The sequence below is a fragment of the Rhinichthys klamathensis genome, unplaced genomic scaffold (genome assembly GCF_029890125.1).
Source record: "Rhinichthys klamathensis goyatoka isolate OS25496 unplaced genomic scaffold, OSU_Roscu_1.1 h1tg000172l_1, whole genome shotgun sequence".
In the NCBI taxonomy this organism is placed as follows: Eukaryota; Metazoa; Chordata; class Actinopteri; order Cypriniformes; family Leuciscidae; genus Rhinichthys; species Rhinichthys klamathensis.
In genome coordinates, this window is record NW_026606702.1 from 815,562 (window position 1) to 959,740 (window position 144,179).

The window sequence follows — 144,179 nt, forward strand, 5'->3', positions numbered from 1 at the left end:
ATGAGTCAACACAACAACAACAGGGAATTTGGCTTAAACAATGCATAGCAGCGCAACGGTTGCATAGTGGTACTGTTCAAAAAGTAGCCAGAGAACAAGGCCTGACTACAGAATTGTTAAAGCAACTGGTGCTCATGCTTAAAAAGAAACTTGGGTGAGTTGACAACATTTTATATATATATATTTTGCATACTATGTTTTTTTGTTTTGTTTTTTTTTCTTCAACATTTGTCACAGTTTTTCATTCTATCTTTTTTTACTGTATGGACACAGGGTTTATTATCCATAGTTTTTAAGGTGTTGCTACATGTGATTTAAATAAATAAAATAAAAAAGATCTGATTTAAAAATGCCTAAACGTTGTCGGGAGCCAGATGGTTTTGATCAGGGTCCGGTAGCTAGGTTTAGACGAAACGATGGTAGCGTGGTGCCCCTCGAACAGTGCAGTAACACAGAAACATTGCTCTATTTAATACAGACTGTGGAGGATATGAATAGGTCTGAGTCTTCAACTGATACGTTGGTAGAATTATTAAACATCGTGAGATCAATGTCCGATGAGGATCCTGACCCAAATAATGATTTTGAACATGTTGTAAATACCCAACAAGCAGGAGAGGTGTTAGAACCTCCTCCAGAACCAAATTCTGCATTTGATCATCTTGTGTCTTTTCACCAGTCAGACGAGGGCCCAGGTACACAGACACATCGCACACTCAACCCTGAAGCGCCCAATATGGGTCTCACAGATAGAGATATAGAATCACTTGTAACAGTAGGTGGTGATGTTAGTGGGTACACGGTACTGCCATGAGCACGGTTCAATGGTCTGGAAGTCCACAGGCTTATAAATTTGCGAGAGATATCTTCGACAGATTTAGCAGCCTACACAGTGTTTTTACATGACACACTTTCTGAAATTGTGGAGTTTTCCAAACTGTTAGGCGGAGACGGATGTTTAATCAGCATCACGTTGAGGGGATCGAGTTTGACATCAGATGTTAGTACACTTTTGACGGGTAGCAATGGTTATAGTGTAGATCTATTTATAAACGACCTTGAAAAAATAATGCAGAGCAACTCTGACGTACAGTTTGATGAGAGATTGAATTTAAGACTGTCGATAGCGAGAAGTAAACACGGCGGTGTTTATCGAAAGATCCGTGATCTTGCCCACAATGAAGTGATTACCAAAAACAGACTTAATCTGTTCTGTCCCACGAACATTTCAAACAATCTTTGTTTTGCAATCTGTCTGGCACATTTCCTAAATCCACAGAAACCCCACGTAGAGCTTGAGTCTGTAGCATCTTCAATACAGAAGTCAGCTGGCTATGGTGATCAATACAAGATAGCGTTTAATGACATCAGACGGTTTGAACAGATGCTGAGCGTTAAAATAGTTGTCTTCTATCGGTCTGATACGGGTGTTTTGGAGAAGTATACAAACACAGATGATCCGCATCCTAAAACAGTATTTTTGTACCTGCATGACAATCATTATTTTATGATTAAAAATCTACGTGCATTTATTGGCACCCCATATGTGTGTGAGTTCTGCCACCGAGGATTCACCTGTAGGAGAGATCACAGATGTCGGTACATCTGCGATGTCTGTAATGACCCGGAATGTCATAAACAACCCAAAAAGCCAAAACATTGCGGCGACTGCCTGCGCTACTGTAAGTCTGACTATTGTTTCGAGATGCATAAAAAACCACCTCGGGGTATGCAATACGCGCAGTGCGACGTGACTAAATATTGTGGTAAATGTAATAGACGTTACCATGTCAGCGGTACTAAACCCAAACCCCATAAATGCCCTGCAGATCGTTGTGTGCACTGTGGTGAGAGTTTGGTCACCGATGGTATGCATCAGTGTTTTATCCAACCAGTTAAGCCGGAGATGCCGAACGATCGTTACATTTTCTACGATTTTGAGACCCGTTATGAAAATGGTAAACACGTTGCCAATTTTGTATGTGCTATCACGTTTAATGGCGAGGAATTCGTGGCTGAAGGGCCCGATTGTGTGGATCGTCTCGTTAAAAAATTCAGACAACCACGTTACCTTAATTACACATGGCTTGCGCACAATGCATCCGCATTTGACAATTTCATAATTTTGGAATTCTTTACTAAGATGGGGATTGCTCCTAAAATCACAATGCAAGGTTGCAGGCTAATCTTAATGTATGACACAGCTTTCAAGCAACGTTTTATTGATTCATACTCATTCATACCCATGCGTCTGGCCAAGACACCCGTTGCATTTAATCTGACTAATGCAGAGAAGGGGTATTTTCCGCACCACTTTAACCGCGTTGAAAATGACAACTACATAGGCCCATACCCTGACAAGAAATTTTACGGGTATGCAACAATGTCGAACCAAGACAGGGCTGCGTTTGATGATTGGTACAATACCATATCTGACAAAGTGTTCGATTTTAAAAAAGAACTTGCGCTTTATGGTAAAAACGATGTCGTTTTGCTGAGGGAGGCATGCATGAAGTACCGCGACGAATTCATTTTGTGTACAGGCCTTGATCCATTTAATTACACCACTTTGGCAGCAACATGTATGGCCACATATAAAACACACTACATCCCAAAAGACACAATAGCTCTGACACGTAACAATGCGTACACCAACCAGAACAAAACATATTCGAACATTTCAATTGAATGGCTCGAATTCATGCGAAAATCACGGGGCATAGAAATTCAACATGCTTTAAACACTGGTGAGGCGTCATTTGGGAAATACTATGTGGATGGCTTCTACGACGATGGCTACGTGAAAAAAGCTTTCGAATTTCTCGGATGTTTCTTTCATGGTTGTGAACGATGTTATAACCCCAACGACCTAAACCCTTTATCAAAAGTGCCTTATGGCGTTTTGAGAAGACAATGCGACGACAAGATTGAAATTTTGGAGCGTGCGTACGGTCTTCAGGTCGAGGTGATTTGGGAATGTGCATGGATGCGCGCTAAACAGAGTGATGTTGCAGTTATGGATTTCATGTCCACATACAAACACACTGAAAGATTGAAACCCCGTGAAGCTCTATTCGGCGGCCGAACTAACGCATTAAAACTGTATCACAAAGTTGCGGAGGGCGAGCGGATTAGGTATGTTGACTTTACATCACTATATCCCTACTGTCAGGCTCGAAAATGTTACCCAATTGGGCATCCGGAAATAATACACAAGGATTTTCAAAACCTTGAAGATTATTACGGACTCGTCAAGGCAACAGTCCTTCCGCCACGGAAGTTGCTTCACCCCGTACTGCCTTATAGGACCGGGGGTAAGTTAATGTTCCCGCTTTGCAGCACGTGTGCTGAACAGCAGAACCAGACACACCCGTGTGTGCATACTAATGAGGAAAGATCAATTCATGGGTGCTGGGTTAGCATTGAACTGTTAAAAGCCGTTGAGAAGGGTTATGTAGTGACAAAAATCGATGAGGTCTGGCATTTTCCCCAACGCTCTGAAACATTGTTTTGTGATTATGTTAAAACATTTTTACAGTTCAAACAGGAAAGTTCAGGTTTTCCAAAAGACGTTGTGACCGACGCTGACAAAGAATCTTATGTTAGAGATTACTTTGAGAAAGAAGGGATTAAGCTGAATCTGGACAAGATTGAGTTTAATGCTGCACGTAGATCCATCATGAAGCTACTGCTTAACTCTCTGTGGGGGAGGTTCAGTATGCGCGAGGAGTTACCGACAACCGAAATACTAACAGACCCTGAACAGTTTGCCCGATACATTTTTGGCACTGAGTATGACCTCAAGCATTTCTCATTTGTGTCAGACACTGTTGCAATCGTTCAGTGGGCTTACGCAAATGGGAAAGGGACCCAGACTCGTGACATTAACGTCTTTCTCGGGGCTTTTACAACAGCCCATGCACGGTTAGAGCTTTATGATCTCATGGACAGGTTGGGTGATAGACTGCTTTACTGCGATACAGATAGTGTTGTGTTCACGTCTAAAGAGGGTGAATATGAGCCCCCACTGGGGCCATATCTTGGTGACCTTACTGATGAAGTTGGGGATGGAGACCATATTGTGGAATTTTCGGCAAGTGGTCCGAAAAGTTACGGGTACAGAACTGCTAAGGGTAAGGTCTGTATGAAGGCCAAAGGCATCACACTGAATGCTGTAAACTCCGAGACCATTAGGTTAGACACATTAATTGGGCTTGTCGATCAATATGTGAGGGGGCGGGGTGACAGTAATCACATTCTCGCGTACACCAACAGTATAGTGAGGAACAAAAAGCAGTTCACATTGCACAACAAGTCAGTTGTGAAAAAATTTAAAGTCGTATACAACAAGCGTGTACTGCTACCCGACCTAACTACGCTACCATATGGCTACTGACAACGTTTTTGGGCACCGGGGTGTGGTAGACCCGGATGGTTTTGATTTCAGATTACAACATCCTTTTTCATGTGTGTTAAGCGGTCCTTCTAGCTCAGGAAAAACATTTTTTGTAAAAAAGTTGTTGGAAAATGCTAAAAGTGTAATTTATAAAAAAATTGAAAACATTGTGTACATTTATGACTGCTGGCAACCTATGTATGATGAATTGTTGAAACTGTATGACATTAAATTTATTGAAGGTATACCGCAGACTCTGAATGATGATCGCTTGTTTCCCACCAACAAGACCAATTTTGTGATATTGGATGATGTTATGAAAGATGCTAGCAGCAATTCAGAAGTTGAACGTTTGTTTACCAACTATGTGCACCATAGAAGCTTGAGTGCAATATATATCGTACAAAACTTATTTTTTCAAGGTAAATCCAGTAGGACTATCAGTTTGAACACTAATTATTTGGTATTGTTTAAAAACCCTAGAGACAATACCCAAATTAATGTCTTAGCGCGGCAGATGTACCCCAGGAACACAAAATACTTTATGGAGTGTTATGAAAATGCTACCAGCACCCCTTTCGGGTATCTATTGATTGACTTTAAAGCGAAAACACCAGAACAGTACCGTCTCAGAACAGATATTCTGTCACAACATCCAGTTGTGTACATTCAGAAAAGAAAACATTGACAGAGAGATTTGAAAATGTCTGCAAGACTTTTAAGAAACCTACCTCTTTTAAAATTGTTATTAAAAGCCACGCCTAAACAAAGACGCGTTATTTTAGAGGCGGCTGCAGACGAACTCATTGTGACATTGTGTGAAGTAGCTCTTAACGTAGTCCACGGTAATATTCCGCTAACACCACAGCAATATCAGAAACTGAAGAGAAGAAGAAGTGAGATCAAAATTGTTGCAGATAAAAAGGTTGGAGTTAGACGTAAAAGACGGTTAATCAACCAACAAGGAGGATTTCTACTACCTTTGTTAAGTGCGGCAATCCCGTTTATAACCAGTTTGGTTACATCTAAATAAGTTTGGTGATGGAGTATGCCGAGAAGATGTTTTTAGTACCGCAACACCAGTTGGATAAGCTGAAATCCTCTAACACCCGTGAGTCTATACAACAGGTTGTGGAGAATGACCTGGACATGACTATAAAAAATATTTTGCACAGGTCTGATCTGGATCACCATGAAAAAGCTAAGATGTACACAGGTGTTTTGCAGCGGTTTTTAACACTCACTAGACAAGGGGATAGAGAATCCGGTACATTAACATTAAGGCTACCACAGCCTAGTAATGTTGAAAAAGAAGACCCACCCACACCAGGCCATGTGCGTGCCCATGACGATTTAGGTGATTTTGCAGATGAGATTTTAAAGAATATTCCACAGAGGAGTGTGAAAAATGTTCGTTACATTTTAGATAAAATGTCTAAAACTAAAGATGTTACTTCATGGACTGAGTCGGGAGAGTTTGTGTTTAAAGGCAGAACAATCCCTGGTTCACACATGCTTGACTTAGTTAAAAGCGTCACGGCTCCACAAAAGATTGTTGACGAGCGGAGACCTGGCGGGTGGCGTGAATTTCTGGAGGCTTTTGCTAGTTTAAATTTGGCATACTCTGTGGTACCAAACCACAATGTCAGACATGCAATTAACTCTTTCAAAACCAAATCGACCACGTCTATAACAGGATCATCTAAGAGGAGTAAGAAACAGAAAGACCCGAGTCGGTGGTTAACTCTCTGGGGTCGGCGGTCTCGCCGGCGATACCAGCTCACTTTTTTCCTTATCAGTGCAAAAGAGACTCAAATTACTCTGTTAATTTTGATCTTACATATAAGTGTTGTACATCATTCGATCCTGTTAAGTTTGTATTTTTTTTGTGGAACCTCATAATAAAAACAAAGTGTTGTGCTTTTCGCCTAATAAAGAAAAATAAACATGATGCGCGTTCTGCGTTCTCTCTGTCAGTGAAGTCCATTCTGAAACGCGTCCGAAAAATCAACTGTAACTCTGCAAATACTCAGTCAAACAGGTACACAGGCACACAGGCATGAAGCCTGAATTGTCTTCTTTTAAATGAAGTAATTTATATAAAAAAATGTTTTTCTCATTTTATGTAATCTGTACGAAAAGAGAGAGATGATAGTCGTTCTCGTCTCAGCTCATTAAAGTTAATTTGACCACGCCCACGGAGCGCGCGCTCTATTCAAACACAAATGCTCTGAGGCGATCCACGCCCACACCAGCTGGATAACCACCGAAAGAGACTCAGATTTACGACGCTGTGAGGAATAATAGTACTATCTTAATAATAATCCTGGAAAAAATTACCTCAGAAGTAGGCTACAGGTAGTTTCATTTGGAGGAGCAACGGATCCAGCCGAGGAAATAGGTACATTCTTTATTTTCAAGTGCTTTGTGCTAATCGCGATATGGAATAGTGTCTGTAAACAAAAAGACTGTTTGAATCGCGTTTTTGTGTGTGAATGAATGAACAGCTTTTACCTAACTATATTCCAATACTGAGATGAGTAAAAATCGACTGAAATATGTTGAAATAAAATATTTTTGTATAAGCAACGTATTAAACTGCAAATTAACATTTATATGTCCTAATCATAAAAACGATATGTTACATATGAAAGACAAGATGTCGTTTTTACTGTAAAATACTGCCACATCAAATAAGCTTGTTTGCTAAGATGTTATTATAGTATTTGTTCGATTGTAAGCTATATTCAAACTAATTAATCCGCAACTGTGAAATATGTATGATAAAATGTATACTTTAGTATATAATACAAAGAAAGATTACATTTGAAATATAGTTACATTTTAATTGTTGTTGTAATTGTAACCTTTTTATTAAAATAGCAAAAATATATGTAGGCTACATATAAATAAATCTTAGGTAAATCTTAAAAGCTCAATATAAGCCTCCTCTTTAAATTATTTGTATTGTGTTTTATAAGTGACACATTTGGGATACATTCCCAAACTTTCTGTAAAAACAGTATGATAATTAACTGCACAATTACTATAAATTTTTACATTTGATATTATACAATTTGCAAGCACAATTTGAAAAATAAATAAATAATTGGAACTGTGAACCAATTTTGTATTATATAGGCATATATATATATATATATATATATTGTCATTGCATTGCATTCTTGTGGCTCAGTGACACACCTGAATGAAAGGGTCATTAGTATGCAGCCCCATTATGCACTCATTATGCGGGCCCATTGTCTTCTCAGGTGTGAATCACAGCAGGTCACACCCCTGCGCATATTGCCTTTCCAAACAAAAAGTGTCATTTTTAAATTTAAACCAATCTATTGTTTAATGTGAATGATAAGGCAGGATGATTTTCAGATCATTTTGAAGAAAAAACTCTAGGCCACAACACCCATTAGTCAAAAGTCTTGTGGACAGATATTTAGTATGTGTTTTGTGGCCTTATTTCAGAAACTTTAAGTTTTAGTTTTTTCAATAACCACGCATAAACAATATTCTCTCAAAAATAAAAAAATGTACATACATGTTGATAACACATTATGGTAGCCCTGTGTGTGCTAAATAGAGTGTAATTACACCTTTGCCAGTAATATGTTTATAAGCAACTGAAAAAAGCACAAATGTCAGAGTATGTCAAAACATCTCAAGGACCCCAAAACACCTTGGACCCCAGAGGGTTAAGTTTTTAAACTAACAGTTTGTATGTATTGTGTTCTCAATTTCTCTCTTTTTTTTGAGAACTTATGATGTGATGTATGTGTAATAAAAGTGGGGATAAAGAAACAAAATTCCGTTCTTTAGTTGTTTTTATTAAAATATTAAGCATGAGACATGAACATTTCACCCATTTGTACACACTGAACACATTTGAAAACATTTTCACTACATGGTGCTTGTTTTAGTTTTCTCACAAATGCTGACACCTTTTTGTCATTTTTAATAAAATCGTTGGTATACAATTTCATCACATAATCATAATCAAATCCCTTTGCCATGTGGTAGAGAAAGAACACACAATGTTGTCCACATGTATCTGATGAAAAATCTTGGACTTGCACAGTTGAATGTAGTACTTGACCAGAGTTGAGCTTTAAAAAGTTTTTGATAATCGGCGGAAAACCATGATAATCTGGTTTATTACCGAAGCTGTCGAAAAAACATCCTACACCATCCTCATTTATGTAGATAGCCAACCAGTGTTCCCCTGGGAGTCCTGAAGGATGTGTATTGATCAAAACCATTGCTGGTAGTTTTCTTAAAGGGGTTTTTGGTAGGTAGTCACATGGTAGAACTCTGAGAAAATAAGTATCGCATGAAACCTTATCCATGACAGCCGTAAGCTGTACAGTGTTCATTTGAATGTATTAGTAGTAATCAACCAGGACCTGTCGGCGATTTGACACTTCAATCAAACTATCAAACAATGCATAAACAATTAAGTTAATCGTACGTGGTAGCGGCTGTCTAAAACGGGCTTCTAGTCTAATATTGCCACTTTTGATAAGCGATACGTGCTGGCTACACTCCTGATCTGGTGTGAAATTGAACGCATAGAGTGTATAGCCGTGCAGAAAATCCTCTCTATCGATACATAGAGGCTGGTTTTTAAGATGCCTTCCAGAAGCCAGCGCTAGCTGGTAAAACTCCCGCACTGCAGAACCATTTTCATATTCAGGTTGCAGGGGCTTCGCTGGGTACTGTTGCCCATCCAGATAAATGGCCAGAAATTCTAAATCATAGTTTTTAAACGCAAATGGGTTTTTATTATAGGCACCCACAAATGCATCATTATCAACCATAGCTAGAACCAGAGATTTTGGCAGAGTTCCTAAGAACAAGTTTTCTTGATTGCAGACACGTGAGCCTGCAGGTATTGAGAAGTTTTTCAGACACACTCTGTCGATGGGGTATTTGGCTGTGGTTGAGAGTTGGGCTTGTGCATGCCCCAGTCTCACAGCTGGCGACACAGACACTTTTTTCACAAATAGCGACGCAGACATGATGTTTAGTTTATAGGCTGTAGCGTTGCTCCTCATCAGGCAGAATTCATCTTTACCTCTAGTCATTCGAATTTTAAGATCTAATCCATTAAGTAATAGTTTTTCCTGAAAGAAGATATCACTGTGAACAGGTGCGAGTAGTTCGACCACATTACTAGCGTTGGTGAAGGCTGCTCTCTTTGTCAGCCCGCGATTTCCCCCAGCCGGGTCAGCCACATCCATATGGCCCGCAGTGTCCAGGTAAAAGAGCCCTGCTGAGAAAAGCGTTTCAAGGGCGTCTTTACCATAATTGGTAAGACATTCTATCATACAGCGGTATGGGTATGTGCTAGGGCTGTCAAAATTGCTCAAAAATGACGTTCGAATATTCCCTCTAAAAAAAACACATATATTCGAACTATTCGAATATCTGGTTGCGCATTTTGTCAATGACGCGCATTACGTTAATAACAGGACAAATTAATACAAAGAGACACAACTACTTGTATAGGTAGTTTGTTTACGTTTAAACATATTTGACAACGTATTAACTTACACAAAACCAAGTAAATCAACTAATGGCCAAGACCGCAGACCTCACTCTCGCTCGCACTCGCAGGCACTCTCTCTCTCTCGCCCTCACGCTCTCTGCGCATAACGGTTTAAATGAACAACAATAAACAAATGTTGGGTGCTGATCAAGAGTTTTGTGCAAGCAATTTAAGGTCGCGACTCTTGTCCTAAATATAGCAGGCTTCATTCGGTGATTGAAACAAATATTATTAACATTAATTGAAGTTTTACAGTATATAGAACCGACATTGAACGCTCCGAGCGAGCTGTGCTGTGGTAAACTGCTGCTAGCCTGCTACTATGCATAGCTACTATGGCTATTTCGAGGGCGTCTGGCCACCCCCCCCCCCATTGGCGGGCTCTGACGTGTCTGATGTAATGCTAGCTCATTGGCGCACACGTTGGAGGCGCCCGTGCTATTGGATGTGCAGTTGACGCAGCACAGCCAATGAGTGAGCCAGACACTCACTGTGTCTGTGCAGCTGGAAAATGCTCGCAAAGCAGACAGCCGCGCCTCTGCTACCGCGGGCGTGTTTTTCCACATGATTCGAATATTAATTTTCACCTTCGAATTTCTGTTTTTTAAAACTATTCGAATACATATTCGAATTTAGAATATTCGTTGACAGCCCTAGTATGTGCTAGAACTCTGTGATATAAGCCGATCTCCAAGCGACACATCCACTTGTGAAAAAATCGTAGATCCAGGATAGTTCACAAGACCTACGGGATCTCCGTCTGCAATATCCGTCCCATCAGCATTAGTGATTTTGAGGCGCAAAAAAAGTAATGTGTTGTTTAGATCTATGTAATCCTCCCCATTCCCCGCAATTAAAAATTCCAGCGGAGATGTGTCGGATATCGCTGATAGTGGTGGAACTTCTATATAAGTGTTTTTTTCAATTGCTGTTTGAGTTAGTGGTACAGTAAACAGATCCAGTTCAGTCTTTAAACACTCTTCTGACATGTTGTGTAGTAACGCCATGATTTAAAATATTGTTTTAACAGAGCTCCTTGATCTTTTTGAAGCAGTACGCTTAGCTGTCTCCTTGCGCTTGCGTTTTACAACTGATGTTTTCTTGGGAGGTTGTTTTGTTTTCTTCTGCTTCTGGCCACTCCTCCGCACCCCTGGCGGCCTAGATGCTCTTTTGCGAGCCATTACCATTAGTCCGGATCCGTCTTGAGCATCATAGTTGTTGTTAAAAGATCTTGATAACGTATTACTAACAACGTCACTTAGTATGTTTTTTGCAGCTGATTTAAGATGCGGCTTGGCTATGCTAAATCCTCGTTTTAGTAGGGGTATAGCCATTCTAAAGAGCCCCCGAAAAATCCCCCCCAAACCGGCCCCATACATGACTCCACCTCCTGCATACCCGGGGAGCCCGCTGCCTGCCTGATTCTGGTAATAGGCAACGTAACGCATAGGGTCAACATTGTGATTGTTGAAATATGCCATTTTAAACAAAGTGTTTTACAGGCCTGAAGTGAAGTTTGATGCACACTTTCCCGTAAGAAAATGGGACGTGCTGGTTCTGATCGTCCTTCACTTCTATAACAATATCTGCGATGACTGATTTGTTGATAGACGCGTAGTGAGGTTTGTCGTATCGAACACTGACTGTGCTATTGTTGTCCCCTGTTATTTGTACACACTCCAGGAGCGGTACAAAAGCATCACCCACGGACTGGTAACGGATAATGTCCGTGTAGATATAAAGAGTATAGAAACCACCGTGTATGTCCGACTGATGCATTGCATATGTTACAATATCCTTTTCATAATTAGTTTTTTCAGGGTTTGTTTTTTGCAGAATAGAATCTCCTATAGGGACGCCTGGTTTCAATCCTAAAATAATGGCTAGTTTTCCATGGAAGGTCATTGAAATGTTAGGTTTTGCTTTCAGAAATACTTTGTTTTTTACGCGGTCATAACCGAATTCCCCCTGAGGCGCTACTAAATAATTTATTACACTAACTAGGGATGGGACATTGTCGTAATACCCTGTTTTTATTGGTATGCGTAGTTTCGATAAGCTGGTCTTCTTCACATCTACACCATGGCGTAAGCTGTTAGTGTACTTTTCACCATCGGTCGTGGTGGGTCCAATGTTTATCTCGAAAACGGCGTCGTTGCTGTTAAAGGTGTACCAGCTTCTAGGATATTCAATTTGAACAAGCCCCACCTCCCATTCTCCTTTTATATTTATAGTGGTAGCCAGTCTTGTTCTATAATTAGAGATTTTATTATTAGGGTATACAGACTGCGAAGCGTTGCAGGGTAGTGTGACATAAAATCCACCCTCAGCCATGTCTGGTTTTTATACAACTGTATGCATCCTGTATGTGTGGTTTGTATTTATGGCTTCTGTACATCAACTAATTCTTTCTGGTCGATCCATGACGCAAACTTCGCTGGCCATCCGAGCCACTGTACCAGCACTAATGTTTTGCGACCCTTCGTCTTCTTATCTAAAATTTTTTCAACTTTAAATGTCTTGTTTTTACTGACAAATATTTTTTGCAATTCTTCCGCATAAAAAACGCCGTCGATAACATCCCCGTCGTAATCACTCAATCTGTAAACAGGGGGTTCTCGTGGGATACACGCTGATATAGTAAAATACTCTTGTGTGTAGTTTTCCTCATACCCTTTTGCAAACGGTCCTCTGACTTTAGAAATTCGAACCACGTCACCAATCTTGTATTTAAATACGGGGTTAACACTATGAGGTCTGGTATCACCATATAGGTTATGCAGCACCACAGACTCGTTTTCTTTCCCCACATCAATCGGCCTCATCTTGATGCTTCTGTGATGGCTCGCATTATATCCTTGTGTAATGTCTTGAAGTATGTCGATGTAACGTTTGGAGTTTGTAGCAGTTAAATATCTCCACATTCTACCTTTTAAGGTTCTATTAAACCGCTCGACAACACATGCCTTTAATTCTGTGGCTGTTGCGAAATGGGCTATATTGTACTTTTTTGTTACATTTTGAAAATGTTTGTTAAAAAACTCCTTTCCTTTATCTGTCTGTAATTTCTGTGGTACGCGTCCCTCTTTCAGTATGGATTCAAAAGCTTTAGAGACCTCTACACCACTCTTGTTTTTTAAAGCCCTTGTCCATGCATATTTACTAAAGAGATCGATGCATGTCAGCAAAAAATGGTTGTTGTCATTTACCGGGGCATATGCAGACATATCGACTAGATCGGCCTGGAACTCCATGTCGACACCGTAGACAAAAACCCGATTCCTTTTGTATTTTAGTGGGGCCGTTCTGTGTAGTGTATATCCATCCTCGCCAGCGAGCCAGTCTGAAACTTCTTTATCGGTTAAACGAACACCCGTTTCTTTTAAAACAGCTTCTTTTAAGCGTTTTTTCCCCCCTAAAGAACCAGGGTTAGAAGGTGTGTAATAAGTATTTTTCATTTCTTCTGACATGTTTCCACTTCACGCTCCACAAAAAGAATAACACAGATGGTTTAAGTAATTTGGGTTTTTATTTCTTAAACAGTAAAAGGAAACAAAGGTATCATACAGCATCAATGTAGTGTAAAAAATTTATACACATCACAATGTTTTTTTCAAGAATGTAATCAACCAGGGTTTCAATAATTTCACAAACATCAGCCTGATTGTTTCTTGTCAATATGTCTACACATAGATCAGTCACATATGTACACAAGCACAATATATCAGCTATTCTAATACAGCTGCCGCATTCAGTCATCAGGTCTAAAATCTTTCTGATAGTCACACAAATTGGTTCACCAGCATTAACGCATAAACGCATCAAATCTGTCCATTCATTTGACACAGTTCTTACAACAGACATTTGTTTCATGAGGTTTGTAAAACGATTGGTATCTACAGCACATCTGTTTACAGTAACAGATACATTGGCACATTCATTAATAATCTTATACAACAAGCCGGTCATCTCACATCTAATACGTTGTTTAAGTAGACACTTTGCCAGACCTGTTGCAAAACACGTATTCCCCATGTCGGTGTTACAGTCACTCAACTTGGACAATACCTTTCCAGCTGTCCACAGCGTCATAGACAATTTGTTCGCTGCTGACGTCCACAACTTTCTCTCTGACTTCACGAAGCTTTTCCACAATGAAAACTTCGTCATGCAGTTCATGTAAAATAGCCTCCACTGAACCTTGAATCCTCTGGGCGTGAACCCTTAAACCACAACGGCTCAATGCTTGAGCAACGATGTGCTTAAGGTCCGGTTTCACCAGATTACGTGTCAGTTCCTCAAAGTAGGCGTCAAAGAAATAGGGACCCGGTTCAAACAGGCAGGAATGTCTAATCTGACTGGGGTGATCCACTTCACAACCCAAACAGATTTCTTTCAGCTTTTTGTTGATGACGTGTTCCAGAAGGACCACAACAGTCGCTTTTATGATTTTGAATCCGTCCGAGCGGATACAACTGTCTGTGTTGTCGATTCCAGCAAGGGCCGCAGCTCCAGCTATTGCACCAGTGTTGCCGTATGGTGTTGTAAGGAAGGTCATGTTGTGATATCCAAGATCCATGCAAAATTTATCCAACCAACTGTTGTCGCAAGTTTGTGGGTGGGGCTCCAGCGGCGTAGCATTGTCATCAGGCATCGCTGGGGGAGCCTCAGGGTTGTTGGTGTAGCAGTAGACTGTTGTAGATTCTTGAGACATGGTGAATGAATGTAGCAATTGTACCGATCTGCAGGCGTTTTTAATGGCTGTAATACGTGGGTGGGGTTAAGAGGCGGTCTTCAGCGTTGGTAACGCCCTGCTCAGGGTGAAACAATTTAATCTTTACAGAACTGTAACGGTCATACATGTCGCACCATCTAAACATCTTGTCAATGCATGTAAATACGTTGTCAAGCGCACGAACATCTTTCCACTGAAACAAAAATTTCATGTCGTAGCACAAGTGATGCTCAGATTCACGAACAGGCCACGCACGTTCGCAGAGCTTTGTCTTGTCGTTGCAGCAGAAAATATAAACACAATCGTCTGGTAACTTTTTACTATGGTCCCCGACCACACGAAATCTTGTGTCAGGAATTGAGCCATCCCACTCGGCTACGTACAACGGATCATCACCACAGTCGTTCAAATCTCTCCAAACGTAGTTGAAAAACAGAAACCAGTCCTTCTTGTGGAAAATCACACATGGGGTCTGTGATGTATAATCGTCTTCAACATCTGCTGTGTAGAGTTTCACAGTACGCATCACCTTGTCAAACACATACCTCACCACACGACCACCAGACATTGAGAAATCCTGTTTCACAAGAGCACTGTCTTCATGAAGAAATCTTGTCAAGCTAACATTTAGCTTTTTCCTTGGAGCAAAAGTTAGATCTTCTCTCATTTCAACAGGTCCTCTTGTCGGCGAAATACACATAACCTTTCTAGGGGTTTTAGGAGTTCTCGGAGTAGCCATTGTATCAGGAAAGTCGTAGAATGTCTTCTGTGTTCAACAGTGTAACCCCTAACCTTATTTAAAACTGCAACAAAAGACGTAGGTAGTGACGTAGTTGTGAAAAAGGCACACCTCATACCATAAAAACTACAATGGCAAGTTGCGAGGTGTGAGTTCATTAACCCAGTCGTAAAAACCAGTCAAAAATATAACATCTGTTTGATCTGTTTGATTGTCTTTTAAAAGTCCCCGGACATCGGCACGGATGATGTCACATGGCGTCGCGCAGCCCAGACATACCGGAGCCTGTCAGCGACCCATCATAAATCAGAGACAGGAGAACCACGACTCAGAACCATAAATCATGTCATAAATCACCTTTTTGACACATGGTTTATGTTAATACTACTTAGGTTGTTAGGCTCTCTGTGAGCCTCCTTGGCTATTGCTTTTACAATACTTTTACATTCTTCTGAGGCTTGCACTCTCTAGAGCTCCGCCCAGATAGCGAGTTTGAGAAGGCTTTGTTAGGCTTTGAGAAGCCTCTTTGGTAAGCTGTTCTGAGCGTAGGACGTTGTTAGGCGGCCTCTCGGTTGAGAGAGTCGTCATGCTGAGGTATCTGTCCTCAGAGCTCAGCTATTCTAGGTTGTTAGGCTCTCTGTGAGCCTTCTTGTATACCTTTACAGTAGTGGAGCGTTGATAGGCCTCCTGTCGTTATAGAGTCACTCTTTTCAGGCCTCCGTTCCCTAGAGCTCTGCCTGAATAGCATGTCCGAGTAAGGGCTTTTTTTAACTTTACCTGCATATGTTACGAGTTGATTAGACTCCATCGCGCCGCCTCGGGAAGCTGTTTTGGGCTCTCTGAGCCTCCTTAGCTATTGCTTAGGTCTGGAGTGTTGCTAGGCTTCTCCTCGTTATGAGAATCTTCCTGTGAGGTCCCTGCTTTGTAGTAGGTAGTGTTGTCAAGTTGTTAGGCTCCCTTTGAGCCTCCTTGGTAACAGCTTTTTTAGACACTGCTCCTCAGTGCTCCCCCTGGGGCAGTATCAAGTTGTTAGGTGTAATAAGTGCACTATTATGCCGAGTTGTTAGGCTCCCTTAAGCCTCCTCAGCTGCTCTTTTGATAACATGTTGCTAGGCCTTCTCTTTTCTAAGAGAATTGTACATTTAGACCTCTGCTCCCCCGGAGCTCCGCCCTTTATGCAATTCCAAGTTGTAGGCACTCTTTGAGCCTCCTTGGAGCTGCCTTGAGTATAGAACGTAGTTAGGCCTTCTCTCGTTTTAGAGAGTCAGCATATTGAGGCCTCCGTTTTAGGAGCCAGAATTGGGCTGCAGCACTGAGTTGTAGGCTATTTTCCTGTCTCTAGGTTGGGAGTACTTTTTTAATCATTGTTTGTTCGCTCCCCTCAGCTCCATCTGTTATATTAGTGTCAAGTTACTAGGCCTTCTTTAGGCCTCCCTGACAGACGTTGAATGTAGCTAGGCCTCCTCTTTCTCGAAAGAGTTGTTCTCATAAGGCCTCAATCCTCAGAGCTCAGCCTGGGTTGTTAGGCCTCCTCTTGCAATAGAGAGTTGTTCTATTAGAGGCTTCAGCTCCTCTGAGCTCCACCCATTGTGTCAGGCTGCTAGCCCTGTTATGTAGCTTCCTTGACAGGCGTAAGACGTAGTGTATTCGTCATATGAGCTCAGACATAGGCTAAGTGGTTAGCCTCCTTGGCTACTGCAAGCATTTCTAGGCCTCCTCTCGCTAGAGAGAGTTATCTTACTGAGGCCTCCGCTCCTAGAGCTTGGCTAGGTTGTCAGGCTCTCTGGGAGCTTCCTTGGCTACTGACCTTAGTGTGGAGTGTTGCTACGACTCCACTCATTATGAGAGTTGTTGTATTGAGGCCACCACTCTGCGGAGCTTCACAAGTTCTTAGCTCTTTCTGAGCTTTCTCGGTACTGCACTTGGGTTAGAGCGTTGCTAGGTCTCTTGTTTGAGGCCTCCACACTTCAGGGCTGTCTGAACAGAAGTTCTGAGTGTTAGGCTCTCTGTGAGGCTCTTTGGACGCTGGCCTGAATATGAATTAAGTTAGGCTTTGTTGTGGCAAAAATTCGGTTAAACATCATCACTGCGTAAGAGACAACTCAGAATCAAATTTATAAAAGAGAAGTATTTATTCTTGCAAGAATAGCCCAATCGCCAACACAGCAGTTACCCTGTGGAGTGAGTGAGACACTGAGATACAGAACTGGGTAATCTTTATACTGCTCTTTCAAGGTCCTTTTCCCTGCAGAGCTTCCCAGTAGTTTTCCACAGACAAAAGGCCCTTTACTGCTAGCTTTGATCCATCACTAACTAACCCTTTAAGCCCCCCTCAACTAGATGACCTTCTGACCTCAGAGGTCAGAGGTCCTTGCCCATCTGGTTCTAGAGTGTCTCGCTCCTGCACTTCAGGTGTATAAACATACATACATTTCAGAGAAGTTCCTCCTTCTCACATCAGACTGCAAATGATAAAACCATATGACATTCCTTTGTAATGTCCACTGAAAATCAAAAATTTCCACAACAGCTTCCTCTCTTTAGAGACATCCTGTTAAGGCCTTTGCTCTTGAGAAGCTCCGGTCTATGATCGAGTTGCTGTTGTGCACCATAGGGATGAGGACTCCTTTGAGTCCTTCGACTTAGCTCAGCCAATAGGGCACTCATCCCTACAGCATGGCGGCGTTGGTTTTCTGTTCCTCACACTGAACCCGCTGAATTGACAACACGCTGACGTCAAACTCCCGTCCGTTTACAAACCAATCAATGTCAAGATGCAGCCCATATAGATGATGGCGACAGGATGCAAGTATGTCATGTAAAGTTCTTTAGTGTGCTCGCATAATTGCAATGTGAAACCAAACCAAAACTTACCGAATGTATAAAATGTATCAAAACATGAACTTTGGTTCGGACCTTGGTGCGGACTTTCAGGTGAGAAAACGCCCTAAGTTAACTTGCAATGTTACTTATGGTAAGTAGAATGTCTAAAGTGGACCATTGAAATAAAGTGTTACCTCTGACTTTACTCAAATTAGAATTTATAAATGGAGTGAATGACCCTTGGAATCATGAGTAATCCCATGGCTACTCTTCACATTTGTTCACAGACAAATTGTGCTCTCATAGGAATTGAGATTGTCATTTTACTGAGTCATACATTATGTTTAAAAATGGTTTAAATAATAAATAATTAATGGGAAAATCACATGAAACCATATATTTTGTCATATGTGCAATGTAGAGAATAAATATTCTGCCATCATATGCTTTTAGAACAACCCTGCTTCCCACTTCTGCAGTCGTAATTATGTCACCCTTGAGTGCTGTTTTTTTTTGTTAATAGAGAAAAAAGGAAATAAAAATTATTTATGCATCAAATGGTTGTTAAGATATAAAATCATATAACCCACAAATGCTAACAAGATATCCAGACTGATCTCATGAAATGGCGTATGTATGACACGCCAATTCGTATTTCCATTTTTGGCGTGCTATCAACACGCATAATCGCTTTTCAGCGTGTTTATCAACGCCTTTGACTTAACGTTATATTACTGTATTATGTATATATAAATACATGACCTACCCCAACCCCGTCCCTAAACCTACCCGTCACTGGGGTTAATACCATTTATGAGTCTTCTCCTACCATCCTAGGAAAAGAAATATCGCTCCACAGATGTAGATATAGATTTTGCTTCGTTTCGCTCGGACATTTAACGGCGTACACATAAACGCGGAATCACTCGGACATTTAATGGCGTAGACATACACGCAAAAGATTTCGGCGTGGACATACACGCGGATAGCTCAAAATGCGTATAGATAACACGCCACTTGACTTGAAAGTGGCGTGTATGTTTACGCAAAGTCATGATGTCATGTTGAGATATCTGTCCATGAAAAAAAATATTAAAACTTTGCATTGGTACAGAAACCATACAAACACAATGTTTTAAAGATAAGGATTCTATCAACTTGGTTATCAAAATAATCTCAGAGCTTCTCAGCCATAATTACGAATTAAGGGGGAGCACATATGCAACGTCTGAGTCGTAAACTCATGCTTATGATAAAGCCAGTATGTACTATCTTCTTTAATGTTACATTTATTTTAACTTTACATGCACTTGGTTGATGCTTTTATCTAAAGTGACTTACATCACATTCAAGGTATACAGTTTTGTTTTTTTAAACAGTTCATGCATTCGCTGGGTAACGCACCCATAAACTTTGTGTTGCTAGTGCCATGCACTATACAGGTCCTTCTCAAAAAATTAGCATATTGTGATAAAGTTCATTATTTTCCATAATGTAATGATAAAAATTAAACTTTCATATATTTTAGATTCATTGCACACCAACTGAAATATTTCAGGTCTTTTATTGTTTTAATACTGATGATTTTGGCATACAGCTCATGAAAACCCAAAATTCCTATCTCAAAAGATTAGCATATTATGAAAAGGGTCTCTAAACGAGCTATTAACCTAATCATCTGAATCAACTAATTAACTCTAAACAACTGCAAAAGATTCCTGAGGCTTTTAAAAACTCCCAGCCTGTTTCATTACTCAAAACAGCAATCATGGGTAAGACTGCCGACCTGACTGCTGTCCAGAAGGCCATCATTGACACCCTCAAGCAAGAGGGTAAGACACAGAAAGAAATTTCTGAACAAATAGGCTGTTCCCAGAGTGCTGTATCAAGGCACCTCAGTGGGAAGTCTGTGGGGAGGAAAAAGTGTGGCAAAAAACGCTGCACAACGAGAAGAGGTGACCGGACCCTGAGGAAGATTGTGGAGAAGGACCGATTCCAGACCTTGGGGGACCTGCGGAAGCAGTGGACTGAGTCTGGAGTAGAAACATCCAGAGCCACCGTGCACAGGCGTGTGCAGGAAATGGGCTACAGGTGCCGCATTCCCCAGGTCAAGCCACTTTTGAACCAGAAACAGCGGCAGAAGCGCCTGACCTGGGCTACAGAGAAGCAGCACTGGACTGTTGCTCAGTTTTGCATGTCATTCGGAAATCAAGGTGCCAGAGTCTGGAGGAAGACTGGGGATAAGGAAATGCCAAAATGCCTAAAGTCCAGTGTCAAGTACCCACAGTCAGTGATGGTCTGGGGTGCCATGTCAGCTGCTGGTGTTGGTGCACTGTGTTTTATCAAGGGCAGGGTCAATGCAGCTAGCTATCAGGAGATTTTGGAGCACTTCATGCTTCCATCTGCTGAAAAGCTTTATGGAGATGAAGATTTCATTTTTCAGCACGACCTGGCACCTGCTCACAGTGCCAAAACCACTGATAAATGGTTTACTGACCATGGTATTACTGTGCTCAATTGGCCTGCCAACTCTCCTGACCTGAACCCCATAGAGAATCTGTGGGATATTGTGAAGAGAAAGTTGAGAGACGCAAGACCCAACACTCTGGATGAGCTTAAAGGGATAGTTCGGCCAAAAATGATATTTAACACATGCATTACTCACCCTCAAGCCGTTCGAGATGCATATGTCAATCTTGTTTCAGACGAACACATTTTCAGTTATTTTAGAAAATGTCTTAGACCCTTCAGTGGATATAATGTGAAGCAATGGGGTCCACCTCCTTCAAGTCCCAAAATGTGCATACATCCTTCACAAAAGTAATCCATCCGGCTCCAGGGGGATAAACGAAGGCCTTCTGAGGGTAATCCGTGCGGTTTTGTCGTAAAAATATACATATTTAAAACTTTATAAATGAAAATATCTGACTTCCGGCAACGATCGACGCGCGTTCACGGGTGAACTGAGTGTAGTTTTGTTTTGCTCTGCACTCTGGCTGCGCAGGCGCATTCGTTCTACGTCACGCCGGTTCCTACGCTACGTCATACCTCGTACGCCGTCTTCCATCACCCGTGAACGCGCGTCGATCGTTGCCGGAAGTCAGATATTTTCATTTATAAAGTTTTAAATATGTATATTTTTACGACAAAACCGCACGGATTACCCTCAGAAGGCCTTCGTTTATCCCCCTGGAGCCGGATGGATTACTTCTGTGAAGGATGTATGCACATTTTGGGACTTGAAGGAGGTGGACCCCATTGCTTCACATTATATCCACTGAAGGGTCTAAGACATTTTCTAAAATAACTGAAAATGTGTTCGTCTGAAACAAGATTGACATATGCATCTCGAACGGCTTGAGGGTGAGTAATGCATGTGTTAAATATCATTTTTGGCCGAACTATCCCTTTAAGGCCGCTATCGAAGCATCCTGGGCCTCCATAACACCTCAGCAGTGCCACAGGCTGATTGCCTCCATGCCACGCCACATTGAAGCAGTCATTTCTGCAAAAGGATTCCCGACCAAGTATTGACTATTGAGTGCATAACTGAACATAATTATTTGAAGGTTGACTTTTTTTTTTGTATTAAAAACACTTCTTTTATTGGTCGGATGAAATATGCTAATTTTTTGAGACACGAATTTTGGGTTTTCATGAGCTGTATGCCAAAATCATCAGTATTAAAACAATAAAAGACCTGAAATATTTCAGTTGGTGTGCAATGAATCTAAAATATATGAAAGTTTAATTTTTATCATTACATTATGGAAAATAATGAACTTATCACAATATGCTAATTTTTTGAGAAGGACCTGTATACTTTTGTGCGTATACTGTATACTTTTTTTTTTTATACGTTTGCGCTATAGGAATGTTTTTAAAACAAATTTATTGAATTCATTGTCATTCTGCCATTTATGGGCATTTACATAAATGCTAACAAAAGATGTTTTTAAGCACATCCTGCAATCTATTTACGGAGGTCTCTTAAACACATCACATTCTCCAGAACGTTTTGTCTTTCAGATGATGTTTTATATTTTCTTTAAAAAAAAAATCATATATTAAAACCCATTTGGTTCTTGTTTGAATAAAGAAAAAACAAAACAAAATAAGCTCTAGATCTTAAAACCAGCTATAACGTGGATTTTAGAATTTATTTAAACACATGTACATCTTTGATCAAGTAGTTATTGTGTATATATATATCCTACCTGAGAAAGCAGTTACAACAGCAGCAGAGCACATGCACACATTGTGTTTTTAAATATACAATCTGTGATAATGGTGTTTACATTTACAAAACAAATGAAAGCATGATAACTTGTTTAAATACATGAAAACCACCCAGATAAAGAACAAGTGATATACATTTTAACAGTCTTGAATTAGCTGAAAATAAACCCATGTATAAAGACTGTTAAAAGAATTGGTATGTAGATTGATTTGCTCCTCACCTGCTGTTACCTTTGCAACTCCCCACTGCTTTCTGTTGCTTTGGATTATACAGTAGACTAATGAGGAATATCAGGAGAAAACCACATAATTTGTATCACATAAAACCACATAAACCACACATTTATTACGTGAATAACTTACACGTAATAAAAACGTTAACATACACACAGCTTTTGAGCAATAGTAGGGAGCAGTGTTAAATGTGAGAAGTGTTCAAAATATCAGCTATCTACTTATCATTTGTCTCAGCTAATGATTCATTAACAGAACTTTGACATATATACATGTGTCACACATCTCAGACTGCACGCACTCTGTCTAAGCAGATCAACAACAGCCCATCTTTAAGAAGGGATGTTGGGTGCTTCTCAAACAAAAGGCTGCACCCTAGTGAGGCTGTGTCCTTAGTCCAGTCCTTCAGAGGCAAATGAAGGCTGCCTTCAAAGGATCCTTTAAATTGGGACGTCCTTTGAGTTTGACCTGGCAGCCAAGATATGCAGCCTTATTGGACTCAGCCATCCGATTGAGAACAACTCATTGTGTGGTTGTGTGACAAGAGAAACAGCTGTGGACAATTAGAGCTCATCAGAAACACCTAGAGAAGCTATTCACATGGCTCAGAGAGGGGGTGGATAGGAGAATGGCAGCCAAATACAGTTGGCTCCTTTGCTTCATCTGTGAGGAAGTTAAAGCTGCTTCCTGCTCAAATGTAAATCCCACAGTTCCATAGAACCCTTAATTTCACCAGCTTTCTCAACTGCCAGAAGATTAGCAACCTACTCTCACCATTTACTGCGGTCACACAAGGTTTTGAAAATCTGAAATTATTTGAACTGAATGGGCAATAGGATATGACATCATGCTCTATTTCTTTTGTCTTTAACAAATAAATCACACATAAAAATTCAAATTCAAAATGTTAAAATACAGTATCTTATTATTATTATTAAATGTATTGAGTTTAGAGGTCAATCTGTGACCTTTAGATCATTTTTTTGGGGGGTAAAATACCATTTCACTAGGCAAATTCATAGGTCAGTGCTCACCAAAGTTAGGCAAGGAGCATGCAATTCTATTCTCCTGTGTTCACATGTGTATGAATGGAAGTAAATGGAGCACAAAGTCTAGTTTGATGGCACCTTAAAAAAACATCCCTATACCTCTTCCTCATCTTTACAGCTGGATCTCATCCAGCCATAAATCACCGTCAGCCATAACACTCCTCATCACTGCTTGTCTATCATTACACTGACAGAAAACTTCAGTTTTATGCTGACTTTTAACATCCTGAATACAGAACCAGGAGAATCAGACGTAATGTGTCAAATTCTTTTGCCACATGCATGTACAATTCTAGTTGTTCTGTAAATCTAAATAGACTTGCTGAAATTACTCAAACTCCATGCAGACACAAATTCCGAACTGTCAGCATAGTGTTCCTTTGCGCTCAGGGAAAGACACTTGGAATTCTAAAATGCTCTAACAAAAGACAACGTGTTACCTGCCATTTAAAAAGTTGTATCTGTTGTTTAAATCAGTTGTATCTGAAGGCACTCTCACTTCAAAATTGCACTTGAAATTTCAAGTAATAACAGGAAAAGAATGTCAAGAGAACCTCCACACACTCGAATGATGTTTCAGCTGCTTTTGTCCATGCAATGAAAGTCATTGGGTTCCAAAACAAAACCAGCCGAAACATTTTTCAGGATATCTTCTTTTGTATTGCGCAGAAGAAAGAAAGTCATACCGTACGGGTTTGGAATGACATGAGGGTGAGTAAATGATCGCATTTTGTGTGTGTGTGTGTGTGTGTGTGTGTGTGTGTGTGTGTGTGTGTGTGTGTGTGTGTGTGTGTGTGTGTGTGTGAACTATCCCTTTAAATATTATAGCATGAAAAGATGCCAATTTATCAAGAAACATTGTTTCTTTTCTGCAATCAAAATGTTGAAAACAAACACAGGTTGGGAATATTAATTTTAACTTTTAGTATTACTTTTCCTCCAGCAAAACTTCCTCCAGTGATGTTTTTGGTGGGAAACAACAACACAAATATCCTAATTATTAGAAATGGATTTGAAACTTTAAACCATATCATCCACTTGGATAAAAATACAAAATCTGTACATTTTCAAAAGAAAGTTGAAAGTATCAAAAAGTTGATACCCTCATGTTGTCAATATCCTAGTTAGATCTTTATTTCCATCATATTAGGCATGAAGAAAACATTTTCTTGCCATTGCGTGAATAATTCACACTCACAGCTACGGACGATTGCAGTCTCTCTAATTAACCTCTGCTGCATGTCTTCGGATTGTGGAAGAGCAGTGCTACCCACTGAGCAACTGTGCACAAAAACAAACATGACTCTGAACCATATGATTATTTAAAACATCACTACTAATGTCTTTCACTGGATCTACACGTTTCACACTAACATCTAAACACATCCCACTCCCTTGTTCCTCCTTATTGTTCATCTAATATTCATATCACAGCATCTTACGCTGATCAGCTTCCATTGGTTATACCTTTTTTTGCTGTCTTCACATACAGTTGGTCTCTTCTCCTGCCACATACTTTGTTCCTATAGTGACGCACTTTGTGACATCTACTGTTTAACCTTTGTCAATTAACCAAAGAGAATGATCATCATCACATGATTTTCTGTTTCTACAAGAATGTTATGGTTCATGCATTCAAAACCAAATTCTTTCTCTGTTTTTATAATCGTTTCTTTTTTTATAATCGTTACTGTGCTGTATGTATTTATTTGTACCTGGGGACTGCAGATGTAAATTAGCCTAAGGCTAACTCTGGTGTAATGCATCAAATGTTTACATTTATGTTATTAATTGCACATGGTCCCTTTTAAATAAAAATCAAATCAAATCAAATCTTATGTCTTAATTATCTGTCTCAATCTTATACTTTCTTTGTATGTGCCACATGGACACTGCACTCCTTATACCAGACCACTCCAGCCAAAATGTTGTTTTGACTAAACTTGTCCATTAGTGTTACTCTGGCCATTTAAAAATAATAATACAAAATTGTGAATTAATAAAAAACGCTTTGAGAATTGCCAGATCCTGGCTCAGACAAACAGTGTATGCAGCCAGTTTGCAGCATTCTCTAGTGGCACATGTCCATGGAAACAGATTTCATTTTCAGAGCAGCCCCGCCACAGACCTACCGGTCATCTTACATTTCATACAGTTGATTGATAAAGAACATGAAGCAGGGCAACAACTCACTGCGTGCTATAGAATGCAATTATTTTTTTAGTTTTAGTTTTAGTTATAGTTTTTGTTTCGTTTTCATTAACTTTCTATTTGTTTCTATTAGGCTATGTTTACACGGAAACGATCTGAAGAGAAAACGCAAAAGTGGCGTTGCGTTATCACTTTTTATTCTGTGTTTAGACGAGCGTTATGGGTGGGAAATCCACGTGCATATGGTGACGCAAAAGTGTGTGAAATTCGATGTAGTATGCACTCCAGGCAGCTAGGTGGCAATGTGAAGCACTGCCACACAACAACACCAAGTCCGCGCACCTGCGTACAACCTTCACTGTCTAGCAGACTTTTGCGTTTTTACCCTTTAGATGGGAACGCGATGGTGGAGCGTTTTTAAGATTTCCACCCTGGAGGGTGGTTTCACTTTTGCGTTTTTAAGCCCCAAAAACGCCGTCGCCGTGTAAACGAAAGGCACATCCGCTAAAATATTTTTACGTTTTCACCCGCGAGCGTTCTGTTTTCCTTTGTTACTATGCTCCTCGATTCTTACTATGGTTTCTGATTAATGAGTCATCACCTGTTTGTCGTTTGAGTTCATCACCATGTGTATTTAAGTTTTTTCTTTTCATTCAGTTGTTGTCTGTTTGTGTATGTGTGGAACATGCTTTTATGCTGCCTTCCTGCATTGGATTAACTAAGTTAGTTTTATTAAAGAACGTTTTTGTTTATTGAAACCTGTTTGAAAATTTTTCATTATCTTCATCTGGATAGATCGTGACAGAATACCAGACCACAAAGGAATGGAGATTGCCTCCATAAATGTAGCGCCTATGGGGAATTTTTTCTGGCCCTCAGGGGCCACAATTTGTATTTTTGAATTATCTGGGCATCTGCCATTGGGCTGCCTGCAGTGACATCACGCTCATGGAGGGGTTCTGGGTCGGACTTGATGACAAGAGCCAGGTGGTGATGCCGAGAGGAAACTCCTGCTGGACCCTGGCTGAGTATATCAACTTTGCCTTATGGGTGGAAGGATCTTCTTTTACAGTGAGCGAGGTAGTTGAGGATCCCACTCCCAGCATCCAACCCCACTTCCCATCCATCATGACCCCAGAGCCAGACCCAGCACCCACTGCGGAGATGGAGCCAGAGCCCACCACAGACCGAGAGACCCAGCCAATGCCCACTATAGAGCCTGAGCCAGTAGCCTCGTCCGTTCAGGAAGAGAAGCCCGAGGTCCCGACTGACCAGGTGTGTGAGCCGGCCATTACATCCGAGCCAGTGGGAGGGTTAGTGGAGCTGGAGGAGAATGATTGGCTTACAGACTGGAGTTCAGAGGTAATGCTTCCCACCCTGATTCCCACCCATGTAACCTCTACTGCCGTTTGAAATTCCACCCATCAATGAATCATCATTTTCATTGCTGGAATCCCCATCTAGCACAATATTGTATTCGCCGCTACCATCCCTGTGTGTTTCAACGAAGCCAGCCACTTCTTCGGGCCCACTTCCGCTGGCTCCCCTTTAGCTCATCCAGTGGCTCCACCATGCAACCTGGATCCACCTTGGGACTTTGAGGCACTATCTCCGGCGTGGCATAGGGATTCCCTGGCTCCACCTCATTCGTCTGAGCCCACAGCTCCACCTTGGACCGTCTACCAATCGGCTCCGCATGGGGGCCATCGTCCTGTCGGCTTCACAGGGCTCCCTTATCCCACTGATTCCACCTGGGTCAGTCATTGCCACGGACTTTCTGGCCTGTCTGCTGCCCTCCAGCCCTCCGGCTCCTCCATCCCTCAGGCTTCACCGGGGTACTTGTTCACACTGGCGTCACCTCCGTCCATCAGCCCCCAGGCTCCACCTTGGCCGCTCGTTGCCGGGGATCCGCCTCGGCCCCCGTGTCCATCAGTGTCGCCGGTCTCTTGGTCCATCGGACTGCAACTGGAACTCACCATCTCCCTGCCTCACCTCAGTTGGTCGGGCTCAAGTTTCCACCGTGGCTCCTCCCTCCATCAGTTCCACCCTCGTCCTGGCTGCCTCCCACTATGCTCTGGGTTCTCGTTGGCCGTCTACTCATCCATGGATTCTACCACCATCCACTCCTCCATGGACGGTTCCACCGTCTACTCCACCCTGGTCCATCTGTCTGACATCTCTGCCTGTTTACAGGCCTTCACCATCTCCTCATCCACCTCCAGAGCCCCACCCCCACCTGCCCGCAGTCGAACTGTTATGGTGCGAGGTTATGTCACAAAATGTATATTTTAGTTAAGACAAAGGTCATGTATACAATTTTCGCAATTAATATCATGATTTCTGACCAGAATTTAGAAAGCATATAAATAAGCATATAACATGTAAAACTGAACAGTAATAATGTCAAATTCAGTTAATATGTTTAAAAATCATTTAATTAATATCTTAAAGGGACAGTTCACCCAAAAATGAAAATTCTGTCATCTTTTCCTCATCCTTATGCTGTGCCAAACTTGAATAATTTTAGAACGCAAAAGATATTTTGAGAAATGACTCAGCTGATTTTGACTAAATATAACACTTTCTCATAAATCATTCCTTCTATACAGTACATTTTTGTCTTATGTTGGATAAAATATTAGACTTAACATTGTTAAAAATGGAAATCATATTAGTTTACTTTGGTTTAAGCTTTGGTCTAATTTGTTTTCAGTTTTGTGATGTTAATGTTTTTATTGTTCATTTGAAAAAAAAAAAATTATAACCATTGCAATGTGAGTTTTCCATTCACAGAACTGCATCACTCCCGTATCTGTGTATGGTCTCTGCAGAAGCCTTTGAAATGGCACACCCCGCAGTGTAAATCCCTTTAGCCTCTACTCCAAACACATAAATACACACAAAACTCGTACTCCTGCTGCACCGCATAAAACCTGCAGAATCTATACCTAACCTCGTTCTTACGAAAAAACACTGAGAACAAATGCTGCATACACTCCACGTAATATTACATAACCAGAAGGATTCAATTATGGTAATGGCTTGTTCTGTGCCATCCCTCTGCTGCCAGGGAGCTTGATACAGATTGTGTGGCGAAAGGTTCCTGAGGATTTGCTAGAAGGTTTCGGATAGTCCACACTCTGATTAGCATTGCTGTGAATAAGCTTTATACTTCGATTTACATTATAACCACTCCTAATGCTAACAATGGGGCTAGCAGGTTCAGTAATACAGCCAGGGCTGTGCAGATCATCAACAGTGCTCATGCTATGACTAATACATTTGATGTTCTGAATGGTATTTTCTGCTGGGTAACTGCTTACTCCGTTGCTAATATCAGTTGCAACAATGCTAACATTAGCTTCATCACACAAACCTGCATCTGTCACACCAACATCATCAGGGGGAGTACAATGTGTCCTCACCTGGACTGACATTTGCTGTGGTGGTGTAGAAAGTAACACTAGCGGAACATTATGACCGTAAAACAGTGTCTGTGGGATATGTACCTGAACAGATTCTCGCACTTTTCCCTCCTTTTCTACACTGAATCCTGGCTCAGCTTTTTGCTCTGTTTTCATTGGCATGTTTGCGGTTTGATCTGTGACTTTAGAATGTTTTAGCATCACTCTTCCAGCAAAAGGAAAGACTGTAATTTTCATTCTGCTCACTTTCTGCCTACCTGAGGCATGGATGTTTGAGCAAGCATTTTTTTTACGCTCCAGCTGTTGCTGACTTACAGAGTTTTCTCCATTGGTACTGGATTGCTTTTGTGTCGTTGTGGGTGTGTGTGTTAGTGTTTGAGTCACCTGGGATTCCTGTATATCATTGCCAACCTGATTTGTCAGTGGGGCGGTCCATACACTGCAGGGATTCAGTGAAATCGCTTGCGAGTTTATATCAAGATTGGGCTCTATCTGGTATGTGGCGGGTTGTAATGGATTCACACTAAACTCCACGCTGCACATAGACACAGATTGTCTTGTTGCACCTTTAACCTCACCAAAGGACTCACAGCTCATGGCATCCTCACCCTCAGGCCTTTCTCCATCCTTCACTACTTTCTCTCCAAAACAGTCATGAAAAGATGCTTCCAATTCACTCTCTTTCTCATTTTCAGTCTCTTGATCTCTCTCTCTCCAAATGTCCTCTTCCTCTTCGTAAGTAAAAGTACTTGTCCACCGCTTTCTGCATATTTCAGGTGTGAGAGGCTGCAGTCTCGCAGCAGCTCCGAAAAGAAAAGGCCGGGACTGTGTATCTTGAGGGCTGGGGATTGGATCGGCAGAGCTAAGGGACAACGTACTATCCAATGAGCTGAGAGAAGAAGTGGTTGTAGATGACAGACTCGACATGCTGGCTAATCTCTGTGCAGGATGACGGAAGCGCGTGGGGATTTGTGGCGACTTCCAAAAAGTGTAACGTCGTCGCCTGGTACCCATTCCAGAATTGGGTGGTTGTTGTTCTGGGCTCAGCCCCATGGGGCCTTGTGACTGCTCATTTCTGCTGTCTTTTACAGCGGCATCATAGCTGGATTGGCGGATAACAGGGGTATGAGTCGGTGCCGGCGTTTGGGGTGTGGAAAAATACATGGAAGGCTCAGAGAGGCATCGATCGCGTGATTGGCTGAGATCCCCAACTCCCAGCATACTCACAGAAGCACTGGAACGAGATGAAATGGAATCCAGTGTTCCACAGCTGTAGGCGCCTTCTGTTGAAGGCATATCAGTTTGAAAGGGCTGGGGGCTCCTCTTCTCTTTCAGGGAAAGAGCAGCCAAAGGGAGGTAAAGTGGATGAACTTCAGGCAATTGGGAAGAAACGGTGAGGTCTTGATCTGTGTCCTCTGAAGAGGAGTGCTGAAGATGAAATGAAGCATCTAGAGAAGAGAAAGAATTGTAAAATAGTTCAACATTTATTGCAGCTTTGTCATTTTAACATACATATAAAAAGTAATAGATAGTAATTTATATATTACCTATATAAGATAGGTAATATAAACATTTTCGGTAAAAAAATAATTAATAGCTGTAAATTAATATGAACTAAATAATAATTGAATATAATTAAAACACACACACACACACACATATATATATATATATATATATATATATATATATATATATATATGGTGTTTGGAAATGAATGCATTCAAATGAAAATGTTTCTTGTAAGGTTTGTACATCTGAAAAAAAAATCCAACCTAATACAAATTAAACATTTATAAAGCTCATAAAGTCATTTACAGTACATGCACAAAAAACTGGGATAGTCATGACAGTGGTAAAGAATACAATTTAAAGCAGTTTCCCAACCCTGTTCCTGGAGGCACACCAGCTCTACACATTTTCGAACTCTTCCTAATTAAACACACCTGATTCAACTCATCAGTTCATTGGTAGAGAGGAACAGGGTTGTTTAACACTGGTTTAAAGCAGGGCTATTCGAACGAGTGAATGAACGAACTAATAGCGCTTTCATGTGTACTACTGTACACCCAAAGTGCTTTACAATCATGTCAGGGGTCTCTCCTCAACCACCACCAGTGTGCAGCATCCACATGGATGATGCGACGGCAACCACAGAACAACAGCGCCAGTGCGCTCACCACACACCAGCTATAGGTGGAGAGGAGAGGGAGTGATAGAGCCAATTCAATGGATGGAGATTATTAAGAGGCCATGATTGGTAAGGGCCAATGGGGGGAATTGGGCCAGGACACCGGGGTTAAACCCCTACTCTTTACAAGAAGTGCCATGGGACATAACAGTTTCAATAAATAAGCTAAAGTAAACCTAAAAAGTAAAAGTATTGTATTTACCTGGAAATGTGATACCCAACAGTATTCAGATAAGACCATAATAAATAAAAACTTGATAATTTACAGCTGTGTACAACTATTTTCCTTGGAACAAATATATAAATTATACAAGCTCGTAGCTATTTGTAAGAATTATTTTATTTATAATTATTAGCCTATATTATAGGCTTAAAAAATAAAATGTGACAGTGAGACTGACTTGTTTGACACTTTGTTTGACACTTTGACCTGACCATGTTTTGCTTAAATATTTTTTGCTAATGCAACCTTTTTACACCACAGACTGAACAAAATTAAGCATTGCTTAGTAATTGGTGGACCTAAATTGGTATTATCTAATTTAACAGCTGACAGCTATTCAACCTAATTCATTTGAGAGACAGTCTAACAGAAGGATGGCCAAAACCAGTGAAATATCAACTGATTTGATAACTCTGAGTTCTTGTTATATTTTATTACCATTGTCTAAACTATAGTGAATAAACTGTGATAATGTGAGAAATGTTAAAGGTGTCTGAATAAATTTTGGTTTGACTGTATATGTTTAAAAAAGCAGTAGCATAAACACTGGTAAAAACCAGTACAGTATACATACAGTACACCTTCACAAAGAAACTGCCATATGTATAACAAAAATGAATTATATTCCCTTACCCACCTAATGAATCTAATACAATATATATTAATAACATAGTATTTCACATTTTCCCAAACCTTGGTAAATACAGTCAGTGTTACTACAGTACATTCATGCTAAATGTTTGTAAAGGTGGTGATTGGGGATTTAAAAGTCTTTGTTTATGGCACAATGTTTCTCCTGTTTTCCTCATCAGTCTTGTTGGGAATGTTACGGCCGTTTCAAAAAACTATAGTTTAATCATTAATTCAGACCGTTATGCAAGCGCGTTTGGCCAATTCACCGAAAAGAAAGAATCGACTCAAAAGAAGGATTGATTCATGAATGATTGAAATCGCTGGTTCAGTCGACAGAAATACGGGACGCACAGTGCGTAGCCGTACAGCTGCAGGCGCCATGCACTGCCACCACGTATCAATTTAGCCGCACCGTCAGGAAAATAGGGGGAGGGAGGTGGGGGTGCCCTCGGGCCGGATGGAGATGATTGGTGAACCAGATTTGGCTTACGGGCCGCCAATTGAATAGCCTTGGTTTAAAGGGTTTCTGTGACTTTAACCTGTACAGGTGAAACTGGAAAAATTAGAATATCGTGCAAATGTTCATTTATTTCAGTATTTCATAACCTTTCATAACCTTATTTCATAACCTTTATTTGTTATAATTTTGATGATTATGGCTTACAGCTCATGAAAACCCCAAAGTCAAAATTAGAATATTGTAAAAAGGTTTTCATATCTGTAAGCCATAATCATCAAAATTATAACAAATAAAAGCTTGAAATATCTCACTTTGCATGTAATGAGTCTATATAATACATTAGTTTCACCTTTTAAGTTGAAGTACTGAAATAAATAAATTTTTGCACGATATTCTAATTTTTCGAGTTTCACCTGTATATTGCTAATTCTTAGATGAAAACCACCCCGCAGCTAACTCCAATGGCCCGAATCAGGCTATCAACTTCGCAGCAACCCCTCAATTTCGTCCTCCTGCCAGTGGATTAAGCGATTCCTCGAGCATTGCTTCTACCTCTTCAGCCCTGCCAACTTTTCATCAAACGGCACAGACACCATTTCAGGATGTTCCCGCTCCACCTGAAACTTCATTTTCCACCTTTCTACAGCAGCCCAAACCCAGTCATTTGGTAGGCGTTTTGTTTCTCCAGCCACTGCTACGGTGTCCCCTCATATCAGAACAAACATCATCCAAGGTAAGGACATTAACCTGGCTTCACTTCTGCTTCCCTCGCCTGCTGCTGACAGGAAAATGGTCGACAGTGGTGACGTGGCAGTCCTTCTTAAAACTTCCGATCCATCCGAGATTACTACGGAATCTTTCTTTCGCAGAATTCGTCATTGCTTTCAGCATTTTCAAAGACATTCTGTGTCAGGTTTTCCCAGATCGGAGGGAAGAGTTGGATCTTTATTTAGCCATGCTGGCAGACTTTAATCAAAGATACGGGGGTACACTATTCTACGAATACCATAAATCATTCTCCGTCAAATCAGCTTCCTTCATTTCGCTCTATAACTCCAGACTAGACTGGTCTGTTTCTGATACTGAACTGCTCGTTCGTCATTTTGGCGGCCAAAAACGCTGGCTTGTGTAGCGCTTACGGACACACGGCTCCTTTTTGCCCGAAAGCATTCACTAGCCAAGAGTCGCACGCTGTCCATGGCGCTGAGAATGTAAGGCTCCCACACGACAGCAGGAAACGTTATATCGCAGATCTTAAAGGTGGCATTATCTGTAACAAATTTAATGAATCTGTTTGTTCTTTTCCTCAATGTAAATATGACCACATCTGCAGCTTTTGCAAGGATCCGCACCCAAAATTGGTTTGCTTACGCCGGTATAAACCTGCAATCCGAGGAAAAGGGAGGAAATTCTGAAAATCCACCCTTCTACTCCCATTAACATTTCTAATCTCTCTAGCTACCTCTACTCTCACCCTGATCCGACTTTTGTCGATTATCTAATCACCGGTCTGTCTCAAGGGATTCAGGTGGGCATTCTTTCCCATCTCACTACCTCTTTCATAGCTAAAATTTAGCAATCAGCAATTACTGAACCAGATGTGGTTACTAATCTGCTAGAAAAAAAGAGGCCAATAAAAGTTATGTCATTGGCCCTTTCGCTTTCCCTCCTTTCTCGCCTTTTCGTATCAATTACATCGGCGTCGCAACACGGAAATACTCTGGCAAAAAACGTCTCATTTTTGACATGTCTTCTCCACATTCCGTCACCAAAGCGAGTGTTAATGAATGTATACCTTTAGCACCCTTCTCCCTACACTACACTCCCTACAGATACAGTGATTCTGTGAGTCGGTGTTTGTGTTTGAAAGCTCCGTCGAATCAATTCATTAATCCTTGATTTTCTTTTTACCACTCATTTATAAACAAGCACTTTCTATTTTTATATCATGGGAACTTATCCTTGATACTATTCCTTATAAAAAACAATCGGATTGCTTTGATATCGCTACTTAGACCCAACTTTGCGAATCTCGGCTACTAGCCTTTAGTCCGCTAGCATTTCACGCGTGGCCTCGCGCCTATTGACCGTCTGATTTTACACCCGTTTCACTGAAAGGATACAGGTTATATCCAGCATTTCAGTCCTAAATTACTAGTGATATTGGTAGTATCACTACTAATCTACTGTTCATCTGTTATGGCGAACATATCAGATGTGTGTCTAACGTTACCTCTGAGTGCAGGTGAGGACACATTCGAACTCATTTCGGTACGATTGGAGCTTGAATCGGTGGAGAAACAGATCCGTGGTCTGCTAGAGAGGCAAGCCGAGCTGCGGGATCGGCGATCAGCGCTTGAAACGTCACGCGCCGATGCACACAAGTCAGTGGTTAGTAACTTTTTGACTCCGACTTCGTCCACTCCGTGCGTTTCTCTGCCCAGGAGGACGCGATCATCTCTGGCATCATTCACTCCGGCACCAACCCAACACCATGGACCCTGGGTGATCCCACAGCGGAAGACACGAGCCAGGACCAGAGCAAGAACCTCTCCGCCCCTCCCGGTCTTCGAGATCTCCACCCGGAACCGCTTCTCCCCTCTTCGCGAGTCGGAACGCGACGACGCCGTGATCATCGGCACTTCCATGGTCCGTCATGTCCGTGCTACCTCAGGTAAGGGTAAGGTGCGCACTCACTGCCTTCCTGGTGCTCGTGTACTTGATGTCGCCGCACAGGTTCCCGAGATCCTGAACGGTGAAGAGCGCGTCGGAGCTGTGGTGCTTCACGCTGGAACAAACGATATCAGGCTGCGGCAGACGGAGGTTCTGAAGAAGGACTACAGGAGCCTGATCGAGGCGGTACGCAACACAGCGCCTGAGGCAACGATCATCGTGTCTGGACCGCTTCCCACGTACCGACAAGGACAGGAAAGGTTCAGTAGATTATTTGCACTTAATGAATGGTTAATGTCATTGTGTAATGAACAAAAACTGCTCTTTGTAAATAATTGGAATCTGTTCTGGGAGCGACCTAGGCTCTACCGTGCTGATGGCCTGCACCCCAGCAGAATCGGAGCGGCTGTTCTGTCGGACAACATCTCCAAGACGTTACACACCGTATGACTAGAAAATCAAATTCCAAATCACAGTCTTTGCTGTGCCAATTTAATTGATATAAGTAGTGTAGAATATTATATAGAAACTGTGTCTATTCCTCGTTTAGTGAGGCCAAATAATAAATCCACTGTAGGATCTAGGAAAAATCTTATTGTAATTAAACCTGAAAATCTAAATATCAGTGAACAAAAACAATTTCTAAAACTAGGTCTTCTAAACATTAGATCGCTCACATATAAGGCGGTTATTGTAAATGAAATGGTCACAGATAATAGCTTCGATGTACTTTGCCTTACTGAAACCTGGCTTAAACCAAACGAGTATTTCGGTCTAAATGATTCTACCCCGCTAGGATACTGTTATAAGCATGAGCCCCGTCTGATCGGTCGTGGCGGCGGTGTTGCAACAATCTATAGAGATATTCTTAATGTAACTCAGAAAACAGGTCACAGGTTTAATTCGTTTGAAGTACTGGTGCTAAACGTTGCGCTCTTAGATGTAAGAAATAAATCCCTATTATCTCTAGCCTTGGCTACTGTATATAGACCTCCAGGACCATATGCTGATTTCCTAAAAGAGTTTGCAGACTTTCTCTCAGATCTATTGGTCAATGCCGATAAAGCAATAATTGTTGGAGATTTTAACATACACGTAGATAACACAAACGATGCGTTAGGGACTGCGTTTACAGATTTATTAAACTCCTTTGGGGTCAAGCAGAATGTCAGTGGTCCCACTCATCGTCTAAATCATACACTAGATTTAATTATATCATACGGAACCAATCCAACCGATATAGATATTATACCGCAAAGTGACGATCTCACCGATCATCACATGGTAACTTGTATAATACGCACTGCTGAAATTTGTCATGTTGCGCCACGTTATAGACCAGGCAGAACAATCCTTCCGACCACTATAGATAGATTCTCAAATAGCTTACCTGATCTATCTCAGCTGCTCAGTGAACCCAAACAAACAGATGAACTAGAGGAAATGACTAGCAGTTTGAGCACCATTTTCTCTAGTACATTAGATATTGTTGCACCAATTAGATCAAAAAAGGTTAGAGAGAAAACTAAAGCACCATGGTACAACAGTGCTACGCATGCTATCAAGAGAGAAACTCGTAACCTAGAGCGTAAATGGAAACAAACTAATTTAGAGGTCTTTAGAATCGCGTGGAAAGACAGTATGTCTCGTTATAAAAAAGCTCTAAAAGCAGCCAGGGCTGAGCATCTCCGCAAACTAATAGAAAATAACCAAAATAATCCAAGGTTTTTATTTAACACCGTGGCTAGACTAACAAATAAACAGACATCACCCGAGCAAATTATTCCGTTACAGTATAGCTGTAATGATTTTATGAACTACTTCAATGAGAAAATAGAAAGCATCCGAAACACAATTGTAAATGTACAATCCTCTATGGTGTCTTATGATTCAGCCTCAATTATCGCCCCTCAAGAACAACTACACCGCTTTACAACTATAGGACAGGAAGAGCTAAATAAACTTATCATTGCATCTAAACCAACAACATGTTTATTAGATCCAATACCAACTAAATTTCTGAAAGAAGTGTTACCTGTAGTGGAAGAGCCTCTTCTTAATATTATTAACTCGTCTTTATCTTTAGGTCATGTTCCAAAAATATTCAAGCTGGCAGTAATAAAACCTCTCATTAAGAAACCGCAATTAGATCCAAATAACTTAGCAAATTACAGACCGATTTCAAATCTTCCATTTATGTCTAAAATACTAGAAAAGACTGTGTCCGCTCAATTGTGCTCTTTCTTGCAAGAAAATGAGATATATGAAAAATTTCAGTCAGGATTCAGACCGCATCATAGCACAGAAACTGCGCTAGTTAAAATTACAAATGATTTACTTTTAGCTTCTGACCAAGGCTGTATCTCAATATTAGTTCTACTCGATCTTAGCGCTGCGTTTGACACTGTCGATCATAAAATACTCTTGGATCGACTACAAAACTACACTGGTGTTCAGGGACAGGCATTAAGCTGGTTCAGATCGTATTTATCAGACCGTTACCATTTTGTTTGTTTAAATAGGGAAAAATCGAAGATAACGTCAGTAGACTATGGAGTGCCGCAAGGATCAGTGTTAGGCCCTCTGCTATTCTCAATATATATGCTGCCACTTGGTAATATTATAAGAAAACATGGAATTAATTTCCACTGTTATGCCGATGACACTCAATTATATATTTCATCACGGCCAGATGAAAACACTAACTCATCAAAATTGACAGAGTGTCTTAAAGATATAAAATGCTGGATGACGCATAATTTCCTGCTACTAAATCCAGATAAAACGGAGGTATTACTTGTTGGTCCAAAAAACTATCCACAAAACCACTTACAATACAACTTTAATATAGAAGGATGTCCTGTTACTTTATCCTCTACGGTAAAAGACCTGGGAGTTATACTAGACCACAACTTGTCTTTCGAAAATCATATTTCATATGTTACAAGAACGGCCTTTTTCCATCTTAGAAACATTGCTAAATTACGTAACATGCTATCTGTTTCCGATGCAGAAAAGTTAGTTCATGCATTCATGACCTCGAGACTAGATTACTGTAATGCTTTATTAGCCGGTTGTCCTGCATCCGCAATAAACAAGCTACAGTTAGTGCAAAATGCAGCCGCTAGAGTTCTTACTAGGTCAAGAAAATATGATCATATAACACCAATTTTATCATCTCTACACTGGTTACCTATCAAGTTCCGTATCAATTACAAAGTACTATTACTGACCTATAAAGCCCTAAATGGTTTAGCTCCTGTGTATTTAATGGACCTTCTATCGCCCTACAATCCATCGCGTTCTTTAAGATCACTAAATTCGAGGCTTCTAGTCATTCCTAGGATATCTAAGTCCACTAAAGGAGGGAGGGCGTTCTCACATTTAGCTCCTAAACTCTGGAATAGCCTTCCTGATATTGTTCGAGGCTCTGACTCGCTGTCCCAGTTTAAAACTAGATTAAAGACGCATCTTTTTAGCCAAGCATTTACATAATGCTTACCTTTTATTATACTGCTGAATCAGATCAAATGCATTTAATACTATAAAACTTGAAGAGACTGTAGGTTATCTGTATAGGTTGCATAGTATTTGCAGTCATTACGTTCCTGTGTATATTGCGTGAATGACGGGTGGTTGGGCAGATATTGTGTTGCGGTAGGTAGTATGCCATACGGAACCGTTGTCCACTGAAACTGCCTATTCACGCACCAGTGGGGCTCGACAGCCTTAGTCAACGGGTTGGCGCGTATGGTTGGGTTGCGGAGAGATTGTGAGATTGTGGTTAGGTCTTAGCAGCAGGAGGGACGTAGAGGTCAGTAAGCTGGGCTGAGTTGAGTGGGGGACGGAGGGGGGTGATTTTGGGACGCAAGAGTCACTGTCTTCATGTTTTGTCTTTTACGCCTGTGTTATGGAAATCATCATTATGAACAGCAGCTACGCTAATTATTTTCCCTTTGCTTTTCTGCTGTTATCTCGGGACGCGAGTCCCGAGAAAATGGCGTTCGTCAGCTCCAGTTTGTATCCAGCCTCTCACGGAGACTTCAGATGCTCCAATCACAAAGCCTATGAAGTGACGACTCAACACGGGCGATATGGACTCTCTATGGTGGACGGCACTGATCCTCAACAACTCGTCTTAAGACCGGCGTGCATACTTGGACTTCCAAAAAATACTCTAAATGTTCCGATCCAATCTGACTTGTAATGCTGCCCGAATCATGCACTGTTCCTTCGTTGGCCAGAGGAGAACTGGCCCCCCGACTGAGTCTGGTTTCTCCCAAGGTTTTTTTTCTCCATTCTGTCACCTGATGGAGTTTTGGTTCCTTGCCACTGTTGCCTTGGCTTTTGGCTTGCTTAGTTGGGGACATTTAACATTTAATATTCAATAATATTATTGATCTGCCTTACTTAAGGTGGACGTTGACGCAATTTCTTTTAGAAACAAACTTTGTTATATTGTTATATTGTTTTTGTTATATTGTTTTCATGTTATCACTGTGAAGCGCTTTGATACAATCTGTATTGTAAAAAGCGCTATATAAATAAAGGTGACTTGACTTGACTTGACTACGCCTCGGTAGACAATGCTATCCATTTAATTAAGATAGCCGGTCAAGGCGCTTGGCTAGCTAAAGACGATATCACGGACGCTTTTAAAACCATGCCAATCCACCCTTCTGACTGGCCACTTTTCGGCGTTAAATCGAATTCAAAATTCTATTTTGCACTAAGGCTCACGTTCGGGTGCAGAAGTAGCCCCCATATTTTCAATAGCCTTTCCGAAGCTCTCTGTTGGATCTTGTTGAACGTCTGGAAACTTCCTTTCGTCCTACACTTGCTCGATGATTTTCTGCTGATCGATTTTCCATCATCTCAAACTTCAATTCTCAACGTACTCAAAAAGATTTTTAGCGACGTCGGCGTTCCCCTCTCCGTCGAGAAAACCTCGGGCCCTTCTACTTTGTTAGAATTTCAAGCCATTTCCCTCAACTCAGTTCTAATGCAAGCTTCTCTTCCCTCTGAAAAGCTTTCAAGAATCAGGTCCTTTTTGGAATATTTTTCCTCCCTACATTCCATATCAAAGCGTGACATGCTTTCGCTACTCGGCCACCTAAATATCGCCATGAGCATCATTCCTCAAGACAGGGCTTTCATCTCACGGTTGTTAACTTTGGCCCATTCCGTGGAAAAGCTAAGTGATCAGATCCAAATAGATGATGGCTGTTTGTCCGATTTAAAATTTAGGAAGAGTTTGATAAACGGTTGGAACGGTATTTCATTCTTCTACAACGATGATTTTGAATCCGTTACAACTACAATTATTCACCGAAGCTGCTCCATCTATCGGCTTCGGAGGGTTCTTCCAAGGGAAATGGTTCGCAGAAAAAGGGCCTAATGACTTTCCTAAAACAGCGTCCGACTCCGTATCATCTGCGCTCTACGAGATATATCCTATAGCCGTCGCAAGTGTCATCTGGGGCCCAGAGTGGTCACGTAAACGCATCATGATGTTTTGTGACAACGAAGCCACAGTTGCCATCATTAATAAAGGTAGATCAGCTTGCCTTACAATCATGCATTTCTTGAGACGGTAAATTTGGCAATCTGTTGTTTTTAACTTCACCATCAAAGCCGAACATATTCCCGGCCACTGCAATGTTATTGCTGATGCGCTCTCTCGATTTCGATTTCAGACTTTCAGACGACTGTGCCCCTCAGCCAACCCGGATCCAACAACCTGCCCTCCCTTAGCAGCCATAACGCTAAATTAAACGATCTGTTTACGTCAGCCAGACATTACATTTCTAAAGGTGTCTAAAGCATGGTCAGCTTTCCTAATGTTTTGCTTCTCCTTCCAAATTTCTGTTTTTCCTATTCTAATTTCGACCGTTTGCTCCTTCCTCGTCTTCAATTTTGAAAAAACGCAATCTTAAAATTTCTTCTATTCGCAGACTCCTCGCTGGCATCCAATTCTACGCAAAATATCATAATCCCAATTTTCCAAGTCTTTTTTCCGAAATTCGCTTACTACTTAAAGGGTTAGCTAAATCTTCCAGTAAAACAATTGATAAACGTCTGCCCATTACCCTGCCTTTTATGTTATGACATTTTTGACATGTCTTCTCCACATTCCGTCACCACAGCGAGTGTTAACGAATGTATACCTTTAGCACCCTTCTCCCTACACTACGCCTCGGTAGACAATGCTGTCCATTTAATTAAGATAGCCGGTCAAGGCGCTTGGCTAGCTAAAGACGATATTACGAAGATTAATAAATTCTGTCTGCAAAGGCCTCTTTTCCACGTACCTCAATATTCTACTAGAAGCAGTGTTTTTATCTGCCTTCTATGGTTTTATGCGTCCAGGGGAATTCACCTCAGAAAATAATACATTCGATCCTGCCCGCGGTATTTCCTTGTCCGATCTACACTTTGCACCTAAATTCTTCACACTCTTTCTCAAGCACTCCAAGACTGACGCTCAAGGTTCTGGCGCCATCCTAACACTTTCAAAAATCAATAAAATTTTTTGCCCCTACACATCTATGGTTACATTTCTTAAAATCCGCCCTAGAACTTCAAACCACGCACCACTATTCATATTACCTAACGGAGCACCCCTTTCGAAGGCCTGTTGCAGAACCCACTTAACCTCCGTCATTAAAAGCTGCAGTCTATCCCCCTCTCTCTATACCGGCCATTCCTTCAGAATCGGAGCAGCTACTTCAGCAGCTGAAAGAGGAATCTCTTCACCAGCCATTAGATGGTCTTCCTCCGCATTCGAATCATATATCAGACCTGATTCAAAAACCATTCTCAAAGCTCAGCAAGCTCTCCAGTAACAAATCAGGTAAATACCTATGCAACTACTGGTGGTGGTGTCATGCTATATTCATCTCATTAGGCTGTGTCTCGGTGGCCTTGTATCAGTGTGGCATTAGCAGTCTGTGGCCCAGCGGGCCTCTTCTCTGTGTGGGTCTCAAGGCATCGTGGCATTACGTTGTCTTGTCCTGTGCGTGGCCTACGTGGTCTTGTGTCCCTTACGGCCTCGGTTCTGTGTGGCCTAGTGGCCGTTGTTTCTGTGTGTTCTTGTCTCAGTGTGGGCTCACGATATCGCGGCCCTCGTGGCCTCATTCTATTTTCAGTGTGGTCTACCATGACCGTGTAGCCTAATGTGGCTTGCTCGTGGCCAGTTATGGCATTAATTCTATGTGGCCTCGTCTATGTGAGTCTGTCTCTGTGTGGCTTTAGCAGCCCAGTGGCCCAGCGGGCCTCGTCTTCGTGTGGGTCTTTAGGCCTATTGGCATATCGGTGCCTTGTCCTTAAAAAAGATGCCTATGGTTGGCCAGTGGCCCTTCGGGGCTTAGGTTATGTGTGGTCTACCAAGACCTTGTAGCATTCATTGCAAAAAAAAAAAGAAGAAGCTGGCTGTCCTTCGTTTTACGTGTTTCGTCTAGCGGCCGTTGTGGCTCATCAAGGCCTTGTCTATGTGGTCTATCATGGTCGTGTGGCTCATCGGGGTCTTGTCTCTGTGGTCAATCGTGGCCGTGTGGTCCAATTCGGCCAGCGTTGCGGTCCAATGAGGCCTGCTCTGTGTGGTCCAATGTAGCTCGTCTAAATGTATGGCCCCAGATGGCCTGCTCCGTGAGGTCTAACGAGGCCTGTCTATGTATAGCCCAATCCGGCACTGTTCTGCGTGGTCTAATGAGGTCTGTCTATGTATGGCTCCATGTGGTCTTGTTCTATATGGTCTAACGAGGCCTGTCTATGTATGGCCCAATGTGGGACCGTTCTGTGTGGTCTATTGAGGCCTGTCTATGTATGGCCCAATGTGGCACCGTTCTGTGTGGTCTAACGAGGCCTGTCTATGTATGGCCCAATCAGGGCCGGTGATTGCTATAGGCGAACTAGGCAGTTGCCTAGGGCGACAAATGTGTTGGGGGCGCGGGCGCCCTCTAGTGTCGCCCTTGGCCTACTTCCCATACACAGAATTAGAATGACAAGCGAAACAAAAACATGTTTATTAAACATGATCATCCTAAGGCGCCCCTCAGCCATACGTTTAATTACTTGTCAACCTGATTATTAGATTGAATGGATGATTATTGTCGATCATTTCCTAAGGGGGGGGGGGGGGGGGGGGGGGGGGGGGGGGGGGGTTAGTTGCGTTACGTTACGTTCTATGGTTACGTCGTTAGGCAAGTGCTCAGCTGCTGCGCGCGCTGATCGAAAATGAAGCGGTCTAAACCCTTTGGTGCACAGGGACGAAAACCGAGAAAGCAACAAGATAAAAAGAAAACCCAGTATAGAGGTAAGTCTTCTCATCTCAGCCATTAAGGTGTCAAATGTTCTGGCCATCGGGACTACCGGCAGATTCCCGCGGGGCCGACGTGCTTTTTGGGCCGATACATCTCATACTTTTATTTTTCTCTTTTTCTCTTAACGGCCCATAAAACTCGTACATCGGTGGCCCATTCGTTTTGTTTTGTTTTGTTTTGCTTAATTGGCGGCGCTAATTACTTCCAAATATATAACTTACTTTCAAGTATAGAAAATTGTACAATATAGCCTAGGCCTACTTATGAAAGTTTCCTTAGGCTATGGCTATTACTGTCATGGGATTAATATTATATCTATTATTATGTTGTAGTGTAATGTAGACAGACACTGTTATTAAAAGAGGTTTGAATTTTTCTTTGTTCAATTTGCACACTGAATATGGGTTGGAGCTTTTAGTTTTGAACTCTCAAAGTGCACCAGATTGATGAATTTAACATTAAAATGCACAAAATTTTCTTACCGGGAAAATACCCCCGAACCCCCCTTAACCTTGTAGCAGCCTAATAGATTAGTAATTAATAGTAGGCCTAGTGGTGGTAGTAATTGTAATTTATCTACTACAAGTTATGGTCAGATAAGATGGGGGGGGCGCACAAAACTCAATATCGCCCAGGGCAACCAAAGGGTTAGAGCCGGCCCTGGGCCCAATGTGGCACTGTTCTGTATGGTCTAACGAGGCTTGTCTATGTATGGCCCAATGTGCCACCGTTCTGTGTGGTCTAACGAGGCCTGTCTATGTATGGCCCAATGCGACTGTTCTGTATGGTCTAACGAGGCCTCTCTATGTATGGCCCAACGTGGCAAGTACAATCGAAATTCTACGTAAATCGCTGGACATAGCCCGGCTAAATGCATAAAAAAAAAAAAAAAATACATGGCTCCACGTTGTACCTTACAGGTCAATGTTTTACAAAACTTAAGTGGCTTCCTCGTCTAATTAAGCTAGAGCTAAATAAGGTCTACGAGGCATCCACATCCAACCGCATCCAATCCACATTCTACTTAGTCTTAAGAGTTATATAAAGAGATTTAGAATTTTTTTTCTTTAGCTCCAATTCATTTACTACTACTAAGTCAAACTCTAAATAACTGCAGGCAGTTTAAATGTGTGTGGGAGTACTGTAAAACTGCACTGTCAAAAAGGCAAATTGTTGTCTTTTAAGTACCTCAATAGGCTTCTCATATTAATGAGGTCCAAAGGGCATTACTACACAATTACCTGTGTAGTCATGTGTTTCCTGCTCTGAATTCATCTGCCTGGTGAACAGACTGTCCAGATCATCTCCAAATATGGCAGGCGAGTTTTCTATCAGGTACTGTATTAGCATGGCGACCTGAATGACAGATAAAAAAACACAAAACATCATCAATATGGAAAACAGATACAGCTGGCCTGCAAATATAAACGTCGACCATGGCAGCACATATATCAGAAACTGAAGCACTGTACAAACCAGCTCCAGAAGTTTGTGTTGTACATTCATCGGAGCATGTAAGTGCGTCTGGGGTGGACACATTTGGTATGCTATGACTACCACCTTGTTTCTGTCCAAGTTCTAAAGTGTTTAGACATTAGTTTAGAGTTTTCATAGCACAGACCGTACGTGACGCCAGTGTGTTTGTGCGTGTTTGGCATCTGCATAGAGATCCTCACTTCTCTCATAGAAAAAAGCCAATGAATCTTTTACTCCTACTCCTTTCAAATACAAACCAGGCCAAAGAAATGGAAAATTAAAATGCATGCAGAGGGAATGGAATGCTGTAGCATTGCAAGATTTCCATTGCAAAAAACAGTATTTAATAGCACCAGAGGGTTCAGTAGCTGGCAGAAAATGGATACATATCTACTGATTGACTCATGCATGCTGTTCTCTTCCTAAAGCAATTGCTTGAGTTAAGAAATGCAAAAGCATCATTGAACATAGTCCTGGACATGGCAAACTGTTCTATCCACATTAACAAGTAGGTATTGTCTCAAATAGCCTGCTCTCATTCAGCATTTTTGTCTGTGCATTAATTGGTATCCATAATTAGGATGGGAAGCAAGGTGAGAATGCATTGAATAAATGAGCTGTTGCCTTTGGATGTTAAGAAACAAAATAATCTGCACTGTGTGACAGACATCCAACTGCTCATTTTAGATCCCTCCATGATTCATCACCATGAAAGAAAAACTAACAAATTATTTTTAAGGAACATTGCAGTGTTTATTCTAAAATTATTGTGTGCCTGATGTGCCCTCATAATCTTTAATCAAAAACATTAAAGGGATAGTTCACCCAAAAATAAAAATTATGTCATCAATTACTCACCCTCAAGTTGTTCCAATCCTGTATGAATTTCTTTCTTCTGCTAAACACAAAAGAAGATATTTTGAAGAATATGGGTTGACTTTCATAGTATGATGAAAAACTATGGAAGTCAATGGGGCCCATCAACTGTTTGGTTACTGATATTCTTATTTTGTGTTCAGCAGAAGAAAGAAATTCGTACAGGTTTGGAACAACTTGAGGCTGAGTAAATGATGAGAGAATTTTCATTTTTGGGTGAACTATCCTTTTAACTTAAACATCTCTTCTCTGATGCCGCGTGCACCAGCGTGAGAGCCGGAAAATAATCCTTCCCTTAGCAAAACACAAAACCGAGGACAAAATTGAATCCGCCCTACATTTTTCAAGAATCAGTTTCACTCGGATTATGTCAAAATGGGGGAGAAAAGGAGATTGCAGTTTCCGTTTCATGCCGACTTCATATACATTTTCTCTGTATTACTAACCGTTCCAGCCATCATTGAAATAGGTTCAGTATGAATTTAAGATTACAGTACTACTTTATTTGATTTTTTATTCTAAACTGTTTTAATTATTTTTATTTGTTTTGATTATTTTAATTTATTCTATGTAAAGCACTTTGAATTGCCATTGTGTATGAAATGTGCTATATAAATAAACTTGTCTTGCCTTGCCTTGCCTTACAGCTGTGGTTATTCTGTACACCGTAATTCATCCCTGTGCCCAAGTATTCAAAACTCATTAAGTGAAATGAATCACTTCTCAGAGTGAAACACAGAGGCGTACAGAGAGTCTTACAGCGAATTAGATCACAGATGTGATCTCATCTCCACTGGATCAGATAGGTCTAAAATCTACTGAATAATGTTAATGAAATTTGTGTACACTAAAGAAAATATTTAAGCCTGTTTTTAAGATTGTATAGAAAAATTATATCAAATTGAACTGAACATTCCTTACATATTATTCACGTGAATTAAGAATTTTAGTAAAATTCCATCAAATTTAATTGAATATTCCTTATATATTTTTCATATTATGAATTAAGAATTTAGAATTTTAAATTAGTAATAAAATGGTCCATTACCTTGTTTCATTAAGATTTATACAAAATGTTTTATTAAGCCCTAGTTTCTTTTACTCATTTAAAATTTTAAATTCTTAATTCATAATATGAAAAATATATAAGGAATATTCAATTAAATTTGATGGAATTTTACTATACAATATAAATTCGTAAATCTTAAAAACAGGCTTAAATAATGCTCCAGCATGAATGGCCAGAATTAAAAAATGGCATATAATCTACTCCAACCCCCTGATGGGTAATGTGGTATGAATTATGCAGAAGGTATGGATTCAAAGCATGTGTATTTATAAACTCTGCCTCATACGTGAAACTTTTTGGAGTCAGATCATTCATTGGTCTCGTATTTTGTGCCTGTCATATCCCAGTAAATATGTTGCTATGGAGACCAGTTTCTAATAATTGGCATCTTCAGGTAGCCAGGCAACACATTGTATTATGCTTTTCTCAACAAAATGGAATTTCATGCCCTTCAAATGCCCAGCATGGTTCTCAAATTAATGGAAGAAAATAATTTTCATGACTCATAATATATTATTCCTTCTTTCTCTTACTCTCCTTATCATGTGGCTATAATGTCAATCATCTCAGGCTCAGCCATGAGAAAATTGAGCTCTGTTTCCTCCCAAAATCTCCCACTCTATTCTCAATCTCTGAGTAAATCACACAGACACCACCAAGTGTTATTTAGTATTTATTAAACTAAACATGCTCTTATAGTTACTCAAAAACTTAGACAATAAATTGTTCATACAAATGCTACAAAGAACGTTCAAGGCTATTTATATCATTGTTGCATTGTACAACTAGGCCTATATTTTATCTGACCATAAATAACTTTTAGTAGATAAATTACAACTACCAGCACTAGGCCTACTATTATTACAATCTATTGGGCTGCTACAAGGTTAAGGGGGTTTCGGGGGTATTTCCCCGTAAGAAAATTTTGTGCATTTTAATGTTAAATTCATCAATCTGGTGCACTTTGAGAGTTCAAAACTAAAAGCTCCCCTCCAACCCATATTCAGTGTGCAAATTGAACAAAGAAAAATTCAAACCTCTTTTAATTACAGCGTCTGTCTACATTACACTACTACATAATAATAGATATAATATTAATCCCATGACAGTAATTGCCATAGGCTATATTGTAGCACTTATTTAGTTTTGTTTTGTAGAAAGCCTTTCTTTAAAGTTTATTTCGTTTTGTATAAATTGTATCTTCATTTTAATCAATGTTTCATCAACAAATTTGCCTGGATTAAAAAATAAGAATTTATTCATGTGAAGTGAGCATTTCTCTCTCTATGCGCGTTCACTACTGCGAAGATGGCGAGTCTGCATCGTCAACTTTATCAATTTATCAACAATTTAAATGTTTCATGCATAATCATTACTTTCGCCGGTTCTTTGTGGCAAGCTTTATTTCAGGTGTTGCGTGATATCTCTGCGCCCAAGTAGCAGTGCTTCGCCTGTGTAGAGTCTCCGCAACGGCGATAGATTGAAACGCGCGTCCGAGTGAAGATTGCGCAACTCGCGCAGCGCGTCGTCCATGCAACTGATAGCAGCGGACACGAGCGCTCAGCTTGATTTAAAAAACAACTGATTTTAGCGCTAGATCTCTTATTTAATAGCGTACTAAATGAATGATCTGCTAGTTAACTGGAGATGTTAACTAGTTAGCTAGTTAGGCTATTTATTTGTATTAGGTAGGCCTACATCCGTGCCTCAATGTTTCAAAAAGTGAATGTGTGTGAAACCATAGTAAAAAACAATTGGTGTTAATTGACGCCAATCGGACGTTCATGTTGTTTTCGTCTATTTGAAAGTCAGACTAATAATAATGTTGCATTCTATACGGCCTGATTATGTCATTTTTTAAGTTAGCCTGCCTCCAGTTTTCCTCAACTTGACTAATTAAGAGGCGATATTTGACCGGCATATCATCAAAATGTCCGTTAAACGAAACCTCTGCCGGTCACTTTGACCGGCACCATTTTTTTCTAGCGGAAACTCTTATAATTAAAAACTGAACTGCGCAGTGCGTGCCAAGAGCCAGTCACGTCACAGATCAGCAAGCATCAGGATTCCATTTAGCACGTGTGGAGATGAGAACGAGTCAAATTAAAGAAAAGCAAGATAATTGCGGAATGTGTAATTTATGTTTTATATTGTTTAAAATATAAACAATGTTTTATTTTCTTATTCGTTAATAAACGTTGTGTGGTTCTTATTTGTTTGGGCCCACAGTTTGACGATTTTCAGCCTATGCATGGGGTTATTTTTATTCGTTCGTTATGCTAATAAAAGTTCTGTCTAAATAAAAGTTTTATTATCAGCGAGCCGAGTTGTTGTTTTTTTGTCCATTCAAGCAATTGACGCTGAATTGCCAATTGACGCTTATTTCGAAAGTGAAAGTAGCCTATAACGCGCACGCATTTAAAAGCTATTTAACCCCCGCCCCGCCCCGCCCCCCACGGTGACACCGGGATTACCGGTGTTGTGACACGTCGATTAACCGGTGGGAAATTTTCCTCACCGCGGCAACCCTACCCTGAATATGAAAATCTGTATAATAAGGAATCTCCTTTGACATGCAAAATCTCTGTTTCAGCACTCTTGGATTTGAAACCCAGTTCATAGTAAGACAAACAGTGTGGATTCATTCCGGTTTTTATAGTTTTCAAGGAAGTTGATACTTACTTTTCCAAGCAATTCCAAGTATGTCTTATTTTGCTCAGTATTTGAAACAAACCAAAGATTTATAAATCTCTTGTTGTGTTGCAACACATATTGTACCACCAGTATTCGTGCCAACAATATAGTGACGTTGGTCCCTGGCGATTCGAGCTCTCAATGATTTCCCTGCTTGCATTTGTGTCAACATCCTGTCGATAAGAGAGATCCCTTTGGTAACATCAGGAAATCTGATTTTGCTGCTGTAAACTGCAGAGGTTAATGAGAACAACTCAACGACTAAGTCAGCAGCCATCAGATGCATCATTTGCATGACTCATTTGCTGCTTTAGGCTAATAATAGTCAGATAATTATTAGCCCGGGTAGTTGCACCCTTTAGCACCCTTACCAGAAGGTGCTCGTTTATTATTTAAAATTCAAGCGATTGTGCTAATGTAATAGCTCATGGATTTTTCTCCAGCATGACAACCTGTGGTGATAGTGGTTTTAAACTGTCTTCCCAAGAGCAATGAGAGGGAACTGTTTAAGCGGCATGACAGCAGTGCTTAGCAAGCTGGCATACAAATTAGGATCTACTGCCCTTGGGCACAAAATCCACTTCTTTGTTCAAATCTGACCTGGAACTGCTTCTATTCCTGAGTGCACTTCCTGATTGAATACATGCACAATAAAGCTATTTTGCTTGTAACTCAGTGACTGAGTGATTATATTGTCTGTGGTTAGTTGTGACAGTGGTGTCCTCCGGTGTAACATGCTATACTTCTAAAGCTGTTTCAGAGAACAGTTTTCTAATAATCTAATTAGCCAAGTGGGCACTAGCTATATAAAGAATGCCTCTCTTGTATGTTCATTACCTGCTAAATGTCACAGTGATTTAGGAGTTTTGTTTTGTTTCAGGTTTGATTCTTTTGTATAGCTTCTTAGTTCTTGTTTCTAATTCTTGTCATGTCTTTGTTCACTGTGTGATGATAGGAATCCAAATACTATTTCCTTTACATAAACTGTGGGCTTAAAAATTCTGAGGGGACACTGAAAATCGGGGATTTAAAATGTCATTTAAACCAGAAAGTTATAAGACTCAATTATCTGTTTTAAATGATCTATTTCTAAATGATCTATCTCTAAATAAACTTTTTTTTAAAAATCTGTTTAAAAAATAACTCTTATTTTGACCTAAAATTAATAAGAAATATTTCTGATTCTGCACTATTCTGATTCGGTCACTAATCAAACAAGGACATTTGTTTAACCCAAGCTGCTCTTTGGATCATTCTCAAATAATGCCAGAGAATATGATCATCAAAAAAATCTGATTTATGATAATATAATTTGTGATGACAAAGAATTTTCACTACAGATATCAGTCATTTGATTTATAATAATATAATTAATTTGTAATTTGTATGAAGTTTCACTAAAGATAATTTTTTTGAACCCCATATATAAACAGTTCATGGACACGTTATTTACTATCACTGTGAAGAAGTGAGAAAGTACACAGATTTTTACTGGCTTACCTGCAACACACTCTGTCCCTCTTTCTCAGGGCTGATTTGGGAAGACCGCCAGAGCATGTTGGGTGCAATGCAAAGGGCCAAGTTTGTTGCTGTCATCTGATTCACCTCTGAGTGAGTGTGTATCCTGTGTAGCACTCCAAATAAGTGGCACAGCAAGGTAACATTCTCCTCCGGCAACTGTGCAAGCAAACTAGACAAAGACAATACAGCTTGAACAATGACAGACAAATGCAACCAGATAACAGAAACATAAAAATAAATACTCAAATAATCTTTCCAACAAATGACTATGTGCAGAAATTTGTCAGCCCTCCCATACATATGGAAATGTATTCATGCACACACACACACACACACACACACACACACACAAAGATAAAACAGCAGGTGAGCATAAACTAGGGATTATGAATATCAATACGTAAGAAATTTCCAACCAATAAGCAAATGGATTGGAATTTGAACTTTTCAAATGGTAGATCAAAATGTAAAACTCTGCACAGCAGAAAGAAAATACTATCATTACTTTGCCTGCAGCAAACTGCTTAAATGGCACTTTAACAACAACATGAGTTTCTATGATGAATATCTATTGAGAAGAATATTGTTTGTACAAACTGGTTGAGAGGATTTGTTTGTTCAATCCCCTGAGGAAAGTCAGAGGCAAATTATAGCAATCAGGGTCATTTTACAGAAGTATTACTGTTGGAGCCATTATTTTGAATTGTATTTTTTGTTCGTGACACTAGAGGGCGTATGAGTATTTTGAGTATATTTAAGTAAGGTGATAATGAGTTACAGGTGCGCTGATGGAAGGTCAACAAACTTTTTGACCGTGCTGTGTTGAGAGTTGGATTGTGAAAGACAGTGCTCATGCCTAACAGTATGTTTTGAATCAGATATTTTGATTTAGTTTTTATTTTCGTTCTTTTTTGTTGTTTGCAATACCAAATGGACAATAAATGGATTTGGTTTATCCGAAATTTATTCTGAAGGTATGGACAATATTTATTTTATTCAAGACAAAGGCACGCGTCAGAAACAGACTAATGAAACCATCTGCGTCCCTACATTAAGTCAAAAAGTTTGACCGAAGGAGCCTGAATGAGCCTTGTATCGACATCGACTGGAACAGATCGAATTGGACGACTACAGGAAAAGTCAGCGGATCTGAAGTCGGATGATGCTCATTCATGACAGTTTTGTTGGATTATTTTTTGTGGATTATTATTATTGCGTGGGATTGAACGCCGCGGATTTCGAAGGACTACAAGCCCGCACGTGCTAAACGAAGAGAATACAGAGCACACGAACAGCAAAGGCTTCAGCGTTTGTGGAACTGAGGTATGAAAGCGCTTTCACTTGAACTTGAGTCAAATGACTATAGGCTATATAAAACAGTGTGCACACATACAAACAAAGACAAATCCAATGCGCATTGGTGGTAAAAAAAAAAAAAAAAAAAAAAAAAAAAAAAAGAGGGGTTTGTGAAACGAAGAACGGAACTGTTTGTGAAATGCTTAATTGTTTTTGTTAATGTTTACACTTTAAGTTGATGTTTATGATGTAAAATATGCAGTTAGTAAAGGTTTAAAAATGGCGGATGAAAGTGAGTTTCCTGGTTCTGAAATTGAGCAAGATGGGGCTCAGACGCAGAAAGCAGAGGATGAAAATGTTGAATTGTCTGTACGAAAACGAGAGGTTAAGCTTACTGCAAAAGGGTTATTGGCAAAACTCGATATTTTACAGAAACAAAGAAAGTCAAAATTTGACAAAGCATCCCAACTAAAAAAGACAATACAAGAGTTAATGGGTAATAGAGAATATGAAAATGAGGTCAAAGGTATGTTTGAAAAGTTTGAAACACAATGCAAAGAAGCAAAAGAAGTACACAAATCTTTGATTGCTTTATTGCCTGATGAAGAGAAAGACCGGCATGAAACATGGTTCAAAGCAAAAATGTTATGGGTTGTGGAATTCAGCACTGTGGTATATAATTGGTGTGAGAAGCTACAGGAGGAATGTGATCATGCTGCAAGCGAAATTGAACCCAAGGATAGCATTTCAAATGTTGAAACACGGGTTAGTGGTCGCACTTCTCACAAGAGCAACCGCCACAGTTCACGCTCCAGCAAATCTAATGCCTCTGTGCAACTGGTATGCATTCAACTTGAAGCAGAAAAAGCCGCTCTTGTCGCTCAAGCAGAGTCTTTAAAAGCTAAGCATGATATTGAGCAACAGTTGGAAATGTTACAGAAGCGTAAGGAACGAACAGATATTGATGCAAAAATCGCCGCATCCAATGCAAAGATATCTGTGCTCAGGACTTATGAACAACGAGCAAACAGCATCGCATCAGATGGGATGGAATCCTATGTCAACAAACAGGCAAAACAAGCAACTGCATCTCTTCAACCAGATGTTGAGAGACAGTCAAGGACTATATTGCAAAGCAGCATAGGTGCTACCTCACAACCAACATCATCTCATTTACAGCAACCTGCATCTTCAAGACCCAGAATAGCCACTTCAGTAGATGATAGAAGGTCTGATTTCACACAGAGTATGTTTCAAAAACATCAAGAAATAACGGAGTTGTTAGTACAACAGCAAAAGTCTCAACATTTACCACCACGTGATATTCCAGTGTTTGAAGGGGATCCATTGCAATTCAGTTTGTTCACTAAAGCTTTTAAACACTGTGTGGAGGAAAAAACGAATAACAAAGGTGATTGCTTGTATTTCCTTGAAAGATACACAAGAGGGCGCCCAAGAGAAATTGTTCGAAGCTGTATGAATATGGCACCGGAAAGAGGTTATGATACAGCTAAAACTATGCTTAAACGGCAGTTTGGAGAAGATTATTTTGTTTCTGCTGCATATATGGAGAAGGTGCTTGGATGGCCCATGATCAGGTATGAAGATACCACAGCTCTTCAAGATTATGCACTCTTTTTACGTGGGTGTTGCAATGCTATGGCAGATCTACAGTATATGCAAGAACTGGACATGCCAACAAACATGAGAGCAGTAATTCTAAAGCTTCCATTTAAACTCAGAGAAAAATGGAGAACAGCTGCATGTGATATCATGGAAAGACAGAAAAGAAGAGCCCAATTTAGTGATGTTGTCAACTTCGTTGAATACCAAGTTAAAATCATTTCTGATCCAATATTTGGGTCTATTCAACATGTAGAGATGAGAACAACTGGTAAACCGAAGGATGTCTACAAATGGAAGTCACAATTCCAGTCAAAGCCAAAGTTAAAAGGGGATAGTTTTGCTACCAATGTTACCAATGTTAACAAACCCATTGTTGGTGAAATCCAAAGGGTAAATGCTGAACATCCAAGCAGGCAATTCAAGAGTAACTCCACTTGTTTGTTTTGTTCACAAGGTCATTCTTTAGAGCAATGTAAAGAGTTTGAGAAGAAGAAACATAGGGAAAAGGTAAACTTTATAAAGGAAAAAGCTGTCTGTTTTGGTTGCTTGCATGTTGGACACATGAGCAAAGAATGTAAAAGGCGCTTAACTTGCAAAGTGTGCAACCAGAAACATCCCAGTGTTCTTCACATTCATTTGAAGGAGTTCAAAGTTGATAAAGCTGTCAACACAAACCATGAACAGAATGTAGAACCAACTATCAACAATACACTTGTATCTGCCCAAACGTGTGGTCATATTGGGGCCGGGAGTAGCAGTGGTATCTTACCTATCCTTCCAGTCCAAGTAAAGTCTGCAAGGGGCAACAAAATTGTTCAAACCTACGCGTTTCTGGACACAGGCAGTACCTCTACCTTTTGTTCAGAAAGTTTAATGAGGAAGCTGCACCTGAATGGACGAAAGACAAATATTTGTTTGCTTACCATGAGTCCCAAAACAACAGTCTCAAGCTATGTGGTGAACAACTTGGAGATTTCAAGTCTTGATGGTAATACATTTTATGAATTGCCAGAAGTGTACACACAGAAACAAATGCCCGTAAACCAAGCCAACATGGTAAATCGGGAAGACCTAACTAAATGGCCATATCTTGATGGTATTCAAATTCCGCACATTCAGGCTGAAGTGGAGTTATTGATAGGTACCAACGCCTCCAAATTACTCGAACCGTGGGAAGTAGTAAATAGTCAGGGAGATGGTCCCTATGCCATACGTACCCTATTGGGGTGGGTCGTCAATGGTTCTCTAGGCAGTTATCAAAATGAACAACATACTGCTAGAGTAAACAGGATCTCTGTTGAAACATTGGAGTTGCTATTGGAAAAGCAATACCAGCATGATTTCAATGAAAAAGTGTCAGAGGACAAAGAAGAAATGTCCAGAGAGGAGGTAAAGTTCATGGAAATCATGGAGAAATCTGTGAGCTTCAAGGATGGACATTATAGTTTGAAACTGCCTTTCAAAAACAAAGATGTTATAATGTCTAACAATCTTAACATTGCCAAACAGCGTCTTGTGGGGATAAAAAGAAAGTTTGAAAAGAATGTTAAGTTTCAACAAGAATATACAGACTTTGTCAACGATATGGTTATCCAAGGCTATGCTGAGAAAGTGCCAGAGCATCAATTGGATAGATCTGACGGTAAAGTTTGGTACATTCCACATCATGGTGTGTACCACCCTCGTAAAGGCAAGTTACGTGTGGTATTTGACTGTGGAGCAAAATACCAAGGCACATCTTTAAACGATCAACTACTGCAAGGCCCAAACCTCACAAGCTCTTTAATTGGAGTTCTTCTGAGGTTCAGACAAGAACTTGTTGCTTTCATGACTGACATTAGAGCAATGTTTTACCAGGTCAAAGTGGCAGAAGGCGGCAAAGACTTTCTTCGCTTCTTGTGGTGGCCAGGTGGAGATGTTACACAGGATGTTGCTGTCTTCCGAATGACTGTTCATATTTTTGGAGCAGTTTCATCCCCAAGTTGTGCGTGTTTCGCTCTGAGAAGAACTGCAAAAGACAATCAACACTGCTTTAAAGAAGAAGTAATTGACACTGTGTATAATAACTTCTACATGGATGATTGCTTACGAAGCTTATCTACAGAGTATGAAGCAATCCAGGCGGTCAAAGACCTGACCACGCTATGTCAAAAGGGAGGCTTCCATCTAACACAATGGGTCAGTAACAGCCGTAAGGTCTTACAGTCCATTACAGAAAAAGATAGATCCAAGAATCTAACTGAGCTCAACTTGGATCGAGACCAACTACCAGTAGAAAGGGCCTTAGGACTTCAATGGTGCGTACAGACTGACACCTTCAATTTCAGAACTGTTTGCAAAGAAAAAATGCCAACTAGACGTGGAATATTGTCAGTGATCAGTTCAGTGTATGATCCTTTAGGATATCTTGCACCACTGACACTTCCAGTCAAACTCATCCTCCAGGAGTTGTGCAGAACAAACTATAACTGGGATGATGAGATTCCCAAAGTTCTTGAACAAAGGTGGGTTAAATGGATTTCTGACTTGGATCAGTTAAGTACTTTTAATGTTGACAGATGTTTGAAACCATGTGATTTTGGACAGCCGGTTAGTGCCCAACTACACCATTTTTCAGACGCCAGTGGAACTGGATATGGATCTGTGACCTACTTGAGGCTACAGAATTGTAACAATGCTGTTCATGTTTCCTTTTTGCTTGGCAAAGCCAGGGTGGCACCTCTAAAACCAGTTACCATTCCGCGTTTGGAGCTGACCGCTGCAGTCCTAGCAATTCGCATTGACAAAATGCTCCGAGAAGAACTTCAGCTTCAACTGGAAAATTCTTGTTTTTGGACTGATAGCACATCAGTCCTGAAGTATATAAGAAATGAAAACAAGAGATTCCGTACCTTCGTGGCAAATAGGATTTCTGTCATCAGAGAAGCTTCAAATGTGACACAGTGGAGGTATATTCATACTTCACAAAACCCGGCAGATGATGCGTCCAGGGGAATGACTGTACAACAGCTAACAACCAATAAAAGATGGTTAAATGGACCTAAGTTTCTAAGAGAACCAGTTTCAAAATGGTCAAATGACAACATTGAGTCAAACATTGTTGATGATGATCCAGAACTAAAGAAAGAGCTCTCAACAAATGTTGTAAACATTGAAGACACCAATAATGCAACCCATAGGCTGATCAATTACTTTTCTGATTGGAAAAGACTCAAGACTGCAGTTGCATGGATGCTGAAAGTAAAGAAAGTTCTACTTGAAGTAAGTCGTCAAAGAAAACAGTTGACGACAACTTTAAATGATTCCAATGTGTTGGGAAAGAGGTTGCAACAAACCAAAGCTTCATATGGAGGAAAATCCTTGTCTTCAGACGACCTTGCGGAGGCGGAAAAGGCTATTATCCAGTTCTGTCAATGGGAAAGATTCAGCGTAGAAATTTCATCACTGAAATCTGGAAGATCTGAAATCAGAAAAGACAGTTCTATTCACAAGTTAAGCCCCATTTTAGAAGATGGATTGCTGAGAATCGGTGGCAGGTTATGCAAAGCTGCTATGCCTGAAGAAAAGAAACATCCAGTTATTTTATCTAAAGACCAGCATATTTCCAAGCTGATTCTTAGGCATATTCATGTACAGAGTGGCCATAGTGGAAGAAATCATATGCTGTCTATATTAAGAGAAAAATACTGGATTACTCAAGCCAATGCGACAGCCAGAAAAATTCTTTCAAGCTGTACTTTCTGCAAACGAAACAAAGGTAAGCTAGGTGAGCAAAAAATGTCAGACTTACCCGAAGAAAGAATAACTGCAGATCTACCTCCATTTTCAAATGTAGGAGTGGATTACTTTGGCCCAATTGATGTAAAAAGAGGTCGAACTTCTGTGAAGCGCTATGGCGTAATTTTTACATGCATGGCCAGTAGGGCAGTCCATTTGGAGGTGGCATACTCATTGGACACTGATTCTTGCATAAATGCATTGCGACGATTCTTATGCAGAAGAGGACAAGTATGTCAAATGAGGTCTGACAATGGAACAAATTTTACTAGCTCAGAAAAAGAATTGAAAAGGGCACTGGCGGAGTTTAATCAAAATAAAATCACCAAGGTTTTAGCACACAAAGGAATTAAATGGAGTTTTAATGCACCCACAGCCTCACATCATGGTGGTGCATGGGAACGCATCATCAGAATGATAAGAAAGGTGTTGTCCTCCGTTTTGAATCAACAAACGCTGGATGATGAAGGATTACACACTGTTCTGTGTGAAGCTGAGGCAATTCTCAATAATCGACCCATCACTAAAGTGTCCGAAGATCCAAATGATCTTGAAGCACTTACCCCCAATCATCTGCTTACAATGAAGAGAAACCCAACCTATCCTCCTGGTCTTTTTGAGAAATCAGATCAGTATGTAAAAAGAAGATGGAAACAAGTACAATACCTTTCAGATCTTTTTTGGAAAAGATGGATAAAAGAGTACTTGCCATTGCTACAAGAAAGGCAAAAATGGACAAAAGAGAGACGTAATCTTATGCCGGGTGATATTGTACTCATTGCAGATTCTACAGCCCCACGCAATTCTTGGACTCTTGGAAGAGTACTAGAGACTTTCCCAGATAAAAGGGGTTTAGTTAGATCTGTACGAGTTCAAACCAAAACAAACACAATAGTAAGACCAGTAACAAAACTTTGTCTTTTATTAGAAATGTGATAAAGGGAAGGTTTAAATGCATGATATATATATATTTTTAAAAAAAATGTACCTATGTATAATGATGTGTTTGATGGCTCCTTATGTAAATATATGATTTTGAATTGTTTATGCCCCATGTCATTAACAGTTCAGGGGCCGGTATGTTGGAGCCATTATTTTGAATTGTATTTTTTGTTCGTGACACTAGAGGGCGTATGAGTATTTTGAGTATATTTAAGTAAGGTGATAATGAGTTACAGGTGCGCTGATGGAAGGTCAACAAACTTTTTGACCGTGCTGTGTTGAGAGTTGGATTGTGAAAGACAGTGCTCATGCCTAACAGTATGTTTTGAATCAGATATTTTGATTTAGTTTTTATTTTCGTTCTTTTTTGTTGTTTGCAATACCAAATGGACAATAAATGGATTTGGTTTATCCGAAATTTATTCTGAAGGTATGGACAATATTTATTTTATTCAAGACAAAGGCACGCGTCAGAAACAGACTAATGAAACCATCTGCGTCCCTACAATTACCATCAGCAAACCCAAGGAATATTAATACTAAATAAATCAAGCCTATCGTCAGTTCTGGCAGGTCACGTTAGTCAAGCTCGCATCAGCTGACTCTCAGCTGATCCACGTCTACCTATACGACGCCTATCACTGTATTCATATATAATATAATATAAGCTCCTTCAGTATTATCAGCAGCTATCGCGTTTCTCAGGAGCTAATTACCCTCCTCCATCCCCAGCTCCTCCTCTCATCCAGTCAGGATTTGGCATTCTGATTCCTCTTGAATCAGACTAAATTCTCAAATTGTTGTACAAAAATTTGAATGAATGATATCTGCAATATCTGATCTGAACTGAACTAAACTGCAATATCTGCACACGTTACACAGACTCTTCCTGCTCTCACCAGAGATTCCCAGCATTCCTGTACCTGATCTTCATCCTCATCTTCAGTAGTCTGCAGTCTTCGGATCCTCATAAACTCCCTGTGTCTTCGTTTCTCGATCTACATCATCCTCAATCTCACTTCCTTCATCTTCATTTGCGTTACAGTCAGCTAAGTCCTACGTGTCATCTAGTAATACCATCCTTCACCTGTTGTGTTCTGCTTTGCTCCCGCTGTCAATAAACTCTGTTTATTTTACATCCATTTTACATTTATTTTACATCCGTCTGCTCCCTTCTGTGTCTTGACAGTGATCTATATTTTTACGAAATAATTTATTCAAACATAAAAAGTTTGAATAAGAGTTCATTCCAGGTTACATTATTTTCTATTGTCTAGAAGAGTACAGGCTAGAACAGGGAGGATTTTTAAATATAGAGTTCACATCAATAAGATTCAGTCAGGATTCAAATGTTTCTGAAAAATAACGTACCAATTAAAAATCTCCCAGCTGAGCACTCATGCTGCTGTTTTCCCCCAAAAATGTAATATAACTTTGCTGTTCTTTGCTTACAACAGCTTACCCTCCACAATAATAAGTTTCTTTGTCTAATTGGTAAAAAAAAAAATAGTTTTTTTTATTTAATTTATTTTACCTTAAATTAAGGGTCAGAAGTTGTTGCATGAATAATGAGGCTGGAGGAAGTATTGAGGATGTTTACAAAGAGAAAATGGCTGTACTATTCAGAACCCAGAAGATGTATTTTGTAAGAAGTTTCAGTGAATATACACTTAAATAAGTCTGAAGCTTTTAATTTTCCATGTCAGCAGATATTTTTAGTCTTGCCATATATGAGTCTTGCCATGACGAATGGATGTCAAAATGTCCTATTGGTGGATCTTACCATTTGAAGGATAATTACTATTTGTTTTCTTGTGATCACTTGTTATTGAATATAAAGGGCAGGGTCTTTGATTTTGTAACTATGTACATTACTCACTCCCTTGCCTGTTCCTTGAGGTCTTCAGAGACTGGTCTACTAACTGTCCCCTAAATTTAGATTAGCCACTATGGGTGCCATTGTTATTGCCCTCAAAATTTCTGCAACACCTCTTCTTTTCTTACTTTCAATAGACTTCTAAAAGCACATCTTTCTTTCCTGTGTGTTTTCCAGTATGTATTTAATTAACTCCTCAAAAAGTCTCCTTTCAAAATGTTATTTTCTGTGTTTATTATTTCTTCACCTGGTTTCTCAACATGATCTCAATAGTATTCTTATCTATTTTATGCAAGATGTGGTTCTACCATGCATTTCCTTCTGTTTGCATAGACACTAAAACGTATAATATTGATGTACTGACATAGCATCTAAAATGTAAATCATTTAAATACTTTACAGATGTAAAATGTTTACAAAATGAATCTATGAATATTAAATCAATTGAATTCAGCAGATTCTATTGTATTTTTTATCTATAAGACTATGTTTTTGATCAAATTTATTAAAAGCACTTGACTCATTTACTAAATTTCATTCTGTGCTGCGTGCCTTCTGGTGGCAGCTCGTTTCAAAGGATTAGATAATTTAAACAAGACTTTAAAATACTAAAATGAAAAAAATCCTGTATTTGTTTAACCATTACTTATTTAATATTTATTTTGTTTGCTGTGGGACATGGCAGTTTTCTCAATATGCTATGATGAATAAAAAAATACCACAAAATATACCACAAGCATACCATAAAATGAACATAAATGCAATCCACTTTACTTTTTCCAAATTTTCAGAATACATAATGCTTGGGTTGTGTGAGGAACAGAAAAAAATTCAAGTCTTTATTCAGCAATCTATGTCTACAATCTCAGTAGCAATTGTGAAAACGATGAAATCCCGCACTCGTTAAAAATTCTAAATTAGCCGCCTCAAGAAATGTTACGAAAAAGGGTTTATATCAATGATATCAAAAGCTCATTGCCTCTTGTATGCCTCGTCACCAAGTGATGTGTGCTTTTGAATGAGATCTGTGGATCAGGATAAGATTTTCAGTGATTAACTAAAATTTTACTCTGCATCTTAGATAAAACTATTGTATACTTTGTATGCAACACATCGTCATTAGGACTACTTTGGAACTGCTTTTTGCCATTTTCGGAAAAATTATTGAGTTGTCAATCTGTATTTTTTTTTTTTTACAATATGATGTATATAACTAAAATTATTGTCACTAAAAAAATATTTTTGAAAAGTAGTTATGTTCAGGTTTAAGGATAGCGTTAAGGAATCTAAAAAATATCTATAAAATGGTAAATGTAACTATATAAATATATTTATGTTATAAAGGATTCATAACTATTTATAACTATTCATAACTGTTTCTATAATTGTAAATTCGTAATACTGCTCACATTTTAAATACTGCTAGAATGTCCATAATGTATGTTTTAGCGTCTAACCAAATGTACAGAAAAGTATATTTTTGCACCTTTAAATATTGTGTTCAAATATCGGCGGATAAACAATAAGACCAGGCTGGGTACCTATGCTCTATAATGTTTCTTTGTTTTTGTAAAGCAACCTTGGGCTCTAGAAATGTCATTATGTGTACCCCGCGGCATCCTGTTGCCTTCTTGAGCATCACTGAGTGTGTGCACCTGTCCTTTTGTAATAGTGGTGTGTGAGTCCATCAATTGTCCTCTGTGTAAAAAGATGGATCTCAAAATCATACAGTCACCGCTTGAAAGTGTTCAAATATGCAGAAACCAAAGAACCTGCAGATTTTTCTGAAGAACTTTGGGCAGTTTAACTGCTCATGACAAACAGGGGACTCATGAAACAACTATCTTGTGGACTATGGGTAAACATCTGTTATGGGAAACAGCTTTTTTCAGGACAGTACTAAATAAAAACAATAGCATGCAATTTTTCATGATCCCTCTTAAATATCCCTCAAAAAATATATATTTTTCAGATTCTGCAAGGGGTATGTAAACTTTTGAGCTATAAATGAAATATATTACCAATACCTAATACTACAGTTTTAGTGATAGATCAACTGAAAATATTAATACCAGGTGGGACCTCAGTCTGAGTTCATACACTTTGTACAAACAGTGTGTGTGTATGTGCAAGCATATGTATATGTATATGTTTGTGTGGTGTTCTCACCTTCTGACTTTGTTATGTCTATCCTCACTCTCCAGCACTTCCATCCAGTCATCATATAAGTCACAGCACAAAACACCACCAGGCAGTTTCCGTAAGAACTCCTACACACACACATAATTTAATCAAGAATAAAAAAGGATAATCAAAGAAATGTAATATATAGGGCAGAGTACAATTCTTATGCTCAAGCCATTAATTGTGATAACTTATATAGAGAATGTAGAATTAAACTGTGAATGTAGATGAGAAATTATTTGTGTAAATTTGTGTGTATACTGTATCACTGTTGAATCGAAATGACTGTGTTCTCACCATAATTAGAGATGCAGAGACGTAAACTGATTGTTCATGCAGTGAAATACTTTGCCCAGAATTCATTCGCTCCTTTAGGATCCTACAGTTTTTGGCATTTGCTGAACGACGGAAGATTCCACGGGTCTCTGGACCCTCACAGAATAGCAGATATAGTAGGTCCTATGTGTGTACACACACACACACACACACACACACACACACACACAATAGTAAATCAAAGCCAGGGATTCTCAAACTCTTTATTCAGCCAAAGCCATTGTACATAAATATTTACTGTACTTGTAGTACCTCCTCAGACTTTAATATGATATTTCTATATTTTAACAACACATACATGTACACAGTTCTCTGATTCTGATTCTCAGTTCTCTAGGTTAATTGGTTACATAACATCCAGGTAAACAATTATTTATATATCTTTTTAGTAAATTATTTATTTTTACTGTGTATTTTACAATTATTTACTTTAAATTATGATTTAATTAATTATTAGATTTAAATAATGATATTCATAATTCGGTACATTTATATACCAAAGTAAAATACGAATGAAGTGAGTAATGCCGATCATATTTATACCCGTATGTCCGGGTGGGTGAGATTCGGCTTTCAAATTTCACTGGCCAGTGCCCATTGGCTCGTTTAGTTACGACTTGGAGGTGATTAGGCTCCCAGGCGAGACCCCATGACGTCAGTCCGACGTAACTTCGAAAGTGACTGACTGAATGGGAACATGCTCTATACTGATTGTTTCTGAGTCCACTCAGAAAAGAAGACCACAATTAATTTTTTCATTAGGAAATCAAGCATCTAGAATAGACCAGTGGTTCTCAGCCTTTTTTACTCAAAGGCCCCCCATTGTCCTACACAATATTTGAAGGCCCCCCTCCCATATAGGCTAGGATATTTCCAGTATTTCTGCTGTAATTATGACAAGCTGCTTGTTTGTATTAACAGAATGTTTTAACAGAACAATTAATACTTGATATTAAGACATAATCTTGTCATTTTATGTGTGTGTGTGTGTGTGTGTGTGTGTGTGTGTGTGTGTGTGTGTGTGTGTGTGTGTGTGTGTGTGTGTGTGTGTGTGTGTGTGTGTGTGTGTGTGTGTGTGTGTGTGTGTGTGTGTGTGTGTGTGTGTGTGTGTTAAAATTGTGATGCTAATCATCCACACCACTACACAGTTTGAGAACATTGGTCAACACCTATTATTGTCATTTTACCTATATTATTTTTGCATTTTGACTTAAGGTTATATGCTATATTAAATAGATCACATATTAGAAATAAACATATGGCCAGGAGCATGAAATATATGTTATATAGTCTCTCATACCTAAACCTGTGGCTTAATGAAAGTTCCATTAACAATGAGTGAAACAATAAAAACAAAAAGGTCCAGAGCCAGTGATATCCTTACCATTATTGGTTTGGGCAGGTTTCCATCAGGACAAATGGAAGAAAGAGACTGACCAAATAGCTTGTGAGAGGCAGTTTGTGGATCAGACTGGCCATCAGATTGATGAAAGTGTCCCCTCCTCAGAGCCCAATCAATCAGAGACCTCTTTCTTTTGTGTTTCAGCAAAGCACCTGTCAGTCAATGATACAAAATGGACCAATCAGACTTTGGCAAATACATTATTGAGAGGAGCTACTGTTCCGCTGATTGTAGTTTGAGAAAAAAAAGGAAAACACAAGGAAAATTAAACCATCTTTCTATTAAATGTTTCCTCACAGCATTTCAGTGTCTCTTGATCTATAAATAAATAAACATGTTTGATCACATGATTTGATGTTCCTATTTTTCTGTAGTGTAATGGTGAGGGATGGCGAGGGATGAGGAAGGCAAGAGTAAAGGCCCTTGCACACTGAGTCCGAAATTCGCGTCCGAAATTTTCGCACATTAAAAAATAAATACGACCTCACGCTATGTCAATCACGCTTGCACGCTTCTGAATAAAATCGGATCGGGTTTGATTTTCTGCGTTTTTCTGCGGAAAAAACGCATACGAAAATTTCGGACTCAGTGTGCAAGGGCCTTAAGCCACACTCAAAGGAAGAAGATATCAGAATTGGCTGCATCCCATGCGATTACACTGAATGTTCCTAGTACTGATTGCAAGGGCTCTATTACTAATAACTGACCCCTGATATCACCATTATGTACTGTACAATAAAGTACAGTATTATATGATGAGAGGTGAGAGGAATCCAGAAAGATTATTGGTAGTATTAGAGGTAAATAATAGGAAATGTCCATAAATCTTTAACAAAATGTTAAAACTGTAAGAAGTATTTGTTTCATTATTAAGGGATCGAAAATCTTTAACCAAATTAAATGTTAACTGTTCTCTTTTATATCTCTTCCCCCCTCTCGTAACAATATTTGTGTACAGAAAATGTTTAAGGTTTCATAAAATTGTTGATTAATGCAAAAAATGTAGCTACTCTGTGTTAGAGAAAACAAAATCTTTAAGTATGCAAGTAGCATTGTTAAAAGTTAAAGATCAATATGAATAGCCATGATCATTTACAGAAAGGTTGATTACAAAAATTAGACGCTCATGTAATCATGCCAGAATTGCACAAGAAGTTTGCACAGAGGTTATTACTAAAATGTGCTATAGAAAGGTAGTGAACTATTTCAAATATACATTTTCATAAGACTAATAAAACATAAAAACCCATTAGTGGATGTTAAAACTGTAAGTGGATATGGAATTAGAATGAAAGTTTTTTAGTTTTTTTTATAAAGACTTAAAAGCAGTCAACTATAAGACATCCACAATCAACTGGCTCAACAACCTCTTCACATCTGTGAGCATACAAACCTTCGAGTGTGTCCTGGGAAACAAGGATTCTACAGCCTCTCCGAAGTGTACAAACAGGTCTGTCAAAGATTCTGTAAACCTAGTGCTGAACAAAACTGTGGTCATGTGGAAGAAACCTAGGTTCTGGTCCCAAGGCCCAGTGTTGGGAGCATCCTGTTATCGCAAGACTGTGCACAGATGCATCCCACACGGGGTGTGGAGAAGTCATGGAAGGCCGCTTGACCCAGAGTCTGTGGAAGGAGCATCATCTCTCCTGGCATATAAACTGCCTAGAGATGTTAGCTGTATTGCTAGCCCTAAGCCATTTCCTCCCAGACCTCAGAGGCCACCATGTTCTAGTTCGACCCGACAATATGTCGGTGGTCTTGTATATAAATCATCAAGGGGTCTGAGGTAGCGCATTCTATGCAGACTGGCGCACCAGAGCCTCCTGTGGTCCCTGGTCACCTGAATTAGGGAGCAGAAATTCTGTCAAGGCAGGGGCTAAGGCGCGGCAAATGGAGACTCCACCCTGAGATGGTGGAATTAATTTGGAGAAAGTTTGGTCAGGAGGACATGGACCTGTTTGTGTCGCAAGAGACGACTCACTGTCCGCTCTGGTTCTCCCTCAAACATCCCGCTGGGGCTAGATGCCATGGTACAGACGTGGAAGAGTCTTCGTCTGTACGCATTTCCCTCGATTGTCTATGTGTTTCCTTCGTGCCACCTTGAGGATGAGGCCTACGGGCTACGGCTCAGATTAGAGTCCCGGCTTGGGACCTAGCAGTAGCATTAGAAGGGTTGTCCTAGGCAACATTCGAGCCCTTGGACGCTGCATCAGATAAACGCATCGCTTTAAAGATGGCGTTTCTGCTGGCGATCACATCACTCAGGAGAGTAGGAGATTTGTAGACCCTGTCAGTTGCCTCCTCCTGCTTAAGAGTTTGCACCGGGTAGGGTAAAAGGTATTCTCCACCCGAGGCTGAGCTATGTACCCACTAATGTGGTCCGTTCTACAGTCCTTAAGGCCTTTCATCCTCCTCCTAATGTGTCGGCGGAAGTCTATATTTTTGAAGTCTATGCTTGAAGTCTATATGCTTAAGACTTCTCAATGGAGGAAAACTGATCAGCTGCTGGTGTGCTTTGGGCCCCCCAAGAAGGGCTGCCTGGCCACCAAACAGACAATCAGCAGGTGCCTCTTCTAGTCAAAGCACATTACACATGAAGTATGGCATCCTCCAAAGCATTACTGTCGGGGGCATCCCTTCAGGAAGTTTGTGATGCAGCAAGGTTTTATAGCCTGGTCCTGCTGGTCACACCGGGGTCTCAAGTGCTTTCGTATTTGAGACCCTGCATGCCTGGAAGCGGCTCGCTTCAGTCTATCAGAAACTGATGCTGTTTTGTTGCCGGCTTCCCTTTGTAGCTTCAGCGTTACGCTATTACACGTCATGAGGTGATGCAGCACCAATCAGGATTGGACAAGTTGCACATGTGCTTCAGACGCACTCCCCAAAGTGTCATCACTGGACGCAGTGTCTCATTCCCCTCTCAGGGAACCATGGTTACATGCGTAAGCTGAGACATTTCACAAGGTTTGGAATGACATTAGGGGTGCAAACAATGACATAATTATCATTTTTGAGAGACTTTTTTATGCGACAACTACAAAAGGATTCATAGAAATGATAATTAATGGCAGCAACTAGGTTTTTGGAAACCGTTCAAAAGTCTGGGGTCTGTAAGTAATGTTTTTGAAAGAAGTCTCTTATACTCACTAATGCTGCATTTATTTGATAAAAAATACAGCAATATTGTGAAATATTGAATATTATTTAAAATGATTTCTTTTTTACTATATTTTAAAATGTCATTTATTCCTGTGATGGCAAAGCTGAATTTTAGCAACCATTACTCCAGTCTTCAGTGTCACATGATCCTTCATAAATTATTCTAATATGCTGATTTGGTGTTCAAGAAACAGTTCTTATTATATCAGTGTTGAAAAAAGTTGTGTTGCTTAAATTTTTTTCATAAATAAAAATTTCAAAAGAAATGTTTATTTGAAATAGATATTTTTGTAACATTACAAATGCCTTTATTGTCCCTTTTGATCAATTTGATGCATCCTTGATAAATAAAGGTATTAACTTAACAAATTTTATAACTTAAAATGTTTACCTGTAGATAACCAACAAGTAATCATTTATGCAATTGCAATTTTTACTCATAAATGAATGTAAGATATATGACAATTTGCCCGGCCTTCCACTACTCATGTACACTGAATCTGCACTTGCAGACCTCAGCAGACAGCTCTGAACTCCATTTAACTAATATTAAATACATGTTTAATTCCATTCTCCAGAATTCCACAAATTCCCCTTTAAGGGAGAAAATGGAGCAAATGTCTACTAATGGCCTCTAGATAGCCACACAATGTAAAGAATGTATCTGGTTATTCAGGTTCCCTGAGAAGGGGAATGAAACACTGCGTCAAGGAGTTGATGGGAACAAAATACCCACTATGCCATACTGAACAAATGCCTGCTTATTGTGCTGTGAGAATTCCAGCGAGCTAAGCTGTAGCCAAAGTTTGCCATACAGTGCACAAGAGCTTTAGTGCCTGTGGTAAGATGTACACAGCTCAATACCCTTAAAACGTACCTGCAAGGCAGATCTAGTTAGGGAGGCTACAGTTCCTTTATCCGCCCAAAACTACGGCCTGCTCTCCCGACCACCCGAACCCTGTCCTAAGTACTGGGAGAGGACTCAGAAGAGAACAGGAAGGGTGATCAATGAGGATGTGGGACGCAAGTTGCGGTATCATCTACATTCATCACAACCTAGACAGATTACCAGTTGGCTAACAAATGGCTTCCTGAAGACAAAGAATCTGATGCTTTCTTTCTGGGCACCCTTATATGCCCAGCCGGTACACATGTGATGTCACCTGACTGCGGTAGCAAATCGAGAACGGCGTGTATCACAGGTGCTTCAGACACCGGCTCACAAGGAGCGTTCATGACACAGTGTTAGGTTCCACTTCGAAAGGGAACCCCATAGAGAACAGATCCTCAGAGAAGGCACAAATCTTATTATGCATTTGATGAGTTTTACTGAGCTGGCCATGTGTGTTGTGTTCTGTTGGTGACAAGTGAACTCACCCCTAGGAGTTTGTGTTCTGGTTTTTAGGGTGAAGTGAGGGGTCTTGGAAGAGACTGTCTGCTGGGCAGAACTAAATGTTTCCTGCACGGGCTCACTGGGCATGAGCAGATGGTCTTGCTGACTTCTCAGGGAATGATGCAGGATAAAGAATGGTAGCTCATGGCCTACAAGAGACAAAAATTTAGACAGGAAATTGGAAAGTTTCAGGTTGCAGGCAATTTCATTCTCGAACAGTACAGGAACCAAAAAGCATATTATTGTGTTTACTTCATTGCTAACATATTTCATTCTGTGTATGATTTTGTCTGTGTTTTAAAGAAATGAGAGTAAAACACTGTCCTCTTTTGATCTTAAGAATAGTTGCTAGGCTGCTTTTTTGTTTTCTCACTAGTACAAAATTTGTATATAAATCCGACACACATCTATGCACCTATGGATTAGTGTGCAAAATTTCTACAGAAAATCCAGCTAGCACCTCAGATTATTTGAGACCGTGTAGATCAGCTTGTTTGTTTGTGAAAGTTTATGGCTGGCATTTGGAGAAAATTATCCTGAGGTTGCCCCATTACAATATACTGTAGAGGAAAAAACAAGAAGACATAGAGATTTTAAGTTTAATTGAGTTTTGGATTCTGTTATCTAGAACTAAACCTTGCATATCCTGTTGTCTCATTCAATAAACCTTACATAAAAATGTGCATATATATGACCTGGGGGGTGGTGCCGACAGCTCATTAATAGTAGTAATAGTAAAAAAGCTTCTTTTTTTTTTTTATCATGACGGGTCTTTCATCACAGAGCTGTCAATGAGTGGGAAGAAAAGATTTTCATATCAGCATGCAGGCTAAATCACGTCCTTTGGAGGAGTCCAACCTTGGGATGTGGGATGATTTTAAGAAAAATCATGCTTGAAATATTATATCAGTATGATATATTTATAATAAATAACAAAACAAAACATCCATCCATTTTTTTAAATCACTTGTCCTATGTAGGAACGCAGGGATGCTGGAGCATATATCGAGTAATTAAAAAATCTTAAAATATAATTTCAGCTACATCTTAGATGTGATTGAATGTTTCTTTTAATTATGCATGACACTTGCGAGCAGCTGAAACTACATTTGTGGCAACCTACAGTATGGTTTGTGAATGTCATTTGGCAATAATGACAATAGAGAGGTACACGGAAATATTTTAGAGATAAAAAGTGAATTTCACTTTTCAAAAAGTGAATTTCACTTTTCAAAAAGTGAACTGTCATTTTTTAACTAGAAAAGCAAAGCTTCTCAAGACAAACTCTGAATGTTGCAGACCAATTCAACTAAAATTCCAATTTATGGACCGAAAGGGATTCAATTCAATTCTGTATTTTACCCAACCCTGATGATATATTAATTTCATGGTGAGTTTGCCTGAAAACCATGCCTTGTAATTTAAATGAACCATTCAGTTTGGTTTTAGGCTGAACTTGGTGGTATATTTAGATGACTTATTCAAGATATTAAAGGCACAATATGTAAGATTTTTTCGCCACAAGAGGGCGCAGTTTCCAACAATAACAAAGGCGTAGGTTGATGACGCAGTGATGAGCTGAATGGTGGGACTTGCTGTCAAGCTGATGGATCTAATAATGTTTATGGATGAGTGCAAACATTCATGTTTTTTAACATTACAGTGGTATGAAGCAGGTCGCGATTGCTAAAGAGACAGATATCACACGCGAGTCCCGCGGATAGAAATGAATAAGGACATTTAATTCTACCGAACTACCCGCAAGTGCTGGCTTACTCACACAGGTCAGTTTATTAGACGAATTAAACTTGTGAGGTAACGCAGCGCTGCTCCACTTGGTCTAACGTTACACTATCACACTAAATGGCATTTAAATGTGTGTTGAAAGTTATAATGTTATACTACGTGTTAGTTCATTTGCTATACGAAACTAGCAGTAAGCTAGATCAACATTAGAATAACATACTGACCATATTCTAACATTTCATCATGTTGAGCTAACGTTTTATAACATTGATTTGTTTTATGTACATTTGCTCACCTGTCTAATAAAGCTGTCAAGTCGTGACTCGTGAAGCTCTGTCAAGTCCAATTTAGTCGCGGACGTGGAGCTCTCGGCATCTCAAAAACGGCACGCTGATATTGATCCTCATTTTAGTTCTTCTTGTTTGTCCCAAAGTCTACTTGCCATGGTCTATGTTTGAAAGAAACAAGAACTGCGTGCCGCTAAACGTTACGCACTACGCAGTTGTCCACGTCTGTCGCCATGGTTACGTCATGGCTATGGCAGTATGAACGGAAACCGAGGATAGCGCGAATATTGCGTCATTGACAGGCGACATTTTTTTCCGGGCCACTTATTTAAAATTGGAATTTCTCTGAAATAAAAAATCTTTGGAGACTTTTGGGATATTGTAAGTACACAACTGCAGGAAATATATCACACTGTGCAAGTGATTTTTGGATATTTTATTACAAAATTCTTACATATTGTACCTTTAAATGATCCACCCGAGAGCAGGTTTCTCATTTTCTTCTCAATATTGTTGTTTGAATAATATTCCCTAAATTATTATGTAATTATGTAATTTATGTAATCTAAAGATCTCTGGTGAATGAAATTAGTAAATTCCATGTACTCCCAGCTGTTTTATCTGATGTTAAAGAGGCATAACATTGTTTTTGACTCCAGAAAAAGTGTGTTATGCATGATCCCTGCATGGGAGCAAATTACAATTGGTCAAGCATAAGGACATGCTTGAAAATAAGTTTGTGTGTGCGTGTGTGTGTGTCATCACCAATAAGGGGGTATGTTTCCTGTTCTTTTTCATAGTTCACACACAGCTGGTAGTCCAAGACTTCACCCTGCACACAGGAAGTGGTCATTATGTTTTGTAAAGAAACAGGAAAAAGGAAGTGGCTGATATCAAACACAGGAAATGCCAGTGGAAAAATGTGGCACAATATAGTTACTGGTCATCATAGTCATCATAGAGCAACAGAACGATGTACACAACGTTATAAAAGCACATGGCCTCAGACAAGCAGGTAGTTAAATCTACCAAATTACAAGGTGATATTGGGTGTAAAGAAAAAGCATGTGGCTCTCTAATTTGGACCACTTCCTAGTATTCAACTGTGCTTTAAATAGGTTAAATAGCTAATGTTTAAGCAAAGGTGTATTACACCATACTCACAACAAGAGGCTGTAACTGACTACTTACCAGTAGTTTGCACTGCTGCATGATGTACTGAACCACATTTTCTGCGGTCGTGCTCACATCCACTGCCACAGCAACGGTCTTATAAGCCAACAGCATGTAAACAAACAACAGCATTGACCATCAACTCACAAGGAAAAGCTTCGGGCTAGAGTACAAATAACCTTCACTTATAAACAGAGACATAGATTTAGTTCCCTGAGGGCCGGGAGTGGCTTGGTCCAAATTAAACCAAAAGGCGTTTATGTACCGGTGAGCTGTTGTCATCGGGATGGCAGATCAGCAGAACGTAGAGAAGAATGGCATTTGGCAAGACTCTTTGCCTGGCCCTGCAGGTGTGCCTGAAGAATGAAACATTATTACAAACAAAGAACAACAAATGGGAAAGCAAGAAAAAACAAATACAGAGGCGTGGAACATTCAAGAAAATGGACACAACATCAGAGCAGGAATACCTCATGTTTGAAAAGAAACTTGTACTTTGATACATTATATGCTGTTATGGACATGAGTCTTTGATTTGTTTTTTCCCTTACCACTGAAGAGCTTGTAACCATATCTCCTTTGTTTCTGACGAGCTTTGGTTTTGGAGGACAGGCAGAAAGAGAGAGGAAACGTTAGATTTAGTTAAAATATTCTAATTAGATTTTCAGACAAATGCACCTGAATGAAAATACATAAGACACTGAGTTCTGATATTAGTGAATGTAGTTTTTATTTGATATAGGTTGCTTCTAGTCTTGAGTTTGTAACTCATTTAATTTCTGATCGTATGTACCACCTAACCATTTAAGTGACCATCTTATGTACCCTTCATTAACATTCTCATTAGCTGCATGTATCCCAACCATTCCCAAAAGTGAACATTGCGCAACCACAGACGTGGACGATCCCAAACATTTACAGTATTTAGCCGCGTTTCCAACGCAGGAACTTTCCCCAGGAACTAGGGACTTTGGGGTGGTACTCCGTGTGTTAACACCGCAGGCACCAGGTCTAAATGAAGTTCCGGGTAAATATTTCCCCCTCCGAAAGTCCCTGCTTCATGCGAGGTAGTACTTTTTCATGAACTTTCAGGGTGGGACATGGGCACTGAACATGCTGATTGGTTGAGTTCATGCCGCATTTTGATTGACTTAGTTGACTATTTCAACCACCATTTTTTTCAAATCTGTTGCGGTGCGTGCAGTAACAGTTGTTTGCTATTCAAATCAACAATGGAGTTTAAAAAATACGACCGATGGACCGAGGACGAGGTTCATGCTTTATTAAGCTTACATTCAGAGGATGGAATCCAGTGGGAACTGTAAAGTAGCACGCAGTTTGCACTAATTTGCCTAATCTTCATGATACTTTAGATCACGGTGGAAACAGTGGTCTGGGGGGGAAAAAGTTCCTGGGACAAATTGTTCTGGGTAATTTCGGTGGAAACGCGGAACTCGCATAGCTTTCATAGGCTAGAAAGACAGAAATCCTTTTAATTTCCTTAAAAATGTAAACTGGAACTCTGTCCCCCCTTGAAAATTCCTCCTCAGAGAATTTCAAAATTTGTGTTGCAAATGTGTTCATGGGACAATTTATTCAATTTATATTAAAAGATCAGTTTAAGAAATGGTTTCTTGTCCTAAATCTGTTTTTTCGCAGTTACTGGACACACTGCTACACCCCATTTTTTGTTATGACTTCCTTTTGAGGAGGTTAAAACCTTGTGGGCTTCTGATGTCATAGTGAGGTGCTGTCAAACAAATGCAGCTGAGACTCTCTAAAAACTTTCTTACACATTTCGCACCCAATATTTTTCACATTTTTACAATAGTTCCAACACATGCTTACAGGTGTATTTAAAAAGAAAGAAAATGTGTCACCAACTTCCTTTTATTTCTACATCATTTGCTCACTTTGCCAGAGATAGTATTTAACACACTCTAGATTAGAGGAAGAATGAAAAGGTCATTACCTCACTCTCTTTGTGATTTTAACTAAAAGGATTCTCAGTGTTGTTTTTTTATCCTGTGATTAGCAGCATATTATGGATTCTCCATTTCATGGGATTTGACCTACTTTTATCTTCACAACAATATGTCTAATGAAGAATTAAAAATCAGGTAATTAAGGAGGCAAATAAGCACTGTAAATGACAAAGAGCTGAGCTGAGTTTGGAAGAGAGTGTGTGAGTGCATATAATGCAAACTTCACATGGGAATTTAAATGCTGCAGGAAAAAAATGTTTTCTGTCATCTTATCACACAGTGTTTTATGATCAAGTCAGTAGCAGTAGTGTGGGTGGATCTCACTTGAATTATTTTCCTCAGCACCTTTGTAGCGCCTAAAGCTTTCCACCATTCCTTTCCTTCCACTACAGAATAGTTCTCTTTTAAAGCCTGCTACTTCATCTCAAGTTGTAAAAATCCCATAAACATAACGGTTTAGAATTTTTCAGTACTATTTGTCTGAATTACATACAATGACCACATCAGTCTGGTTTGGATTGCCAAAACTACAGATGTTTGACATTTAAGCAATTTTGAAATAGTTTTTCAAAGACCACCTGAAACTGATGACATAATTGATGGTCGGCCAGCCAATCACAAACGAGTTCTTGGAGGTGAGCTTCCTGTCTGTGATGCAATGAACACAGGATGCCAGCCATATATCTGAGAGGCTAACACGATCCTTCAGCTTTAGATACAGAGACCTGTAACATGTAACACACACAATGCACACATGCATTTTTAGAGAGACAGATGTCCTACATGTTTAACATATTAATGCACACATACCCACACCCACTAAAAAGTTGACATACTTAGTCTTGGCGATGATAAGTGAATCTGTGAAAAGCAGCAGAAGTCTTTCTCTTGACTGCAAGCCGTTGGTAAGGTGAGCATGTGCTTCCATCAACAGCACTGCATTTTGGGATGCATTACATGCCCCATACTCATCGCTGTAGAAGAGTGAACAGGTTAAAATCACAATAGCAATGAAGAACATTTAGGAATGCCAATTCAATTTATGTAATGTACTGCAATATAAGATTAGGTGTCCCACATTACTTCTCCTATATTAACCCAATTTACTAAAACATCATAACATTAAAACATCAACAAGTTTGATGAGTAAGCAATAAGGAACGAGAGGCCACTGCCTGAGTGCCTGCCATCCTTCCACTAGAAAAATAGTCCCTGACAGTGAGAGTAAACAAGCAAAACAACATGCCTCGTCTAATGGAGCTCAGATAAATACAAAGAACAGGAACTGTTCTCATGCGCTATTTTTTAACACAATATAGGTTATTTCCTCACACACAAACGCTTAACTCTCAGCATGGAAAAACTTCTATCTCCTGGATCCGCATGAGAATGACAGGGGGAAGGGTGTGGCCTCAAAATTAAAGGTTTATTTCAACAGTCCACTTTAGACATTCTACTAACCATAAGTAACTTTGTCAACTAAGGGGCCGTTTACACGACATGGTTTTCAACAAAGACTTTCATTTACACGACAACAGCGTTTTGGTGGCCTGAAAACGCAAACTTTTGAAAACGGAATCTTTTGAAAATTCGAAAAATCTATGTAAATGTAGAAATCAAGGAAACAGTGCAGCCTTTGCCAACATGCCAGAATATCATTTATATAACGACACACTGAATGGGACATTATTACTTAAAGGGATAGTTCACCAAAATTCTGTCATCATTTACTCACCCTTAAGTTGTGACAAACCTCTATGAAGTTCTTTGTTCTGCTGAACACAAAAGAAGGTATGTTGAAGAATGTCAGTAACCAAACAGTTGATGGACTTGACTTCCATAATATGGGGGCAAAAATACTATGGAAGTCAATGTGGCCTACAACTGTTTGGTTACCGACATTCAATCAGCACAGGAAAGAACTTCATACAGGTTTGTCACAACTTGAGGGTGAATAATGACAGAATTTTGGTGAACTATCCCTTTAAGTAATAATGTCCCATTCAGTGTGTCGTTATATAAATGATATTCTGGCATGTTGGCAAAGGCTGCACTGTTTCCTTGATTTCTACATTTACATACAAATACTGCATTTCCCATGAACTGGGCTTTAAACAGACTTCAGAATCTATAATAATAGGAATGTATAAAACCTGCAAAAATTAACAAATACTGATTATCACAAATATTGATAAAGGTTTACATGAGCCAAAGTTTACTTGGTGCAGAAAAACGGAAAACTACTCGGTTACTATCGTAACCTCAGTATCCTGAGAGAGGGAACGAGTATTGCGTAGCTATACGCAGTGGGGAAACTCCTTTTCCTCGATTTACTGAAGCCTATATAAAACGCATTTGCAGCTGCACAGCTAGCACACTGAGCGTCTGGCACGCTCATAGGCTGTGCTGCAGCAACAGCGGCACGGGCGACTCTGAGCCAATGAGCTAGCCCAACATCAGAGCCCACCGAGGGGGCGTGGCCTAGCCTATAATAGACCCCCGAATTCGCCATTATAGCAGGTTTATACGTTCCCTCTCTCAGGGAACTGAGGTTACGATAGTAACCGAGTAGTTCCCTTTCGAACGGTCACTTCGTATTGCGGAGTTATACGCAGTGGGGACACCAAGCAAAACGCCACACCCTAAGTAACTGGTTGCACTGCAACTCAGCACCCCTGAGCTAACAGAACAAGCCAGAACCCAATTATATAATTACATATATAACAGACCAGACACTGTCGGGCCTGATTAATATATAAGAGTCAGTAACAACTAACAGAATATACTAAAACCAGACACTGTCGGGATTATTAGTACAATTTTATAACCGGCCGAAGCGGGTTTTATATATATATGTATGTGATTATGCACAGTAATTTTTGTAGACAAGACCAGAACACGTCGGGTCTTAATCATACCGAAAGTACCTTCGCCTGCAGGGAAGGCACCTCCATATTATAGAACTTCATAAATGTGGAAGGCGAGGACCAGCCGGCCGCATCACAAATATCTTGAATGGGAAAACCAGATGACCAAGCCCATGACGAGGCCATGCCTCTGGTCGAATGGGCCTTGACACCTATAGGGCAAACCTGACCCACTGAGGTATAAGCCATAGAAATGCCATCCACTATCCATCTAGACAGTCTTTGCTTAGTGACTGGATCACCCTTAGATCAGCCACCAAAGCAGACAAACAGCTGTTCTGACTGTCTAAAAGACGGAAAACGCTCCAGATAGATTCTCAGCGCCCTGACAGGGCAGAGAAGATTAACCTCCCCATCCTCAGCAGAAGGGGGAAGGGCTAATAGCGTAATAACTTGTGCTATAAACAGCGTTGAGAGCACCTTGGGTACGTAACAATGCCTAAGTTTGAGAATGACTCTGGAGTCACAGGGCTCGAAATTAACTTTTTTACCTGGTAGCACTGGTGCTCCCAACTTCAAAAAGTTAGGAGCACCAGCAAAAATTTAGGAGCACCCACCAAATTTGACATTTAGCTCTGCCAGAAGAGCGGAACGACCGGCAGCATTCTGATGATTAAAAGCCTTAATAATTGAACCTGATTTGTTTTCCACACACTTGTCCCTGCATTTTTTTGTGCTTGGCACTCTCTCCTTGTTTAACCAAGCTCTTGCGCTTAAAATGTATTGGTTTTCTTTTCGGTGGTGGCCGATGGACACTGTCATCCTTTCTTGCCCTGTTTTTTTTATTTTTTATTAAAGCTGTGATTTTACCACTGTATTTCATAGCTTTGTAAGATAAAATCCTTCTTTGCTAAACCTAATCATCATTTTGGTATATCATCATATCAATATCAAAAACTACAATAATAAAGTAGCATTAAAAAGTTTATTTTAACTAATTTTCTACCATATACAATTGAATACAATTAGCAGCTAGCTAACAACAACTTGATTTGCACTTTTTGTTTTTGGTTTCACCTCACTCCAGTCTAAACTAAAAGTTTTTTTTTTTTTTTTGGTAAGTTTTCTTCACATTGTCATTTAAATAACCTGAAAATACTGTAGTTTATTAAGGTTAAATCTTCCTAACCACTCTTCCTAAAAATAAATGGGGTAAGCACTTACATTCTTATTTTAAGAGGTGTTCTGTGTAAATGTGGTTTGATTGGTTAACATTAGTTAATGCATTAGGCTAACTAACATGAACCATGAGCAATACATTTGTTACTGTATTTATGAATCTTTGTTAATCTTAGTTAATAAAAAATACAGCTGTTCATTGTTTGTTCATGTTACTTCACAGTGCATTAGGCTAACTAATGTTAACAAATACATCTTTTGATTTCAATAAGGCTACTATTAATGATTAAATTAGCATTAACAAAGATTAATAAATGCTGTAGAAATGCAGTTTATTAATAGTTAATGTTAACTAATGTAGTTAACTAGAGTTTAATAAATTGAACTTTATTGTAAAGTGTTACCGATTTGTTATACACCGATGCAGATGAGTTCAGTGTTGGACAGATAAGTTGTTTTAACCGTTCATTAAATGGAATCAGTTCAAAGGAGTCATTAGAAAAATCTCCGAATGCTTCACGTGAAACTTCGGTCTTCTTACCTTTTACCATCGTGTCAATTCTCGATTTATATGCGTGCAGCGTGAGAGAGCGAGAGCAAGACTGTTTGAAGACTGTGAGAGTGCGCGCTGCGAGCGACCGTCTGTCTCTCTCTCTCTCTCTCTCTCTCTCTCTCTCTCTCTCTCTCTCTCTCTCTCTCTCTCTCTCTCTCTCTCTCTCTCTCTCTCTCTCTCTCTCTCTCTCTCTCTCTCTCTCTCTCTCTCTCTCTCTCTCTCTCTCTCTCTCTCTCTCTGCTCGTTCTTTCAGTAATATGAGCCCTGTCACTAGTGATGGGCGATACTGCAAATTTCTGTATCGATCCGATACCAAGTAAATACAGGGCCAGTATCGCCGATATCGATACCGATACTTTTTCATTTTAAAAGCATGCATTTGAACTTGTATGCACTTTCCTGTGCTAGAGCAGTGTGTCATGATTTATGAGGTGAATGCATCATTAATATGCTAAATCTGAACACGTTTTCATGACTACTAGTCCTATTTTGTGATTTGTGCTCTCAACTCCCCTTTAATTAGTCAGTGACTTTTACAAAACTACCCTAATTATAGTACTAGCCTACTAGTACTAGCCTACTGTTCAAAAGTTTGGGGTCTGTAAGATTTTTATTTCTCTTAGTAAAAACTGTAATATTACAATTTAACAATTTAACATAGGCTATCTGTTTTCTATGCCATAGTAAACTGTAATTTATTCATGTGATCAAGGCTGAATTTTCGGCATCATTACACTTTAATATGCTGATTTGCTGCTCAGGAAACATTTCTTATTATTATCAATGTTGAAAACAGTTTCATATTTTGTCGGAAACTATGAAACATTTTATGCAGAATTCTTTGATGAACAAAGTTGAAAGAACAGCATTTATATGAAGTAGATTTTTTTTAACAGTGTAAAACCCTTGACTGTCACTTTTGATCAATTTAATGCATCGATCCTTGTTGAATAAAAATATTAATTTCATAAAAAAGATCTTACTGACGTCAACATTTTAAATCGTTATGTACAGTTTTGGTTTGTTTATTGCGAAATAACTCCCGATTGTTTCTCTGACATCTAAGCAAGGCTTCGTTTCCCAAATGCACTGGGCATGTGAGCTCAGCGAAGCACCAGCATCGAACACTCTCTGTGATTGATTGGTTTCGTCTTGTATACAGATGACTAGGAGAAAAGGTTCTATCCTACACAATTACCCGCTAACATTCGCTTATTTTTCGCACTGAATTGCGTGCTAAATTAATAAAAAATTACTGGTAAAAAAAATACACATTTGGATCGATATTTTTATGTGAGGATCGATCCTTTTCGATACCACGTCAGTATCGAAGTATCGATACTTTAGGATCGATCCGCCCATCACTACCTGTCACAAGCGCAGCAGTCAGTCATCTATTACTCACTCAAATAAGGCTTTGGCGGTCGCCAAAAAAATTCAATGCAGGAAAAACCTCGTTTCATCTTCTCTCTTATTCAGCCTTATAGTCGCGCGGTAGTCAGCTCCCTGTCACGTGACAACGGAGCGCAGCGTAAGTGAATGGGAGTGATTGACAGCTAATATTAATCTATCTAAAATCTGCTTTAAAGTTAGGAACGTAAGGATGAAGTTTGATTGGATGTAATCGTTGGATAGAATGATGGTCCGGCCACCGCGTATCAGCGCACATAAGGTACACACTGTGCAGTAATTTGCGAACGTTTTGTAGAGAAATAAAAACAGGTCGCACCACAACCATTATTTGCACTCGCACAGATGCTCCCAAATATATTTTTAGGTCGCACAGATTAAATTTCAGGAGCATATGCGACCAAAATGGTCGCAATTTCGATTCCTGAGTCATCCGTTCCAATCTCCAAACATGCAGGACTCACAGAGAGAGCCTGGAAATCTCCCACTCGCTTGATAGATGCCAATGCCAACAGGAGAGCAGTCTTTAGCGAGAGTGGTTTTAGATCAACCGACTGGAGCGGCTCAAAAGGCGGTCCCTTTAGGGCCCTAAGGACCGTGGAGAGATCCCAAGGCGGCACCGAAGGGGGCCTGGAGGGGTTAATCCTCCTAGCGCCTTTCAGAAACCTTACCACCAGGTCATTTCTTCCCAGTGATTGGCCAGCCACCAAAGCATGATACGCTGCGATGGCTGCCACGTAAACTTTGAGCGTGAATGGGGTGCGGCCCGCGTCCAGTAGTTCCTGCAGGAAAGAGAGTACCACAGATACCTCACATGACTCTGGGTCAACTCGATTTTTCGAGCACCAGCTGGAAAAACCCGACCACTTCAAAGCATAAAGGCGCTGAGTAGACGGGGCCCTTGCTTCAGAGATTGTGCTTAAGACCCTGTCAGGGAGGTCCCCGGGTACCCATTTAGGGGCCACACACGGAGGGCCCATATATCGGGTCGGGAATGCCATATCGTTCCGTTGGCCTGTGTGAGGAGATCGGTCCTCATTGAAACAGGCCAGGGGATCGTGTCTGACAACTGAACCAGCTCCGAAAACCATGGTCTGGATTTCCAGAGAGGAGCCACCAGAAGGACTGGGCATCCATTCTCCCTGACCTGTTCTATGACTTGTGGGATCATCAAGACGGGGGGAAAAGCATAAAGGGGGCGGGTTGGGCCAGGGATGAGCCAGCGCGTCCCTGTTCTTCGAGAAGAACACCCTGCAGTGGGTGTTGGCTCTCGAGGCGAAAAGGTCGACTTCGGCCTCGCCGAACATCTCCCATATTAGACTGACCGTCTGAGGGTTCAGGGACCACTCGCTTAGGGGACTGTTGCCCTGTGAGAGCATATCCGCGTCCAAATTTTGGACGCCCGGGATGTGCGCTGCTCTCAGAGAGCTCAGATTGGCCTGTGCCCACAGGAGGAGGTCCCTCGCCATAGCATGCAGGTTGCCTGACCTGATGCCACCCTGGCGAGTTACGTAGGCCATCACTGACATGTTGTCCGTACGGACTAGGACGTGGTGACCCCTGAGGTTTGACAGAAAAGCTTTCAGGGCCAAACCAACTGCTTTCATTTCCAGACAGTTGATATGTAAGCTCTGCTCCGTGCTCAACCAGAGGCCGGAGGCAGGGTTGCCCTCGCACAGCGCTCCCCAACCCAGGTAAAAAAAAACACCTTCCTCCTGGAAACTATCCCCATGGTCACCCCATTGTGGTACCGAGCCCGCCAGGGAATCAGTGTTCTTAAACACCCGTGATTCACCATAATTCACAGGCTGCCTGACTGCCATGCATGGGTAGGCACACAGCGTTTCAGCCAGTGCTGCAGCGGGCGCATGCGCAGTAATCCCATGTGGAGAACTGATGATCCAGCTGCCATTAGACCAAGCAGTTTCTGAAATTTCTTCAGAGGCACGCGCTCGCCCTGAACGCGGCTGCCAGTGTCTGCACAGAGAGCGCGCGCTCTTGAGTGAGCCACGCTTTCATTGTCACTGAGTCTAAAACCATGCCCAGAAAGACTACAGTCTGGCTGGGGGTCAGTTCGCTCTGGTAATATTGATTGTGAGCCCCAGGCATTTTAGATGGCCAAGAATCAAATCCCTGTGAACTATCAGTTCGTCTCTCAACTGCGCCAGCACTAGCCAGTCATCGAGATAATTCAGCACGTGCACTCCCTGACTTTTCAGTGGGGAGAGCGCTGCATCCATAAATTTTGTGAATGTACGGGGTTGCCAGGGACAGACCGAACGGCAGAACGGTGTATTGATATTGTGATTGTGAAACATGCTCTTTTTGTGCTTTATTTGGGTCGCCGTGAAAACGGCGTTTGTTTGCAAAGGGCTCACTGCTGCGGGCCTGTTTACAATAATAAAATCCCCAGCCGCCTGAACTGAACAGGGAGCTGTGGGAAGTTTTGCTGTTTTTTTCGAGGGTGGTCCGGCTAGTGCGAGACACGAGCCCTATCTCTTTCCTCTTCGTGCTAGGACGACTTCGGAGGTACCTGGTCGACCACGACGCTGGCTCGCGGGCCTTGGCGCTGGGGGAGCGGGTAGCGCTTCGTTGACCTTGACTGGCGGTGGCTATCAGCCGCAGGGCGGGGCTGAGAGGCCTGCTTCACCGGTTTGGCTGGATGAGGCGAAGACGGTGGCATGGGCTTGCTGGTCACGGAGCTCGAGCATTTCGGCAAGAAGTGTCGCATGGCCTGGGACGCTTTCTGTGCCTCTGTATACCTCTCCGAGAATCCCTTCACCATCTGGCCGAAGAGACCGGAGCTGGAAACCGGGGCGTCGAGAAATCTAGTTCTGTCGGCTTCTTTGATCTCGGTGAGGTTGAGCCAAAGATGGTGCTCGAGCACGACCAAGCTCGCTGAAAAAAATCGCTGAAAAAGTTTGATGACTTTGCCCCAAAATAAGGTTTAAAAGGCCTTTTTCCACACAGGTTATACGTTTACTACGCATGCGCAAGGGTTCTCGTCTCCGCTGTTGCAAACCTAAACTGTGCGCATGCGGCAGTGGAACCAGACGATAGGCTTACATGTTTCCCGGCTTGACTGTTAAAAGTAGACGATTGGCTTTCCAGTGGGAGGGGCGGGGCATGTGCATACAACCGCCATCTTTTGCGTTACAGGGTTTCCCTATATAGTTGTATTGAGGATTGAGGAAGTGGCATGTCTCTATATAAATTGTCTCTGGTAAAAATCTGCTATAATGGCGAATTCGGGGGTCTATTATAGGCTAGGCCACGCCCCCTCGGTGGGCTCTGACGTTGGGCTAGCTCGTTGGTCGCACGTCAGAGTTGCCCGTGCCATTGGATGTGCAGTTGCTGCAGCACAGCCTATGAGCGTGCCAGACGCTCAGTGTGCTAGCTGTGCAGCTGCGAATGCGTTTTACATATAGGCTTCAGTAAATCGAGGAAAAGGAGTTTCCCCACTGCGTATATAGCTACGCAATACGAAGTGACCGTTCGAAAGGCAACATTCTGAGCACGTAAACACATTCAGTAATGTTTTTTTCAATGTTATGCATAAAGAAGTATAATTTTCGCTGAAGGTGGAAGCCACTTTCAGAAATCTGTCTACTTTATTGCCATGACAGCGAGCTGAATATTACAGTAGTGAAGAAAACACATATTCCTGCGTTTGTGTTCCTGTTTAAATTTCAAGGTGCAAGTGTATCTTCCATTGTAATTTTTACATTGTCTTTAAAAAAAAATTAGTTATTTAAATCAATATAAAAATTCATCCTACTGTCACACAAAAGACTGGCTTATAAAGTATAATATATATTTATTTGGCGGGAAGGTGGTTTATAAATGTATTTATTCATTCTGTGTGTGTGAATTTCAGTCAATTTTACATAAAACTACAATGATATGAACACTCCATCCAACACTTTTTTTTCACTGGATGCCTGTTTCTATGCCATTGTTGTCTTGTATGCTTTCACATACAACCTGTTGCTTCAGCTACAGTAACAAACCCTGTAGGCGTGTCTTGCATATTTCTAATTCATCTATGCTTTACAGAAATTTAAAATGAAAAACTAACAGCTTTCTGAAACTAGACACAAATAATTGCAAGATTTTTAGCTTTCTGTTATATTTATTCATTTTTCTCGTGGCACCTTGCCACTCTCTCTCTATCTCTCCCTCTCTCTCTCTCTCTCTCTCTCTCTCTCTCTTTCTCTCTCTCTCTCTCTCTCTCTCTCTCTCTTTATCTTTCTCTCTCAATCTCTCTCTCTATCTCTCTCAATCTCTCTCTCTCTCTCTCTCTCTCTCTCTCTCTCTCAGTGTATGCTGGGAAGTGGTAGTGTGTGGGAGTGTGTGGGAGGGTGATCACGTTGAGAGGGAAATTTGAAACTTTTTTCTTAACTATTCTTTTGGGAGCTTATTGGAAGCATTTCTATGTATTTTCTTTCGCAAAACTAGTTTGGGTTTAGTCTGTTATATTCTCAGTTTTTTGGTTCGTGTAATAGTCTAGTAGCCTATTGCGTGTCGGGGACGGAGATGGCGTCGCACGGGAGTGTGCAGACGTCGTCTCTGTCGCTCCGTCACGGCATCAGGTGTGTCACGAACGCTGGAGAGTCTGTGGAAGACGTGTTGTTGGATGTAGCTGAACGCGTTGGTCACGACAACATTGTTTCTGCATCCTGGATGAACAAAGCCGTGGTGGTTTTTCTCAAGGATGAACACCTCGTGAATCGTTTGATCGAAAGCGGGATCTCGGTAAGTGGTGCTTTTATTCACGTTCAACCGTTAGTAACACCAACAAGTAAAGTAACCGTTTCCAATATTCCACCGTTCATTCCCAACGCTGATATCGAGCGCGAGCTTTCGCGTTTCGGTAAACTTGCTAGAGGGATCAAAATGGTTCCACTTGGCTGCAAAAATGCGGCTTTGAAACATGTGCTGTCGTTTAGGCGACATGTATTTATGTTCTTAAACTCGCAGACTCTTAATGTGTCGTTTCGATGCATGTATGAAGGCAAGTCGTACATGTTATATGCGACCGCAGGTGAGATGCGATGTTTCGAATGCGGTGGTGTCGGGCACGTAAGGTTATCATGTCCCAATAGAGCCGAGGCAGGCCCGAGTGGAATTGAAACTGGAGTGCAAATAGATACACATAAAGATCAGGTTGTTGTGATTAATGCTGAGAATGTAAGGAATGATGAGGAAATTCTTACTGAGAAAGTAAATGATGAGGAGGTCTCTACTGAGAGTTTGAGGAAGGATGAGGAGTTGTCTGTTGAGAATGAACAAATGGATGAAGGTGATGTTGAAGTACAGATGTCTGAAATAAATGATGACGTGGGGATGGAAGGTCAAAAAAGAAGAGATTGTGTAGTGACTGAGTCTGGAAGCACCGAAGATCAGAACAGTGTCAGAAAGGTAAATTCAGGTGAGCCTAAAGAAAAATTACAAAAATTAGGTGAAGCTGAAATAAATGAGGAGGATGATGAGGATGGTGTTTTATCTGATACTTCAGATTTGTCAGATATCTCCTAGGTACGTTGTGATCAGATTTACTCTTTGGATGAAATTAATTCGTTTTTGGATGAGACTTTTGGAAAGGTTGCTGAAGTAAAGAGTTACTTTTCAGATGTGAAGAAATTTGAATTTTCAGTTCTATATTGGCAAAAGAGGTTAGGAGAAGAAAAACTGAGTACACGAAAGAGGTTTCGCTTAAAAAAGATTCTCACTAAACTTAGAAAGGGGAAAACCCCAGTTAAATGTAAACCAAATTGATTTTGTGAAATGAGATACAAATCAAAGGTGTCTTTGCAGTGCTTTCTGTTTTTTCTTTCTCTTTCTTTTCTCTCCTTATATCTTTTTATGGATATTTTGAGAATAGGATCTTTAAACATTAATGGAGGGAGAGATTGGAATAAGAGAGCAGTGATCTCAGAATATGTTCATCTCAAGGATATCAATGTTATGTTTTTACAGGAAACACATTCAGATAATCAAAATGAAATTGAATTGAATAAATGGTGGGATGGTGAATGTATTCTGAGTCATGGAACACATTTGAGCGCAGGTGTAGCGATTATCTTTTCTAAACATTTGGATTTAAAGATCCTATCTACTATTGAATTAGAAAAAGGTAGGGTTTTAATAGCTATAGTAGAAATTAAAGAGTTAAAATTTCTTCTTATTAATGTATATGCTCCAAATTTAGGTTCACAAAGAATGGAATTATTTGAAAAGTTAAACAGTGCAATAAGAAAATATGATGATGAAAAAATGTGTGTAATAATGGGAGGAGATTGGAATTGTACCACTAATTTTGTTTTGGATAGGAATGGGCAAGAACCTCATTTACAGTCTAGTAATATGCTTCTTAAGATAGAAGAATGTCTCAAGAACTAGAACTGAATGATGTGTGGAGAAGTAAGAACAAATTAACGAAACAATACACATGGGTTAAAATTTTAGATTCTACTGTGAAGGGAGCACGACTGGATAGAATATATGTGAATAAATCAGACAATAATAGAGTCATGAATGTTGCTATATCCCCTTGTGGGTTTTCTGATCATCATATAGTGACTATTGATTTTAGTACGAAAAATGTGTCACATCCAAGATCTTATTGGCATTTTAATGTCAAACTGGTACAGGATAAGTTATTTTGTGAAAAATTTAAATGTTTTTGGGAGAGTTGGACACTAGAAAAAGAACGTTTTGAAAATGTAATTCAATGGTGGGAGGTAGGAAAAGTCCAAATCAAGATTTTTTGTCAGCAGTTTTCTTGTAATAATACTGTGATTGTAAAGAGAAATATTGAATGTTTGGAGAAAGATATTAATGAAATGGAAAATGTAATTGATTTGAATGTTTCGGGTATGACTGAGGATTTAAAGAAAAAGAGATTGGAGTTAAAAACACTGTTAGAGGAAAGAGCAAAAGGTGCCTTAATCCGAGCCAGGATATCTTCCATTAAGGAAATGGATGCTCCAACAAAGTTCTTCTTTAACTTGGAGCATAAAGTAGTCAAACAAAAAAATATGCTTTACCTTCGGAAGGAAAATGGCACATTAACTTCAAACCCTATTGAAATGAGAAAAATCGCAGTGGACTTTTATGCTGAACTTTTTGGGCCCAAAGATTGTGATCCTGAGAGTATGGATCAGTTATTAAAAGGACTGCCTAATTTAAAACCTGAGGACAGAAAAACATTGGACAAATTGATTACATATGAGGAACTTTCAGAGGCTGTAAAGCAACTGTCCACAGGACGTGCCCCGGGAGTAGATGGTCTGCCTGCTGAGTTTTATAAATCTTTTTGGAATATTTTAGGAGAGGACTTTTACATTGTAATTGGTGAATGTTTTAAAAAAGGTATTTTACCTAGCAGTTGTCAAAGAGCAGTACTATCACTTCTGCCTAAAACTGGTGATTTAGGGCTGTTGAAGAATTGGCGCCCTGTATCTTTAATGTGCCAAGACTACAAAATATTGTCTAAATGTTTAGTGAATAGATTAAAAAAGTTTTTGAGTATTATTGTGAGGAATGAGCAAACGTATTGTGTTCCAGGACGTACAATAATGGATAATCTATTTCTAATAAGAGATGTAATGGACCTTTCTATGAGCGATGATTTTAATATTGGGTTCTTATCAATTGATCAAGAAAAAGCATTTGATCGTGTGGGTCATGATTACCTTTTAAATGTTTTGAAAACATATGGGTTTGGGGAAACATTCGTTTCTTGGATTCAGTTACTGTACAGAGGGGCCTCAGTAATGCTTAAGGTTGGAGGGGGACTGAGTTGTCCAATACCTGTTAAGAGGGGAATTAGGCAGGGTTGTCCAATTTCTGGACAACTCTATAGCTTAGTTATTGAGCCTCTGCTAATTAAGCTGAAAAATAATTTGAAAGGTTTTCATATACCAGGGGATTTTAATGGGTCAAGTATCTCTGTTTCAGCTTACGCTGATGATGTAACAGTGTTTATTACTGGACAAGAGGATGTTCAGATACTGTCTAGAAGTTTAGCTTTATATGAGAGAGCCTCTTCATCAAAGGTAAATTGGGCAAAGAGTGAGGGTTTTGTTGTGGGTCCATGGAGAAATGGTGGGCCTCCTAAGCTTCCAGGGGGTTTACAATGGAATACAGAAGGAATAAAAGTTCTTAGAGTATTTCTGGGTAAAGAAAATTATAGACAAAAAAACTGGGAGGGAATGCTGGAGAAGGTGTCAGCCAAGTTGTCTAGATGGAAATGGCTATTACCTGAACTATCCTACAGGGGTAGAGTCTTGGTTACAAATAACCTGGCCGCCTCCATGCTATGGCACAGACTAAATGTGCTGGATCCTCCAAATGAACTGATAAAAGTTATACAGAAGAAATTTGTAGATTTTTTTTGGTCAGGGCAACACTGGGTTCCTGGATCTGCATTATATCTGCCTTTACAAGAAGGAGGACAAGCTCTGATAGACATAAGAAGCAGGATTATGACTTTTAGATCGCAAACAGCACAAAGAATATTATATGAAGAGGATCTGGGATGGATTCGTGTTGCTTGTGCTATTTTAAGGACAGTATCTGGTCTTGGTTATGAGAAACAATTGTTTTTACTGAGACTTAAAGAACTGGACTTAAGTAATTTAACCCCGTTTTATCAGTCAATGCTGAAGGCTTGGCTTGATAACTTCAATGTCAACAGACATTTTTCAGAACCAAAGGAGTGGATTATGGGAGAGCCATTGTTTTACAATCCACTGATAGAAACCAGAACTCTGTCATCAGGAAGCTTGATGAACTGCCTGGCGGGAGCTGGACTCAAGAGGATAGGAGATCTGAGAGACCTTAAAGGATGGAAAACGGCTGCAGCTCTACAGTGTGAAACGGGTGTCCGATCTCTGCGTCTTCTGCAGCAGGTGTTGGAGGAGGTGCCGAGAGCATTGCCTGGGGTCTGCAGGGAAGCACTGGAAACTCAACCAGCTCAAGATTGGAGGAGAAACTATCAGTTCCCATCTATCAGTGTATCTGCAGCAGCAAAGGAAAACTATGAAGATGCTGACACAATATTAACTTTTAAGACCCCGGAGATGGGACAGTTTCGTGAAACAAGTAAAAAAGCGATCTACTTTACTTGTGTTAAAGTTGCCCATCAGACTGTGTTAAAACGAGTACGAGCAGGGAGGTGGACAGAAGTGTTTGGACCAGACTTTAAAGGATCCTGGAGGTCTCTGTACAAGCCTCCCATTGAGAAGCGTACAGCAGACCTCCAGTGGAGACTTCTTCATGGTGCTATAGCTACAAACAGACACGTGGCACACCTGAATCCAGCAGTGGGTAAAGAATGTCCTTTTTGTGGTATTGAAGAGACAATTGACCACTTATTTATTTTTTGTGTAAGGTTAGGTAGTCTTTTTATTGTTCTAAAAAATTTGTTTGAAGGTTTTGGTGAAGATTTTTCCAATCAGTGTTTTATAAGTGGTCCCAAATATACATATCATGAGAGAAGAAAAATATGCATATTAAATTTTCTGTTGGGTATGGCCAAAATGGCAATTTGGAAGACCGGAAAAATAAGTTGTTGGGTATAGGTACAGTAGATGCAGAAAATGCTTTTAAAGGCATGGTGACTGCTAGAATTAAAATTGAATACACATATTTTAAATTGGTTAATGATATTCAAAGGTTCTCCGAAATATGGTCTGTGGAAGGAGTTTTGTGTGAGGTTTTGGATGATATGTTGGTTTTAACATTTTAAAGGTGTTTGAAGTATAAATGCTATATGTGTATATTGTATATTTATTGTATTTATTTATGTGAATTTTTGGATTATATGATCAGATAAGGAATATGGTTTCTGGAAAAAGTTAAATGTTCTAATAAAGTCGTGTTAAGCCTCTCTCTCTCTCTCTCTCTCTCTCTCTGGCTGAAGCTCAGAGAGCATTTTAAACGATCCTTCTGTTGGTTTAGCAGAAACACAGACAGCTGCTCTTCTCTGCACATCTCTATTACTCTGATGATTGCTCTGTGTCCAATAACAGTGTATTCATTTTTTGAAATGTGTAATTAAAATCAATACCAATGATTAAAAATGTTGTCATTAAAGCGTGACATTGTTGTAATGATGTTGTGATGTTTTGTTTTCTCTCTCTCTCTCTCTCTCTCTCTCTCTCTCATCTCTCTCTCTCTCTCTCTCTCTCCTCTCTCTCTCTCTCTCTCTCTCCTCTCTCTCTCCTCTCTCTCTCTCTCTCTCTCTCTCTCTCTCTCTCTCTCTCTCTCTCTCTCTCTCTCTCTCTCTCTCTCTCTCTCTCTTCCAGCTCCTAATCTGAATGACGTACTTTGCCAGCTTTCTTATGTGTGTGTGTCAGTTGTTGCATTCCTGCCTATATAAGGCAGAGTGTGTCTTCTAGCCATTACCAAGGGATTGGTCAGATATAAGCAGTCAGTCAGTATGTATGTGTGTGTGTGTGTGTGTGTGTCCCATGCTGGCAAAATGCATCGGAGTGCGCATGGGCTAATTTCATTTTCATTTCACAAAAATGTGTTCTTTAAGCCCTCTTCTAGCGGAGTTTCTCCATGATTTTTATGCCCCAGTCCAAAAGCATGCGATGCCATTTCCTTTGGATTGGAGGATATTTTATTCACCGCGACGTCTGATTCTGAGGATTTCGGGCTGTGGCCGACACTCTCCCACCCAGCGGCCAGGAAGTGCGGCCTTCTGTGGCCTACACTGAGCTCGTGGATGTGTTAAACACGTGCTACTGAGAAACTTAACATTGGCGGGACGAGCCTCGCGATTCTCAGTCCTCCAAGCTTGATGAGTGTTTTCTGAGTGGTCAATCCACTTCACGGCCCTTTAGAAGAAAGCTGCCATTTTTTAGCGATCTTCACTGTGAGATTTCTAGGGCCTGGAAGCTGGAAGCAGCCTTTCTCCGTTCGGCTGACTAATGCTGCGGCCGCTGACTTCACCAACCTGGTTGGTTCTGTGGAGCAGGGCTACACGTGCATTCCAGCGGTTGAGGGACACGTTGGCCACTCACCTTTAGCCTATTTCCGCTCCTTCCTGAAGTCCCGCCCTCTTCTTCCTTAAGCCCTGCAGGACCACTTCCGCCCTCGTAGGCAAATACTACATGGTGGCTGGCCAGGCAGGTATGGCGCTCCATACCATGGCGATTCTTCAGGCCTACCAAGCGGACTTCCTTAAGGAAATGGATGAGGACAGGGGCCTTACACTGGAAGCGGTCAAGGAGCTCCGCAGAGCTACCGACCTTACCCTGCGTGCAACTAAGCACACTGCACGCGCGGTTGGGCAGACCATGGCAGGTTTGGTGGCTGTTGAGCTCCACCTATGGCCAAATCTCACTGAAATTCGAGAAAAAGAGAAGGTCTTCCTACTGGACACCCCTATCTCCCAGTAAGGTTTGTTTGGAGAGGCGGTCAATTCAGTGGTTGACAAATTCGAATTGCTAAGATGCAATCAGCTGCCCTTAAGCAGTTAATACCTAGGAGGGCTCGTGAACCTGCTACACCTTCCCCAGCGCCCAGAGACCGCTTCGCACACCGGAAAGAGGCCCTCTAGAAGGAGTGACGAGCCGAGACATCCCCCACCTTGCACGGTCCGTCCGATGCCCCGTCAGCGCCCCTGTAGACACGTTGACCTGAGGCAGCCAGCTAAACCCGCTGCTTCAGCTTCGCAGGGGCGTTCCTGATTCACGTGTCAGGAACGGAGAGATTTCCCCATCTTAGAAGGGAGGGACAGACCGCTGAAGCGTATCTGTTTCCCCTTGAGATGCTCTACGGATCAAAATCTGTTATACCCCCCGCCATGTGCACTTGGGGATACAGAGTCAGCCTGCCAAAACCTTCTTCCTGTATTGAAGGATGGAGATGCTCAAGGCTATCTCCCCTCAATACATCTTCTCGCTCAAGCTGTTTCACCCATGGAAGGCTTTCTCCCCGTGTCGAATGCTCCAGCCTCTATGCTAGACCCCGGAATGAGAGAGACGGTGACCTCCTCGGTGACCCCTGTGGGCAAATCTTCACAGTCAGAGGATGCCTCTGGCTCCTCCTTGGTCTCAGGTTGAATGCTCAGAAGAGTGTCTTTCCTGGGTGTCCAACTCGATTCTCTCTCGATGCAAGTCCGTCTGGCCCCTGCTCGAGTTTCCAGTCTCCGTGCGTGCTTGGCCCGTTTCAGGCTCGGCCATCATGTTGCGGTGGGAATATGTTGCAGGCTTCTGGGGCTCATGGCAGCAGCCTCTCCTGTGCTGCCTTTGGGCCCTGCCTCCTTCATATGAGACCATTCCTGTGGTGGATGAAACTCAGGGGCATCCGCACTTCTTGGTCTGCCTTCCGCCTGCTAAGAGTGTCACGCAGTTGCCTTCGTGCTCTTTGGAGGTGGAAAGACACCCCCTTTTTAACTTCAAGGGGTCAAGATGGGTGTAGTTTGCAGGTTGTCACGAAGAACGCCTCTTTGACTGGTTGGGGTACGGTCCTTCGAGGGCAGACAAGAATGTGGTGTTTGGATGGGCGAGCTTCTCTCGTGGCACATAAATTGCTAGAGTTGCAAGCCGTCTCTCTGGCCTTGGATCACTTTCTTCCGGCCCTGATGGGCTGTCATATCAGGCATTGCGCGCCGCCTACTCCTTTGGGCTCAAGACAGGTTTCTTTCGCTGAGAGCAGTTCACATTCCAGGGGACCTGAACGTCGCAGCAGACTTTCTGTCGAGACAGAAGCTCAAGTCAGGGGAGTGGATGTTGCACCGCCAAATAGTGGCTCAAATTTGGAGCATGTTCAGTGAGGCGGAGGTGGACCTCTTTGCATCGCAGGGCTCGACACAGTGCCCCCTGTGGTTTTCCCTGTCTCATCCGACGCCTCTGGGGATAGATGCCTTCGCTCATCCATGGCCGGATTTGAGACTGTGTGCATTCCCTCTGGTCAAGCTAATCCCTGCAGTCCTTTGCAGAGTGAGGGAGTGTGGAATCCGCCTCCTTCTGGTAGCCCCATTCTGGCCATCCCAGACGTGGTTCCCCGAACTGAGCTCCCTGGTGGAGGAGTCCCCCTTGGCAGATTCCTATCAGGAGAGATCTGTTGTCTCAGCTCCAGGGCAGGATTTTGCATCCTCGACCCGAGATATGGAGGCTGTGGGTTGGCCTGTGGCCGATAAAAGGGAATCACTAGCGACAGTGGGGTCTGGTCTTCCCGCTAATGTTCGGGAGACCATTGATAACGCTCGTGTGCCTTCTACTAGATGGCTGTATTTTTATAAGTTGAAGGTCTTTGAGTCTTGGTCTTTTATCAGTTGTTTTGGAGGGGCTATTAGAGCCTCCCTTTGAACCCTTGTAGTCAGCTCCCGGACCGGATTCTGACTCTCAAGGTGGCGCTTTTGTTAGCATTGGCCTCTCTCAAGCGTGTGGGGATCTGCAGGCTCTTTCTGTGAGTGAGCCTTGCATGGAGTTTTCCCCAGGTCTTGTGAAGGTGTTTCTACGACCTAGACCTGGTTATGTCCCCAAAGTTTTGTCCACATCATTCCGTTCTCAAGTGGTCATGCTTCACTCTTTCTGTCCCCCTCCTTTTTCCTCACCTGAGGTGGAGAAGCATCATTTGCTTTGCCCTGTTTGGGCTTTTAAAGGCATATGTGGACCGCTCTGGCCAGTGGTGCAAGTCGTCTCAGTTGTTTGTATGCTTTGAGGCCGGCCGCCCAGGGCTCGCCGCTTCTAAGCACAGGATCTCTCGCTGGGTGAGAGACGCAATTTCTTTGGCTTATGAGGTGCGGAAGCTTCCTTCACCTCTGGGCGTTAAAGATCACTCTACTAGGAGTATCACGTCTTCCCAGGCTCTTTTTAAGGGAGTTCCTTTAGAAGATATTTGTGTGGCAGCAGGTTGGTCCTCTCCGCACACTTTTGTTCGCTGCCAAGCTCCTCTAGCTGCCGAAGGAGCTTCTTCTTAATCGGTGGAAAATCTGAGGAGCAGATGGCGCGTTCACTGTATAAGAGTGAGTGAGGTAGCGCCGCTGAGAAGGTGCCCGCGCCATCAGCCAATGAATTGGCATGATTCTATTTGGGTTCAGACAATCAGCACTGCCCTAAGTGCATTCCCATTGCGTCATCGCTATGCAGCGTCTCGTTCCCTATTCAGAGAACATGGGTTACGCAAGTTACCCGAGACGTTTTGGAACCTTCATAAATTTTCCTGAAATTTTCTCAAAATCGACTTTGCTGACTCTTTTGAACTCAAACAGGTGTATCTCAGACATTTTTTGTCTGATTCCAACAAATGATACATCCTTTTGAAGGTATTTTAATAGAGAATGTGAAAATAACAATATCTCGGTTTTGAAAATGTGCTCTGCGACTCATTTTGCCAGCACGAGCCACATATAGGCCTATACTATATATACACAGTATAAATATGCCACTTAGATTTAAATCAGCTAGATCAAATACACACACACACACACGCACAATTTAATTGGCTATCTAAATGTGGACATTCATTTATTCATTTCTTAAACCTCTATTGTTTTTATACAGAGTTATAAATACTATGACCTAACCCTAAAGAAATTCTGGGGGTTTTTAAACAGAACGGGGGGGGGGGGGGGGGGGGGGGGGGGGGGTGGTAGCTGGCTTCTGGGTACAAATGTGTCCCCAAAATATGGTTAAGTAGGTAAGTAGGCACACATAGATCAGTCAGTCAGGAACAAAGGGGAAAAAGAGGTTTTTGATTTTCTGTTTGGAGTCAATTAAAGGGTAAAGGAGGAGAAGCCAGTGGCACAGGAAAAGAATAATGAGAGCATGTTTGTGTGTGTGAGGGGGAAGTGAAATGAGAAATTAAAAGAATATCAATTTAAAATGCCCAAAGACTTCTCAAAAAAAGAGTATGTTTGTATAATGTGTGTATTTGCTTGTTTATACATACCTTTGTCTGGTTTTGCTGAAAGATTTAATAACAGCGGTTTTTCTTCTTGGAATTGTGGACTTCATCATCTACAAATTAAAAGCAAACACAATTGCACACCAATTACATATACACATCGCAAAAAAAAGGTCAAAATCATCATCGGCAGCAGCAACAAAAGTACTAATAAATGAAGACAAAACAAAGAAACTATAAAATAATTATCTGTTCATTGAGAGAAGAAAATTCACACCTTTCAGATAATCTCTCTTCTTTATATGACATCTGGTGTGAATGCTTCACTGACCTTTCCATATTTTTATAAGGAAAGGTAGCACGGTTTGTCATTAGATGTTTTATTTTATTTATTTATTGCAAGAAAAAATATAATCACAGGCAAAATTGCAAAATAAGAATGCACAATATTAGTCTATTATTCTGGTTGACGCATTAAAACATCCCTATCCAAAATTGGCTAATGGAAATTCATAATTTTGAACAAATCCATAAGGATCAATAAAGATTTCCCCAAAGAATAAAATAAGATTATATTACAAAGGGCCCAACATCAGATTAGCTCACATAATGTTCCATAAAATAAAACAAAAAGATTTCTCAAGCTTTCATGTGTTAATATAAAAATGTTGAGTGTGTATCAGACACCGTATCCCAGTAAGCACATGTCAGCAAGACATATGTTAAAGATCTGGAAAGCACTGCATTCTAATTGTGACAGGGAATGTTTAGGAGACATACTGTAGAAGAGCAGATGGTCTTATTTAGTTGCAAAACACAACAAATAGATAATATCTGAAAAACATGTAGGCTACATGTGATGTCAGGACACATGGGTCTGAATAAAAAAAATATATATGTTTTGCACTGAAATAGCAGCAATTACCCCAAGGAACCAGATTTCATTTAGGTACAGAATTTCATATTTAGATACGACTGACCAGTGATGTGAATATCAGAAGATTAAATATGAGCTAAACGCATGCACTACCACTAAATGCATGGAGTGCACAGGTTTAAGTAAATGTCTCATGTATAGCTCACCTACCCTCAGTTTGAGGTCCATTCAAGGACACCTCATGTAAATCATCTGCTGAACTTACACAAACAAACCATTTGCTACCTCTATGTAAATTCACCTTTTCCTCCACAGGCCTGGTCACCGGTCCACTTCTGGTAGATTGAAGGTTAGTGCAGTTTGAGACCTTCTGATGTGGACTCATTTTCATCCATCTCCCTCAATCGTCCTTGGCAAGGCTGCTCTAAATCTCCTCATTCACAAAAAAAGAAAGAAAAGAAAGAAAAAAACATGCATCAATTCCCACAAAGGAAAGGAGCTTGAGCTGTCTTCGAGATTATATATTTATTTATTTTTTCCTCATAAAATAAATTGTAAAGGGGTTTGACTTTATCATCCAGATGAGAAGTTGTCCGGAACTTGGTGTGAGGAACTTTACCCACCCAACCCATCTCATGTCCCCCCACAACTTTTTCTTTTCTCTTTAATTTTCATTACTGTCCCCTTCCTTTCTCCCTCCCTCCTTAGCAAGGATTTCTCATTTCTTCCCCTCTCTCTCTCACACACACACACACACACACACACACATTCTTTCAGTCTCACTCTCTAAATATGGACATGGAGGTTCAGTGTTCTGTTCCACATTCACTGAAGTTCCAAGGCCCCCCACTGGATGTTACCGTCACTACAGAAGATATTACATTTAAGTAGAGCTTTGCAATCAACAGCAATTATGTATTTTAATATGTTGCTTTGAAACAGCTCATGATGACAACGTTAAAAGTCCAGCTTCACACTGAACATTCATTGTAGAACTAATGGCCACATCTCAAATGCAGTTTCACGGTTTATGGCCTAATTGGTGAACAAATCCCATCAAACAGCAGCTAAATTAGCCAGCTTTTTTAACTGGATTCTGTCAATCAGCAATTAATTTTAATCATTAATTAATTTTAAGGTTAGAGAAAACAATAGAAAATCGTTTTCAAACTGTATTTATAAAGTTTTCCTGTGTCATAAGGCCAGATGAAACTCTGCCCACTGATGCAACAGAGCTGCCTGACCAAGTTCTGAGTCACACAAGAGGCTATTATCAGGTTGCCTCCATCTTCTCACTTCCCTCACAACAAGATACAGCTCTGTATCATGTACATGGACGGACGGTGCCAAAATATACTCTTTTCAATGTCTATATTTATTTAACTGTTTTTGTTTTTACTTAAGTACTTGGATCTAATTGATTTGCCTTGTGTGATTTTGAAGACATCATTAAGACATAATTTGTCACTGCATTTGAGTGGCTCAAAGTAGTACTTGAAAACAGCACTTAAATGACACTTTAGAATGTGTACATTTCATTGCATTCGACATATCAAACCAAGTGGCATCTGGCAACAAATAAGGATCGACCTTTTCTTTTTACAATTTTTGGTTTAAAAAGGTCATCAAGTGTGTTTTTACAAGTGCAATGCACTGATAACTATCACACATACAATATATATATATATAAATCATTTGAAATGATCAGGTTTTGTTCTCAGTGCATCAGTGTTGTGTGTGTGTGTGTGTGTGTGTGTAGGCATCTTTGTAACGCGTAAAGTCTTTATAAGTGTGCAAGGGCCTGGTACACAGCTGGAAGAATTACCAGAGCTAAAGTTAAAAACTCCTTTACCTGATCCCATACAGAGTCAAAAGCACTCAACTTGCAAAAAGTTCACATTTAGATTCAAATTCATTCCTCTTTTTACCTTCCTTGCAGTATTATAAAGCACAACTTTGTACTAAGAAAGTCATGCAGAAGAGGCTGATGAAAACACTTGCTTAAGGCGCATGCTGAAGAAACAAAGTCAACTTCTCCTTTAAGACAAACTGAATATTATAACTTCCCCTTTAAGAGATGGGCCACAACTTTAGCTGGTTGAGTGTTGAAATGGTGATTGCACACACATCTGATTATTTACAGAGATATTGAAAACTCACCCACCCCGCACACGGCCACATGTACACACTACACACTCATACACAAACATATGCACGCACAACCTTACAATGAAGAAGAGAACCCTACGATTTCCTCCACAGGACTTTATAATCAAGGATTAACAAGCAATCAGAACTTTAGTGAACCGTGTTTAAATATCATCTAAAAACATGCCCAACTACACAAACACACAGTCACTTACGGACATAAGTTGTACACTTTCATGTCACAAACATGACCATCTTAGACACACACAATACTTAATACAGATATTCACATACGGTAGTAAAAGAGACATCTAAATAAATTCAGAAACGATTTTTATATTTGATGCTTTGATAGAAGCAGATGAGAACATCTATAAGTCTGTGTGCGTGTGAGAGTGTGATATGAGTGCATGTGAGTCATGACTGGTGCGGTTAGAACACTTTGCTGATCTATATCTGCATCTAGTCACACTGAAAAGCTGCAGTGAAGATTTGATCCTAACTAGAACCAAAACCAGCAGAGCACAGCACAACTCAAATACCTCGATACCGAGCATCTGAATAAAAATGTACCTTAAAATAACTCCTTTCTCTCTTTTTATAATGCCTTGTTCTGCTATTTTGGCTACTCCAGCAAACTGCATGACACGCAGAAAAAAACAACAAAAAAGAGGTGTCTCTTCGAAGGAAGCATCTTTTTCTTTAGAGTTGTGAAGGTGTAACTGAAGTTTCTCTCTCTCGTTCTTTCTCAAACACACTCTGTGAGAATCAGGCCTGAAATGTTGTTGCTGTCAGCCGCAGTGTGGAGGGTGGAGGCTGCTGAGCGGCCATGATTGTGAGTCAGAGATCACTGAACACAGGCTTAATGAGGAACAGAAAAAAAAGACTTTCATGTAATGTTCCAATCCATATTTTGACCCATCTCCATAAACATAAAATATCACGCTGATATAGCTGCACACATTTGCATGGTTGTTTCTCCTTCTGCTGCTTTTCTTAGCGGTTGGTTTTTTGTGCTCTTAAGTCCACAATATGAATGTACTGCGCATTAACATGATTGTCTTCATCCTTCTGGCACGTACACTTCTGAATTACATGCATGCCCTCAATAACACACTTCTTCCCAGGACTGCATTATCATAATTACAATACTTTGTAGTCTCATCAATTGCAAATGACCCCGAGCAACTACATTGCAAGATATTCACGTCCACAGTAGCCAGAGCTGTCACATATATTCATGTAAACAGGAACAAAATAATTGGTGGATCCTTATAGGACCACCTCATCAAAACGAGACAGTGGCTTCAGCAACTAGATAGAATCTGACAGTCTTGTACTTTAAAGCCACTTCACGAGTTCACATCTACATATAATCATTATGGGAAATGTTATGCGTACTTGGCGTGCTGTTCGGAATTTCTGCCCGAACCCAGAGTACTCCCCCCCCTTGGTAAGAGTATAGATGGAACTAGAGATGGAACTAAAAGCGAGGAGATGGGGTGGAAGTGGGATGTTGATAAACTGTCATGGAACAAAGGTGTGTTCTGCTGTTATTTAGCTTGTCCTGAGTTGATTACAGATTGATCTCCACTTGTGCTGATTGGGTTAATTATCTGCACCTGCTCCTCCCGAACCTTGTTAATAAAACATCATAAAATGAGGAAAATCTCACCGTGTTCGCACGTCATTATCTTTATATGGTAAGTCGTATAACAAATATAATAGTAGTTGTGCTAATGTAAACCAAAAATGCTTTGTTCACAATAAAACCTCATTTGGAGTGTTCTCCAACAAGCCCACATTTTCTGAGACCCCTGAAATATGCTAAAATAAATGACAAGCATCTCTGTTTTTGGCACTGTTCTTTTCATTGCAGGCAGCATCAATCTGGCAATGGAGATATGCAAGTTTTTGTCTCAGCTGCGTAAGGCAGAACCTCAAGCTGTCGGACCACTGATGCTGAATGCTGTGCGGTGAGTCATCTACATATGGAAAACATTTAAAAATACTAAACACTGACTTCACAAAATGTCCAAAGAGTGTACTGTCAACTCATCACTGAGGTAGTACTTTCAAAAGTATGATTTTGTGTCTTATCTACCCCTAAAGGGTGCATATCAGTACATTAAAGCATTTATATGCACCCATAAAGTACTAGTATGCATGCTTAATGTACTCACTTGCATATACATATATTACTGGAACAACCTCCAGTTAAGTTCCTTTCTCGAGGACACAACCATGGTTTTAAATCAGCTTTTTCACTCACTTGCCAATTTGACTACTACATTTTTAATTTAAACCCCATTCAGAACTTTTACTAGCCAAAACCAAAATACAAGATATAAACCAGATTTATATTTATTATAAAATCTGATGGATTAACTGAATTGCTTTCAATTATTGTTTACAGATATCATCAGGGGTGTAATTTGTGGGGGAGATGGGGGGGATATAACCCCCCCATTATTTATACCATGATCACAATATCAGGAGGCATACCCAAACTTCAACCCCCCCAATGTTCAAACCAAATCTACGCCCTTGGATATCATAGAAATAAATGAGCCATAAAGTGAATACTATACTTGTTGCAAAATTCTGTGGCTTCTCTTTTAAAACAGAAATTATTCCGTTGTAAACTCCAAATATAACTTACTACAAAATAAATGCTTAATGATAAGCACTCTGAGGATGTGTACAGGCTCACAATTCATAAAATAATCAGCCGTTTCCTTTCCTTTCCTGAGTACTGATCTCAGCTTACTGAAGAATCTCCTTAATTGACATCCGTTCAAAAAAAGTCATCCAGTTCTAACATAGCCATGTAAAAATAGCCATGTCATACAAAGTGACAGAACATAATCATAACCCGCCAAATAGGCTAGTGAGTTGATAGTGTTGCCCGCCCCAGTGGATTTTCACCCACATTTGTCAGGTTGGCGGGTGTTAATTTCACTCCCAGGACACAACACTGATAAGATATTTAGCTATGTCTACCAATTAACAGTTTGTTTAGCTTGCTAACTAGCCAAAACACAAAAAGGGTATGTGCCAACTATGACCGGTGTGTCTGTTCTCTGCCATGCATATGCATTGATCAATTATAGGAACATTTCAGTAATGCTCATTGACCTTGAGCACAAGAGACTATAAAGGCTCGTACACACCGGGACGAATATCGGCGCGCGTTATTCGGCAGCGTTTTTCAACGCGTTTTTTGTGTTCACACCCAAGCGATTTTCGCTGACGATGAGCCGAGTGAACATGCAAATTCATTCCCTGACATTAGATGGCGCCCATTTGCTCTGCAATACCACTCCATAACATTCTCTTTTATCAAGATTTTTGTAGTCGCTGTCGCGTTTGTCATATAGTTCTTTATGTTCCGACACCAACGAGACCAGCAGCTCTACATTCATCTTGCCTTGCATCTTCCTCGTCTTATTTCTTCCCGGCAGTGTAGACGCTACTTGGCGTATATCTTCTTCACTGTTACGTATGTGTGCTCGGCAAGACCGTTTTGTGTTTGAGCGACCACAAGTTGTGTTTTACTGTAACTTCAGAAGCTCCAGACACGTGAGCAAAAGCGCCAATCTCATTGGTCGGATAGTTTTTGACGCGGCGCGTCAAACTAAAAAAACGAACCCGAGGCGTTTTTTAAAAATTGACGCTTTTACGTGTGGCGTTTTACGCGTCGGTGTGCACACTCACATTGGCGCCCTTTGTTTAGTCACGAGGCGTTAAACGTCGGCGAATATCGCGCGCGAAATTCGTCCCGGTGTGAACAGGCCTTAAGGCACGGCTGGTATAAAGCATTCGGGTTAGCCAAACACTCAAGCTTGATTATATTGAAGTAGCACACAGTCGGCAGGCTAATTGACCTTTCTGCATTATTCTGAATCTTCCCAATCTTCCTCAATCTCTCTAATGATTCAATCATTCTTAATAAGGCAAAATATTCATCATCAGCCATAAAATGATCTGCTTTCTCTCCTTGCATATAGCAGCTGTCCAGAAATCAGATCACCAGTATTAAAGGTGATCTGTGAAAAGTTCATCCAAAAATGAAAATTCTGTCCGTAATTACTCACCCTCATGTTGTTCCAACCCCGTAAGACTTCCGTTCATCTTCGGAACACAAATTACGGTATTTTTGATTCAATCTGACAGCTGTCTTACTCCTCCATAGGCTTCTATTTTAATTGAAACTTGCCGGCTCAGAAAGTTAGTAAAAACATTGTTAAAATAGTCCAAGTGGGTTTATCAAGTGACGAGAATACTTTTTGTGCGCAAAAAAACAAACAAAAATAACGACTTTATTCAACTATTCATCTTCTATGTGGGCCTCTGAGTGAGTTCACGTAGTGTAACAGCGCAGCGCTACGTTAGAACGTAGGCTCACTATTGGCCGACGCTGGTCATGAGTGTGATGCTTGCCAATAGTGAGCCTACGTTCTGACGTAGCGCTGCGCTGTTACACTACGTGAACTCACCCTAACTCACTCAGAGGCCCATACAGAAGAAAATTAAGTTGAATAAAAGTCGGGGGGGTTTTTTGCGCACAAAAAGTATTCTCTTGATAAACTTAAGGTTTATCCACTTTAATCACTTGGACTATTTTAATGATGTTTTTACTAACTTTCTGGGCCGGCAGATTTAAATTACAATAGAAGCCTATGGAGGAGTAAGACAGCTCTCAGATTTAATCAAAAATATCTTAATTTGTGTTCCGAAGATGAACGGAAGTCTTACGGGGTTGGAACAACATGAGGGTGAGTAATTACTGACAGAATTTTCATGTTTGGGTGAACTAACCTTTAACAACGTGAATGTCTTTGCACAATAAAAAAGCAGTATTTTTAGTACATTTATATTATTTAAAAAAATATATTTAATAGGCTACTGATTAATTTAGTTGTGTGAATTGATCAGGGCTGCATTTCCCAAAAGCATCATAAGCCTAAGATCACAGAGACCACTGGTGCCAATTGGCTTATGATGCTTTTGCTGAAGTATCCACTATCCTCTCCCTATGGAGGATCCCTTTCCCACTCTACAGATAAAGCGTTGTGAATTCCGGCTCGCGTACCCCGAAGTGATAAAATAAAACAAAATTCTGTATCAAAATTTATAGGCAAGAAAAGTAGTTTGTTTAGGCTGGGTTGTATGAATTACAAACCTGCGCACATATTTTAAAAAGCACATAACTATAGAATTCTGAATGAGCATGTGAACGCCGTCAGCGTTAATCACAGGTTCGCGTTTAAAGTCTAATCATTTCGACGGAGGTGAATCAATCAAAGTTAACTTTAGCTGGAAGTAACATTATTCAAGAACCGCTATAACGCCAAAACAATCTGTTACCTTAAATTATATGTTTATCTCTGTAAAGCTGCTTTGAAACAATCCATTGTTAAAAGCGCTATATAAATGAAGATGACTTGACTTGACTTTTGGGAAACACAGCCCAGATTCCATTTGAATTGTTTCTTAAATTTAAATTACTTAAATTACATAATTCAAATCCTGATTCCTGGATTTTATGGCTTATAAAATGTCAAGATCTTTCGGTATCAGTGGATCATCATGCCTGACAAGGTCGTCTGCCTGATGAGAAGGTCTAGGGTTGGAACTGAGCACTGTCACACATTAGTGATCGTCAGCAGTGTGGAGAAAGTGTAAAAACTCAGTAGACCAGAGGATCCAACATCCCCCACCAGAAATTCACACATTACCACATGACAGCTGAGCACAAAAACACCAATCAACCACAAAAGCAGTCTGTGAAGAGCTCGACCGTTGCAAGTGGACACTAAAAACCACTCAGTTGCTGGCAGCACTACGGAAATGAACTTCAAACTTTAACTTTTCCCCCGTATCCTCAAATGGTTTAAAAGGCTGCTGAAGGGTGGCAGGCAGCCAAAGCTTTTTTAATCAAACAAGCAATGAATGAGTTCCTCACTTCTCAAAACAGTGTTTGCATAATTCACAATTTAACCAAAATCCATCACTCCCAGCCAGCAGGAGGGCCTGAAGACTTTGCTACACCACAAGTCAAATGTAGCTTTTCCTCTTTTTTTGCCTACTGCAGTCCACATATTGATTAAAAAAGATTGTTGGAATGAATTTGGTTTTCAATTATTTTTCTATTAGTGAGGCGAACATTTCCATGAATCAGGATGGGGAAAAGCTTGTAGGTGTTGTGTTTGTGCTATTAAGGGCTTTAAAGTCTAACTGAATACAAAGACCTTCAACCATTTTCAAAGAGTGCAGTGTTAATGCCATTAGAAGCTGTCAGACCAGGCTCTCTATACTCCACAGGAGCATCAGACATCAATATCACATCATTGTGTTCTGCAGGTGCTTTAAGATTTCAATGGCATCTGCGTTTATTCATCTGACCAATTCCTGGAGTGAGCTAAAATATGCATTAGTTAGTTACCACTTTTCATCTGACCAGAATTCCTGGAGTGAGCTAAAACATGCATTACCACTTTCCTCACCCAATGAATGAGCATGTGCTTGTGCCTTGGGTCATGGACGCGTATACAATGCTCACGTTAATGTTAATGAAAGATGTCACACTGTATACACACACACTCTGAATGTATCTCAATCATAGACACTTTTTTGGCAGCTTGCCTTGGAGTCCAAATTGAGTCCTATTTCCATTCTATTAGGCACATCTGAAGATTGTACACAATGTATGACAAGTCTTTAAAAACACAGCCCAATATACAGTGTTAATAGGTTAATATGAAGTTTCTGTGTTTTTTCACAGTGCAATGCGTAATTCAAAAATGAGTGAAACATCTGTGTTGTGTTTTAGGAAATAAACGAAATGTAAAAGGTACTGATAATACAACACAATGCAACACATACAGGACTACAGTTTGTGGAGTAATTTGGCGGGAGAGTTTGTGGCTGCTATTGCAAACTCAGAACTTCTTTTTAACATTTCACAACTACTTTAACACACACAGTTTTGTCTCTTAACCTCCAGATATTTCCTGCTCTAAAGCCTGCGTGTTATCTTCCCCCTTTTACTTCCTCCTCACGCTGGTGGCTTATTAGTGATCACACACATGCTGTCCGCTTCACTCAAACACTCATCGGCGCATGACACATACGTGCCACGGAGAGCACACGTCCCCATGGAAGCGACACCAGGCCAACGCGAGGAGCCATGCAGATCCAACCACTGCAGAAGCGAGAAAGGTTTGAACATCTTCTCATCCAGGCTAGAAAGATAAATCAAGAAAGTAGAATTAAAAATGGAAGAGAAGTAAAGAGAAACAAAGAGATGCATGGTGGGGGAACAAACATCTCTATTAAATAATCCAAAATGTGAACTTTGCTTAAGGTCTTTATAGGATTTGGTTATTTTTTCTATCCTTTTTTTAATCATTTCACTGATAATTATACCTGATATTTTGAGCCGGATGCTGTTCTCCACTCAAGGACTCTCTTTTGTGTTGATTCTGAAAAAGCTTTCTAAGGAATCAAGAATCATTGATTATTTACTTTGAGTACATCTGACAAACGGGTGGAGGAAAAGAGAGGAGTGAGAGAAACAAAGGACAGATCTTCCTGTTTTAAATATGCTTTAAAATAGTTTTTTTTTCTCATCTCTCCAGGTCTATCCACTCATCTACCAGTCTCTCTCTGATCTAGACTCTTCTCTTAGAGTATTTGACAGACTGTGGTTGACACTCGATTTAAGGGGGTGTCAGTTTGTCAAATACCCCAAGAGAGGGGGCACGAGTCTCCAGAGCTCAGCGACTCCACGTTTGACCTAAGCGATCCTGTTACACTCATGTTCAACCATGTTTGCAGTACTTGTGTAAGTTTAGCTACTTCTGGTCATGCAAAATGTCTAAGAAAACAAAAAAATCAAATAAGCAGGACCACAGGAAGAGTTTTCCACATAATTTATTCATTTATAATGTGCATTTTTGTTCATTAGCTCTATATCACTGCAATCTTTCTGGGTGGGTGAGTGGGTAGATTAGATGCATAGATTGAAAAACAAAGACGAGAAAGTTCCATTAATGTAGTGCTGTCTGTATCAGGGATCATTATGTTATAAGTCACACTCTCAACATAATTCAGATACCCAGCGTTCTGAGGACACTGGCAGCTGCTGATGACAGTTGGAGTGCACAATTCCTTCGCTACAAAAAAAAAGTTGTGAAATGTGTGTGAGTCATTGTTAGTATGTGTTGTAATGCGTGTGGGAGTGTGCTATCTGTATTTCTGTTAATTAAATCTAATATTTTGTTTATCTTTAGTAACTAAATTCAGTGTACTGTGGTTGTTTGGGAAGTGAAACATGAAATAATAATTTCTCCTTTTAGACATGACATTTTATCAGGTTCATAAGAAAAATACATTTGCTTTTCCTGAAAGGAATACTGGTGCTTGCGAGGCTGCATAAGAATGGTTTGTTGAATTCAACTGTGCATTACGAATTGAACAGAGAATGCCAACTTTCAATTCAAATGCTGAATTTTTGAATTAAGGTTTTTAAATTTGAATTTTTAAATTGATTTTAAGTATAATTAATTTACTAAGTGTAAAGGAAAGTTTGTATGTAATAAAAATATATATATTTGCCATGGTGAATTAACTCTACAACAGTGCTGAATTTCTTTAAATAGCAATTCAGTAAATTTCACTTCCTGTCATTCCAATTCAGCTTCCTGTTGGGTGTGGCTAATTCAATTCAAATTCTAAGTCATGAAATGAAAGGAAGCCAATTCTTCTGTTCTAAACTTTGAACTCAGACAATGACATTCTGACCATACATTTAAAAAGTTATACAAAACCAAAATATATAGTTTACCTAAGATGAAAATTATTAACAAAACACAGTACGAATGGAGTCTGTATGCCAAATAGTTCGAGCTAAATTAACTGCAGAAGTTTGTAATGGTGGGGGAAAAGTATGCAAGGAAAAAAAGAATGTCTGAGAAATATTTCAATACACTGATGCCCCTTGCATCCACTGCATTAAAAAGCATCCTTCTTCAAGCAAAGCAACTGTAAAGTCTGTTGTTTTCTTACAATCCGAGGCATGTAGTGGATGCAAGGGGCATCAGTGTATTGAAATATTTCTCAGACATTCTTTTTTTCCTTGCAGTCTATGGTTAAGCATGGGTCTTAAGGTCACCACCTGGATGTAGAACCTTTGGCTTACAAGCCCGAAGCTTTAAGCAGTATTTATCTAATGTGTTATGCAATAAAGAGAAATGAGGAAACAGTATTGACTTCCAGTGTGCAGTTTTTATCCAAAGGCAGCAATGTTCGGGCACAGGGCTCTGTCTCTGGCACAGCTCATATGCATGACAAACACTCTCTGTTCAGTGAGAAAGTTCTGTTACAGATATACAGTACATCTAACGATGAACATATGCGAATATTGTAATACATTTTAAAAAGTTATTTCCAGCAAGCTTCAAAATCACAACATCACTTAAGGCTAGAAATATTCATCCTATTCGTTCTTGTGTTAAGATTAATTTGGGTGATATACAGGGGCATACTGGTTAGTCACACTCATTTTATTATTTTGTGGAAGTGTAAAGTACAATGTTCATATGCCATTAAAACAGAACAATACAAAATCAGTTTTAGAAAGTAAAACCAGATCTGACTGTATATTAAGTGTTAAGTTAACATGGTAATTGACGTGTGAGTGCTTGTGTATCATTTGCTGCTCACTGCCTCATGTTTTCCTCGTTGATCATTGATCTCATGCGGAACGTGAACAGTCATTCCATCCATCCAGTGTTCCACAGTCACCTGACACCCCAAACGAGATCTGAGCCAATGACAGAACAGCGACAAAAAATGATTAGCATAGTGAACGGACAAAGAACGTTTTTTTTACAGTTTAGGTTTTGTTTAAGTAAAAGTTTCCCGTATCACTCTGATTAATGAATAAATTATGAATAATTTTAGTTGATAAAAGTAACATTTTAGATATTAATAATACATTTTAGTAATTGATAATGTGTAAAATGGTGTCAAACTGTACCAATTGTCTAAAAAATATGATTTATTATATTATTGTTATTATTGTACACACACACTTTCATTTTAAATAAAGATTCATCAACATTATGTGAAAATTGTCCTTGTGAAACCTGAGACCCCTGAAATAATATCATTTAGACAGTTACTGTTTAGAAGCATGTTATTCATTTGTATTTCAGAGACCATCTAGGATATTGCATAACATTGTTACATCAAAAGTGCATGCATTCAGAATAGCACATAGCTTTGTTCAAGCATTTTCTTAACTGTCTGTGCAAAAATAAGTTGTCATTTTATGTTTATGTTGTGAATATTGTTGATTAAACTATAGGATGCATTTGAATTTGATAACCAGCTAGCGACACGTTTCAGTGTTCTTGAGCAGGTCAATACCCAACATAATATATTTGGATTATTTGAATCAACCATATTCTTTCTACATTTTCGAAAACATTGTAGTACATTGTTAATATTTTGCAGTGCACTTTTTCTTATCTTAAGTAAAACCTTTTCTTTATTTGTCTAAGATATATTGATGTGATTAGCACTGGCCAAATCCTCTTCCATCATTCTAACTCACTTAAAGCATTACTGACTCAATCAGACACTCTGAGTCTTTAGATCGAAGTGTCTTACGTCTTGGTGAGTCCGTATGCCAAATCCAGCATGTCAGTCTCTTCATCCACTATTGGCTCCAGTTTGTCATACACACTCTCCTCAAATATCAGGTGACAGGTGGAACAGGCCAGAGTGCCCTCGCACGCTCCTAACACACACACACAGTTTTATAAAAAAAAATATATTACCGGTACCTAAGAACTGTCAAAGTATAAATAAATAGGGCCCTAATTTGTAGGTCTGTAAACATATTGGCCCTCATTTATCATTCTTGCGTAGAAACGGGCGTATATGTTGGCGTAAGATTATGCTTACACTCCTCTCACCGCCTGATTTATGAAGCTGTGCGTACCTTTGAAATCCAGGTGTACGCAATACCTGCCCTTGATAAATGCCGCGGCTGAAAACGATCGTCATTAGAATAACACGCCCCTATATATTCAAGTCTCCGCTTCCCCCACGCCCTCATTTTACGCCATGGACACACGGAAGACGGCAAAGAAGAGAAACTTCTCTGACGTGGAGCCGAAATGACCTATCACAATGCAATATTTTACAGCACGTCTTTTGAATTAGCATTCAATTTCGAATCACGTTACATGTATTGGGGTGTACAATAGTGATGATGATGATGTGATGTGGAGTACCATTCATTTACATTAATAATTGCATGACAATTTGTAATATTCTTCTTAGTATGATTTGTATTATTAATGACGCTTATTGTTATTTAGAAGAATAATGTCATTATTATTATTTGTATTATTATTATTATTTAAAAGATGAAGAATGTATTTTTTATTATATTATTTTTTGGTCATTGAAAACCTTTCGTTACCGAACCCAGTCCGTGCGCACCTGCCGGCCTAACCATGAAACGTCAGGGTAAAGCGCACAGGCTCGCAACTGAAGGAATACATATGCTTATACAAATCAAATGCTTTGGTAAAGTCACACAAATTAAACATTGAAGTCCATGTTGCACAAAAATAAACACTGAAGGTTATAATTACTATGTTGTTGTTTTTTTGTTTTACAGTGGGTCATAATATATAATATCTTTTAGTTTGTCAGTGCATTTTGTGGTGTTAGGAATTATTTTTCTGCGCATTTCCGCACTAACTCAAATGTGCGTACACCACCTCGTGAGCTGGCGTAGGATTTGAGCGTGCCGTACGCCAACGTCCATATTGATAAATCTCAAAGTCACCGTGGTTTTGGGTGTACGCCAGGTGTACGCTGGAAATTTGGTGTACGCACTTTTGATAAATGAGGGCCAATTTATGAACAGTGCAACAACTTTTATATATTTTCACATTTGCATCAGGTACATTTTTAACATATTGACAAAAATGCCTTTTAAAGTCACCATGAAATCTAAACGGACTACTTTATTGTTTATGTAAAACTGCAGTATATATTATAAATAACTTATCTATGTAGGCCTACATCATAATTTTTTTATTCATGTGCCCTGGTAATCTTGAATCAAAAACATTAACATATCCTACACCCCTCAACAAAATTGTGTAATATAAATTAACGATTTACAGGAGCAGGGTTTGATATTCTCCATGTTTTTCGGTTGTATGCATCAGCTAGAGAAAGCACCTTGCTCTTGCCTGCTGTGACAAAGGCAACAAGGTGAGGTCTGAAGCATTGTGTGTGAAAAATTAAATAAAAATAGACTATGACACTAGAGCGGGAGAGAATCTCACTGGAATGGGACTAAGAAATCCACAGATTTCTACCTGCATGATTTTGCAGGCGGGAATTGGATAAAACAGTTGTGGGCAGAAGGGGGAACAGCTAGAAATATAACTTCTATGTAGCAAGAGTGAGACAGAATCTTCCTGGAGGGGGACTAAAAAAAACGATCATATGCAAACCTCTAGATCCAATCCATTTTTGATGGAACTTGATGGAAATCAAGCCCCTCCCTACATTTTTTCTCGTTTGAGAAGCTGTTTCACTTGATTATGTGTTACAATAGAGAAGAAAAGACTTTATGAAAGATGATCCCAACTTTATGCTGACTTTGACTAAAAATTATTTTGTCATATATAAGCCATGTAAAGCAAAATGGGTTAGAACAGATAAAAATAAAAGGGATAGTTTACCCAAAAATGAAAATTAGCTCATGATTTACTTCCTCAAGTCATCCTATAGCTGTATATTACATTCTTATTTCAGACGAATACAATCAGAGTTTTATTAAGAAATGTCCTGGCTCTTCCAAGCTTTATAATGGCAATGAATTGCTGTTTCTGTTTTGAAGTCTATCCATCATAAAAGTGCTCCACATGGCTCCGGGGGGTTAATAAAGGCCTTCTGAAGCAAAGTGAATCGTTTGTGTAAGAAAAATATCCATATTTCTTCTAACTTTATAAAGTAAAATAACTAGCTTCTGGCCAAACGAACATACGGATTCCACTTAAGTGTAAAGCGCAACTTATGCGAGTAATGCGACATACTGCGACAAAATTAAAAAGATAATTACACTACGTCATGACGCACTACGTTACTTCTGACGTCATGAGTTGCGCAAGTTGCGCAATAAGACTACCTATGGCCGTTTGGCCGGAAGCTAGAATTTTACATTGTAACGTGTTAAATATGGATATTTTTCTTACACAAATGCATCGCTTCACTTCAGAAGGCCTTTATTAACCCCCCGGAGCCGCGTGGAGCACTTTTATGATGGATAGATGCACTTTTATGGACTTAAATATGGACAGAAACAGCAATTCACTACCATTATAAAGCTTGGAAGAGCCAGGGCATTTTTTTATATAACTCCGATTGTATTCATCTGAAAGAAGATTGTCATATACACCTAGGATGACTTGAGGGTGAGTAAATCATGGGCTAATTTTAATTTTTAGGTGAACCATCCCTTTAAAACAAGTAGCGTGAACATCGTTACGGATCAAAAGTTCCATAACACACACACACACACCACTTAAAACAGATGGGACTTAGAACGATCACAAAGAGCCAAAATAACACACAAAAATGTCATTACCAAAGCCGCTGATGTCAAGATTCTTCTTGATGACAACATCTAGAAGACTCTCTCCCTCTGTGACAAACACGCTGCTCTTCACCCCCGACTGATTTACAAAGTGCACCAGCACTTTAGAGTCAGAGGAACTGAGAACAAGCACACAGATACACACAAACTCATTTAATTAAATTGATCCTCTTGGTAAAGAGCCTTCTTAGTAAGAAGTAAGAATAGAATTGCAAGCAATGGGTTGAGTTGATAAATCAAGTAGTGTAGTGGGGATATTTTTTTGAGTGTGATTTTTAAAGAGGGTGATTCTGCTAATTCAACTCTTGATTACACAAGGATGTTGATTAGTCTTAATCACTGGATGCGTTTCGCAATCTAATGAAATGCCTGTAAATCGCAGACAATGATACATTTAAAGAAACAGAACAGACAGGCACCTTTACAATTTTGAGATTCCAGATGGGAAAAAAAAAACTACTTAATTTTTTTTTATGTTAATTTTTTTTAGTTTTTATGGCTTTATTGGATAGGACAGTGTAGAGATCAGACAGGACAGCACAGGGTGGAGAGAGGGGAATGGGATCTGCAAAGAACCGTGAGCTGGGAATCTAACTCGGGTCGCTGGATGCGCAGTTGTGCTATATGTCGGAGCGCTGCCCAAGAGGCTATCGGCACTGACACACAAAAAAACGACTTTAAAGAGATGTTTGTCAGAAAACAAAGTAAACATGACTGTAAACATGATATTCTGGTCTTTTACAGTCTTTAAACAGTGCATTTGGATAGCAATGGCCTTGAAAAAAGGCTACAGTTCAAAGTTTAGTGTTTTTGGGCTTATTACAAGTAGAAAACTGCGTTGAAAATGAAATGATGCTGACTAGAGCATTTTTCCTTGTCATTGTGTTTAAATGAGCAGTCATAATTGAGCTACAATGGGTTTTTGCGTAATCGAGCCACATTATTCATTTGTCTGTATAAATGACACTGTGTGTAACTGAATATTTAAATCATCAAGTACACGTCACCTCAGGCGCACAATGGCGAGGCCGATTTATGTGTATACATGCTGGACCATGCAGAGCTACAAATCACATTATCCATGTTAGTCCAACTCTGCAAAAATCTGACTGGCAAAATTTCAGTCTCTGTAGAGTTTATTTTAAAAAGACAAACTAATCTTTCAGTAATTTATAAAACACAATTCTTAGTTAACTTGCTTTGGGACTATATGTTTTTTGGAAAGCACTCAATTTAATTTCCATTATGTGGTTCTATGAAACATATGACACATGCCATGTCAAATTTGATGACTATTACTGTTCCAGACCTTTCCTCGATGACTCTGAACACATTTCGTTACCATCCCTTCGTGAATAGCACATTGTTACATCCCTGCGTAGTTTGACAGCTTTGTACTTTTGCTTTGGTTCATACTTTTCTGATCACACTTGTGAGTTTTGTTTTGGATTTACACAATATTATGCTAATCGCCATTGGCTGGACTAATTATTTGAGGTTTTTGCAAGTTACTGGGGCCTTTAAAAATATTTGACTATTTTGTCTTATATAAAGATATCTATGAGGAAAAAGGGTATAACATGTGGAAGTAGTGGTGTGAGTAATGTCGGGTACACAATTTCCAAAGTTGGCGGATCGCTGTTCTTCTCACACTACACGACTGTCTGGGTACCATTTAGTTGCTGTTGTGTGCACATTACACAACGGATCGGCGACAGGGGTCACATTTTACACAACATTTCAATAGGAAGAATCACAGACAACTCGGTCTGGTCTACAAACTCCCTTTCACAGTCAAACACACGTAAGAATTGATACAGGAAATAACGTAAGATCACGTGTGAGACCTGGATTTCTTTTTGTTAAAATGATGCACGCAACATGCTTGTGATCCAAGTTGTCGGTGCGTTGATTGCAGCAACAAAAAAAATGGAAAAAAGAAGAATACGATGGAGAGAATGGTTGCTTACAGAAACCATGCTTGCTGATTTTTTTGTTCCAGGTCTATGACTTCTGCCCCCGAACTTTCCCTTACCCTGTATATCTTGTGCTCTCATTGACGTCGTCGCCATTGTAATTTCCAGTTGAAACACATTTCACACCTGTCGCAGACAGGTCCAGATATTTAACATGCTAAATATTTCACAGGCCATGGCAATGCATCAAGGCTTCTCTCAAATCAGGTCTTTGATCATACACACTAAGCGATTGTCACTCACATGAAGGAGCACCGATTTGCCTCCGATTTCAGCCATTTGACTGCGACGGTGAGTAAAAAATACAGTCTAAACTCGTGTAGTGTGTACCCGGCATAATAGGTGTGCATGTCTTGAAAGAAAAATGTAATTTTCAGGATGCTTCTAAAATGGAAAACCCGATTTAGACCCTGACAAGGTTAACGAACAAGAGGATCAATCAGAACAGATTTCATGCACGGACTTTGCAAGCACGGATTTCACAGGACCTTTCAGAGTGGTATGTTTTTTGTCATTTTCTCATCTCATTGTAGATATGATGTTATCCACCATTTAATCGTGGATTAAGGTAATACAAAGAGTAATCGGTAACAAAACCATGGTTAATTTTCCTAGTGGTGGAAAATTAGTTTTGTAAGATGGAGTGGTGAACCATCTTACAAAAGCAAGAGCTAACAAAAGCAACAGAAAACAAGCTCTCTATAAAATATGATAAATGTTGGGGTTACAATGTTTAGGAACAGTGTTAAAAAAGACATTTTAACCACTAAGTTTGTCCTCCTAAAGAAGGCCAAACAAAGGGGTTTTGGAATCGGGGTGGGGGAAAAAAAGCATCTCTTCAACATAGCAGTCTTCCTCTTCTCTAGCGCAGCTCAATCCAAACAGGCCTCTGCCCCCTTTTTTGCTTATTCCGTGAGTTCGGATTATTTAAATGAGTAATATTGTGACTTCATAAGATCCGGAAAAATCGCGTTGTGGTCAAAACGTCATTGAAAAGGGGATTCTGATAAATAAAATATCTCCCTTTGGAGTGGACGTTGAGCTTTGCAACCTTGCAGATCTTTTTTATGCTCCAACAGCAACATTACACAATAGCTGAAGTTTAAAAAAGTGAAAAAGCATAATTGGACCAGTAATAGTTAATAGGAATAGTTAATAGTATTAGGAATAGTTTTAGTGCATTAAGGCACTTTAAGTGTTTATCACATTAGGCATTTTATAATGTCCCGCTGTTTTTAGTGATTGAAATATTGCAGAAGCTGCTGAATCAAGTGCCCAAAACATGCCTTTTGTTCACATTTTATGTTTTTCTTGTTTTGAGTTGGAAAATTGACAGCCCTGTAATGCAGTTCTATGGATATTTTGCCAGCCAGGTCTCCGTGCCAGTCACGTGACTGCAAACTATGAATACGATGAATACAGCCTATTGAACGGAGGTACTTCTGCTCCTCATATCTCATGTTTATATACAAATTAATGTTGTATGTACCCCGATAAAAGCCCAAGGGGATCGGCACGTTTAGATCACATGATCATCCAAATACTAATTACTTTGTTAGTGGACAGGTTCATGGAATACATTAATTGTGGTACTTGCATTTTTGTGTGATGCTGCATGCACACCACTAGGTGACAGAGAGACTGCCATTGTCCAAATATGCCCAAGATGATATCCAGCACAATGTTACTGAGTGTCACTTTTAAAATCCTTTTAGAGCTTAAAAGAGGTTTTTGCAGGAAGGAAGAAGTCAGTCTTACTGAACTTGATAGTCATCCAGTCTGATATGTCAAGGCATGCAGAGATCTTTTCTTGGATTACAGATGCAGAGGCATGGGGGAATGAGTTTGTGTCATGAGCACTGACGTGATAAGAAACTCCATTTGAATGGAGGCCATTCCAAGCAATCTGGTGTAGGAGGAGAAGAAAAGCACTTCTGATCCCTGTGGTACTCTGGTGGGTTGATAAGAGTGAGCCTTTTCATCTAATTTAGGATCTTAATGAAAACAAAATACTAAAGTGTTTATGACATTCACTACACAATGCAGAAGAAAGCGAGCAAAAAACGAATGTTTGAGTGCATAAAAGCTCAGAATACAACGATCGAAGGATCCTTTAATGTAAGAAGCCAAACAAATAATGAGTGCGATGAATGATCCTTCAAAGAAATGCTATGGGCAAAATGTTCCCAAAGCCAATAATATAATGAGCTCTGATAAAATTACTTTTAAATTCATTGCACTGTTGTTATTTTCAGGTTTATTTAAAGACATAGTTTACCTAATAATAATAATAATAATAATAATTGCATTCTTCTGTGGAACACAAAAGATATGTTTCCATTTTTTCCTTTTTTCTTTTGTCTATACAATATTGTTTTGGACCCCACAAACTTTCATTGAATATGGACGAAAACTGTTCTTTAACATCTATTTTTTCCACATAAGAAAGAAATGCCTTTATCTCGCATCAAGTTCACTTGAACACACACACACACACAAACCAACAAGATACTAAGAGTTATTAGAGATAGTCACATTTTTTATCATTCAGCAGAGAATGACTGAATCAAACAAATAGAGTATCATCAGAGTGTGATAATATGAAGTATAATGTGTTAGAAAGGACAAAGAACAAGAGCAGCGATGACCATGAGCATATAAGAGAGTGGCTGAAGATTACAAAGGGGCGAAAGAAGATTCTATTAGGAATCCAAAGTGTTTAATTTTTATGTGGATCTAGGCCCACTTGCCTAGATCATTCCATGTAAAAACATACTCTTATAAAACCATTAATCAGTGACCTATAATTTCATGTTAATAATCCTGGGGATGTGTGCAATTAGGCTAGTGACGTGCGCATTTTATGTAATTCCAATCTCTCTTTAAAAAAAATGTGGCATCCCCAGCTGGACATTACAATATGAATAGGAAATGAGGCATCAGAGCACAGATAGAATTAATCTCTTGGATAAAGCACATGTTTGTGTGCACTTAATTATGTGGTCTTATATAATTAGAATGCATATTCCCTGTACAGAACACAAAACATTATGTGAAACAAAACAACAGGCAAAGTACATTTAATCCTTACCCGTTTTGTTGGGATTGACTGCACAGTTTGGGAGCTGTGTGAAGAAATCTCAGGTGGGGTCTTGTGGATCTTGGGTGGCACACTAGAGCCAAGCTGGAACGGGCCAAGTCCTGCACACACATTCGAGAGGCCATGCTGTTCTGCTGTGCTAGCGTGTGTCCAAGTAGGTCTATGAATGAGGAGGCTCTGCATATAGTTTTGGGATGTTCTTTGTTTCAAGGACAAAGCTGCAAGCTCCATGGAGAAGGCCAACCCTGAGCAAGGTTAAACACACAGAGAAAAGGAGAGAGAGAAGCCTTGGCATTAAAGGTCATGAAAAATAAACCCGCTTGGCAAGAACAAGCACAATACAAACACATATTTTCTAGATTTTTGTATTTTACTTTAAAATGTAGTTTTTGACCTGCCATTGAATGCGTTTCTCTTCCTGTGTGACTGGCTGACAGAACAAGACTTGTCTCCTGCAATGCTGGGTCAGGGTGCAGACTCAGATGTTAATCTAGAGATCAGGTTAGATCATGATCAGAGCTCAGACTAAAGGCCCTTATACACTCTTTCTTCAGTCTTTTGTTTACTGTTTGTTTCAATGCAACCCACGCTGGGTTCTCATATCTGACCTTGATAGACTAAGTAAAGAGAAGAATCAGAAAATATTTCCAGGTCAAAGAAAATACGTCATCGTCATGGATCAATGGCCGTTTGCGTTTAAGTTGTGTTCCAGATTTCGTTAGAAAATGACATCACACTCATTTGTTCTTCAATTTTACCTTAAATATATTGGGGTCTTAAGAATAGAGATTTGGGATTTGGATCGAAATGTGGCCTTAAGTTTCTGATATACATACATACATATTACATCAGCCACCTATCACACACTCTCTATCAGCACTGGCCATTTAAAAACCCGTACTGGTCGATCACTACAAATTTCAAATTCAAACCAAAAGACAAACCTGGGCTTAACCCAACTTTATCTATCTAGATATATGTCATTATGTGAGTTGCCTCATGGGATTTATGTTTCATGCTTCAGAACTTCCGTTATGGGAACATAGTGGGTGCTTCTAATTTCTAATTTGTGCATCCTTGTTTTCTTTCCTTGCGTGACGTCTCAGCTCCATCCCACCTAGGATGTAAGGAAAGCCTGCAAGAAAATGAGGATGGAGGAATTGAAGGAAAGCTTATTTGTATATTATTGGACTATTCTTGATCACTCAAGCATCACTTCAAAGCGTCATCAGCTGCAATCAACGGATCTGCCTTTATTTTGTTGAAGTTTGGTTATTTAAGAAATTCTTAATAAATAATAATGCAAGATGCCCTTTTGAAATATGTGAGATGTATGGTTTATTTAAACTGCAAAGGAAAAGCATAAAATTAAATGTATTAATGTGAAGATGAAGACTTCCGCAATACTTGCAGAAAAAACCTGCAATACTTGGCACTTTTTAGTCATACAAATTGAGCTCTCTGCAATCCAAACGACAAAAATCCATCATAGAACTCTCAGTTCTACCAGAAAGACTCAGAGGGCAGGTGAACATTTGCATGGTATTTATTCCATAAAGTATTAACAGATGGTACTGAGCTACAATTATTCATGTTTAGTTGTATAGAAAAGTTATTTGGCGTAGGCCCCGTCCTTAGTCTAAATCCTGGGGGATACAGATTTGGCTAATCCTACCTGAAGACGAAGGCAGGGGCGGAGCCAAACCCCTATGGACAGGGGCCAACCTGGTGGTGGTGGGGAGGATGGAGGGGAACGTCAGGGTCATCAACTGCGAACATGAAACAGAGAGTTCAGTGCTTATATATTCCAGGTGTCAAGTAAAGCAGTGATTGGCCATGGCCAGACCTATTAGTATGAATGAATGATGTGGCATTAGAGTCTTCCTGATAGAACCTTGGTCTTATAAACCAACAATCTTTTTGGCTAGTTGATATGACAAGCCATATTTCTTAGGATAGGTAAGTTGAGCCTCAGGTCAGCTCATCAGCCTCCATCTCACCCTCAAGAAGTGAGATCCAGAAATGATTTTTTTAAATTAAATATTATAAATATATAATGCTTTTTTAAGATTTTTTTTTTTTAATTATAATGATATTTAAAAGTTCAAAGCAAAAACCTTGATACTGAGAGAAAGAGAGATAAGTGGAAACTACCACAGGATTTCCAAGAAAAACCTTATCTTTGATTCTATTGCACAGGCAGCTAAAACTTTTTAATGAGAATATGGAATATAAAAGTGGTTTATAATCAGACTTTTTGGGAGACATACTAACAAAAACATGTCAAGTTTTTAGCTCCAGAGGCTTTCTGAAGGCCAACAGGAAAGATTTTAACCTTCAGCTGACAACAGTGTCCATTACTGTGTCCTTGATGGGCTTGAGAACCCTGAGAGCTGCAGCTGTTTACACAAACATGTGAAACTCACTGGACAAATAAACACAGGCCTCGTCATCCACACTTGTGAGAAGTGAAACATTGAAAAGGTTTTGTTTGATCGGACAACAAAAATGCACAATACAAACAAAGAAAAGAGATTGTTTAAACATATTTACACAACAATCATCATTCACAGTCAATGGAAAACAAGTCACAAGCTGATTGTCATGAAAACAGCCAATTTTATGATGGCTCTGATGTCATTTGCTTTTAGTTTTTGGTCCGATTTGGTTCACTTGTAACATACACCGAGCTTGTGGTTCACTTTATTTTCAAAATACTGTGTGTGTGTGTGTGTGTGTGTGTGTGTGTATATATACATACAGTTGGGCTCAAAATGATTCATACCCCTTGGAAAAATCAATACTTTATTTATTTTTTTCATTAAAAAAAAACTACTTTGGTGGAACTTTCATTGAATCCAATATCTATTAGTTGCTTGCTATCCAAAACACACATGTGGTTGTCTAAACCTTATTTGAATATCAATAGATATGGCCAAAGATTCTCTTTTGAGCCTGTTCAAAATGAATCATATTACTAATCTCAGAAAAAAAACTTCTTTTGTGAAAGTGCACATGGTTTTCATACTCCAGTGACCATAATCATTGACAATCAATTTAACATTCTTATGTCTAATTAATTTAGGCCTAAGAATGTTAAATAGTCACACCTGCTCTGTAAAGTATTAATTAAGGGGGCAAAGCTTTAATTATCCTGAGATACTGTCACCATGGCCAAGAAGAAAGAACTCATGATCTACGTACGCGTATTGTCAATGCCCATAGTGGAGGCAAGGGCTACAAGGCCGGATATTTCGAAAAAATTGGATGAAGTTCAAGATGTTCAACACTGTAAACCGTAAACTGTAAACCAACACTGTCATCGATAAGGCTGAACTATCTAGCATAAAACAACAATGGCCTACCCCTAACCCCGCCCCTAAACCTACCCGTCACTGGGGTTAAGACCAATCAGGGACGATGGCCTACCCCTAACCCCGCCCCTAAACCTACCCGTCACTAGGGTTAAGACCAATCAGGGATGACTATAGTTCAGAAATGGTATGGTGGGGTCCGGATAACAGGAAAGTGCCCAAACGATATATACCATATTCAGAATCAGAGTAGCATCATGACTGTAAGCGAGGCTGTGAGGGATAGACTTACCGTTTTTTTCAATGGCATCCGCTGTAAAAAGCTGTATAACTCCTAGATAACAATTTTCCACAGCTCATATTGTCTTGGGTTTTTTGTCTACTGAAATAGTTTTGGAAATATTTTGCAGTGTTTCGTTGGCAGAGCATTCCAAAAACACATTAAATAACACAACCAAACTGAAGAGTAGGCAGGCACGTCCTCGCTTTCATTCCCGTTTACTGCTGTAAGGTCTATGGCTGAGCCACACACACACAATAATAAGAATTATTATTATTATTATTATAAATTATACATTGATATGTGCATGATGATGACAGAAAATATACGCTTTTCCTATGTCCCCTCTGCCTGTCCGCGCATGTCTCAGGTACAGGCTACAGCTCAAAGAAATTGCCCACAAGAGGCGGATTTAGCAGCTTAGCCAATTGCTGTGAACATATTCAAGATATGACACAACATTTTGCCAATCAGCGTCTTCAACTCTTTTCCGAAATGGGCGTTTTCTATGTCGCCCCAAACAAGTCCATGCCCAGTCTATGGTCCATGCTAAAGTAATGAGAAGTTCGAATAATTTTACTGGCTCGGATCTTTGAATTTAGTTTATCAAAATGAACAAATCTTTTTTTCAAGTTAATTTTAGCAGAATATAATTAAAATGTTACATGTTAATAGCCAAATTCCTCAAACACATAAAATGTTGATCACATTTAGAATAAGAAATTGCAATGCACAAATTATGAGAAACATAAACGATTAATTCATTTTCGGGGTCTGTCTGATTATAATCATATAGCCTATAGATAATTTTAGCTAATGTTTTGTATCCTTTATTTTAGCAGCTTGCAAATTATTAATGTTATCTATGAAAGTTGGTGGGAAAGTTGTACACCTAATAGAAAAATAAATAATGAATGGAAAAAGGAGCAGACTTCACTCAATGATTAAACTTAAACTTTAAAGACCCACTCCGATGAAAATCATGTTTTTCTAGGTGTTAACATGTTCTTGTGGCATTTTTCTGATGTTAGAGGACATATCTTGAGAAAAATAAGCTCAAAGTTTTATTTCTGAGTATTTCTACATTCAAATGGCTGTGAATCAGTAGCAGACGCTAAAATGCCGGCTAAAATAGACTGGAGTTGTGACGTAGTAACTCCACTGGGCGGGGCCACAAGCCATATAATGTGGCAACTCTCTGTTAATTTAACTTCATCTGTTAAAGCGATGTAGATTATAATGTAATGTAATGTAATGCGTTTTACAGGGGCTTTTTTGAAGTTGTGTTTTGTGTTTAAATTTACTAAACAGTAGGGTCAGATACACACACACACACAAGCCGTTGCATGTCATTGTGAACAGAGCTCCGATAGTGGCGCTGAAATTGGAACACATACTATAACAAATAAGTCACTTTTCACCGTCTATCAATCGTCAAAACTAAAGTTTGGAGAACACAGACTGATCCCGTCAGTAATAGGGCTTGGGCGCCGCGTTGCATTCTGGGACGTGGCGGCCATGTTGACAGCTTCGCGAATGTAAACATGCAGCAAGTCGAACGAGGAGAAGCAGCAGAGTTGGGAGAAAGAAAAGAAAAAAAGATGTTAAAATCCCTAAAAGGAGGTGGAATTTACCGGGATACGTTAAATAGGGAAGCCAGAGACCGGTATGTGGACAAAATCGGCACTTTTAACGGTTTGGATCCTACGGAAGCGTATTGCATTCACTTGAGGAAAAAAAATCTACTCTGTTTTTCTGAATTAACGAGTTAATATCTCAGAATTATGAGACACATTTTTCTTGAAAAACATTTTTTTCACTCTGTTTTTATGAATTAATGAGTTACTCATAATTTTGAGATAATTAAGTCATTAATTCAGAAAAACAGAGCAAAATCTTTTTTCCATGAAAAATTATCTCGTAATTCTGAGATAATTAACTCGTTAATTCAGAAAAACAGAGTAGATTTTTTCCTCCAGTGAATGCAATACGCTTCCATAGGATCCATTTGAAATTTCCAACAAACAGTGGGAGCACAGTAACTTAATCCGGACAAAGGTAAGCTGCGCTCCACCTAGCTGCTACTTTAGTAACAGTTAGTGCTAACAATCATTCACACATGTAACGTACTTTTAACTATGTGTTTCAAAAGTGTAGTTAGTAGCTGTTTTAAGCAAAACTTAAGTTAGTAAGCAAAACGATACTTAGGGCAAGGGGGTAGCAACAGGACAACAGTACAGAGACTGACAGGTCCGATGGAAGGGCTAACGTTAATGTTATTAGACTATTAAAATACGGGATATTTTACAGGAAAATTCTAAAACGGGAAGACAGCGGGAAAAGAGCTCAAATACACGAGAAGCCCGGAAAAAAACGGGAGGGTTGAAAGCTAACGTTACAGTTTTAAAACACATAACGTTAGTTAAAAGTACATGTGTGAAGGTTGTTAGCAGTAATGGTTACTAAACTAGCAGCTAGGTGGAGCGCATCTTAAAGTTACCTTTGTCCGGATTACTGTGTTCCCACTGTTTGCCGACTCTTTGTTGGAAATTTCATATGGATCCAAACCGTTAAAAGTGCCGATTTTGTCCACATACCGGTCCCTGGCTTCCCTATTTAACGTATCCCGGTAAATTCCACCTCCTTTTAGGGATTTTAACATCTTTTTTTCTTTTCTTTCTCCCAACTCTGCTGCTTCTCCTCGTTCGACTTGCTGCATGTTTACATTCGCGAAGCTGTCAACATGGCCGCCACGCCAAGTAATGACGTCACGACGCCCAAGCCCTATTACATCATTACATAATGAGAGAGGGCAGCCAGCCTCCTCCAGCCAAGCAACAGGCGACATTCGTGCATGTGAAATTCCGCGCTCGATCAAGTAGACTTGCACACGCCGGGTGGCGACGAGTTTCGCCTGTCGCAGTTGTTTGTCCCCTCGTGTGTCAAGCCCATCACTCGTGAGAGAGTCAGTCAGTTTTTCAGATAGAGCGGTGACATTAGCATCATAATAATCCCGAAATTCCGAGCAATCCACTGATACTAAATATGTCCTGATTGATCACTGTGGGAGGGATGAAATATCGAGGCGAAGTCGAGCTGTTTTTGTTGCACAGGTAATGACAGGTTGGGGGTGTAAGCTAGCGGGAGAGACAGAGCTCTCAGCAACGGGGAGGGGGAGGGTCGTCTCCGTGCCAACGGCTCCGCCCACAACGCAGAGGCGAATTGCTAATGAGCTACTGAAGCGAAGTCCCAGAAAACGTCACAGGTTTTGTGATTTTGGCTAAAAATGTCATAATCAAAATTTAAAGACCACTGGGAATGTTTAAAAATAGCTCAAAATATGATCGGAGTGGGACTTTAAGAATGCTGGCCTGATGATTAGAATATATAAACAGGAAAGAGGCCGCACTATGCATAAATTGTTTTATTTAAATAAAACAATTAATGCATAGTGCAGCCTCTTTCCTGTTTATATCGAAAAATAAATAAAACATCTCCAGTTAACTAGCAGAGCATTAATTTAGTTCGCTATTAAATAAGAGATCAAGCGCTAAAATCTGTTGGTTTTTTTATCAAGCGGAGCGCTCTTTTTCGCTGCTATCAGTTGCATGGATACAGTGTCTTTTGCGGCTCGCGCACCATCTTCACTCGGACGCACGCTTCAATCTATCACCGTTGCGGAGACTCTCTATTCTGCACAGTTTGACCAGCGGGCAGTGGCCACACACCAGGCCGCCGGATGGTGTTGCTAAGAACTTGCAATGTATAACTATCAGACCGGCACTCGCGGCCTCGAAACACTACCGGCCCACCGGGAAAAGTCCAGACTCTCCGGATTGCCACTCCGTTACTGACCGGCGGCCACAGTATCACTTGTGCTCGCACATGCAGCCATCTCGCTGTAGTGTTTGTCTCATGACAGCTGCAGCTTCTTTGCTGCGTGCGTGAGGAGAAAAAAACACAGACGTCCATAGGGAGGTACTGGAAGCGTGCGTTGCACACACCAACATGAAATACGTCTCTTAAAAATCTGGAACGTGGTCATTCATAAAAGTATCAATACTAATTAATTTAGGAATCGTGACGTTTTTAATTTCCGAGAATCGCGATACTTTTGAAGTATCGGTGCACCGTGCAACACTAATTGGTTCTTCTCAGTGGATCTGAAAGATGCTTACTTTCATATCCAAATAATACCCCGTCACAGACCATTTTTGAGATTCGCATTCGAGGGGGCGGCTTACCAGTATACAGTCCTACCGTTTGGGCTGTATCTATCTGGCCCTACGCACTTTTACAAAGTGCATGGATGCAGCACTTTCCCCTTTGAGACAAATGGGATTACGCATCTTGAACTACCTCGACGACTGGCTCATTCTGGCCCAGTCGGAGCCGGAACTGAACTCTCACTGATCTGTGCTCCTCAGCCATTTAGAATGCCTTGGACCCAGAAAAAATACAGCCAAGAGCTCTCTGCTTGCCAGTCAGAGCATCTTCCTGGGTGCAGTTATAGACTCAGCCCAAATGAGGGTGTGGCTATCGAACGAACGCTCTCTGGCTATTCAGCGACTCGCGAGCTCGTTCAGAGTGGGGACCAAGAGACCCCTCAGAACCTTTCAGAGGATGCTAGGCCTCATGGCCTCCGCATCAGAAGTACTTCCGCTGGGTATGCTACAAATGAGCCCCCTGCAGTACTGGCTGAAACCACATGAAGTCTCCTCTTATGAGCAGAAAGCAACCTGCGCTCGCTGAGAGCGACACATGTGCCGGGCAAACCTGAACCAGTGAGCAGTTATGCTGTCCCGGGGCAACTTGTCCCCAGGGGAATGGATCCTCCATCCCCAAACGGTTAAAGGGATACTCCACCAGTTTTTATTATTAAACTATGTTATTCCCTTAACTAAGACGAGTTGATACATACCTCTCTCGTCTCAGTGCGTGCACTATATCGCTCTGTATTGCCGCAAAACTATGTTAGCACTTAGCTTAGCCCATGCATTAAATATGGGCCAAGCAGAGAAGCGACCAAACACTTCCACGTTTTCCCTATGTAAACACAGTTACTCGAGTAGTGTAACTTGACCTGGGCTGGTGACACAAAATAAACCGTTGCGCTTTTCTAAGCGTTTAAAATTGATGACTATATTGTATGGCGGAATACCATAACAATTGCTTTTGAGCACTTCGACTTGGCGCAATAATATCTTCACTCGTGAAAAGTCCTCTTACCGGCTCCCGCTTCCTCTCCCCCTCCCTCTGACATTTCCGTCAATACAACGTGATATGCGCCGGTAGTAGTAGTTCGAGCGGAGTTGACGAAGTAACAGGTTGTTGGAAGCTAGTTTGTGTACAATAATGGTTAAAGCGTGCATCGTAAAGGGTTGTGAAAATAAGGAGAATGTACATAGTGCTGTCATTTTTCACCGAATTCCAACACACCACATACAGCGGAGAGCTTGGTTAGCTGCTTTGAACAAGAATCCCAAAACACCATTGATGACTCTGAAGAAGTGGCGTGTTTGCTCCGAACATTTCACAAAGAAGGACTATACCTGCACAGGAACACGCCTAAAGGATGAGGCTACACCAACAATATTCAGATCACTTACAGAAAGCCCGTGGTCTTTCGCCAGCTCCGGTCTGTTCTGGATCATATCTTTCTTGCCTCTCACGGTCCACAAGAGCTAATTCCTCCTCCGTGTACTCGGGTTCAAACAGATATGGCTCTGGGTCTTCTAAAAGAAGTCATAATCATCTACAAAGTCGGCCATTGCAAATGATCTGCAGTTTGCTAATAGCACAGGTAGTAAAAGTCACGTTGGTAGTATTGACGGAAATGTCAGCAGCTGGATGCTATTGGAGGGAGGGGGAGAGGAAGCGGGAGCCGGTAATCTTTTCACGAGTGAAGATATTATTGCGCCAAGTCGAAGTGCTCAAAAGCACTTGTTATGGTATTCCGCCATACAATATAGTCATCAATTTTAAACGCTTAGAAAAGCGCAACGGTTTATTTTGTGTCACCAGCCCAGGTCAAGTTACACTACTCGAGTAACTGTGTTTACATAGGGAAAACGTGGAAGTGTTTGGTCGCTTCTCTGCTTGGCCCATATTTAATGCATGGGCTAAGCTAAGTGCTAACATAGTTTTGCGGCAATACAGAGGGATATAGTGCACGCACTGAGACGAGAGAGGTATGTATCAACTCGTCTTAGTTAAGGGAATAACATAGTTTAATAAGAAAAACTGGTGGAGTATCCCTTTAAAATGATCTGGAATATTTTCGGGAGGCCAGAGATCAACCTCTTCGTCTCCAAAGACAATTCTCATTGCCCAATATTTTTCTCAAAGAGCAGGGATGCGCTGGCCCATGAATGGCCCACCCTTCCCCTTTATGTTTTTCCTCCAGTCTCGCTCCTCCCTCAGGTCATAAAAAGGATCAGGGAGGGAGACATTCAGGGAGACATTCAGTTCTACTAGTGGCCCCTCTCTGGTGAGAGTTCCCCGAGTTGATTCAACTGCTCACAGCAGCCCCATGGTCAATACCCCTGAGGAAAGACCTTTCCCAGGCGAACAGGACAATTTGGCACCCCCGTCCCAAACAATGGGCGCTCCATTTGTGGCCCCTCGACGGGAGCTAGTGGACCTCACAGCGAGTGTCCTAAGCACAATCAGCGAGGCTAGAGCTCCCTCTACGAGACGCCTCTCTATGCTCTTAAGTGGTCTGTGTTCTCTGGCTGGTGCTCAGCCAGGAACCAGGACCCAGTCTCGTGTGAAGTATCACTGGTACTTTCATTTCTCCAAGAACAGCTGGATGCAGGCCATACTGCATCCACGCTCAAGGTCTATGTGGCAGCCATCGCAGCCTTTCATGCACCGGTGGCTGGCCAGTCGATAGGGAAATGTGACAAAATTGTCCGCTTCCTAAGGGGAGCAAGAAGGCTTAACCAACCCAGACCCCCTACGGTGCCCTCCTGGGATCTATCAACGGTCTGTCGGGCCCTCAAGGGACCCCCATTCGAGCCGTTACAAACGCAGCTCTTTGTGAGTGCGGTGATCGCACCAAAGGGCTTCCGGTAATGAAGCAAAGATTATCCTGATGGCTGGTGGATGCTATCACTTTAGCATACGCCTCTATGGGCCTGCAATGCCCCATAGGCATCAGAGCTCACTCCACTAGGGGCATGGCCTCCTCCTGGGCATGGTCCAGTGGAGTATTTATTGGTGGTATATGTATGGCGGCCGGCTGGTTCCTCGCTGACTACCTTCACCAGGTTTTATAAATTGGAAGTCCCTGGACTTCAGGCACATATCCTTTCTGTGTGATTGAAGCCGGCCTCTGTGAGCCCGGCCCATCATAATTAGGGCTTTTGCCCTTTCAACACGTCATGTCAAAAGGCCCTTGCTTCGGACCCTTATGCAAGCGTCCTAACTTGGGTATCAGAACATGTCGTTGCGCTTATCATAGCATGCCGTGATTGGATTGGTTCCCCATAGCGTATAGCTACGCAATACGACTGACCGTTCGAAAGGGAACGACTCGGTTACTAATGTAACCTCGGTTCCCTGAGATAAGGGAACGAGTATTGCATATACGGCCGTGCTATGGCGCACACGACTTGGTGTTCGTCGCTTCAGTCGATAATCCTGAATCCATGGCAAAATCGAGCGTCTTTTATAGGCAGATGCCCCGCCCATTCTGGCGGCTCTGCGCTCAGCCTGGCGGGCTTCGCACGGATTGGTTCGCACAGTTACGCCGCTCTGCCATAGGTTCGTACAGTTACCACTGACCAGCCAATGGTGTGCGAGTAAGTTATTATATAAAAGGCTTTCAGTATTCTGAGAAAAAGGAGTTTTCCCCATAGTGTATAGCTACGCAATACTCTTATCTCAGGGAACCGAGGTTACGTTAGTAACCGAGTCGTTATTTACAGATGGGCATTACCTAGACACTCCAAGCACAGACACAACACTCGCTCTGACAGAGAAACTCTTCACTGACGATGTCGAGCCGCCATAGCTACATTTGACACAATCAGAATTGGGTTTTTTTATTTGTGTTCTGCTATGTTTAATAATTCTGAATGAAGCTGTATTCAGCTATATGCAGCAAGTGAGCAAGATTAAAACGGCTGGTATAGTGGTCTGTTTGGCATTTCCATGTGTTCCTGTTTGGTATTGCAGCCTGACTTGTAGTTATGTATACCGTAATTCCTCAAATAAAGGCCGGGGCCTTTATTTACCTGAACTGCAGATGGTAGCCGGCTTTTATTTGAAGCAGGCTTTTATTAGAGGCAGGCCTTTATTTCTAATTCGCGATCCCCGCCCGCCCGCCAGCCAAGTTTCCATGGTGACGCGTCATGCTTGGCACGTGTTCACCACAGCCAAAATAGCGCTGTATGACAGATGTAGCGCTTTTATTTCTAAATATTAACAAACTTGCTTACCATGTCATCAACTATCTTCTATTCTGACTCTCAAATCCGTGTAAGTGAGTTTGTTTTGTCGTTTAAAACCCTTTATAAATGATCTTGATCTGTAACGTGAGATGGGCACCGCAGTTCGGAGATTCCTGTTGTATTTGTTAAGTTACAGCGCGTGAATTCTTCAGTTTCTCCCGAAATACATAAAAGTAAGTGGCCGGTGAACTGGGAGAAGAATAGAGTAAACTTTATAGTTACTTACACTGTGTATCTGATATGAATAAAACACGTCGCCAAATATATTTGAATGGATTGTTATTGCTGCTTCCATAGACACCATTGTGTATTTTACAAACTATAAATTTATTGTTTTGCTATAAATCATATCTATTTAAATGTCTGAAACCTAAAATAAACATGTGGTTAAAAACACTTAATAGTTGTGATATATGACAAGCGCTGAGCGCGTCCGTCTTTGAGTGTACATTCATTTAAAGTGTACCGATTCACACTATTTTTTCCCCGGCCTTAATTTGAGACCGGCTTTTATTTGTCCGCGTTGACCACGCCCCCGGCCACTATCAGAGGCCCGGCGTTTATTTGAATACCGGTCTTTATTTGAGGAATTACGGTACTATATATAGCAGTATTTGCTGTTTCTGGATGTCCACATTTATCGCAGTTGCCCGTTTCGTGTTTCCATATTTCATATCAACTTTGATTTAGTGTTGTATGCCCAATTCACAATCTTGTCATTATCACATCCTTTTTCCTGTTATTAATTGTTTTTCTTTCCACCCCTACATGCCTTCCTCTTATTTCATTGTCCCTTATCCTCCTCTGCCTCCTCTTTTCCCTTTTGACTTTCACGCTCACTCTTTTTCACTTTCTTTTCACAAATTTGGTTCTCCAGTTGGGCTACCTTTTTAACTGGATGTATTTCATCATGCCCTTTAACATTGATCCAATTTCTCATTCTTAACTTTCTCCTACACATTTCTAGAGACATTTCCCACATCTCCACTTGAATTGATGATACTGAAGATGTTCTAAATGCTACATAACCTGATCCTTAGAGCTTGAGTCTGAATTACTTTGATATTTTTAAGTCTTCTTAAGTTTCTGATGCAAAGCAGTACCTATATCATCAGATACCATTATCTACTGCATATCTAGGCATCTTAAAGACTGCCTCGCTCCCCACTCAGCCCCAGAAAGCACCTCATTACATGTATTCCTTTTTTGCATGTATCTACTTTTGAGTGTGAATACAAAATGTCAATTTAGAATCTATCCACATACCTAAAAATCATATTACTTTAACTTCCAATTCATGACCATTTATTGTTATACTCACTGTTTGTTTTCCTTTTTGTGAAACAAATTACATGCTTTTTTTGCAACTGAAAAAAAAAATCATGCAATTGCCCAGTTTTCTACCTTATACTGCCCCCTGCAGGCTTTTCACTATTTAATTTCTAATGATCTCCCTATTCCCATATCAATTTGTGAATAGATATCATTAATCAATATATTAAACAGTATTGGACTGCATATGCTACCTTGGGGAGTTCCATTTTCTATAGAATATATTTGCGAATATGTAGTCCAAATTCCAACTGTATGGTCCTATTCAATAATTTAAAAAATAATAATCTCAACACAGTTTTCATCTTTTCCTGGAGAAGTCTTTCTTACCCCCGAGAGTGCTCTCTTAATTTCATACAATGTAAACTATGTCTCTTTTACACTACCTGTGTGCCCTCTTTTCAATTTCACTGCAGCTCTTGTATTATGATAAAGATTGAAAACTTAGGAGAATTCTGTTCTCCTGTTCTGGGTAGTGTCCCTTCAAAATATCTGATAATCATTGAACTAAAAGAGATTCAACCAGGCGCTCAGATGAAGTATATCCGTGATAGGTGCTCTTGGGGTAGGGAAAGGATCCAATGAAATAATATGCAAGTCCCAGGCACTCAATAAGTAGATAATGAGGAGAAGGTTAAAAAGCCTTTATTAAATATGGCTTATTTCATTATAAAAAAGTCACAAGCCAACATGTTTCGACCCACAAGTGGTCTTCTTCAGGGCCAAGTACCACGATGGCCCTGAAGAACACGGTGTTACTTGGCCCTGAAGAAGACCACTTGTGGCTCGAAACATGTTGGCTTGTGACTTTTTTATAATGAAATAAGCCATATTTAATAAAGGCTTTTTAACCTTCTCCTTCTCCTCATTATCTACTTATTGAGTGCCTGGGACTTGCATATTATTTCATCTGATAATCATTGTTTCTCACCCCCGAAACCATGCAGGTGCAGCACTTTAAGGCACATGAATAGGTCAAACACAATTCCAAAAATATTTGTGTAGTAAATATTTACAGCTCTTTTGTTCTAGTCTGGGTATTTAAGGAAAACTGGCAAAACATTAGTCATTAGCATTGTGTAACCAGAAAACCCACACAGTGCTGTGTGTCGGTGTCTCGATTCCTGCACTCAGAACTCACATACCGCTAGTGTCTCTCCACTGTCAGGTATATTTCTACATTAGATTAATCTTTGAGCAATTGATGTTATATCATTTCTGGATTGGTTTCTAATGTAATTGTGTAATTGGCATGATATATTTTTACCTGTCAAATAAAATGTTGGTTGATTCTGTATTCTTCTGAAATCCTTTATTTCTAGTAGATTAAAGTGGAGTCTGGTGTTACTGCAAATATTGTGTCCAGGATAGGTCAAACTGACAGCCCACGAATGAATGGAGCACATCAGAAGTGAACTTTGCAGAAACGCAAGTAACAGACCTAAAACGCTGAATACCTTCACCAACGCCATTGGATTCCGCCATTGGGCTGATGGGTGTTCCAGCACTTTAGAGCAAATTCCCAGTTTCCACCTTTTAGCAGTAACCAAGTGTAATTACCAAAAACACACCTTAATCGCTGGAGGACACGTTTGCTGTCTTAAATCTGTATCATGTCCATTCTAAATATCCTGTTTCAGTCACTGCGAGCACGGACATGCTGGTTTGGCAATTAAGCTCACATGTATTTTCTGAATATATTATCATTGTTTAATAATGATATTCCTCTCGGTCTATAATAATGTGCGCAGGCCATCATAAAACGGGTATCCCAAATGAGGCAGAAGAATGCTGCAAGAACAGTGCATTGGTGACGTTTTTAATATTTTATTGACAGTTGCAATGGAAACATTTCAAGCAGCAATCTTTTCTGTGATTGGTTGACAAAAAAAAAAAAAAAAAAAAACACCTGCAGCCTAAGGGTGAGAAATCACCCAGGAAACAAGAGAGATGTATATGATAAGAACAAACTTCATATTTATCACGAGATCCATTTTATTGTATATCAAAACAATTTAGATTATCTAAGTGTAAGATCAGAATGAAAAATTCTTCCAAAGCAGCTGGGGACATGTCATATTGCTTCAGTGCAGCATATTGCCACATGAATAAAAATAAAACTAATATAGACCTCAAAAACAACTAAGGCACTGCCTACAAGTGCAGGGCTACTTAAAATGGTGTACACTCTGGGTAAATACTGTTCAGAAATAAAGGGGAAAAAATAATCCCAGAAGATGCTTTTTAAGTGTCATTCTATTTAAGGATTCTTCAAAATAATACTGCGAAAAAATTCAAATGCCTCAAAACAACGAAACAGTCTCTTTTATAAAAAAAAAAAAAGAAGCTTAAAATAAGATTAGGATTAAAACCTAAACTAGAAATACAGTTTGATATTTTCTCTTTGTTTTCTCTTCAGTGAAAAAGGCACAAACAGGGAGCGGCCACAAACCTGCAGCAGTGAGAAACTATAACTAAAGGAATTATCAACAGGGATCTCACTCTCTCTCTCTCACACACACACACACACTTTTTGCTCTTGTGGGCTGCCGGTATTGGCAGAGTGGTTGATGGGGAGCAGGTAGCCATGATCTTAGGCATGTGTTTTAATCTATACTGTAGTTGTTTTATTAGAAAGGCACATAGATACAATGTTATAGCAATAGCTGGGCTATTGCACCATCACAATGGCACTGTGCAGTTTGATATCAACTCTACTGATCTGAATTACAGTCTTGGCACACTGACATGTCTCTCTGGAGTGCTTTCGGAGTTTATCATAAGACTAGAAAAAAACAATTCCTACTGAAATCCCGGTTTTACGGAATAAAAACCCTTTAGTTCGGTTATTCAGCAAACTGTTACTGTTTTCCAATATAAAAAAGCTACATCTAGGTCAAAACACAAAGCAAAAAAATAAATCTCCCTTATCATAATGCAGTAACCCAAACAACACTCCTGAATTAAAGGGATTTTTGAATTGTGCAGCATTATTCTATATTTGGCATTATTTTCTCTTGGAGTGGTGAATTGTTGGTACTGTAGTTCCTCTGCAGGCATGATGCAAAAGGCAGGCTGTAGCTCCCCCTGTTGGCTGACTGTGGTACATTTACATGCACTCGAACTCGTCGATTCGCTGTTTGGTGTTTCCAGAGCGGATCTGACGAAGCGTCTTGTATTTGTCGCGTCCTGCTCGTACGTTCTCTGCATGGATCATGTCGTTCTGGGTCTTCTTGGTGTCATCACGAGCGTTAGCAAGCTCAGAAGTAAGAGCCTGTGGGAAAAAGGAGACTTTTGAAAAAATGTTTTTGCTTGAAAGTAAATTTACTCTGCTAAAGCCTTTATTGTATGCAGTCCACTTTTTACTGAAGTGAAAAAGTGCAGCTTGGACATTTTGCAAGATAACTCCTTATTTGCTCTTCGCAAACACAAGCCAGTTTGGAATGACATGCGGGTGAGTAACTGATAAAAGAAGTGTTATTTTTGTGTGAACTATCCATTTAAATAGTGTTTGTGAATTAGTTCTTTCACCAGCAGATGTTTCTGCACTCGTTCGTTCTTCTCAGCCTCCGTCATGCGCTCTTCCTCACTCCTGTCTTTATAAGCTGCTGCGGAGGTGAGTTCGGCGGAGGCCTCAGCACTGCTGTCATCCTCATCGTTGTCGTTTTCGCTGTGCACTGGCTCTTGGACATGGGTTGATATGACTTTGTTCTTCAGCTCCTCTTTAGTCTTCTCCAGGTCCTCCTGCACCTGAGTGGCCTGGATAAGACACAGCACTACATTAACTCACAAAATTCAAACCATGATGTTATTTTGGAAATGATCAATTATATACAGAAAGCAATCAAAGAACGCAGTTACAATCGCTGAAGCTGTAAATCACACAGCGCGAGTTTATCTGGACACTTGCCAAAACTCCCATTATGTAATCAATCATGCTGTTACACTGCACTACGAAGCTCCTACTGTATTTACATCGTGTTTGCATCATTTATGGTAAAAGCATTCGTGAGAGTGCAGAAATCCCATTGCAATGATGATATCACTGCACTCACGCGATCAACAGACTGTCATCTGCTCAATGCTCATCGATGCAACCTTTCATGTGATGGGCATAGATCTAAATATAATGCTATAATCAACACTTTTCACGATTCGGTAATCTCGAACAGCTGTAATAGTAAAAACTTATAGTAAAGTATTCGAGAGGGTTCCACATGTAATACTCATTTCATTTGCAAAAATGTCAGCCTATCACAGCAGTGGGCGTTTACACTGAAGTCTGACAGCAGACACGCCCCTTCAAACAGAGCGTTTTAAAACAGAGGGCTAATCATGACCCCTTTAATTTTTGTCCTAACATCAATGACTGTTTTTTTCTGGATGGATGGACAGTAAGCGCACCGCTGTAAGGCCCCTGCTGACAGTTAACCATGTTTACCTTCATTTGCCACTCTGATGCTTCGTCCTCTTTCTTCTTTTTGGCATCTTCAAGCAAGGAGATCTTAGAAGTCAACTCTGCCAGTTCAGTGGCCTGTACACACACACACACACACATATATATAAATTCTCAGGCCCCGTTTACACTAGTGCATTTTCAATGAAAACGATCCCTGTCCATACTGGCGTTTCCACTACATTTCAGAAAAGGTCTCAGTCCACACTACACAACTGAAAACTCATGTCACATGACCATTCATGTGCACTGGGCATGCGCGTGTACAAGTGTTGTCGATTGAAAACAGTTGTCGATTGTTTTAATAATAGCTTGCCTCTTGTGCAAGTAGGCAGCTGCAGTATTATTAAATGCACAATGGCTGCTAAAAAGGACAACAAAGTCAGCAAAGCTTGTAGTTCCGTCTCCATGTTATTGTTTACACGGTAGTTGAGGCAGGTCTGTTATTGTCATCTTCCGGTAGCGTAATGGTCATATGATAGGGGCTTGATGAATCAGGGAAGGATACGCAATGATCCAGAAGACCCAATCAGTGAGCAAATGTGGGCAGCCACATCTTCATTTTCAAAAGTCTCCGTTTTGGTCTGTCTACACAGAGTTTTTAAACTAAAACGAAGCGTTTTCATGTCTCCGTTTTTGAGAGTCGAAAACTCCAGAGTAGTGTGGACGCCAGGCGTAACCGTAGCAAAAGTTATGCGTTTTAAAACGAAAAAGCACTAGTGACTAGTGTAAACAGGTCCTCAGAGTTGCATGGGAACAGATATAACTGTGGGTGTCCGGCACTCTGTGGTTGGATGAAGTTTGGTTCTCATGGAAACTTCAGAATTGTAGTTTGGTTACCGTGGTTACAACTGTAACCGACTGCATGGGTTGTGTAGGTGATATTGTGAGGTTGTCATGGTGACTAGAATTGCGCTGCCATGGTGGCTGGCAGTGTGTAGCTTGGTTGACACGGTAACTGACCAGATGCTCCTGGTTCTTCATCTGACTCTCAGATTGCTGCAACAGAGTGGTTTTGGCCTCCTCTGCCAGACGGCGCTCTCGTTCCAGGCGCTCGGCCTCCTCCTGAGCGCGTTTACGCTCCTGATCCAACTCCAGCGCCCTGCGGGTCTGCTCCTCCAGCTCTGCACACACACAATAACGAGGGTTTATTGATCATTAATGAATAAATGAAAGATTAGAAACAGCAAATTTCACCCCATCTCACCATGCTGAGCTTTTCTCGTCTGTTCCTCTATCACTTTGAGTCTCTCCATCAGCTCTTCTTTTTCTTTTTCAATCTTTTCTTTTTCCTTTTCAGCCTGCTCTCTCTTCTTACGTTCATCTTCCAACAAGGCCCTGCAACAGTGTGTGTGTGTGTGTGAGAGAGAGAGAGAGAGAGAGAGAGAGAGGGTGAAACACACAAACAGACAGATGCATTAGAAGAGGAATGTGTCCTTCCTGTCATTGTGAACAATGAAGTAATCTATACATACAACCATCAATTTATCAAATTAACACATGCACACACACAAATATAAGCATGAACACTATAAATTATCTCAAGGTGTAGGCTAGCTCCTTGTCTGCCTGATAAATATTTCATACAATCATAATTAGTGGTGTTTCGATTGTGAAATAATTATGATTCAGTGTTTTGAGTCTGAACAAGGCCTAAACTGAACCTTCGTGAACAAACTAAATAAAAAGTTGTAATTTTTCAACGAAAGTAGGCACTATTTGAAACATTTTTGCTTTAAAAGGAAATAGCTTTAATATGTTAATGTATGAACAATGTAACGGCATGTGTATTCACTGAAATGTAAGTGTACCCAATATTTAATTTATCGGTTTACTTTTTTAATACTTTTTCCTTTAATGCTCTTGTCAGACACTAATGTACACTTTTTGTTAAAGCGATAGTTCACCCAAAAATAAAAATTCTGTCATAATTGATTCACCCTCATGTCGTTCCAAACCTGTATGAGTTTCTTTCTACTGCTGAACACAAAGGAAGATATTTAGAAGAATGTTGGTAACCAACGAGGTGACGGTAGGCATTGACTTCCATAGTAGGAAAAAAAATACTATGGAAGTCAATGGCTACCGTCAACTGTCTGGTTACCAACATTCTTCTAAATATCTTCTTTTGTATTCAGCAGAAGAAACTCATACAGGTTTGGAACAACATGACATTTTAATTTTTGTGTGAACTATGCTATTAAAAGGCTGTCAGGGATTTATGTATTTTTTTCTTATTTATGTTTATTTATTCATTCACTTTCATTTACTTTTTATTATTACTATTCTAAACAAATGTTATGTAACACCCTTTCATTTATAACAACAAAAAAAAACAGTAAAAAAAAAACTAAAGTTGGTGAACAAGGAATGTGTGTTAATTTAGTAAATCAAGTCAATATTGTTCAACAAGAAAATACATTTATAAATGTGTAAACATTTTAATAAAAACAATATGACTTAATTCAGTCTGGAATGACACAGAGTTTGTGAATCAATCAGATGAATCAATGATCCAGTTACTTATAATAGGAAAAAGCACATTAACTGGTTGCCACCTATTGGTGTAATAATGTAACATACAGAAAGAGTCACTGAATGAATCAGTGGACACATCTGAAACTCTTTCGTTGAGCAGAATCAAAATATTTGAGTCACTGGAAAGAATCCAAATCACCACTGAAATGATCACAATCCAGATCAAAATCAGAGCCTCTGTGTGGTGTTATTCCGTCTCTCCTTTTTCCTCTCACCTTTCCATCTTCTTGTGGTTTTTCTCCTCCTTGGCCTGTGCCTTCATCTGCTGGACCTCGATGGTGTCAGGTTTACGGCGTCTCATATAAAGCTCATGGTTCCCCATGCACAGAGCCAGAATCCTCTTATTGATGCGTAAACGCTGGGCATAGAACACAAAGTCCTGTGGGGAAAAAGAGAAAACATTATATACCTACTTCCTATGTCTTAAAATACTGCATACATAAAAAGCTCCCCAAGTTTAGGAAGAGAGCCAAAGAAAGCCAGGGGAGGGAGTAAGGGATCAGGAGCTACAGGAAATACTGAAGAATGAAATAAAAAGGAGACATGTCCACATCTAATCTCTTATTTGCGTCCGTGATTGTGTAACAAAGAGAAACGTGCAGCTTTATTTGGAAAGTCTTTGGTGTATACTGTGATTTCACCATCCTCAAATCTCTCATGAAACATTACAACACTTCACTGCTTTGCAGCAACAGCGTTGCTATTGTCTAAACCCTGTTTGCAGAAAAAAATGGACAGAAACTGTGATAAATCAGACAGCAGGAAAATCATGTTTGACATACCGGGGCTTTTTTATCAATGGGTTTGATGACAAATTTCTTATCGTTGAAAGAAATGTTCCTAATCTCACTCCAGGGGAAACCAATTTTAGGTGTCATCCTGAAAAGAGAGAAGAGGTGAGTCAGTTTTTTGGCACAGTAATAAATATCACTTTCCATAAATAGGGTACAAGATGCCAGAAACTTTTTGTTTGTTTGTTCTTTTTTAAAACAAATGGTCAGTGAAAGCAAGCGCTAAACTAAAACAATGGATGTCAAGCTCATGAGGACAAAGTAAACATTATGCGGCTCATTTTATTTGTTTTTGATTGTACTTTTTGCTGAACATGCCCGTGTTAATAAAATTTGGAAAATATCTAATACAATACAGTTTAAAACTGTAACTTGTGTGATTTTGTAATAAGCATTAAAATTAAATATAATACTGTTTTTAAATTATTGGTGGTGGTTTAGGAGATTTCCCCCTTATATGTAAAGCGCTTTGAGTACCCAGAAAAGCGCTACATAAAATGTTACAAATTATTAATTAATTATTAAATGATATGTTTACAATTAAATCATTGACACTACTGTTCAAAGTTTTGGGGTCTGTTAGATTTGTTGGTAACTTTACAATAAGGTCTCATTTGTTAACATTAGTTAATGTATTAACTAACATGAACTAACAATGAGCAATACATTTATTACAGTATACTATTTATTCATCTTTGTTAATGTTAGTTAATAAAAATGAAGCCATTCATTGTTTATGTTAGTTCATAGCGCATTCATGTTGAATACAACTTTTTATTTAATAATGTATTAATAAATGTAAAAATTAACAGTAACTAAGATTAATAAATGCTGTGGAGATATTGTTCATTCTTAGTTCATGTTAGCTAAAGTAGTTAACTAATGCTAACTAATGAAACCTTATTGTAAAGTGTTAACGATTTTTGAAAGTCTGCATGATTAAAAATATATTATTGTGAAATATTTTTACAATTTAAAATAACTATGTTCTATTTGAATATATTTTAAAACATAACTTATTCCTGTAATCAAAGATGAATTTTCAGCATCATTACTTCAGTTTTCAGTGTCACATGATCCTTCAGAAATCATTATAAGCTTATTTGATGCTCAAGAAACATTTATTATTATCTATGTATAAAATGGTTGTTCTGCTTAAAATAGACAAATTAAATAAAATAACTCTTATTTTTGATCAATTTAATGCATTCTCTAGTGAATAAAAGTATTAATTTCTTTAGAGAAACTACTCCAAACTTTTACACACATATTTTCTGCAGCATTTATTTTAATATAATTTTTTACAATATAATGTCATTACGGTCACTTTTGTTAAAAATCGAATGCACCTTTGCTGAATAAAAGTATTAATTTCTTTTTTTAAAAACAAATTCTTACACAACTTTTATATTGCAGTGCATTTTTTTACCAAATCTATTTTTGACACGTTTCAAAGCCGTTCATTTGTTTATGAATATCAAATGTATCAGTACTTGTCAGTCTGCTCGTAGATGTTGAGTCCCAGGGCGTCCACACCCAGCCACAGCTCTGATCCTTTCTTATTCTTAATACTGAAGTAATTCACACCGTACATCTCCAGATCCTGAGCTATCTTCAGATACTCCATCATCGAGTCCTCTCTGAAACACACACATTATCACTCTGTCTGGTGTGTGTGATTGACAGGGTCACTGCAGTCAGCGATAAAACAGAAAAAAAAGCAAGAGCGCATTCCATTGGCTGTACCTCAACATGCCCTTGTGCTCCTCGTGCCAGACCTGAATTCTTTCCTCCCATTGCTCCTTATTCAGCTTGTGCTGTTCCAGAACTCTGTAGAGAAAAGATTACACACACATGCTCAAATTTAGAATCTCAAACATGTTCTTGACATGTTCTTTGGCTGATACCTTCTAACCAAAACATTAAGTACTGAGTGATATACCTTATCAGGTTATACGCCATATTGAATTTAACAGATGAAAACAAAGCTGTGAGGGACAGACGTACAGTCTTTACAATGGCACACACTGTATAAAGGTCCTAGATTTTCACAACTCACAACTTTTAAAACTGTTTTACGGAGTTTGTCAGCTGAAAGTTTTTTTTCCGCAACAGCTGAACAATCGGATTGTTGTTAAACAACAGTACAATACATCGAACGCACTGTACTCTATCCTTCACAGCATTGTTTTCATTCCTGTCAAAAATTAAATATGACACTACTCTGAACATTTCTATTGCTTTAAGGCTACACAAGACTTTGGCCATTTATCACTGTAAATGACGTCCCTGACAAAAGTTATCCGTGCACAATGAAACAACTAATAACAATTAATTAAAAAAAATAATTGTCAGCTCTATTCATTACAGATTGTAGTTATTGCAGCCCCAGCACAAATAAGTTATTATACATCACTCTTGGTGCATTTCAATATATTGGTGGATTAAAGTCTTTCATTGTAATATTCTTGATATTTTAATTTTACTTGACTGCACTGGCTGGCACTATTGAATGAGAACTGAACTGAGTTGGATGAAGACATCACTGTTTTCTCCAGAGCTGCTTTATAACGGGAACATTTCATAATTGATGAACAGTTATTAAACAATGACATCTATTGCCATTTGTAAATATTGTACAGTTCATCATACTGTCAATATAATACAGTTTTAAGCTTTACTGATTCCTTTTATTAAATAATTTCATGCTTAGTGATGCTTTGGAGAAACACTCATACACCTCATAAGAAAACAGATCAGAATAAGCCTTCTGTCAATCATCTGTGCTTCGCCACTCAGGTCAAGCACCAGTCGCCACAGGTACTAAAATATCTGTGTAGACACACCTCTGTGGGAGCAGTTTCTCACTGGACAGGTATCCAGGAGCGTGAAGATCTTTGTTGTAGTCAGCGTATTTGGCCTGCACTGCATAAGACGCCAGCAACACTGCAGTCTCCGGGGGGCAGTAGATATCATCGTTCAGGATCCCCTCTTTCACCTTAAACAAACCAACAACAGGAATGAATGCTTTAATGTTGGCCTATACACTGCAAGTATATCTGCCGGTACAATTCCTTCACTGACAACCAGATTGAGCAATATCACATTATCACTTTACAAGACCCAGCATTCATTTCCATACACTCTAATTGACATGCATTCTGTGTCATGTTTAACCTTCCCTACACAGTACAGACATGTATAGAGACACGCATGTGCACACACAAACACACACACACACACACACACACACACACACACACACACACACACACACACACACACACACACACACACACACACCTGAAGGAAGAAGAGTCTTTGAGTCGCCTCTTGAATCAGCTCCTCAGAAACGTCTTCAGGGTAAAACTTTCCTCTAAATTTAAACAGCAAAGGACTCTCCTTGCGGACGTCTTGAGCTGTAACCTAGACAACAAGGAATAAACAAGAATAACTTTTGGTTTAACAGTCATTTAATTAAAAAATGACATTGAACAGGCAGGTGGAATAACGACACTTTCTTTGATGCACACAAAAATGATTGAGATATGCATTACTAAGAAAATTGAAATTATGAAAGGCTGACAACTGCAGGTTTCACTCAAAAGTAATCAGCAAAAACTGACAGCAACATTACTGATGAAAGTGTTAGTTGACTTTTTTTCAATGATAATTAAGATGAGAATTAAACTTTTTTTTTTATTAAAATGTAATTAAATTTTAATTCAAGTATGCATTTGTGAATAACAATGGTCTACACGTAAGCCGTATCTAAAACATTAAAGATTTCCAAAGGATGAAGAATTCACAACACAGCAAATACACATGTTGATAAATGTTGAAGATGGTTAAAACATTTGAGAAAGTTTGGCCTGTTACACTGACAGTTTCAAAATGTATGCACATTATGATCAACCTAAATGTTATTTTTTGTTTACTAAACGTATAATCAAATGAAATTGTGACATTTTCATGAGAAAAAAAATACATGACAAAAAATATATAGATCTATAAAATGAACCCTCGTGCTAATGGGACACTAAAAAGCAGCTATATTCATAAACACATACCTTCTTGTTGAGTTTAAGCCAGGTGGAAAAACCTTTGGTGTCCTGGTATTGGAGTCCAAAAAACCACACCTCCCTTAATCCGATGGTTTTCACAACCTATAAAACAGACACATTAAATAAAATGGCATTTTTGCACAACCATAGTATGTGCATCCACTCAAAGATTTTATAAGTTCATAGGATGTGGAAAAGAGAAGACCGGTTTATCTTGCTTTCTTGTAATAGAAAGACCTGAAAAAGGCTACATTCACACTGTCAGTTTTTGGGATTGACAACCGCATTTACTTACAGGTGTGAGTCTCGAAATGTCCCATTCAAACAGCAACTTGCAGTAGCATCTCAAATACTGTCTGTATGAACGTGTAACGGGAATAAAAAAAAACGCATTCTCTTGCCATTAACCATAGCGACAATGACCCAAGTAATATCAAAGATAGTGACGTCCTTAAACTGAAAAGTCTTATCACTTTCGTAATTTCATACGTCAAATCTTCATTGTCTGAAAGCAGCTTTTATATCTGGCTGGAGAGTGGAGCATTTGAGTTGAGCTTAGAACACAAAACTGGCGGGAGCAGAACAGTGACTGGATCTAAAACTTTCAGATGTCACACAGCTCATTTCTCCATCTCTGTAAGTTACCGAAAGCAAAACCACAAAGAAAACCAGCAACACACAGTAGACACGTGTTTGTGCAGCGCAGAATGGCTCTCTTGCACTGTTCACACGGCGCAGGTTTTACGAGAATGTGGTTGTGAGTACTGAAAACTTATGGGTGCGAGTTCAATTATAAAATGCAGTTGTCACGTAAAAAAACTGAACTATGTGTGAACACAACCATATTCAGGACTCAAATACAGGACTGTCAACTGTATTCTGCTGATGAGAGTGAATGTGGCCAAAGAGCCTCAAATTCCCCTTCATGGACCATTTGTGGTGTGTGTGGGGGTGGGGTGGGGGGGTCACAATAATTGTAATGCACTTTTAATTAGCCAATTTTTATAAAATTAAAAAATTAAAAAATATCAGTGGACTACTTTCACAATCCTTAAAGCTGTCATGAAATACTTTGTTAGTGCACATTACTAGTCTTGTGGTGAACAGTCTGCTTCCGCTGAGAGATGTAGAGGAGGTGCGCTACAATAAAACCCTGCCATCTCTTCAATATTCCGTTTCACTTGTAAAGTAAAGTTGGTTGCGACTTCCAGTTCACATGGAGTTAAACTTTAATAACGTATCAGATTTCACCTTCAGTAAGAACCACCAGCACCTCCAGGAGGCAAAATGTTCAGGAGGCCATATAATCACTGCCACGTGTATTAAGCTTTAAAGCAGGAGTTAGATGCTCAAGAGATGCTATGAATGTGATGACATATGCAGAGAAGACACGGTTATTTCCGGTCAAGAGGGTGTGTGAGACAGAGAGCAATGGAAAATGTGAGGTGCTGGCTCACTACTGGAAAAATGCTGGCTCACTACTGGACCGATCAAACCGTATTGTGTCTGAAAATGATGCAAGTTAAACAGAGACAGAAAGAAAAAGAATTGTGTGACTCATGAGAGTGATGAGTAAATGTGGAGAAAGAGAAAATAATGGA

General features: G+C 40.0%; 3 protein-coding genes and 1 long non-coding RNA gene across 5 annotated transcripts in view; 1 reads left to right on the plus strand and 3 right to left on the minus strand.

Moving 5' to 3' along the window:
- Window positions 1-28,792: 28,792 nt before the first annotated feature.
- Window positions 28,793-96,972, minus strand: arhgap20b (Rho GTPase activating protein 20b). The gene is made up of 15 exons (XM_056260069.1): window positions 96,729-96,972; window positions 95,596-95,663; window positions 75,510-75,647; window positions 75,252-75,398; window positions 73,240-73,281; window positions 72,954-73,044; window positions 72,707-72,784; window positions 72,281-72,347; window positions 69,467-69,631; window positions 64,913-65,082; window positions 63,490-63,651; window positions 63,178-63,278; window positions 51,471-51,660; window positions 45,097-45,211; window positions 28,793-30,802 (listed from the first exon to the last, which is right to left on the minus strand). Exons 1-15 carry the CDS (start codon window positions 96,816-96,818, stop codon window positions 28,959-28,961), a joined length of 3,468 nt encoding a protein of 1,155 aa, XP_056116044.1. The 5' UTR covers window positions 96,819-96,972; the 3' UTR covers window positions 28,793-28,958.
- An 8,627-nt stretch (window positions 96,973-105,599) lies between these two features.
- Window positions 105,600-106,937, plus strand: LOC130091931 (uncharacterized). Its single transcript, XR_008807877.1, has 2 exons — window positions 105,600-105,799; window positions 106,219-106,937. It is a non-coding gene; the product is annotated as an uncharacterized LOC130091931 (long non-coding RNA).
- Window positions 106,938-108,128: 1,191 nt separating this feature from the next.
- On the minus strand, window positions 108,129-117,530 carry fdx1b (ferredoxin 1b). Its single transcript, XM_056260089.1, has 4 exons — window positions 117,339-117,530; window positions 112,263-112,390; window positions 109,256-109,385; window positions 108,129-108,404 (listed from the first exon to the last, which is right to left on the minus strand). Exons 1-4 carry the CDS (start codon window positions 117,470-117,472, stop codon window positions 108,290-108,292), a joined length of 507 nt encoding a protein of 168 aa, XP_056116064.1. The 5' UTR covers window positions 117,473-117,530; the 3' UTR covers window positions 108,129-108,289.
- Window positions 117,531-133,113: 15,583 nt separating this feature from the next.
- Window positions 133,114-144,179, minus strand: part of msna (moesin a) — a 24,652-nt gene continuing 13,586 nt past the window's right edge. Inside the window, exons 3-14 of one of the 2 annotated variants that reach the window (XM_056260078.1) lie at window positions 142,585-142,680; window positions 141,818-141,940; window positions 141,361-141,512; window positions 140,261-140,344; window positions 140,008-140,154; window positions 138,506-138,602; window positions 137,939-138,102; window positions 136,393-136,523; window positions 136,149-136,309; window positions 135,171-135,263; window positions 134,261-134,488; window positions 133,114-134,003 (exon numbers count right to left, since the gene is read on the minus strand). In XM_056260078.1, coding sequence (XP_056116053.1) covers window positions 133,839-134,003; window positions 134,261-134,488; window positions 135,171-135,263; window positions 136,149-136,309; window positions 136,393-136,523; window positions 137,939-138,102; window positions 138,506-138,602; window positions 140,008-140,154; window positions 140,261-140,344; window positions 141,361-141,512; window positions 141,818-141,940; window positions 142,585-142,680 — 1,641 coding nt within the window. In that variant the 3' untranslated portion in view covers window positions 133,114-133,838. The remainder of the gene's footprint in view (window positions 134,004-134,260; window positions 134,489-135,170; window positions 135,264-136,148; window positions 136,310-136,392; window positions 136,524-137,938; window positions 138,103-138,505; window positions 138,603-140,007; window positions 140,155-140,260; window positions 140,345-141,360; window positions 141,513-141,817; window positions 141,941-142,584; window positions 142,681-144,179) is intronic. The other variant, XM_056260079.1, reaches the window with a different exon arrangement.

Excerpts from the sequence above, each read along its gene's own strand:
- arhgap20b (XM_056260069.1), bottom strand. The coding sequence starts at position 96,818 with ATGAAAATGAGTCCACATCAGAAGGTCTCAAACTGCACTAACCTTCAA. Across the intron at positions 75,648-95,595 it reads TTCAGCAAAACCAGACAAAG|CGATGAGTATGGGGCATGTA; the intron begins GTATGTATAAAC and ends ACTCTTCTACAG. Across the intron at positions 69,632-72,280 it reads GGAAACATACCCCCTTATTG|GCCATGAGCTACCATTCTTT; the intron begins GTGATGACACAC and ends TGTCTCTTGTAG.
- fdx1b (XM_056260089.1), bottom strand. The coding sequence starts at position 117,472 with ATGGCCTCTCGAATGTGTGTGCAGGACTTGGCCCGTTCCAGCTTGGCT. Across the intron at positions 109,386-112,262 it reads TCTTGACATCAGCGGCTTTG|GAGCGTGCGAGGGCACTCTG; the intron begins GTAATGACATTT and ends TGTGTGTGTTAG. Across the intron at positions 108,405-109,255 it reads GCATACGGACTCACCAAGAC|ATCTCGTTTGGGGTGTCAGG; the intron begins GTAAGACACTTC and ends TCATTGGCTCAG.